This window comes from Symphodus melops (assembly GCF_947650265.1).
Source record: "Symphodus melops genome assembly, chromosome: 10".
In the NCBI taxonomy this organism is placed as follows: domain Eukaryota; kingdom Metazoa; phylum Chordata; class Actinopteri; order Labriformes; family Labridae; genus Symphodus; species Symphodus melops.
Genome location: NC_136700.1, coordinates 14,456,110 through 14,599,023, shown reverse-complemented (window position 1 = coordinate 14,599,023; position 142,914 = coordinate 14,456,110). Strand labels below are relative to the sequence as shown.

General features: G+C 40.7%; 8 protein-coding genes across 12 annotated transcripts in view; 4 read left to right on the top strand and 4 right to left on the bottom strand.

The window, feature by feature from the left end:
- The first annotated feature begins 18,195 nt into the window (after positions 1 to 18,195).
- On the top strand, positions 18,196 to 21,006 carry fzd9b (frizzled class receptor 9b). Its single transcript, XM_079353391.1, has one exon. It carries the CDS (start codon positions 18,722 to 18,724, stop codon positions 20,477 to 20,479), a length of 1,758 nt encoding a protein of 585 aa, XP_079209517.1. The 5' UTR covers positions 18,196 to 18,721; the 3' UTR covers positions 20,480 to 21,006.
- An 18,808-nt stretch (positions 21,007 to 39,814) lies between these two features.
- Positions 39,815 to 54,119, bottom strand: baz1b (bromodomain adjacent to zinc finger domain, 1B). Of its 4 annotated transcripts, none has more exons than XM_079354201.1 (23): positions 53,986 to 54,119; positions 53,333 to 53,732; positions 51,891 to 52,007; positions 50,751 to 50,895; positions 50,296 to 50,488; positions 50,065 to 50,186; positions 49,748 to 49,945; positions 49,443 to 49,628; positions 47,876 to 49,196; positions 47,462 to 47,629; positions 47,218 to 47,356; positions 46,957 to 47,120; positions 46,641 to 46,755; positions 46,448 to 46,546; positions 45,986 to 46,163; positions 45,609 to 45,794; positions 45,317 to 45,464; positions 44,967 to 45,110; positions 44,653 to 44,800; positions 44,328 to 44,443; positions 43,303 to 43,442; positions 43,072 to 43,178; positions 39,815 to 42,718 (listed from the first exon to the last, which is right to left on the bottom strand). In XM_079354201.1, the coding sequence occupies exons 2-23, from the start codon at positions 53,449 to 53,451 to the stop codon at positions 42,061 to 42,063; spliced, it is 4,911 nt and encodes a 1,636-aa protein (XP_079210327.1). In that variant the 5' UTR covers positions 53,452 to 53,732; positions 53,986 to 54,119; the 3' UTR covers positions 39,815 to 42,060. The 4 variants fall into 4 exon arrangements, with proteins under 4 accessions (XP_079210327.1, XP_079210328.1, XP_079210326.1 ...); XM_079354202.1 differs by having other exon boundaries at positions 53,333 to 53,453; XM_079354200.1 differs by having other exon boundaries at positions 53,333 to 54,119.
- A 446-nt stretch (positions 54,120 to 54,565) lies between these two features.
- Positions 54,566 to 57,587, bottom strand: bcl7bb (BAF chromatin remodeling complex subunit BCL7B b). The gene is made up of 6 exons (XM_079354533.1): positions 57,423 to 57,587; positions 56,862 to 56,937; positions 56,686 to 56,773; positions 56,316 to 56,474; positions 55,461 to 55,564; positions 54,566 to 55,174 (listed from the first exon to the last, which is right to left on the bottom strand). Exons 1-6 carry the CDS (start codon positions 57,533 to 57,535, stop codon positions 55,103 to 55,105), a joined length of 612 nt encoding a protein of 203 aa, XP_079210659.1. The 5' UTR covers positions 57,536 to 57,587; the 3' UTR covers positions 54,566 to 55,102.
- Positions 57,588 to 62,767: 5,180 nt separating this feature from the next.
- Positions 62,768 to 105,064, top strand: hip1 (huntingtin interacting protein 1). 2 transcript variants are annotated; one of them, XM_079354661.1, is made up of 31 exons: positions 62,768 to 63,528; positions 83,197 to 83,260; positions 84,556 to 84,698; positions 84,949 to 85,005; positions 86,138 to 86,218; positions 87,716 to 87,792; positions 88,064 to 88,125; positions 89,279 to 89,419; positions 89,965 to 90,022; positions 90,148 to 90,223; positions 91,461 to 91,604; positions 92,190 to 92,287; positions 92,532 to 92,604; positions 92,737 to 92,920; positions 93,410 to 93,498; positions 93,982 to 94,098; positions 94,198 to 94,299; positions 96,172 to 96,366; positions 96,533 to 96,680; positions 96,836 to 96,922; positions 97,365 to 97,472; positions 98,143 to 98,279; positions 98,503 to 98,613; positions 98,802 to 98,860; positions 100,242 to 100,335; positions 100,811 to 100,911; positions 101,157 to 101,262; positions 101,348 to 101,471; positions 101,566 to 101,627; positions 102,295 to 102,412; positions 102,502 to 105,064. In XM_079354661.1, the coding sequence occupies exons 1-31, from the start codon at positions 63,412 to 63,414 to the stop codon at positions 102,510 to 102,512; spliced, it is 3,144 nt and encodes a 1,047-aa protein (XP_079210787.1). In that variant the 5' UTR covers positions 62,768 to 63,411; the 3' UTR covers positions 102,513 to 105,064. The 2 variants fall into 2 exon arrangements, with proteins under 2 accessions (XP_079210787.1, XP_079210788.1); XM_079354662.1 differs by lacking the exon at positions 62,768 to 63,528 and adding an exon at positions 70,694 to 70,961.
- An 8,796-nt stretch (positions 105,065 to 113,860) lies between these two features.
- On the bottom strand, positions 113,861 to 125,646 carry ypel2b (yippee-like 2b). Its single transcript, XM_079354656.1, has 5 exons — positions 125,425 to 125,646; positions 120,102 to 120,333; positions 119,177 to 119,220; positions 118,661 to 118,769; positions 113,861 to 116,504 (listed from the first exon to the last, which is right to left on the bottom strand). Exons 2-5 carry the CDS (start codon positions 120,216 to 120,218, stop codon positions 116,415 to 116,417), a joined length of 360 nt encoding a protein of 119 aa, XP_079210782.1. The 5' UTR covers positions 120,219 to 120,333; positions 125,425 to 125,646; the 3' UTR covers positions 113,861 to 116,414.
- A 2,590-nt stretch (positions 125,647 to 128,236) lies between these two features.
- gdpd1 (glycerophosphodiester phosphodiesterase domain containing 1) lies at positions 128,237 to 133,768 on the bottom strand. Its single transcript, XM_079353508.1, has 11 exons — positions 133,552 to 133,768; positions 132,821 to 132,970; positions 132,540 to 132,582; positions 132,221 to 132,356; positions 131,241 to 131,286; positions 130,922 to 131,043; positions 130,434 to 130,523; positions 130,104 to 130,237; positions 129,200 to 129,259; positions 128,898 to 128,949; positions 128,237 to 128,408 (listed from the first exon to the last, which is right to left on the bottom strand). The coding sequence occupies exons 2-11, from the start codon at positions 132,954 to 132,956 to the stop codon at positions 128,274 to 128,276; spliced, it is 954 nt and encodes a 317-aa protein (XP_079209634.1). The 5' UTR covers positions 132,957 to 132,970; positions 133,552 to 133,768; the 3' UTR covers positions 128,237 to 128,273.
- An 839-nt stretch (positions 133,769 to 134,607) lies between these two features.
- Positions 134,608 to 138,021, top strand: LOC306830902 (transmembrane protein 120A-A-like). Its single transcript, XM_079354655.1, has 12 exons — positions 134,608 to 134,756; positions 135,042 to 135,163; positions 135,347 to 135,463; positions 135,589 to 135,648; positions 135,835 to 135,930; positions 136,014 to 136,103; positions 136,275 to 136,340; positions 136,618 to 136,679; positions 136,777 to 136,869; positions 137,012 to 137,076; positions 137,384 to 137,452; positions 137,772 to 138,021. Exons 1-12 carry the CDS (start codon positions 134,688 to 134,690, stop codon positions 137,880 to 137,882), a joined length of 1,020 nt encoding a protein of 339 aa, XP_079210781.1. The 5' UTR covers positions 134,608 to 134,687; the 3' UTR covers positions 137,883 to 138,021.
- Positions 138,022 to 139,288: 1,267 nt separating this feature from the next.
- Positions 139,289 to 142,914, top strand: part of porb (P450 (cytochrome) oxidoreductase b) — a 17,050-nt gene continuing 13,424 nt past the window's right edge. Inside the window, 1 exon segment of the mRNA XM_079353220.1 lies at positions 139,289 to 139,397. The gene's annotated coding sequence lies outside the window, so the exon portion shown is untranslated.

Here is a 142,914-nt window from a genome sequence, read left to right as displayed (position 1 = left end):
ATTTCACCTAACATTGTACAGTAAAACATAGTCTTTCATTCCATGACTGCTGTGGGCGCCATGTTATATCTGTTAGCTTGTCAATTGCAATTTTGTTAGCATCAATTTAACAAACATTGTCGTCCATTTGTCTGTGTGATAATTTGTAAGACGTATACTTTAAAAGTATATAGCCTATGAGATGTTTGAAATCTCATGCCCACTTGTGCAGCAGCTTCTTCACCTGCTGATCGTTACATCAGCAGCTAAAGAGTCTTAATTAGTGATTGGATGCACCTGTGGAGCTGACCACATGTAGAGAAACTCAACATGCATGTCTCACTTTGCACTGAAAAAAGTCAGAGAAGAATTAAAAAGTCTGCACAAATCATTCTGTTCTGACCAACTATGACTCAAAAATACTCTTCATGTTATGTTAAATAGACATTTCTCAATGTTCTCCTCTCCTCCTGTTAGAAGTCCTTCTCACTACTCCGGTAGAAACAGTTTTACACCTTGGGTGACAAGGTAAAAAGGAGAGTGAAAGAGAATAGGAGGGACAATCTGAATGCACCCTTTTGTTTGAAGGTCCAACGTGGTAGCACATCTCGTCCACTGTCCATATGTTAACACTGCAGGCCTAGATGCACAACAGAAGTTACATCACAATTTGGCCTGCATCAAATTCTCATGTGAACTGGTCACAGTCCCGAACTGACCCATGTAAATGTGTTTTATGGAAGGAAACATGCCACTGAAACTCCTTAGTTTATGGGTTCCTGTTGAATTTGATATGGAAATCATGTCTGTCTTTCTATAGATATATTGCATTCACATAGATGCCCTTCGACAGCTGCTTTTCACAGGAGCAAAATGTCAACACTGCTGCCATCTTGGAGAGGGACGACCTCATTAATTGAAGGCTAGGATTCACATTTGTTTAATTCATACTTTATTTCAATCTTATATAAGACAGAGCATTTTGGTATGAAAATCTGAATTTTTAATTTAACTAAGTATCTTGGATTATTTATAAATGTCATGGCTCTTTGTGACAAAACAGTCTGTGATTCACATTTCCGTGACTAATGAATGTGTGAAATGTGCAAAGTGTGTTTCCATTGAGTGCAAGTGACTGTCCATCCTGCCCGTATTACCACCTAGAAGTGTGACGAGCGTCGGTCACGACTGACTTTGCATGCGTTCTGCCCTCTCAGTTCAGACTGAAGTCTCATTTCAAACGATCAGACTTAAATGTGATTTCGGATCACATGTGGAGGTGGTCAAGACATGATTTGAAAAGATCATATTACCTGTGACTTGTGCAGTTCAAAAAAAAAAAAAATCAGATCCGAGCCAGTTAAGTCCAGAGGTTAGAGTTTGCACTTAATGTGCAGAGTCCATCGTGTTCGCAGCTGTCCCGGGTTTGAGTCTGACACTCAACAATTTCCCTTATGTCATCCTAAGTTCTCTACTACTGTAAATGACCTTACATTTTAAAAAGTCTCCTTTTTACAACGACAAAAATACCATCCACAATCCACATTGAGGTGCAGTAAATATTACAGATTTCTAAGTAGTTTAGAAATCTCTTTTGTTTAAGCTTCACAGTTCATTTGCATGATGGTTCATTATGAATGACTTTCAGATTACCTCAATTTACTATCAAGCTACACATTAAATATTCTTCATAAATATGTCACATTCAAGTATTTCTATTTTTACTTTTCAGAACATTTTTATAGAAAACATCTCCTGAATATAACTGTATTTATAAGCTACTTTACTGTAAGCTGTGGCCTCTGAAGCATCCACAGAGGGTAACATCATGCTCCTCAGGGGCCTGTATTAACCGGCTGCACTGCTGCTGGCAACGGGGCAGTAAGGTGATCTAAAGGCTATCAGCAGGCCGTCAGTATCATCCAGGGTATCTCTGACATCTCCGGCATGTTCCAACCCAGGGGCCAGAATCTGTCTCCATTTCCATTACTGCATCGCAAAATCAAAGATGAAAGATGGCTGCGTGCTCAAGGGAACAGACAGCCCACCATCGGAGAGGAGATCTCCTTCATTTGAGCTTTTCGTAATTAACCCTTTGTTTAATCTGTGGCCTCTCTGTGTGTTTCCACATGCCACCCAAATTCCATAACAGTGCTGCTTTATGCTGCAACACACCCTGCCAACACTTATCATATCAGCGTGTTCGACTGGAGGGAGCCAGCCGTTTGTTGAAGCTTACATTTTCAGGCACGCTCGAACACAGAATCACCCACTCCATCTGATGGCATCGGTCTGGTCTTGCATAAAACAAAACAAAAAAACCTTGAAATCTTAGACAAGTATCAGAACAAGGCAGAACTCTGTCTAGCCTGCACCCCCCCTCCCCTCCTCTCCCCTTCTTATACACACACACACACACACACACACACCTCCACCACCCCTGACCCCAACCACCACCATATGCCAAAAATTATCATACAAGTTTCTCTTTGTATCCATATTTAAACATGATGGAGAAGAATTGAGCCTTTATATGAGGGGGAGGTTGTGTGTTTATCCAGCAGCGCCAGTACCAGGAAACAAGAGAAAGCCCCCATTGCTGCTGGTGGAAGCAGGAAAGGGTCGGAGACTGCGGGGCTGGCGAGGAGGAGGAGAGGTGAACGGAGACAGGAGGAGAGAGAGAGAGAAAGAAAGTCTTTGAGTGACAGTAATTTAGGAACTGAGACTTTTTATGATTTTCCTGCTTTTAGGAAAACATACAGTCTTCTGGGTAAAGCACTCGGGACAAAATCAAAGACGCCTTTTACCATCAAATGATGTGTTAATGTGTGTGTGTCTGCGTGTGTGTGTGTGTGTGTGTAAGAGTATGCGTTTTAGAGTGTGTGTAAGTGTTTGGTATTTTGTTTGCATGTCTGTCTATCTTTAAACTATGTTTCCTGCACATGTTTGCTTGTGAAACACAAAATAAATTAGACCAGAGACTAATCAAGCTTAGTAAATTCTCTGTCATGTTCGTTTAAATTTTCTCCTATGTCAAATGGGGGGTGGGGGGGTTACCTATGCCAATTAGGAACAACGTGCGCCTTCAATTTACAAACACAATGAGATAAAAACACAGATGTGGATGATTTGTTCATTGAGGAAGGAAAGTCTTCTTAGGCCTTGTTCACATTGCACCTCCAAATCCGATTTTTAGCTCATCCAGATTGTATGTGGTTTGATTTTTTTTTTGCCAATCTGAACACAAAAAGCCACATGAGAACCAATTTTTCCAAATCTGATTCAAACCACTTGAGGAGGTGGTTCCGAATCTGGTTCAAATCTGATTCCTACAGATCCAATTCAATCTGAACGTCTAGGAAGCTTCAGTGTGTCTTCTGCGTCACTTGCAACGCGACACCATCGACAATAACAACAATTACGTAGATTCAGGGAATTTAGGGAAACATGGATTTGGGCTGCAGTCTGAACAAAGCCTTAGAGATCTTCTTGAGAACAATTTAAGAAAAAACTTCTCTTCTTAAGAAGATTTTGATAAATGAGGCCCACTGAGAGTCTCCTCGACATTTCTATGCTTGTGGTTAATAAAAGTATTGTTTAATTCCATATGGTGTGACTGACTTTGAGTACTTCTAATCCATGTTGACTTTACCAGTTTGCCAACTAAGCATTGGCAATAGTCTAATGTTTGTTTTTCTAAAGATGTGTTTCTTTTGAACATTCAGTATAACTGGAGCAGCACGAGCAGCACAGGACAAGTGTAAGCTAGGCTAGCTTGCCTACATTCCAAAAGTGTTGACTAGCTTGCTAACTTTTCTACCTTTACTACTTTTCCTTTGCAGCGTCTCAGTTTGATTTGAAAACAAACTTTGAGATGCCATATTATGAATATGCTGTATACTTGTATATTTGTGAAGGTGGCTTGTTTGAGATGCCCTTCTCTTCAATACACAGTGTAGAGCTGTAGGCTGTAACATATGTACAGTACATGTTAAGCACAGCCCTGGTCAAAAAGTGAAAAACATGGACACCTGAGCATAGTTCAAACAATGATACTTAGCTATGCACCTGGAGAACATAGCAACCTAAAATAGCATCAAATCTCCTGAGGAACCTTTGGTTTGTGTCAGTTTTGGCACCTCCTGGGAAAAAGTTGGTACAGTTGGTCTACTTGCATTGTCCAGTTCATGTCCTGTTTACTAACAGTTAAAACATTGAATTCCTGCAATCAGTTTTTGGCCTAGCCTGACACCTGTGTCAGCGGTAAAAATAATCATAGAAAAAGCAAATATAGTTTTTGTATTTGTAATTATACAGCGACGTGTATTTATTTTACTCTTCGTTATTACCAACTGGAACTTTAAAAAGTTAAAATGTATTAAATGTCATTTATGTTATACAGCTTTTATGAAGTATATGAATTAAATTCTACATTTTGTGTTATTTGTAAGCTCTTCATATGACTGAAAACATTTGGTATCTCTTAAATACGGTGTGGAATAAAAACTTTTTTTGTTAAGACAATTTTGTGCAACAGCTTCTTTAGGTCATTACATTTTCTTTTCTTTAAGATTAATTTTTGGGCTTTTTTGGAGGAATAGGAAAGTGGACCCAAGATGGAAATCAGGGAGAGAGAGAGTAGGGATCGGCATGCGGGAAGGGAGCCGCAGACTAGATTCAAACCTGAGCCGCCCACGTTGAGGACTTTAGCCTCCATACATGGGGAAGCACGCACTAACCACTGCGCAAAAAGGTCATAACATTTTCTGAACCTACAAGGCAGCATATTAAGAAGGGAACAACATGTAAAAATGCAAGGGTTTGTGAATGGTCTCACTGATGGATCTATGTTTTTCCCCATGTCAAAATAAAGCCAGGACTGAATGGGCCTCCTCATGACCCTCTGGCCTCTCTTACACGTTCAGGACACTCAGGAAGGCCTGAGGTTTTGAGGTTTCTAACCGCAACGGCCTTCTCAATCCTTATTGCTTCATTTCTGAGCTTCTTTATCCGAAATGAGACACTGGATAAATTACGTTGACTATAAAGGGCTCCCTTGTTCACTTAAAATAATAAAGAAAGGATACCCTGGTGGAGAACTTTACAGTTATTTTGCCAGTAAGTGTGTGACTGTCTGGGCTAAAAAATTGGCTGAGGGAGACATAGCAGAGGAAGGAGAGAGAGCGGGGCACAGCCTGTCTAATTTCCTGCATGATGGATGAGCCTATTAGCTGTCCAGTGTTAGCACAGGTTTAGCCTTTCACCTCAGCCCCTTGACACACACTCACACACACACTAATAATTATGGAAACCGAGGAGACAAGGAAAGAGGAACTGGAGATGATGTGATCAGATTTAAAATATGAATGGATTGTTTGCCAACACAAGCTATCAACGAAGACTGAGCTCCTTGTCATAGAGTGGTTTTGTCTCAGTGGTAAAGTGTGTAGTCTTTTAACTGGAAGTTTAGGGTTTTGATCCCCAGCTCCTGCAGCAACATGTTGAAATGTCCTTGGGCAAGACACTGAACCTTCAACTGCTCTCGCTGCTGTGTAAGCAGCATGCGGAGTATGACTAGTGGATACAGCATCCTCTGCCATGTGTGTGTGAATGAGTAAGTGTGTCCTCCTGTAGTGTAAAAGAACGCTTTGAAAAGTCAGAAGACTAGAAGAGGGCTTTAGGAGCTCAAGTCCATTTACTACTTAAGATTCAACTACAGCTCAATATCCATATTGGACCACATTTAAATCAAGTCTGTCCAGAACCCTGGGATCACTGATGATCAGCTAAAATTAAGGATGTGTTCGCTAGTGCCCAGTCATGTGCATTTTATCTTATTATGTGTTGATTAATGTAACTTCTTACTGGCAGGTCTTCCATGCACAATCAGATGGTCCAAAATGCAGCAACACTGGTTTTCAACCAACCAAGCACATGTCACTCAGCTGAATAGATCCCTTCACATTCTCCCTGATTCTAGCTTTCAAAACTGCTTCTTCTTACCTATACTCTCTCATCCAGATGTGAACTCCCTGCGACCAACTATACTCTGCCAATGAAAGGCAGCTGGTCTAGCTTTCAAAATTGGGCCCTTTTCTATTTACAATAGTGCTGAGGTTATAATAAAGCATACAGAGAGGACTTTTTAAGTCATCATGAATAGGTCTCAAATACTGTTGGCGCTTAATGACCTTAAGAAGACAACCTGATCATAAGCTTGAAAATGTTTTATTTATTTAGTTATTCATGTCTACATGGTACAATAACATCTAATTCAAAAAAAGAAGTTTAAGGTATATGATTGTATTTTTTTGTTTTTGTTTTAAGTTTACTCTCACCCACTGATGTTCTGTTTCTTTGATTCTTTTTTGAGCTGACAAATCTTACTCTGTATGGAATCTGATTCTCTCACATCTACACTTTAATCTATACCGCGTAGATGCTTTCTTCAATTACAGATTTCCACTCACATGGATCACAGTTTACCTTTGTATAGTCTATAAGTATCTGAATGTTCTTTGTAAAATATGTTTGTTGGATTTAAAACAAAAATTATTACTATTCAATGTAATGCTTTATGGTTTCTTAGAGTGAATTAATACAGCCTTACAGCCTCCCTGGGTATAGAAAAAGAGAAAGAGGCAGTTTAATATTATGCATGTCATCAAATAGCATTAAGCAAAAAGTCCTTTCTGGATGCCAAAGTTAGTCACAGAGAAGAGAAACACATGCAATGCTTTGCATCAGCGTTTTGTTGTTAACAAAAAGTATGAAGATAACAACTGTATTCCATGACAAAGATGAGACACTGCTCAAAATAGGTATTCGATAATAAAAACTCTGACTATATGCAAATGTTTTTTGCTATCAAAATCTATTAAATGGATGTATTGAAATCTGTCAGTCAAAATTGAAGCAGGAGAGAAGTACTGTGTGTATAAATGTGATTTATTAAACATGAGTCTTATCAAACATCAGTGTATGTTCACCTTTGATATAGTTTATTGTACTATTTTTCAAAGAAGCCCAATAAAGAGCAAATAATGTGTCTCCTATAGCACAGCACAAAGCTGATGTATTCTGAGGTTATTAATCTAGGAGTTTAAAAAATAAATAAATAAATAACTCTAAACCTTTGCATTTTAACACTTGTCCATAGTGACTGTGTACTTCCTATGATAGAAAGTAAATGAAACAAAGTGAATCCAGTCTTATTTAGATAAGATTAAAATATCCTTAAAGGGGCTCTAAAATTAAACAAGACAGAAAAACGACTGTAAAGAAAACAGGTCACTCTCTTTAGCCACATTTACACATTAACACAGCAGATCAGTGAGCGGGCCGCGTTCCCATGTTTGTGGTTGCACTCATAGTACCATCCGACCCCTCCAAACACATCTCTACATTGACACATACACACACACGTCTGGTGTTGTCTGTTTCTAGAGAGGAGTCCACCTGATTCCCCCATCCATCCACAGGTTATAAATAGGACTCGTTTGACGCACCAGTGCTGAGGCTCACAGGGTGGGCTGTTTGGGGGCAGGGTGGGTTTTTAGGAGGCGATGGAGGGTCAAAGATAGTTGATACCCCTGTGTTTGTTCCCTAACTGCTCTCACTCTCTATAAACCCCTCTGTCTCTCTGCTGCCAGCTTTCTCTCGCATGAAATTCTGCCCTCGCTTTCTTCTGTCTTTCTTTTTGTGTCGGCCCACCATGTGTCTGCCCTCACTCACTCTGTGCAACATGTGTCACTCGCACTCTCTCCGGCATGCGCTCTCTCTCTCTCTCATGGACTCTCTCACCCTCTCTTTCGCTCTCTCTCCAGCTGACGGCATGTAATTGAAATGGTCAAACACATGAAAACATGACAAATGGCAAGAGGTATTTGTGCTTCATCATCATCATTTCAGAGTCTGTCTCTGTCTCTCCCCCCTCCCTTCAGCTGGAGCTCGGTTGACAGCTTGAAATCGAACTGCTCCAACACATGGCAAATGGTACGAGATATTTGTGCTTCATCATCATAATTGTTATGAAGCTCAACTTTTTCCTCTTCCCCCGACTTATCTACACACTTGGCCACAGCAAAGAAGAGTCAACGTGTTAATATAGGAATTATGATTCTTTGGCTGTCATATTTCCCAACAGAGAGTCCCTGAGAAACGGGATACACAGATTAACAAGATCAAAGCAGATCAACTATATTCAATGCGGAGTCTAAGTGAGTGGAGGACAACAAATTGATGAGAAACCTTGTCTTTAATAAGAGTGTGTAATCTTTGGCTTTCATTGTGTGATCACTGCTGATCCACCTCTGAAACTAAACAAGCGTGGAGAACTTCCTGGTGCCATGTCGGAGGCTTCTTTTAGTAAGAAAACAGAGATAAAGCCGTAATCAAGATAAGACAGGAAGAACCTTTCTGGGCTGCGGGCCTGCATTGGATCATCACCTGTCACTCCTTACAGTGAACACAATACACTGATAGCATGCTTGGTTTGGTTACTTGGTGTCAATAAGACGTGTTTATTTACAGAGGAGATAAGAGAGAATTACAAAAAATAGATATTCATTTATCAATTACAAGTCACTCTTATCTTACTTGTTGGTCTTACTTTAAACATCCAACCTCAGTCTAAATCAGTGACAAGATAGTTAAGTTAGTAAATTGGGGTTAAGTTTGAAGAATTTATATTGTTTTTTTAAGTGTGCTTAAGACAATTGATTATTAATAATGATTGATAATTGTTGCTAGTTGAACTTTCTGGGAGCAATGTTGATCTTCTCATCTAACTAAAGACAAGAAAGACTTGACTCTCGCTGTAATTAAATGTTATTCCAAAGGAGAAGAGAGAACTTCAATATTCAGCTTTTAACTTTAGGGGTTTGTGGTGCCATGTGTTTGTAAGCAGGAATACTGAAAAAAACACGTGCACACACATTTTCGATTTGCAGCCTTGTTTGCAGTGTTGCATTGGCTTGTTTTTGACTGTTTTTTTGAGTATTTATATCTTGTTACGCTGGTTTTCAATAAAGTTTTTTTTTTACGTGATTGTGATGTGTCAAACTCCCCTTAACTTTAGTGGCTTCTAAGGTGAAGATCAACCCCAAACATAATCTTGTCAGAACAAATTAAAGCAAAAACATTTAATATGAACTTGCATCTATTTGTGCCAATTCGTGCTGTGGAGTCTTTTTCCTATCAAGATATTATTTGAATCTGGACCCAGATAAAGAACAGCGGTTAAAAAGTCATTTGTGTCTTTTTATCTCTCAGGGAAATACAAAGTACCGCTGGCACAGTTAAATGATGCCGTCGTGCTGTTTTATAGCAGCTAACTCATGTTGATAATGACTTGATAACACGACACTGCAGACAATTACACGCGTAGGAATGTCAGAAAGGAACGCAACGTCTGGAATATCAACAACTGCTCCCTGTTGCCAAATACATTATCAAGTTGTTTTGGTATCTCCAGGTATCTAAAGCAGCCATCTAGCAATTTAGCAATCCCAAGCAGCTATCTTATGTCTCTGTCCCCTCCGACATCAGACGAGGACAGAACGGTGAAAGGCAGACAACACTGGATACACTGATAGTGCTGGGGTCTTGTTTTCCCATGTGCGTTGCCAGGATGTAATGTATAAATAGGCACAGAGATGTTTGTGTGTGCTCAAGTTATGTGACTATAGCTTGATAGGGGGCTGTTCGAAGCTGCAAGGCCGCAGCGGGGCGGGCAGCTATGGTGGGTCGGACTGTCGGTGTCTTCTCATGTCCTGAGATCTGAGAGGCCTCTCCTAGGAGGTGGTGACGGGCGGCAGAAGGGCACGGATTCAGAGTATTTTGGTGTTAATTGAGCTTATTGGCCTGCTATTCACAGCCTTGACATGTGATTGATTTAAAGGCTAGTGTGAGACTGCGACAGGGATGACCTCTCTGGTGGCGGCTCCTCAGATATGGCTTCAGTACTGCACAGCTGTGTGGAATAATTCTCTCCCTCCAGTTTTTTCTTTTTAAAGGAGGAGGCAATTTGCCTTCTCTCAGTTTTCCATTAGACCTTTTAATGGAGACAATAGGAGAATAAAAGACTAAGACAGGACAGAGAAATGTGAGGGCCAGGCAGGGGAGCTGCAATTTGAACCTGTGCACCTTTAAGGATTTTCCAGACTGGTGCAATCATTACACTAACAACTAGACATTACAAGCACCTGTTTACTCTGTTTCATGTTTATGTGCAAACATTAAAGCAATGGATAAAAATCACAGAACATCTTTGCAGATTGAGAAAAATACCATACCACTACCATGTGTACATTAAAGATTTAGCTAGCAGGCAGCCTGTCAGTTAGCTTAGCATAAAGACTGGAAACATCCTAAGTATGTCCAAAGTGAAACTTCATCCGAGTACAAGCATCTCCAAAGCTCAAAGTTAAATTCTTGTTTTTTATGAGCTTAAAAAAATCAATGTTAAATTTTTTAGCTGGCAAGTAGACTGATAGCTAAGCATTCGGACTCTCCACAGCCTGCTTTTGTCCAAAGCAAAACTAAAATCATCAATGAGCGGATCCAAAACTCTTCTATCGACATGTTATATTATGTGTTTGTTTAGCTGTGTGTTTAGAAAGACCTCTGTAAGTTTAACTTAGGGTCAGGACTGGAAACAGTCTTCTATTGCTCAAATTAAACAAATGTATCTCTGAGATCATCTGATGCTCCTGATCTAACCTGTTGTAGATGTTTAGTTAATTCTGAAAGTGAAGCCATTGGTGGTATTATGGGCAAGAAATATGAATTTAAATAACAAGACGCATTTGAATTTTATTACTTTAAAGAGAAACAGGCATGCTAGTTCTCATAGGTTCAAGTTTTTAAACTTAGCTAACTGACTGCTGGTTGCAGCTTTATATTTAGTGCTGAACCTTTACAGTGGTATTGATCTCCTCATCTAACTCTCGTCAAAAAAGTTGAACTGTTAAAAGTCCAACTCTTCACCCCCTCAGCTGGATGATTTCAAATATCAAGAATGTACAGCATTTACTGAGCATATTTGACATCAAATTAAACCATTGTATGTTTTTCCATTCTGTAAATACAGAGTCTAAAGCTGATTGACAGACCCTGGCAAAATGAACGGCAACTGCAAGTGTTATTTCAAGTCAGATATGCTACTTGTTCCTTTAACCTTGCTCGCTGTACCAACCCCCCTCAGTCCATTTTTAGTCCTTCCAGTCCTGCCTGGCTGACACTCTGAAGTCGTTCACTGGTTGCACTCTGACTCAAAGTGAAAATCAGTCCTACCACTTCAGATACAAAGATGGAAATAAGAATATAAACTCTTTTATACAGCCTTGGCTAAAAGGCATTGATTCTTCTTAAATCCGCAAACAGAAATTTAAACTATTCAAACAATAAAATGTCATTGTTTGGCCTTCCCTCCTGAAAAAACGTTATCTCTAAATTTTTGTAAATCCTCTGACCCCACTTTCCCTCTGTGCAAAGCCTCAGCCATTTAAAACACCCCCACCCCTCTCTGCTCTGGCTGTATGACCCCGCAGTAGTATTGCTTTCAACTGCATTGCTCCCTAAGGACATCCAAGAGTGGACCTGAGCGTGCCCAGAAACTTCAGCCTTTAAAAACAAAGCAGAGACATTTTACTGTTCCAATCTGAGCCATTCAGCATCACCCTTTCCAGTGCAAACACCCACATATTGCATGCAAGACATACATAAACAGACACACATCATTAGTTTGTTTCATTTTCTTTTACACGGTTGAAGGTCTTAAGATTATAATGTTCCTCAAAATATTCCATATTTGCTGAACTCTTCGTTTTCCACAGAATTATCTCTTTATACAAACACTTTGTACACTGTTGATCCTTCATAAATCCCTCTTACAGGAACAATGTATTGTAGGAAATCCTTCAAAAATGTTTCCTCTTGATGGTACCTCACATTCTGGACATACTTAGAGTCACTGGGTCTGCACATCAGCACCACAAAGTGTGTTGACTTAATGAAAAGTATGAATAAACATCCTGAAGTTGACACAGTTACAGACTTAAAATTAAATAGGACACATCATGTTAGTCTGAGGGACTGTGAGAGAACTTCAACACAAGATATGTCTTCTTCTTGCCATTCTGTCCAATTCAGTGTAAACATCTGTAACTCTATTTTTGTATTTCTCTGTTTGTTTTTAGTTGATGATTCAGCTGCAGGACTGAACACTGCAGACTTCTTTCCCACATGAACAATTTTAAACTTATGTCACAGTCGTGGTGGGATAGTTCAGAGTAAGGCCAGCTGTTGTGTACCAACTGCTGAACCATCAGTTCTGGATAAACTTACATAATTATCTTATAATAGATTGTTTTTATCCATTGTTTTCATCCATGTGAAATGGATTATTTGTAAAACTGTTTTTTTGTGAGAAAAATCAGATAAACAATCACATAAAACAGTCACATTGGGATGTTCATAAGTACTATCAAAACTCACATTTAGCAGCTTTAGTTTAGGGACCTGCTGTATGCTGGCTCACTGTCACATTGTAATGGCTCACTAAGACTTTGAAAAGTCAGAATTTTACCTCTTTATTATTTCTTAAGCTGCTATAAAAAGTACCTGTGGTAAAGGCCTGCTGCTGCAAATTGCACAAATCAAAAAGTATGATCACTTATAATGATAAATCTTCTAGCTGATTATCTCTTTTGCTTTCGTAGGTCATATAGAGGCTTCATTATCAATTTCAGTAACTTGCTAAATGGAGGCGCTTTCAGCCAAAACATAACTTTTTAAATGATATCAAACCTTTAATTACCGTTCCTAAGATATACATAAAAGGAACTGTCAATCTTTAACTTCAGCACAATTTTATTGCTAACCTATCATATTCAAACACTCTGAACAGGCGATACAAAAAAAACAATATTATTTTCATGTAGGCTAATCTGGGAAAATGTTAAAACATTTTAATTATCACATAGCCACTGTCCTTGACAGAGAGCTGCTAAAATGTAGCCTGAGCCATTTTGTAGCTGACAAGACCTAAATTCAACCAGCAGCTTTACCTCCACATATGCGTTTATATTGTATGTATTCCACACTGAAGTGTTGAATGTCAGTTTTATGAATATACCATTTTAGTATGGATGTTAAGTTCACCCAGCTGCAGGAAGCAGGTACTTAAGTTACCTTATTTGTGTAACATATGTTTATGCAATTCACCATGCACTGTACACATTAACTGCAGGTTTACACAGCACTGTTTGACGCCTCAGAAACAAGTTACTACTGCACTACACTGATATTTTACAATAAAGACCAACACCAATTTAAAATCTGACAACTTCCCAAACAGCAGTAAAAAAGTTCAGTTTGTGTTGTCTTTATCCCCCATTTCAGCGCCATTAACAATTGTGATGATTTTTTTTCCAGCTGTGAGTGGCTCCTTCATTTCCGCTGTGTTTTGCAATATGAAGTCATCACCAGCGCCATTGTAAATCAAGTGATCATATAATCATAACAGTATTTAAAGTGTACTTTATATAACAACTAAAAAGTCTGCTTGATTATAGATGCAGGTTTGAAAATATATTTTTAAACGTGTTGAAACCTTCAGGTATTAAAAACAGCCAAATGATTAAATTGTTTAGCTACAGATCTGGTGACATTTTAAGGATATGACAGCAACATTATTCCCGCCACCTGCCTCCGGCTGCAAAGGACATTACCTTGTTCAAAACAGAGAAGTATGAGGAACACAGATGTATAAAGGCGGTGAATCAGACCCTTTCACTCAGTCACCTAATAGCACTACATAAAATTGCATAACAGTGAAACTTAGACATTTTGTGCACACTGTCCTCTCATTAAAGAAAAATAACAACTTTAAATCATGAAATTTGGAGAATGAACAATGTCTCTTAAAGAGACATCATAACTCTTTAGTCACAATGACAAAACAAGAAAACTACAAATCCAACTGATGTTAACTTTCACTCGTCTCCGGTGTCTGCTCGCTCGGACATAAATTACTACACAATATGAACAAAGAGATAATTACACGATCCAAGCCTGAACAGTTTGCCATTATACTCGCTGTCAAAGGCAGAACACTGGTCCAGATGTACTGCTTTGGGTTTGAGTTGTCTCTTATTACAGCCATAACAATCTCAGACAGGATAGTAATGTCATGCTGGGCTGTGGCAAGGCTCTCCTATTGTTCTCCATGGGATGTTTATAGCTTTGTGTCTGATATATGATCACCAATAAGAAAGAGGTAGTAATTACAAGGCCCACACTCCGGCGGATTGCTTCAAGAATGTGTGAAATAAAAGATGGGGGGTTCTTTGTGGAGGGTAGTTATTACAAAGACATGCAGAGGTTTGACATACAGCAGTGTCATGAGCGAGGGGAAGCTAGCAGGGGGAGAAATAAATAGCTTTTAACCTATCCATTTCCTCCTCCAAATGGCAAAGTAAATACCATTGACCCTCTTAAAACAAATCTGCTGCAAACCAGCAAATGTTAAAAATCTAGAAATGCAGCTGCACGTATTCTTATTATTTCCTCACTTTCCACTCAAGTCCAGAAGAAATAACACAATTAGGAGAAATAAAAACACACAGAATGTACAATAGTAATCCAATGTAGGGCCCAGGACACAGATCGGTTGTGTGGTCAGACAGTGTGTCTCCTTAACTGGTCGAAGAATCTGAATTCCCCAAATTCAGCGTATAGCCAGTTTTAGGCTAGTTAGAGCCAATAACTGTTGTAATATTAAAGATTCTAAGTTAATAGTTTATCATTATAGGAAAATAGGCAAAATGTCCTTTGTTTTACCAAGGGCCTCGTTGACAAAATCCATTACAATAGGCTTAACTTAGCTTAGTTTAGCATGTGGACACAGGGAAACAGTTGGCCAAGCTTTGACAAAGGTAGACAAATTTACAAAATGTACAGTTTTAATGAGGTAGACTTTTTTGGACCTATACTGCTACTTCAAGAGATACCATAGAGCGATTCAAATAACAGAAGTTATAGGGAATATGGATGGCCCGTTTTTGTTAGCAGTGAACATCAAGACAGAGGCTAGCATTGGGCCCATATGTTCTCTTTTCAAGAGCAATAGTTTTTATATATTTTTTAAATACATATTTTTTTTCTGAAAGGGGTGACGATAAAAACAATGTAAGTGTAAAACATTTTACTCAGCATATAGGGTAATATCGTACTGGTTTAGGAACTAACTAACTCTTACATCTCTCTGTTTTATCTGACTGCATCTATGGCAATATAGACAGTAAGCATTTGTGGAATCAGTTAAGTAATATAGGCCTACCAGACCAGTGCCATGCCATTAACAAGAGGTCACTATGGATACCAAGAAAGAAATAAGGGCAAGCCTACTTCGAGGATGATATCAGACTTCAGATAAAAACTTACTCATAAAAGGGTTATTGGGCTTAATCTTTCTGATCATTTTCTGATATTATTGAACATAAAGGCAACATTAACAGCAACTGTTGCCTTTCACCATTACAATATATTAGTAAATTCAAAAGTGACACTGAAGGTGTGCCACTTGGGATTTTACATTGGAATGTTGCATCATCAGTGGTCCACAAGATAAATCGTTGTGCAACTTTCTTTGTTTGGATATTGAAGTTTAAAAACTGTACAGATTTTAGCGATGATAGTCAATATAATCATTAATCTGTTTATTGCATGATGGCCACTGATCTTGGTTCAACCCTAACTGACACAAAATGAGGGTCAAGTTCAAAGACAAACCAAACTGCTGTGTGGGTCAATACTTGATGAGGCGTTGCTTTTGACTTGGGTACTTGTGCTTTCTGATATGTTCTACTTGCCTTGAAGAACGATGCCTGTGTGATTCTAATCTTTGGCCTTCTAAGGGCACACTCAGGCTTCACCAGACCCTCTCCAATGACCCCTTGTCTTTGAAGTGAGAACAAGAAAACGTCTTAGTGGAAAGGCTGCTGAGCAGTAATGGAACTTCAGTCAAAGCATTTCTATTTTATTCAGCAAAGCTTGAGCACTGACGTACAATAAGATATCATCTCAGAGTCTGGAATGTATTTCCTCCCCCGCTCTATCAGGCTTAATTTGAAGTTTAAGGATTTTTTTTTCTACCTGGAGCCAAATCTGATAAAGCTTTGCAGCATACTCCACCTTCATCTGGCTCAATTTGTCATCAACAAAGAGCAAGGACAGATTTCCTTTCATAAGGCTGAGGTCAATGTATATGTATAGCCCGATAACACTAAGTGCAGTATTTAGGCGTAAGTATTTTACACCTCATTGGACAAGATTAAAATATTGCAGGATTCTGACTTCTTAAAGGATAATTGCCTAATGGAAGAAAAATACTTTTTTCTGCAAAAGAGTAAATTGTTTTGTTGATACTACATTTATACACTATGTACATACTGTATACAGCTTGATTTAGCAGCCTATTGGCTTTAAACTTTTAAGAGTGCAGTTTTCCCTTCTATGTACAAGATAGCATCATGCTTTTTTCTCAGTCAGCAGCAGAAGGGCCTAAGTGCAAAACTGCCTTCAATAGTGTTTCATCATAGGGGCTAATAGAGACAGTATGCAGTTGACAGTCAATTCAGTCCTGCAGGGCGGGAGGCCAAAATCCTTGAGTTCCTCCCCTGTTTGAGAAAAGATCAAATGCTCAGTGCAACAGCTGTGGAACTGCAGACTCTCCCCATTCAGCCACTAGATGGAAACAATAACCCTCTACTCCAAACAATCTCATTTGCAGCATGTTATGTCTGATTTAATTTGTCTTTCTTCGTCATAAACATTCAAATCGTCATGTTTTGATTGTAGATGCATCTTTTTGTTTGAACAAAAACCCATCCTTTAAATCAGTCCACCCTTAAAGCAGTCACCCTCACTAAACCGCTATAAGCAAAACAGCGAACCCCACACCAGCTTTGTTTAACAGAAGGGAACTGACCTGCCGGCCTCAATAAAGTTTCACATTGTACTACACGAAAACATTAGCAGAAAATGATGACAGAATAATTATGAGTCAGCAACAGTAAAACGCCACAGGGACTATCATTTTACAAGAGGAGCTGGCTTTTTTCTAAGACTATAGGGCAAAAGAAACTGAATGTTTGACTCACAGGCAGATTTCTTATTAAGAATTCTGAGGGGACATTTTGAAATTTCTTCAGCTGTTTCCATGATGGGAATGATAAAAAAAAAATCTGTAGATGTTGATGTTCCATTTTTTGCTGCATTTCAGTGATAATGATCAGCCTTTTTTATTATGAACTTGACTTCTTTAAAATTCATTGAGTCTATATGGATAGAAGGTCATTAAATCAAACTACTCAATTATTACCCATACTATATTAGCAGAAATGCTGCTTCAATGGTAACTCTTTAGCAGAATACTTAACTTCAGTTTCTATTTCTAGTATAAAACATTGCATTTAAACTGGATACAATTCTCAATGATTATGCGAATACAGCTGTGAGAAGAATAGACTTAAATTAAACCGGTATTTATCAGTACTAATGTATGTTTATAGTAGAAATCTCATGGGTACAATTTAGATTTGTGTTTGTTTTTAACTCAAGTAATATGTGCCTCTTCCACCACTGTGCATGAGCATAAAATCAAGGGGCATTCTGCAAAGCAGAAGTGGAGAGTATTTAGATTATTCATTTGTAATTGTGAATGAGCTCACCTATGGCACTGACTAGGAACCTTTTCATATAGGGTTTATAAAGGAAGGAGTCTAGTTATCAAAGTATTACACAGGGAGCATAATTTAATAGTGTCCTATAATCTCTTCTGTACCCATAAAGCCATGTTTATTGGGAAGCATATAATAAAGTATCTTGGGCAATGTTTCATCTTTTTTTTATTGTAGTAGTAGTAGGCCTAGAGAAGCCCAAGTACAGTGAAGTAATTAGCCTATATGTAAGCCTACACTGAAAAGAAAGAAAAGGTAGAATGGACAAATTCATTCGCTTTGTTTCAGGTTTTAAAACTGTGTATGACTGAATGCAGAACATTTATTCTGCTGATTTTCTCTTGCTAATAGTCTTAATGCCCCTTCAAAGCCATAATGTCAGCGGTATTTGACCGTCCCCCAGCATCTGTCTGATAATTTTCCTTGTGTGGTGCTGCTGGCTGAAACGTGAGCGCCCTCCCACCTCCCCGTCTCTCCCCCTGACTGGAGTCCCACTGAGCGCCTCTCAAACTTCAGTCAGTGTCGAGCCTGAAAGCGGAGGACGAAGAGCAGGAGCCGACAGACAGACACGAGTCGCAGCTAAACGGCGTTTTGAACCCGCAAACAGCCTCTTTATTATCTTCTTTTCTAAGCAGAGCTGCTGACTGTCGCTTTGAGGATTTAAGCCTGCAGCTCTCCGTGTGTGATTTTTATGATTTTTTCCTCCATTGTTGGTCGAAGTTTTCCACTGTCACGTCTGAGTTACGGACACTTTCCTGTCACATATTTGGGATTTATCGTTTTCATTCAAGACTTAATAATTAAACACTGAGCCACATCTGGTGTTTGGCTTTTTCTTCGTGTTTATAACAACGCATTGCCTCCAGCTAACGGTATAGGCAGCAACTAGACCCGCTTTCGCCATGGGGAAATAGCGGGGCTCTCTCAAACCGACCCCCGTATTCTGACTCTTTCATGCTCCTTTTTAAAAGACACGAGCTCAGTTTTTGACACAAGCTATGAGCATGGATGGCTGTCCGCTGAAGGTGGCGATTTTTTTGTGGTGTACACTAGTCATTTCTGGCTCCAGCTTTGAGATAGGCTCCTACGACCTGGAGCGAGGGAGACCAGCGAAGTGCGAGCCCATCGTGATCCCCATGTGCCAGGGGATCGGCTACAACCTGACCCGGATGCCTAACTTCATGGACCACGACGACCAGAAGGAAGCTGCTATCAAGCTGAATGAGTTTTCACCTCTGGTGGCTTATGGCTGTGATGTGCACCTCCGCTTCTTCCTCTGCTCTCTCTACGCCCCCATGTGCACGGACAAAGTGTCGACCTCCATCCCCGCATGTAGACCAATGTGCGAGCAAGCCAGGGAGAGGTGTGCCCCCATCATGAAGAAGTTCAGCTACACCTGGCCGGACTCTCTCGACTGCTCCAAGCTGCCCACAAGAAACGACCCGAACGCTCTGTGCATGGAGGCCCCCGAGAATGAAACCAGGACGGAGGTCAAAAAAGGTGAGGGCATGCTTCCTGTGCCCCCTCGTCCCAGGCAGCCAGGCACCAGTAGCGGGCGCTCCCCGGGAAGCATGGGCACCTGCGAGAACCCAGACAAGTTCCAGTTTGTGGATAAGAGCCAGTCCTGTGCGCCTCGGTGCTCCCCGGCTGTAGACGTGTTCTGGTCCAGGCAAGACAAAGACTTTGCCTTCATTTGGATGACTGTATGGTCGATCCTGTGCTTCATCTCCACTGCCTTCACTGTCCTGACCTTCCTCCTGGAGCCTCACCGCTTCCAGTACCCCGAACGCCCCATCATCTTCCTCTCGATGTGCTACAACGTGTACTCTGTGGCCTTTGTCATCCGCTCTGTGGCCGGAGCTGAGAACATCGCCTGTGACAGGGAGCATGGTGAGCTCTATATCATCCAGGAGGGACTGGAGTCAACTGGCTGCACCATCGTCTTCCTCATCCTCTACTACTTTGGCATGGCGTCTTCTATCTGGTGGGTCATCCTCACTCTCACCTGGTTCCTGGCCGCGGGGAAGAAATGGGGCCATGAGGCTATCGAAGCCCACAGCAACTACTTCCACATGGCAGCTTGGGGCATCCCCGCTCTAAAGACCATTGTCATCCTCACGATGAGGAAGGTGGCAGGGGACGAGCTGACAGGGCTGTGCTACGTGGGCAGCATGGACTCTGGGGCGCTCACCGGCTTCGTCCTCATCCCTCTGTCGTGCTACCTGATCATCGGCACCTCCTTCATCCTCACCGGCTTTGTGGCTCTGTTCCACATCCGCAAAGTGATGAAGACAGAGGGCACGAACACAGAGAAGCTGGAGAAGCTCATGGTGAAAATCGGCATCTACTCCATCCTCTACACGGTGCCAGCGACCTGCGTCATCGTGTGCTACTTCTACGAGAGGCTCAACATGGACTACTGGAAGCTGAGGGGGCTTCAGATGAAGTGTGGCTCGTTCAACGGCCTCAGCGGGGACTGCTCGCTGCAGGCCTCCGTGCCAACCGTGGCCGTTTTCATGCTGAAGATCTTCATGTCTCTGGTGGTGGGCATCACCAGCGGGGTGTGGGTGTGGAGCTCTAAGACCCTGCAGACCTGGCAGGGCCTGTGCAGCAGGAAGCTGGCAGACAGGACTAGGAGCAGAAAGCCGTGCAGCGGCGTCAGCTGCGGCAGCACGCACTGCCACTACAAATCCCCCGCTGTGGTCCTGCACATGGCCAAGACTGACCTGCACTCAGACAACCCCACACATGTCTGAGACAGAGCATGACGTAAACACACACACACACACACACACACACACACACACTGCCAAATGCAAACACACACATGACCTGAGAAAGGAGCTGCTGAAGACTGTGTGAGAAAATGAGCAGATGACATGAACTATCAGGTACTGCTGTGCTGCTGCCAAGGGACGCGTAACCGTGAGAAACTATCTATAAACAGTATTCAATGCATAAAGGGAAATGCTCAGTATTGTAACCTATATTTGTCTGTTACATAGTTGTCATAGTGTTTCAAAGCAAAAAAAAAAAAAGACTGTTATAGGTGGGAAATTTGAGTTTTTCTCCTGCTATAAAGTGGCATGGATTTGTAAAAATGTGTATAAAGGTTTTATTTATTGTAAATATATTTAATTTAAAGGTCACCTTATCAAATTGGTTGTTTAGATGCATTTATTGAAGGTAAAGGGAAATTCAAGTGCCTTTTCTAAGAATTCTGGTTCTGGCTTTTTTTTTTTTTTTTTTGTTGAGGAAAATAAATGTGTGGAGTTCATGTTCAGCAGTCTGGTGTTGATGTCGTAATTTTGTTATTCTGTCTCACAGAAGCTCACGATAAATAATTGACCCTAAACTGTTTCAGATCCAAACAAGTTGTCATGTTAATTTTGTTCTCCTGATTTTTCCTGCCATTCTTCTCCGAGGAGATCACGCGGGGGGGGGGGTGTTTTTGGTTGTGTAGGGTTTTTTCTTTTTTCTTTTTTTTAAGTGGGACTCCCCTCCAAATGTTCCGTCTTCCAAGAGCATGCTTCACATCCCAGAGGCGTCTCTGACAATAATCCTCAAAGAGAATAGCTGATGAATAGAGTGACAATCCTAGCGAGCATTAACGTTTGCATCATCGTCTTAAAAATGCAGGAGCAGTTTGCGGAGGAATATATTTAATTAATGACCGTTTTAATCCCTCTGCAGAATCACTGTTGTTGCCCCTCTCTCGCTGCTCCATTTGATCCCTGGGCAAACACTCAGCACTTTGATCTGAGTGGACAAAATCTGAAGTGGATTTCAGCCTTATTGCATGGCTTCACTGGCAGATTTAAGTTAAGCACGGGCACTCAAAGCTGTGGGTGTTCATTGAGTAGAGGGATTATTTATTTCCATATTTAAATTTGTGGTTTGTTGATTTTGGAAGCTGCTTTTCTGATATAAATGACAGGATAAGCAAAAGAACCGCTTTACGTGCCGAAATATTTGAATTTGATCACACTGCTGCGTCATATAAAAACATTAAATTACTATTATGCAACTAAAATGTCTCTGATGAAGAGAAATAGCTTTTGCACGACAGGACATTGCAGTTTAAGTGCCAACACAGATTACAGCCAAACATGGTGGACATGAGTGTTTGACAGCAGTGGGATTGATGGTGTATGCTTGTGTTATTGTGTGCTGGGTCACCTTCTGCTGCAGCAGCAGCAGCAGCAGCAGCAACACATGGGAGTGATAGCATGGAAAAAATGTGATGACCAGGAGCTTGTTTTCATTACATTACTGGAGTCTCGGCAGTGAGGCAGACCTGTGCTCGCAGACATCTCCAGATGTTAAAAGTTGTTTTGTTTTCTCTCCCCCTCCCCCCCCCCTCCCCCCCCCCCATTTGTAAACCCAACTACAGTAGTAATAAGATAATGTACTACGGCTTGTTTCACATGATTCTGGTGTTCATTTACCAAAAACATAACAGCAGTAATCAAACATTTAGTGGATTAACCACATTTCCACCCTGTGCATGAGGGGATCTGTGCAACGCTTGAGCTAACTTCAATTTAAGATTCCTTCCTCCTGCAGAAGGAGATGTGTGTTAACTACCAACATCCTCCCCTTTTTTGTTTTCATTATGCAGCCATTGTAGACCTTGTCCATGGCTTGGCAGGCGAGTGCATGACTCCTGGACTCTGACACTGTGTGGATTGCATTTAACTATTAAATCGGGCTGTTTTGCTTGGAGCGCACTGGCTGCTGGTGTTTCTGCCACATGTTCCAGTTCATGGGTGTCTGATCAGGGGCGCGTGCTTCCTCTCCAGTTTACACACCGGTGACATGACTCAGGGAGGCCAAACACTTGCTGTGTGAGACACAGACCAGCCTGTCCCACCTGTGCTGATTAGATAGGAAGGAGGGAGCCACAACGGGTGAAATACATGGAGGTTGTACAGAGGGCAGTGCTTTGTTTAAACTTTTATTTCCTTCTCAGCAGTTTTTCCCTTTTTCCTGCCCTTTATGCATTTCTTTTTTCCCATTTATTGCCAAATATGGCAAAGAGGGGTTGTAAAAATATTAAGGTGTACAGAAATGACTTATTATAGCAGCAACAGGGCGTCTTTTGCTCTGCTTTTTTTTTCTCCAAAAGTAAGAATTCTATCACTACATTTCCAGGTCACTGGCAGCTATTTTTAGCTCCTCTCTTTTTGCAGAGGAAAGGAATCACACACTGCTCACACAGCTTCAGATATAGAGGCAGAAAGAAAGACTCATTCCAAAAATCAGAGTTTGTTTGAGCTGTGGTTGCTTTGGCGCCAGAGATGTGGCTGGCGGGAGCACCTTCCCTTCACACATACACGCACACGCACACACACACACACACACACACTGGCACACGAGCACTCACATACACCTGAGGTCTGAGGAACCAGCCAATTGACACCGGGCTTGCTCTGAAGAAGACCCCACCCCATCTTCCAGTAAGTTGCAGTTTCAGGAGTTAGTAAGCTCGACCTCGCTTGAAAGATTTAACTTGGCTGGGTCTCCTCTCTGTTTTTCTTCTCCTCTGGCTCAGGAGGTTAAATAGTGTCAGAGTTAGTCGCTGACTGGCTTTGTCGAGGCCAAAAGTGAGACTACTCCCTCAAAAGGCAACACTTTTTCTTTTGGCTTCTCAGCAATATTTCATTGTGTGGACCGTGAGCCTTAATGTGTATTCATTGACTCTCCAACACAGAGCAGGTCTGTTTACTTAGGATTTGCACAATTTGTTTTCTATGAAAAGGTGTAAAAACACCTCAGAGGTTATACCGCTTTAGCTGCTGACTCCATGTTTTTGTCTGCTGAGGAGAAATCCCTCCATCTGGTTGTGGGTCTGATTAAAGGCGATCATTATGGCATCAATGCGCCTCCCTCATAGACCTAAACCTCTGCCCACCCCTGAGGGGGAAAAAGAGAAAATAAAGCATCCTTCATTACGCTGCCCTCCCTCCCTTCTGCAGTCCCTCTCCCCCCTTGAGCACTATCCCTTTCCTGTGCTGTTTTGATGTGTAAATGAGTGCATTGAAAACCTGCAGGCCCCCAAAGAGATGCTTTCCATGAAAATGCAGCAGTCAGAGAGCACCAGAGTTCACACAGCTCGCCACTCCTCGCAACCAGACCCCAATCAGACACACAGTACGCTGCTGCTGTCCCTCCAGCACATACAAGATCACATAAACACAATAGCACAGACGCATGCTGACTCACATCACTATGCAGACATAAACATTTACACGGCGAGGTTTAAAAAAACAGCACAGGCCAGTTTGGGACTTTGGTGACTTTTTCTGGTTGAAATGAGGATTCAGTTTTTCATGTGCATGAGGGGAAACAGCAGAGATATTTATGCCGCATCTTACACGCCCATGAAATAAAAGCACGCAGGCTGAGCGATTAGAAGTCTGTTTGAGAGCACAGAGGATCTCTGTTTTGTTCAGTGTCTTTTTTTTCATCAGAAGCACTGCAAAGGGAGAAATTCAGTCAGGTTTTTTTTTGATGCTCTTCGATAAATATTCTTGCTAACTAATCAACAGAAGCCCATCTACCATGGCCTTGTTGTATTTTTAGTTAGATCAATCCAATCTCACTTCACGTTCCCTCTGGATTTTGTTTAAGTTTTTTTTTTATTCAAATTGTATTTCAGTTCCTGGGTTAAAAGTATTTCAACTGTATAATGTTTCTAAAATTTTAAGCAAGACTGGATTATTATAGGCAAACTGTTGCATAATTTTTTAAGGAAATTACACAGAGACAGTTCATGGTCCGTACTTTTAGGTTTCAATTCAACTTTTAATGTCACACTCACAAAAACACCTAAAAAAAAGAACCTAAAACACAACTTGAACTTGAATTAAGATAAAGAATAAAGAATTCACAGCACATCTATCATTAGACCCTCGACAAGCCAAATGCTGTTTAAGGATTCCTTCTGAGAAATCAGATACCTTTTATGGGGTTGAAGGAAGATGAAAGTGCAGAGGTATCTCTCCCTAAACAACAACAAAGGCGTTGCTGTGAAACATGACGCTTACTTCAGATTAGAATGTGTTAGAAAAAAACAAAGAGAATGTAAAAATGTATATAAAGCTTTGGCAAAGATTTCAGATTTCATTAGATGATCCTGATGGCTTAATCATATCTGGACATCAGCGTTACACAACCCATCAATCACAATACATGGATATGTCCTCCTGGCACATTTGTTGGTTGTTTATGATGAATAGATGCACTTAGAATGTTTGATGTCATTCGTTCTCACAATGCAATCTGCTGAACCATGCAGATCAAATGAATCAGTCAAAGCTAAAGAACATGAAGGTATCATGGAAGAGTTACGGCCATGCAGATTGTATTAAGAACGCAGAGCAGGAAGAGAAAGTTTCTGGAATAAAGTTTCCTGCTTTTAGCTGTATCTTCCTTTTTTTTCCAGTGTTTTTTTTTTTCATGGTCTTTGATCAATAAGCAGAAGACAGAGAAGTAAAGCTCTCTCATCCCTCTGTACTCATTCCTGCGCTGCGTCTGCCTGTGGCTGAAGGAGAGATGAATCAGCGAACAGAGGGAGGTTCCGCCGCTCTCGCTCGCTCTCTGAAGCCAACAGCATTGCTGTGATCACTGTTAATCTCCTTTGCCACTCTGCTACCATCTCCTCAAACACATTCATCTCATATCCAGTAGTGTTCACGGCCTCTTCTTCCTTTCTAATTAGGCACCGTCAAGATTTCCGAAGTCACCCTTTGGAGTTCTGCAAGAGGCGAGATTGCTCTTTGAGCCAAGGGGTCAGTGATGGCAAGTATTTGTTTGAGCGTTAAATCACAGCAGGCCTTTCATCATGTTGTTATGTTGCACGATCAGAGGCTTGGGATTATGTAGGTCAGACGTTGGAGAGCGAGAGAGCCCCCTTTGTAGCTGCCATTTTCATTCAGTTGCTAGGCAGCACCCGCTCTAATCTCTTGTACCAAAGAGTCTCTCCCTGGAGAAAGAGAGAGGGAGCAGGAGTTACAAAGGGCCAAAAAAAAAAAGTGAAAACAGCATCAACAAAGAACACAAACCCATGCAATGACTGCTTTTAGAAGCACTCTAAAGGGAGGGGGTGGAAAAGGACAGGATGTGGGAGTCTAAGCTTGGCCCTGAAACTTACTCCGGCCCTCCTGAACATCTTGAACCCCCTGTGTTTTGGTTTTGCCATTGACTGAACGACCAAAGAACCAACAGCTAATCACAGACCTCCAAAAGCAGAGTTGATGCAACTCAAATCTGTGCCACTTTGAAGATAAATTATTTTACCGTTAAGGTACAAAACTTGACAGGCCTTCAGTCCAGCTTTCAAGAAACAAGTAGAAACTGATGTGAGACAGGTTGTTTGAGAACAAAATGGATCAGAACAGCTCAGATTCGTGTCTGGGTTGTCTGGCAAGTGTGTCTGCTGTCACACCGCCACTTCACCCTCATCCTAAATGTGCTCATGTCACGCTCCGCCATCAAAGGCTCACCCCTTGGCTCTGTGTTGTGAGAGACGAGCCCCCCCCCCCATACACACACACACACACACGCACACACACAGACACACTCTGATCCCCCCACACACCCCTTCCACCCCAGCCCCAGGCTCGGTAAGGATCTGCTATTCTCTGTTGCATTTCACACTCTTTGATTTGAAGTTTTGAAGTTTGTTCTTGTCTCGCCTTTTTTTTTTCTCTCCTCTTTTTAAGACTTGCTTGTGTTTCATATCGACTGTCTTGATTCTCAAAGTTTCAGATGATGTGAGCTCTGCAGACGTGCTGGCTCTTAACATGCCTTAATCACTTCTCACAAACTTGCTTTTACGATGACAGAATAAGCTTATACAATTTGATGAAATTAGTACTTGTGTCTTTACTGATGTTGAGTAAGACACAAGTTTGAACTGAAAGAAAATGTGTTATACCGTATTCAGTATTCGTACCGTACTGTCTGCTCTGAAGTTGTCATAATTTAAATTAGCATAATTTAAGTATAATCATGGCAAAACTCTTATTGATAGTGTTTTACAAGTCTTTAAAATATTTATTGATTTGACTTTTGTTACAGTTTAATAGTGCTGACAGACAGTTTCTGCATTTTTTCAGTCTAATTGCTAAACTGTCACTTGTATACTGGTATAAAGGTTTTTTTATCCAACTCCATGAAGGATAGCTCCCCATAATGTCAAACTATTCTTGTAAAATTAGCAGACATTTAATAGACAAGTGGCAGAGGGAGTGACCCATGGCTATGTCTGAAACAGGAGTGTATTTACACAACCAGACTGTCTGAAGGTATAAAAGTCCTTTGTGAACCAGCTCAGAGGTTTGTATGGAGGAATGTAATTGGCTAATTAAGGAGAAGCAGTTTGGGGTGGTGGGATGCTTAGGGGGGGACTTCAAGTCCTGGTTTCTGTTCTTACAGTGTCTTAATCTTTTCTGAGGCTTTCCATTACTCTGTGTATTTTGTGAACAAAATCAAACGTAACATTCAATGGGACATTTAGGGGCAGTTCAAACCCATTTGGCCAAAAAGTTTCCTATCATCAATTAAACCCTTTTTCCGGCCAGGACTGTTGACTCAGGCTGATCACTTGTACTTGTGCAGTCTATGTAGTAAAAAGGGAACCAGCTGGGGCCACACTCACTCTAACACTGGACCTTTTGTGAAGGCCTCAGCCCCCCTACAAGTAAAATAAAAACCTTGTTGCATGTGAGATATTCTTTGTGCAGAAGCAGACATTGTTCCTATTGTGCCGTGTCAAGGCTGACATGTCAGGTCCAACACCGTGCTGAATAAACTGTGGTTTGTGTACATACTGTAACTGTAGGCTGTGGAAAAGGAGCAAGGTAGCGGTTTGTGATGATCTTGGCAGCCGGTGGGGATTTGGCATGAAGAGCGAGAGCTGGAGCAGCGGTACCATATGCACTCTCTTAGCTTCAGGATAATAAGTGCTTGTGGAGCAAAGAGGGAGAAAACCTGCAAGGATCAGCCTTCCTGTTCACACCCCATCATGCATGAGCTGGCAGGAGCCTGGTGTTGTTATGGTCATGAGACATTTCCTGTGTGTGTTTTGGGGTTGCATCTGGGCTTGTTTACAGGCCAGTGTAGAGCCTTATTAAGCAGAACATGGTACTGGGCGGATGTGGGGGGTGGGGGTGGGGGGCTCAAGTGCCTATTAGTGGGGCCGGCCTGTAGCCCCAAACCAGAACCCAACTGGGCCAGGTGCTCCATGCTACAGGCTGATTTCCAAAACACAGCCAACCAGGGCTGAACAGGGCTTACTCATTAGAAAAGTGTGCATCGTTAAGTTTCCCCAGATACTCCCCCTCCAGACACCACATGCTTAATCATCTGTGAGGGTTTCTCAGAGTGGATAATATGTGCACGACTGAATGTCAGCACGTGCAATAAATATTCACAAATCAATTTAATTCACCTTCACTTATCCACTTCATCGATAGATAGATAGATAGATAGATAGATAGATAGATAGATAGATAGATAGATAGATAGATAGATAGATAGATAGATAGATAGATAGATAGATAGATAGATAGATAGATAGATAGATAGATAGATAGATAGATAGATAGATAGATAGATAGATAGATAGATAGATAGCCTTTTTCGGGGTTCGTAAATCCTTACTAAATAGAGAAGTGTTGGTCTAACTTGCACAAATATGACATTTCAGTAGGTCCACCAAAGGGACATTTAAACCTCTCAGATTTATGTATGTGTTTGAGGCACCACCATCAAGTATTAGAGAACCTGCAAGTTCATAAAAAAGTCTCTTTTGAGTCAGGGTTTGTTTCATTCTTTTTTGACAACCAGTGAAACACAGCAGCAACACCGTTTAACTTGAGACCAGAATCATTCTTGCACATCAAAGTTGTTTCAATGCAAATACTTGCAGTTTTTAGTCTGAACACCTACAAATGCAGAGCAAGACAGATACTGTATATAACTGAGCAAACTGAATTGTCCTTGAATCCTCCTTTCTTTCTAGATGTGCATGTGCAAATAGACCTTCCATGAGTTTATTTGGTGTGTGCGGACCCTCACATCCTATCAGCCCACCCCTGTCAGCAGCAGCAGCAGCTCAATGAATTCCTCCACAGCTCCAGTGTGAAGTGTCCTGCAAAGACAAAAGCCATGCAGCAGAGGAAAAAAGCAGAGGGATTAGCGTTCCCCCGCCTTTCTGCTCATGCACACTCGCACCATGTAACACTCAACATAATCAAACACTCACTGAGTGGGACACACAACACAACCAAACACTCTTCTGGGGGACTATGCTACTAAAACAAACCCTGAGCGGGGACCCCAGGGGCCGAGGAGAAGTGGTGGAGGAGTCCAGGAACTCATAGTGTTTATGCTGAACATCCAGAGAGTTGGATACACGCAGAACACGATCCCCATGTTTTCCTTACCCTGGCTAATCCGACGAAACGACAGAGGGAGCAGATTCCCTTACAGAGAAAGCTGCCACTTAGATATTTATCCTTACTAAGGCAAACATCTGGCCCCTCGGGCTCTTTTCATAGGGTGATATGAGTGGGTGTGATACTCAGCAACATTTATTTGGGTGTGAAGTTTTAATTAAAAGTGAAAGCGATGCCCGCTGGACAACCCCCCAAGCTTTGTCATTCCCCTGAGCTTATATGGAATGAAAAGAGACAGGCAGACTGATGGCAAAAAAGCACCCAAAACAATCTACTAAACATGCAGGGAGATGTTGGATAGGAGATACAGACTGAGCGATTTATCTGCTCAGGGTATGAAATTTCCCTTCTTCCTGTTTGTTTTCAGTTGCAGTCAGATGGAACAACTGAGTTACAGACAAAGGACCCGTATCCCCCGTATCACACACACACACACACACACACACACACACACACACACACACACACACAGAGACACACACACACACAGAGACACACACACACAGAGACACACACACACACACACACACACACACACACACACACACACAGAGAACATATTGCTTACAGAGAAAGCTGCTTACTCTCCAGAGTCTGGTTTTCCAGAAGCACCCTTGCATGCAAGATCACCTCCGTCAACTGGTTTAGAGTACATCAAAGTCCTTGAGAGCAAGAACCTAGAAAAATACGTTCAACTTAATTTATCCATCTTATTCTTATTATCTTATTCAGGTTTTGTCAGATTGCAAAAGATTTTTGCAAGACATTGTTACCAAAGTAAGATCCTGACACTGCTGCAGCTCTTGCATTATGGTCACAGTAGGAGCAGCAGTTTACGAGTGAGACTGAGCCCATGTTGTGTTTACCAATCGCCTCCGGATACAAAGAACTGGGGCCTCATTTATGAGCTGGCACATGAAGTCCCTCATCACTTTAAAACTAAAAAAAGCTCTCATTGTATCTACACCTTGTTTATAGCAACACAGGTAATAAAGCTAAGCTCCATCTATCAGTTGTAATTGCCTTGAGGGGGCAGAGAGTGTGTGAATGAGCCCTGGGGCTCAATTGTAAAAAAAAAAAATGGCAGACACTTTTAATAAAAGCGGAGACAGCTTTTACAAAAAAAAAACTTTCACAAACACAGATTTCTACATGTAGTCCAGATTGAATTGAATGTACATCTTTTGACTTTGAGTTCTGCACTGAGAAGAAAAGATGGATATCTCTGGAAAATCCTTATTCTGACTGATACCACATCGGAACCAGGACATTAAATGTGACGCTACATGCAGCTGATCTTTACAGAGTTTAATGTAGCTGAGTGACTGGAAACATAAACACCTAGCCTGTTTGTAGTCTGTTCATGAGTATAAATGTTACTTTAGGATAAAGCTAATCCACATGTTTGCTGACAGTGGGACTAAATGCAAAGCAATCCTTTTTTCTGCTACACTCAGTTCTTACCACACACACTGAACATAACACTTTTGCACTAACCGTAGTTCATTGTGAAAGAACATGTTTTCTTTGAATAATTGTTGCCATTCAATAATTTGCTTATTGTTTCCATTTCTTATCTACTCTTTCAGAATCCACTGACTTCTGTATCCTGTCACATTGTTTATTTCAGACCATGCGCCTGTCTAAACATTGTGAACTTCTCCAAGCTTGTAAGCGCTCCTTATTCCAACTTAGTGAAGTCAGCCAATTGCAAACTTATGCACAACAGAGCCCCACTGATTTTATTTTTTGCAACAAAAAAACTTGAAAGTAATGCTCAAGGTTAACTTAAGTATCGCTCATTGTGCTGAAAAACAATTTGCATGGAACATGTTAAGTATCACCCTTTAGAGATGCTGGTGGGCAGATTGTATTACCTTTGGACAGAGCCACTCTAACTGTCTCCTTTTGTCACCAGGCTAACTCCACTATTTGTTCTCACCCTTAAAAAAAGTCCCCTGCCTCTATAGTATCACTGACAGATGTCCAGCCCATGGATAAGTTTATGCGTCTCCCCCAACGTGACTGCCATCCAGACCCTTTTGCCAAAGAGAGACAGGCCTATCATGTGTTACCTGGCCATGCTCTCAGTGTGAGAGGATGTTAATTGGCAGTGAGGCGCCAGTCTTTCCCCACCCCTCCTCTGGCGTCAGTCAGAGCCAGGAAAGGTGGCATAAAGCCTGGCCTCTCAGCACTCCAGACTGCGTGGGTCCAGAGGGAACCAGAACGCAAGATCCAGTGTGTGGAGGCCATCCCTGAAGCATACACCTAGCCTGAACTTGTACACTTGAATGGAAAACCTGCACACAAGGAAGTCCAAATTTTTCTTTCAGAATAAAAGGAGACTTATTTTCTATTTAAAAGGCAGAAGGGCTATAAGAAAAACTCCTGTCCCCTGTTTAGTGCCATGCAGAGTTCCCCTCCTGGCTAATTGGAGTCCACCCAACGTGAACGTGTGTGTGTGTGTGTGTGTGCGTGTGTGTTTCCCTCCTGGCTCCTGTCTGACGTCCGTCTGCCTCCCCTGGATTGGACTCCTGTCGCCTTCGCAGTGCAGGGCCACTCAACCTGGGTGGATATTCTTTCCTCACATCTGCTATGAATTTACCAGAGCCAAGCCATTCAAAGGCTCCTTTATGGAGCCGTCAGCAGCCCAGTGACTGCTTCCTATTAAGACACAAGCGCACCTTGGCACACATACACACACAGACACAAAAAGTGCACACAGGTTTGTCCTTTTGCACACATTTACACTCATGCCTACATTTGAGAAGGTATTTCTGAAAGTGTTATGTTCTTCTCTGACTCTCTCACTCCTTCTCTGCTATTAGTCATTGACTTTATAATCACATTATTGCACATATAAACACCCACACACTCATGCACATGTACACGCTCACCTAGAGTTCATTACTAAACGAAAAAGCTGAACTTCAGTCATACCTAACAGCTGCAACATTCCCGATTGTTTTAAGTGAATCACCCGTGCATCATGAGGCAGTGCAGGGGTAGTTATTGGGCCATTACACACTTTAATCTATTTATTGCTGGCATCCCCCTCACTTGGCATATGCACACTCGAGAGAAAGAGCAAGGACACAGCAAGGCCGTCTTGTAACTTTGGAGGGATTTGATTTGGAGAGAAAAGGCCAAATGTTTATGACATGACCCACAATCAGTACGCTGTGTTCACCGTAACTTTGTAAAACAAAAAAAATGTTTCTGTAAAATAGTATCCATTCTAGTCAAGTCCACACTATAACAGGATAAAGACTCTTACTTCTTAAAAAAAAATACATTTATATGTTCACCTGTTTTGCTTTGCTAAAAAACGTAGTATCCACAGGGGCGGGCCCATACTTTTTTTTGACTGAGGACTGAGTGTGGCACTGACTAATACAGGGTGGCATGAAGTCTGTGTGCACACCAACCAGGAATGAATTTCATGCATTTCCTCTTTCTGTCCACTAATCTCATCTGTGTTTAAGGACTCAAGACAAATGTCCAAAGTCACTATTTAATCTTCTTAATCTTTTAAAAAGTGCACGTTTACTTTTGTAAATAAGTCGGAAAGCTCCAGCAACACTCAGTTGTGTGAAGATCAACTTTATTAACAAATTAGACTGACACATGTCGGCTTGTGGCCTTCACCAGGGTCCCCTCTTGTGAATGACTTTTCTTTTTCAAATGTATTATCCATAGAAAAACAGAAAAACCTTGACTTATTAGGATTGGTCATTTATGAGTGACTGTTTCCTTTGACAGCCTTCTGTCTGTAGCGTCATACTGAACACAGACGTAAGAGTTGAATCAAACTTTGGCTAGGCTAATAAACTACAGCCTGCAGACAGTTAGCAAAGCTTAACTCTGTCCAAATTCATAGAACCCATAGAAAACTTATGAAAATAGGCACCATTTTATTTTGTGAGCCGTGTCCTATTATTTCCAGTCTATATCTTTAGCTATATAGACTGCTAAGCAACAGCCTCTTTCTCGATATATCAAGAAATGAGAGCATTGCTAATCTTATAATGGTCAGAGAGATAATTAATGTTAATTTGTAATTATTAATAATCCTAATTATTAATTTGTTAAAATACTTCAGTTAGTATAAGACTAGTATGAGACATCAGTGTTGTGTTTAGTGCTTGAGAACTCATCGTAATTTGGACACCTTTCATCTAAAAATCCCTGTTTATGCCTAGAAGTGTTGGAGGAAGTTAATTGGCTTTTTATCATCAACTTCTGAGCTTAACAAAGAATCCAGATATATATAAGCTTATTCAACATTTAGGATCACTAGCTTGACTGAGCAGTAAGATGAAGCCTCCGTATGAATCATGAAAGGCCTCAGCCCACTTATTACGACTACAAGTTTGACTGCCTTTCATCTTCCCCGCAGCATGCTCATCTAATTGTTGCTGCTGCCATATCTGGATCCCAGAGTTCAAAGAAATCCCTGGGTGATTCTGAGGTTATTTTCTCTGGTCGTTTTTCAGATTGCCTTTAACGTTTCTGAGATTTGTTCCATCATGTAAATCTCACATTAAAATGTTATTCACGAAGACGCAACCACTCGTATAGGAATAACCTACATGTACCTGTTTGATGAAAAGCCAGGCTGAGGAAGCAGGCCAAGTGTGTAACTTGGCACTGAACGTGTTTGGTTGCAGTCAAGGCAGAGAGGATATATGACTGATATGTTAATGCTCCTGTTTGGAGCCTGGTCTACAGGAAGATTTCAGAAGAGTGCAGGATCCCCTCTGGGATGAGAGCTCTGTGTTCCCAAGAGAAAAGCCATCCTCTGAACTCCTCCGTTTCAGCACTCCCTCGCGTTTCCCCCACTCTTACTGTGGTTATATCATCAAAGGCAGAGGATGCACATGAGTGGAGAAAATTGGGGAAGAAGGTTCTGTTTTTTGAATAATGCATTAACAACCATTTGTTCTATGCACTTAAAGCAGATGGGAGAGAGAAATTTAGGGCATGACACCACTGCGGTCATGCAAGTCGTTTTTGGCACTTCATTTTCAGGTCACCTTTATGCTCAGTGAATGATTACTTTACTTCTCTTCTTTCTGTTCTGGCAGACTGTCAGGATTTTTCAGTCTCTCTTCCTCTTGTCCTCATTTCCTCTGTGTTTCTACAGCTGCCAGCCTGATAGACTATTGACTGAGCTCATTCTGAAGTGTGCCGTGATATGACACAAATCCAGTTTACGCTAACAGCTCAAAACCTCCTTCATGCATCGTAATACCGACTCCAGCAGGAGCGTTTGACTCGCTGTGTCATCCTGTGTGAAGGCAGCCGTGGGACAGGTGTCAAAAACACAGCAAGAGAGTCTTGGTATAACCGCATCTCAAGATGAAGACCTGTTCAACATGTAGGAAGATATTTATGAATGTTTGATCTCTGCAGTCATTCAAAGGTGAAGCTATTAAAGGCACAGAGGGGTGTCTCTGTAAGATATCACACCTCAACAAGCTAACGGAGCAGACTTAGTGTGTTTGGACTTAAACAGTTCTTGTCTCTGAAAAGTTATCCTCTCAGTGGGTGTTTTGATGATGGTGAGGGAGCACTGCTGGTCCAGTTTAGGATCAGGTGACTTTGAACACCATCTTAGAGGATGTTAGATGAGATTTAATCCCATCTCTTACATAACCCAAAATAAAAGCCTATTATCAACAGCACATGATTCCTTTATTTATATCATCAAAGCTTTTCCTTTTCTGCCATGTATTCGGGAATCTGCTCTTTTAAAAAATATTCTCTTAATTACTAATATTATATCTTTAATGTATCACCTAACCACATGGAAAATAAATCATTATGCGGTAACTATTATTAAGATCCAAACTTTTTTTTTATCTACCCTCTTTTGGTGATTATTTTGTTTCACTCCTATCTAGCCAATATATGCAGGGTGCTCTTTGGCACCCATAAAAACACCTAATTCTGATGTCACAAAGTACTGAGCACCCCGTGTGAGGGCACTATAACTTCTCACGGAGGTTGGTAAAGAAATCCACTCAGTTCAGAGACAGGTGTGTTTGTGGCTGATTGGACTGGATTGAGAGCAGGTGTGTGGAGCTTATATATACTCGTGGACTCCAGTGAACTGTGCTGACTCACGATCTCACCTTCAGAGGTAGTGAGAGGTTCTCCCTGTGGCTTCTCTCTGAGTGTGCACGTGTGCACGTGTGCGCGCGTGCCTGCGTGCCTGCATAAACACAAGCCAAGAACTTTCTCCAATCTTGCCTTTATGTTCTTTTTGATTATCTGTCTGGCATGACTTTAAGACAACTCTGGGTCCCACTTCCAACTTTTGTAACAAATTGGGGGTCCTAATCCCCTGAGGGACTTACCTCAGAGTCACATTTGAAAATATGTCCTGAATCACTAAAACCTAAAGCTCCCTGTTTCCCGTTCATATGGAACATTATCTACATGTTTGTTAATAGTACTAAAGTAATTAATCTTTAATTGAGTGTCCACACAGTCCTACAATTTCTACATGGAGATGACTATATATTCTGCTTCTAGCCTTTCTCACAATTTCTAAAATAGGGACACTTGGGGGTCCCTGGTCTCTAGCACAGTTTTGTGGGGGGTAAAAAGCTGAACACCCAACCTGAGCCAGTACAGGTTCTCTCTGAGCCTGATCTGTCCTTTTAAGTATATTTACGGAAATCCTGACATTCTTTTGCAAGGTGGCTTTTATCATTTGAGTTTGTACTTTTCGAATCAGAAGCATCTATTATATAAAAAAAACAGCTCCTTTAAAACATATCAACACATAACATACTATTTTTACAAACTGTCTGCCAGCTGTTTGAGGTTTCTAAGCAGTAATCTTTCAGTGTGACTGTAACTGTACATTTAGCTTTGGCTCACCATGGTCCTGTGTCTCTGCTTGTGTTGTTAATATAGACTAAATATGAATGACAGAAGCCTTAATGACGTCACCCTTTACTGCAGGGGGCTTATGAAGCTGATTATTTCTATGCTAGAAATGCTGTCTCAACCTAACTTTAAGTCAACCGAACGAGAATCCTCTCAAAGAGCTCTTATAGCCTAAAACATCCTAGCGAGGAGTTTTAGCTTCAGAGTGATTTAGAAACCTCCTCAAGGGCAACTCTGAGTGAGGAAGATACATAATGTTTATCTTAGCTGCTCTTATTGGTTAATCAAAAAAAAAGGGGAAAAAACCTCAAACACAGAATCTAGTCAGGCATTGTGTAATGATGAAAACTTTGAAAGCAGCATCTTTGTGATAATTGTGATGTATACTTTAAACGTATAAAGCCTCCAAAATGTTTGAAATCTCATGCCCACTTGTGCAGCAGCTTCTTCACCTGCTGATCGTTACATCAGCAGGTAAAGAGTCTTAATTAGTGATTGGATGCACCTGTGGAGCTGACCACACGTCGAGAAACTCTGCACTGAAAAAACTTCATGTTTAAAGAACATTTCTTTATTTTCTCGCTGCACTGACAAAGTGGCTTAAATTCTGTTTAACACATTAGTTAAGCATTTCATTTTAATATTTAGATGGCTGGTTTTAATCAATTCTGTTGAAAGTGGTATATTTACTCCTGTTCAAATAGAAGTCATTGTATCATTGAGAGTCTTTGACACAATTTGGCCCTCTTGTACTTAAAAAAACAAACAAACAAACAAAAAAAAACGTTTATGTGGTCCTTTTGGTCATGAAAGTTGCCAATCTTATTTTAATGTTTTTTTCTTTATTTAACCAGGTAGTTTACCCAATGAGATCAAGATCTTCTCACAAGGGTGACCTGGCCAAGAGGGTAACAGCACGTCATAATAAATATTACGTGGATAAGAAACAATCCCTGGACAGAAAATGTGCTCAAACCTAATCTATTCAAAGATTGAGGTGTTTAAAGAATCATTGAAACATTATCAGCAATTTGGTGATGGTGTTCTTGTGTTTCAAATACATGGGCCAGACGATACTATTGAACAGGCCCCCCTCCTGGCCTGTCTGGCACTGTGTACTGTAGTTCCAAGAACACCCCCCTTTTTTTGGATTCTTGTTACAGGAAGGAAAGAAACATTGGATCAGCACTTTGATCAAAGTGTCGTAGGAGTAAACACAAATCACTCCACAATAACTTCACCCTTTTTCTCTTCTCGCACCAGTCCTGTGCACTGCTTTGGAACTGAGGTAAATATTTGCTGGGTGGGTTTCCCTGCTCTGCTTATACACATCATGCACGCACTGAGGAGATGGCTTGGTCATCCTCTGCTGCTGACAGTTTGTCCAGGGTTCAAAGGGTAGTGTGCGCATGGACAGTGTTTGCCTGTTGTATTAGCCCGTCAGGTCAGATTCATCGGCAGCTTTAGTGCTGTCATAACTGTGTTATATTTCTAGATAATTTGCTTCAGGTTAATGTATGCTGCTGACACTTGAAATAACATGAGCTAAAGATGTATTGTTAAACCTTAATGATCAGCAATAGAACAAGTTGAAGTCAACATCAGCTAATTATCACCTTTTATTCTAACTTTAATCTAACCAGCAGTTACAGAGAACACATCATTTATTTTGGCGTTGTTTGTGCTCAGCAGACGAATCTCCTCGCTCCGTTTTAGCTCTGTGTTTGGTCTCCACCTAAATATCCTCAGTCGCTGTTCACACACAAGATGTAGGCAGTTTTGAGAGCTTTTCCTGTGAAAAAAAAATCTGCCTGCTGCAGCTGAAATGAAGTCATGAGAAAGATTCAAGGGAACCAAAACAATAAATTACCGACTTTGACAGCGAAACAATGAGCTAAAACTCACTAAAAACGTTCTGAAAAGCAAAGGGGACTTCAGGTCAAGACCAGTCATCCACATCAGCCCCAACTAAATCCTTATTTTACATTACACAATACATAACTTTAATAGTACTCTTCTCACGTTTATTTGAGGTGCATGTGACCCCATCATCATCATCATCATCCTCGAGCACAACGACCTGAATAGTAGAATTAAACACAAACATGGATGACCCAAATGAACTGTACATAATTTCACAGAGGCTACAGCAGAGCTGCTTTCCTTATGAGCTCAGCTGTCATTTCAGCTGATTCATATCTGAACACATTAGAATCATAAAGCTAACATGCTTACATTTTACAGAGTCAGACCCCCAATACAGTCCTTTACTAATAAACTAAACTAGTAGTCAGACATCTGTTCAGTAGACCTGTTGTTTTCCTATTGTTTCTTTGTAAGTATAAAGCAAGTGAACGAATGCTAAAAGAAGCACTAAACTAGTTTGCACTGCCCGCTGTCAGTCTAAAACCGATGACCACCAAACATTATACTTTAAAATCACAGCATTCATCATACAGGGTTCTTTCACAAATTTTGGCCTTTTGGCCTCTTTGTCTGGCTACCTGCAAAAACTCAGACGCTCCCATGTGCAAGATGAACAGCAAATGAGCTCCTTTAAGTAAACGGGGAGTAAGCTGCGAGATTTAATGTATGTCTGGGTTTCCCAGCATAGGATGCACCGTTCTAAGAATGAACAATACTTCACATGTCAAGAGTTTGGAAATAGTTAAAACCAAAGTTAATACATCATGACTGTATTGTATTTTATTCGGTTTAACAACAAACTCTTGAATGCTAAAGAGGCTAATCCTCCCAGGAGCCGGTTCATAAGAAGGTCGCTCAAATCATTGTCGAGATCGTATTGGTAGGTAAAGCAAGGTTCAGTTGTTTTTGGCTCCATTTCCCAAAACAGTCAGTCACCAAATCTGGCTGTCACAAACATTCAGTCAGCATCAAGTCCCAGGAAGAAAAAGAAAAAAAAAAAAGACAAAAAGCTGCAATTTCCCTCCTCACGCCTCCAGGCGTGTAGCTCATAATGTCCTCAATCTGCCATTGACTTCTTTTCATCTGGTACAGATCATGGACCTGGATTTTTTTTTGCGGGGGGGGACCTTAAATTCAGTTAATGTCAATAAAACGTACCAAAATGAAGCATAACTTTGGTTTACTCGAGCTTGGTGCAGCTGTCACCGAACTCCAAACAGCCTCTAATCAAGTGCTACGTTTCCACTGACTTTTCACATCGCTGACCTCTCCTCTGATCCGTCTGACCCTTACACCTGTTGCCAGCTTACAGATGGTTCAGACGCTGTCAGCACCACACCAGATATTTCATTAGATCTTGAACTCCTCAGTTCCAGATTGTGAGACTTTTCTGGTACTTGAATGGACAGATTGTTGCGGAGAGCTTTCCTGTGTCTTTGCTGACTGAAGGATATTTCTTTTTTCAACCTGAGGTGTCAAATGAAGTGAAAGTCTAGACACACAAACGGTCGAGCTGACACTTAATGTCCGTCTGCAGCTTTCTTCTGACTGTGAAGGAATACTACTTAACGTGTCAAAGCTGTGTAACTAACTTTATCAACCCGATCAGCTCTCCATTTGTTGAATGGAATACATTGTCCAGTGCTAATCCGTTTTAGTTATGCATCTTTTAATTGAATTGAATCCATTTAACCTCTTTAATGCTGTCTTTGTCTTCAAAATAAACATTTGAAGTTTACTTGACCTCCATTTAGAGATGCAGATGGTTCAGGGGGAAGTAAACACCAGAGAGAGTAAGAAAACGGTTTGATATTTTATTAAAAAAAGCAGAATAGTACATCAGCTGGTGGTCACTGCTGACCCGTTTTCCTCTTCATTGTCTTGACACAAACTTTTACAGATGGCAGTGATGTCTGTCTGTCCGACCTGGGGACGCTCATCATCTCAACTAAAAACATTGACTACAGTCTTTGTCCAGAAACTTTATTGGAAATTCTTTACATGGGAATCCTCTGAACCTGCCCAAACCTTATTTTTAGGCTAGAAATATATTTGTGTATATATATATTTAAAAAGGAAGCGTAAAAGACTTTTGCAGTTCCTTCATGAAAAAAAGAAAGCATTTACAGTCAGATCAGAAGTCGAAAATTAGGGCAGTCACTTTTAGTTTGTCGAAATGTTAAATAATTATTCAAACGTCTTTTATCAGTTGGTATCTATGTCAGGAACGAAGCCGAATTGAAACAAAGGTAAGAAAAGGATTGAAAATCTGTGGAAACATCAAGTCAGTTAAAGGTTTGATGACAGAAGACGAGGACAGCACAGTACAGTTCAGACAGTGGGGAACGACCACTGCATCCTTCGTATATAAAGACAGAGATACACTAATAACAACCTGCCAGACTACAGGACATTTCTCCTCTTACAAAAAAAAATAATTCTGGTTGAATGTGTAAAGCCCCTGAATCCAAAAATGTCAAATTCTTGCAGAAGTTTTTCTAACATACCTTTTTACAAAAGACCTCAAAAAGCTGCTCTGTGAAGCTCCCCTGTCCTTTGAAGCTCAGCACACAAAGCTGTGCAGATCGCTCCACTAACAGCGCAGTGAATCAGAGCTGCTGTGAATCAATTACTTGACAACTGCTGGCAGGAAAGAAGAGCAGGAGGAGAGCACCACCTGGTGTCCCAACCAGGAAACGCAGGGACGACCTTCAGTAACTTCGACCGATTTGATGAATGACTTGAGGCTTGTTGGTGTTTTGTTATAAAATGTACAGGCGGCTAATTCAATTATTTCAACTGTGACAACACTTAAAACAACTTGACTGCAGTGATTAGAAGAGAGCCCTGGTTAAACCTTATCAATTTATTGGATGTGATTAAGATCGACTAACAAGTTGTCATTTACAATAACCAAATAAAATGTGCAAAAAATATCAAATATTCAAAAATGCCCATTTTGTTAACAAACGTCACATCTGTTTTAAACACTGTTTACAAATGCACATAATTTTTTTTTATTATTTTTTTTTATAAAGTATGGTCTTGTAGCTGCTGGCATAATAGGTGCACCTTACACTGGAGGAGTGCAAACTGACGGAGCATTGAGGTACCGGTTCTTTTGAGAGGCTGGGCACTACGGGGGAGGAAAGGCTGGTCAGCTCCTCATGCCAAGACACAGACTCCAACGTCAGGGTCGCAGATTTTTTAAAAACATCCTGGCACTTAGAGCTGAGATGAAACATGTGTTTCAGGATTAAAGTGAGAAGACTACACTTGTGATCCTTTAGACACGCACAGATTTTCACAGTAAATCTGAACCTGCATTGTAAAAATGACAGAAAAAAAAAAAAAACTACAACTAGTCAAATCCTATCTTATCTATAAACTTGCATTTGAGATCATTTTGGTATCAAGATACGTCGAAATAAGACGGAAATGTTCAGCTATGCCAGGACACACTTCCAAGGGGAAAAAAAAAAATCGGCTACATGGACAAGTACTTGAGTCAAGTGGGTTCAAACGCCACGACTAGCGACAGAGGTTTGGATCCTTTACACTTGGTTAGATTTCCTGATGCTGACACGTGCCACTGAAGTGATGGCTGTGTTTCAAGTGTGAGGACACTCGCCTCTGGTTACACTGCACTGGTGTCTCTAACAGTACAAATCAGGGCACAAGAGAACGCTTTAAGCCAAATGACACTATATAGTGCGCGTGTGTGCCTCTAAGTGTGCGGTTGTCAACTTGGAAAAGAAATTCAAATTGAAGTGTTAAGAGCTACGAGGACCTCTCCATCATCTCTTTTTGTGGTTGAAAAAAAAAAAACCCATCAATATTAAACGTTACAAATATAAATCAGTTTTCATTTGTCATTTTTCAAAATATGAACACAAAAGTTCAACAACACAAAAGAGTCCTAAGGATTCATTCCGGCTGGCTGAAGGAGGAGGAGGAGGAGGTCTCTTGATCATTTTGAAGAACAGGACAGAAGTTTTAAAGCAAGAAAAACGACAGAAAGGAAACAAAAGAAGCATCCTGGACTTTTATGAGCGTTTCTGTCTCTTGGAATGTCGCTGCTGGTTGGACCGCTCCTCCTCGCTGCTCGTCCCTGCAGCGTCGCCCCTGCCCCCCCGCTGACGAGTTCTGCGCGTGTCCCGCTCGCCATCGCTATCCTGCTCCCTGTAATCCTTTTTTCCTGAGGTGGTGGAGGAGCGCTTACTTCTCCTCCTGCCGTCATCCTCCTCGCCATCGTCTTCCTCACTCTCGCTTTCCTCTTCCCTCCGCCCCCGACTGTTTCTGGATTTCCTGTTTGATTTCCCATTCTGCATTTTCTTCTTCGGTTCCTCTTCCTCCTCCTCCTCCTCCTCCTCCTCTTCTTCTTCTTCTTCGTCCTCTTCCTCAGATGTTGCAGGCTGCTGGCTGACGCGTTTGCGTGAACGCCGGCGGAGGTAGCTGAGGCTGGGCAGCAGCTTCTGGAGCAGCTCGGTGAACGACTGCTCCGTCTTGACCATGCAGGAGAGCACTGAGCTGCCCTGCTGGTTGTACTCCTCTGCGTTGGAGAAAACAAGTTTTATGTCTTCCAGAAAATCCTGAGCGTTACGATACGAGCCCTGACTCAATTTTCCCAGCATCGTCTGGAAATCCATTGGCTGAGAAATGATGTCCAGGTAGTCCTCGGCCTCGTCCACGGACACAGGCTCCCTGTGGAGCACGAGAAAATGGCCATGGTTAGACCATAGAGAAGTGATCATACACTATGCATACAACAGGGACATCATTGGCAAAGGACCAAAACCAGGACAGAGCATGTGTCAGACACTACTGGCAACATAAGCTGTTGGTGGAACAGTGGTTAGTGAGTGTGTCCTATGTACGGCGGTTGTGGTCCTCCGGGTTCAGATCCGACCTGTGTGCTCATTTCCCCACGTGTCATTCCCCAAACTGTCTGTACCCGATTTCCGACTCTACACGTCCTGTCTAATAAAAAGGAACAAAACGCCCCCGCCCCCAACCCCCCCTCCCCCCTGGCTGTTGACTATGAGGTGACCGCTCACCTGAAAGGCCAGCTGAAGCGGAACTTCATCAGTTTCTTGAGGATCTCCTCACACCTTTCCAGCTCCAGCACCTGCCTGCGCACTCCTGTCTGTGAGCTCTGTCGGACCTGCACAAACCCCAAAACGACAGACGGAGAGTCAGAGAAGAAACTTTTCCAACCTGCTACTTCTTGAGATCGACTCTTCTATAAAACCCAAGAAGAAGCCCCGAGTGTTACGAGGATTTCCTACCAGCTCATCGATGTCTGCGGGGCTGTTGGGCCCGCTCCTCGCTTTGCTGCTCTGACTACTCGAGGAGGACCGCTTCTTGGATTTGCTTTTTGAACTTTTCGGTCGGGGTGCAGACTGCTTATTCTTCTTCCTCGGTCTCACTGTAAAGAAAATAATGAGAGGTGATAAGGAATGAAAGAATGAAGATGTCAAAGAAGACGAGTCTAAAAGAATAACCCCGGTAAAAACAGGTGCAAAGCACTAAAAAAAGGCACAGAAAAATGATCTATTCCATGTCACTAAACCTGCGGTGAGAAAAATAATCGTATTGAAGTTCTAGCCTGAACCTGTTGTGATGACAACACTGTGTGAAAAGATGCCCACTGGTTGGAAACCTGCACTACGTGTTGGGTTGACTCCGTCCTCGGGAGCCTTTCAGTGTTGATGCAGAAAACGTGTTGGGATTGTTATCCTTGGCATGAAGCGTGAACTGACAGAGGGGGGATCATCCTGCCACATACTCGACGTGAAACCAGAGTGAGACCTGGCTTCAAAGCTGAAGGTCCAATCCTGAGCTCACTATACTAAACACGGTGACAAAGGAGACGGGGAGACGACATCACCCAGAAGCATTCCTCTCATTCCCATCCTCCCCAACACTAAAGTCACCCTTTGTCCTAAACTATGTGGAAATCTGGGACTTTAACTGTTTTGTATGAGTGAATATGGTGTTGATAAACATTTGTTTTGGGTGAAATGTGGGGAAGCGACAGAAAACAGTCTCCTTCTTTGTGTTGTTACTTACAAAAGGTTAATGACCTGGAGGTTCAGCAAACATGGTCATATTGATCACCATCAGTTGGTGAGCTAAAATCAACCACAGTGAACTGTACTTAAAGGCACGTTTGTCCAGATACACTTTTTTAGATTTTGGTTGAAATTGTTTTTAGGTCCTGATAGAAATCAATAACTCATGATCTCTGAAAAAGGAACAAAGAAAATCGGTCTATCGGTTTTTTTTTTTTTTTCAAAGTTCTGACACTCACAGCTGTGGCCCATGGCTTTATAGTCATTCTCTTCTTCGTCCTCTTCATCTTCCTCTGAGTCCTCCTCTTGAGAGTCCTCCTCATCCTCTTCCTCATCAGTGTCTTGGTTGTAGTTTCTACGATAGAAAGGATGATGAAAAAAAAACAAACGACAGAGCTTTGGTTTAGTTGGAGAAATCATTTCACAAACATTTCCGAAGAACGAGGAAGGGGAAGCAACTTCTAAAATACTACCTCTAAATATCTGAGCGAGCTCACTCTCACTTTAAAAGTAAGCCAGTGGAAACGTTTGGCTCAGGGGAAACGGCATGAGGCCGACACTAACCTTGAGCGGGATCCTCGTCTGGCCACGGTGGGCTGGCAGGCCGGGCACAGCCACTCCCCCGCCGGGATGCGGTACAGAGCCGGTCGCAGACAGAACAAGTGGAAGGCCTTGTTGCACTCATCACAGAGGATAAGTTTCTCATCATCACCTGAGAAACATTGACGTAACAAGAGTTTCTTTAAAGGCGACATAACCGTCTCAATCGACTCCATTCTGTTTTTTTCTTCCACTCTTCTGTTATTCAACAAACTTTGTGCACACTTTCCTTTTGTTTTACCGTCTCTTATACAGTCAGCTTAACACTACAGGTTCACCTGTTGGCCTGCGGGTCTGCGAGCTCTGTATGTAGACCTGCCTGACACTACTAGTCTGTTCTGCTCTGAGCCTGGCCCTGCTGCCCTGTGTAGCTCTGGTCCTGTGCTCCATCAGCTTCAACACACATGGGCTCTGTCTAAACGCTGGACAGGGAGCAAACACTGTTTGTAATCCAGTACACCTTTCATTCAGGGCTCACTGTAGAGTTGATGTTTTCTTAATTAACAGAGTAAATGTCAATTGTCCTTCCTCTTATAGACTTTAGGTTTTAAGTGTAATGCTCATAATAGCTCATTAGCTTTCACAGAAACAAGCGGGCCCTTTGAAGCTAAGTGCGAGCCGTGCTTACCTTTCCTGCGACAGACTTTGCAGCGAGCGTTCTCGGCAGACATGTCCCACTTTATGCAAGCGTCCAGCATTCCCAGCAGGACGTGCATGCGGGAAAAGGTCTGCGCCTCGCGGATCGCAGTCTTCCACTTCTCCACTGCTGTCGCTACCTAGAGAGGAACAGACACATTTTGTTTCAGACTTTACACGAGCAGGTTCAGTGTTTCTCTTTAATTACCTTTATTTCATGACGTCAACGTAGCTCACGTTTTGTCAGTAAAAATGTTCAAAAAATGACAGAGGGACATTCTCACCCTGGCCTCCTCTGCCAATCTCTTCTCCTCGTCAACCTCCTCGGCCTTGCTGCTTTCTTCCCCTCCTTGCTTTCTCTTCTTTTTCTGCTTTGGGGCCATGAATCCCTGTAGGAACTTTTTGATCACGCAGGCTTGAATAGTGATGATGCACTCTCCAAACTCTTTCAAGCTCTCCATTTCTTTCAGCTGTGAAGGGAAACGATCATTTCAAATTACTATCAGGTTTTCATTAGTGAACAAAAACAAAAACACCACATGATAAAGTCTGTAACATTTCACCATGTATCATAAAAAAAAACAAAAAACTGAATACCCAACCTCAAAGAATAAAGATGTGATTCTGTTTACAGTCTTCAGTGTTGAAACAAACTAATCACCTGTTCTTCAATGTCTTCGTTGTCATCTAGATATCCCAGGCCACCTTTCTGGAGTCGTGAAGCTACTTCCTGGATGTCGCTGCGCAGGTACTTGAGTAGCTCTGCATAGCCGTCGCAGGTCCTGAGGCCCAGTTTAGCCTTACGAGTCAGATGGACTGAGTGCAGGATGTCCTGGTATCTGAGCAAGACAAAGGACAGTTAGGCCCTGGGTTGACTTTATCACACCAGTACACACTTGTAGCCCTTTCACATTAGAAATAAAAGTTTGACAGAATGATTCAACAGCTTTGTGAAAGGGAAAACTCCAAAAAGTGAAAACAGACTGGACCACTAGATGAACGCCTGAGATATTTCTCTCTTTTGGAAACACGCCAAAAACAGACTGCTCTTTATCTACCAGTGCAGCTCTCACCGTGGATTTATTGGGAATGCTTTTGTGCTCGTTAATGAGGCTGCACACACCTGTTTTGTATCTTGGCTTTCAGCTCGCTTTCTCGGACCCCCTGAGGATGAAGAGTTTCCACCAGCTCCTCCAGCTCAGCGAGGTTGTCACAAATGAACCTGTATTCAACGTAAAAGCTACGTTTTAGAACAGCAGGTTATGTGAAGAATAAAGATTTTGAGAGGGGGGCGAGGGCAGAAGCAAAGCTCTCACCAGAGGTTTTGTCCCTGATTGGGAACAGTGGTCTCTATACAGATGTCAGCTGCTGCCCCCTGCTGGGTTCCCTCACTCACAGCATCGTCTATGCTGCCATCGTCCTTTTCGGCCTCTACAATATGAACAGAAATGGATCATTTACACATTTTATTTTCATATAATTTGTCGAGCACAGAAATAAGTCTAAACAGAACACTGATAATACATAAATCAGACCTGAACAGGACGAGGTTATAGACCTCCACCTTGAATCATTTATGAATAAATCCCTTTATAGAAACGACGCTGATGAAGACTTGTTTTGTAAATGTACCTTGTGAATCTTGAGTTGCAGTGGAGCCACCATCCTCTTCCTCGTCCACCTCAGGCTCAGCTGCTTTGTCCTCGGGCGGAGGAGTGAAGCTGTAATCGATGCCTTCATGCACCCAGCCTTTCTCGATGTAAAGACCAGGAACCACGTCGGAGAAAACCCAGTAGCTGAAGAAAAGACATCAAAAGGTAACATGGCTTTAATTTACTGGTAGTTTGAAAAACGTATGGCTATCATCTGTTGATATTTGGGCGCAGTACTAACCGGTTATGATTCCTGTCTGTACCCAGTGGAGTCCTGCGCATGACCAGTCGGGCTTTGGCGATCCCATCCTGGAAGGCCTTTTCTGTCGCAGCTCTCTGTTTACGCATCCGCTCCTCCTCTGCCTCCTTCTCCATGCGCTCTGAGGCGGAACAAAAAAAAAAAAAAAAACAGAACCAAATCAGAGTGAGACTCGCTGACTTCAGAGTTGTGAAGTAAGGATCTTTTTTTTTAATTTTATATTTACCTTTGTTTAGTCTGTCCATCTCCTCCTTCTCCTTCTTTGCTTGCATGGACATCAGCCGCCGGCTCTTCACTGAACTGATCATGTCCTCCGCCTCTGGCTCCACCTTTGGCTCCACCTTCACTTCTTTTTTGCTCTCCTTCTTCGAAGCGCCCTCTTTCTTTTTCTCTCCTATGAAGCCAATTAGAAAAAACAAACAGCGTTTATCAGATTGTGTTTACAGATTAGGGATCTAATAAAACACTGGGAGGCTGTTTTATATTTTGATATGCAAAATCAAAAGTAAAACTGAAGAACATTAAAAGGGGTATTCATTTATTCTGAGGATTATCCATCACAAGATTCTTTTGTGATTAATTCAGTGGTAGAAAAATGTTCAAACCAGAGCATTAACTTCATATTTATTCTACTGCCTACCTTTGCCTTCCATCTCTTTCCGCTTCTTCTTCTCCTCCCTCTTGCGGTCATTAACCTCTTTCATCATCGCAAGGCGCTCTCTCCACAGCTCCGCTGAGCGCTGCTGCTTTGCATCCACGTGGTCCTCGACTGAATAGGTCATGAGTATGCGGTGACACAGAGCCACCAGCAGGTGGACCTTCTCCTCCGGGCTCAGCTCAAACACCTCGATTGTCTCGAGTTTCTCCAAGAACTCGCTGGTCACGACGTCGTCAAAGCCCCCGAGTGGCCCGGAAGCCTCCGAGCCTTGACCGCTGTCCTCTCCGTGGGCGTCGCACGGTCGCAGGCACAGCCGTGCGAGTTCTGACGCCGAGTGCATTGTGAGAGGGATTTCAGATAGGGGCATGTCGAGCTCACTGTAGCCTTCTGCCAGCTCGTCCTGCAGCAGCGTCTGAAGCAGCACCACCAGCACACGGTTTAGATAGAGGAAGCCCGATCGCTCCCCTGCCAGTGCTTCCATCAGAGCCACTGATGTGACGGGATACTGATCATCTGGCATGAGCAGCCCTGCATAGCAGTGGAGGAAGTCCACCACCATAGCCACATCCCCAAACAGGGTGTTTGGCAGACCCTCGGGCATGTCTACGAGCTTGAACGCCGGCAGGTTCTTGCCACCTTCGATCTCCTGGTCCTCGTATCTGCGGGATTGTTCGCGACGGACCAGCAACTCCTTCACGCGCCTCTCCTTGGCCTTCTCTCGCAGCTTCTCTTTGAGTTCCTCGCGGCGTTTCTTCATTTCTTCCTGTCTTTCCTCCACGCTCAAGGCCGCCCATCGCTTCTTCTGCTCGAGGAGCTCCCAGCGTTTCTGCACGAGCTCCTGGAGCTCCTCCGGCAGCCGGCCCCGGTCGTCGGGGGACAGGGTCTTTGCAGCCTTGGATATGAGGGAGGAGAGGGAGGTCTTCTTGTCTTCTTTACCCTTGTTCTCCTTATAGTAACGGAGGAGGTGCAGGGCCATGGGATGCAATGGCTTCCCCAGCTTAGGGGTACCCAGACCAGTACTACGGGCTCTCTTCTTAGGACTCCCGGCAGGGGTGCTCTTGGCCAGATGAAGCAAGGTCATCTGCTTCATCTTTGGCGTCTTGGGACCGGACTTGCCATCTTTTTTGGAAGCTTTGAGAATGTTGAACTTCTTATCGACACCTTTCCCAGTTTTCTTTCCTTCCTTCTTCTCCCCGGACTTTTTGCCGGATTTTGGAGTGGAGGGAGAAGAGCCTTTGCCTTCCCCTTTCTTGGGAGTTCCAGGATTTTTCACCTTGAGTGGGGAGCCATTCATCTTTATTTTCTGAAATACAGACAACATGACCCATTAAGCGAAGCTTTGCATTTAAAAAAAAAAAAAGGGACACTCCATATTACACAAGAAGACAAATGCTGCGGCTGAAATCACACAGTACTCACTATGTAGTGAATACGCTACACAATCCATTTAACGTATCCTACAATGCATTGTGAAACATGGTCTAGAGGCAGAGCTCACAAACCAAGCAACATATACCATCATGCCTTGCAGTAAAAAAAACAAGCTAACCTGCATGTGGCCCCAAATGGTCGGGCTGAGTGGCATGCCCAAAGAGTCCTTCTTCTTCCTTTTCTTCTCTCCCTTCTCGTTTCCTGTATCCTCTCCTGATGTCTCGGAGGTCTTCGGCTTTTTGCTTGGTTTACCTTCCGGAGATGTCAGGCTCTTACGCTTCGCTGAGGGATTCTCCGCTAAAAACTTTTTTGGACAAGCAAAAAAAAAAAACGAAAAAAAAAAAAAAAAACAGTGAGAGTCAGAAACGGGATTCATTGTCACACAGAGTGCTGCACGAGGAACCACCAGGAGGCGTTATGTACCTTGTGTGGGTCAAGAAGGAAGTCACTAAATTTGCTGGGCAGATTAAATTTCTTCACCAGCTCATCTTCGACCACCCATGGAGCGCTCTCTCCCATGCCCAGCCTCAGGGCGTAGTGTCGGATGTAGTAGCGCATGATTTCCTTGGTTGGAGGGCGCTCTGTTCTGTTCAGACTGTCCACCGGGACATCACTGATCACCTGCCGGAGTCAAGATTGGGAAACGTTTTTACTCCTTTGAAAATGCAGAGGGTTGACATATGATCAAAATGAAAACGTGTGACGGTGCGCCAGCCAAAATGATCAAAAGATGTACAAACCTTGTCCTCATTAATGAGCTTCACGTCGTACTTATGAGGAAGGAATTTGGGCATCACCCATCTCTTCTTCTCTTCCTTCATGGCTGTGGGAAGTTTCCTCGGTGAACGCCTCGCTCGGTCACCTGATAGGGAAAAACAAGAAAACCATCAATTTAAAGTGAGTCTGGCTGGACTTTTTTTCTTCCCCCCCTTTCTGTGTGCTTCATGTTTTTGTTGACGCAGTTGACTCACTGAGACTCTCTCTCCTGTTCTCCTCCTCTCGGGGGGGAGGTTCCTTCCTTTGGTTCTCCTGACTTGCATTCTCCTTGTCGCTGGACGGAGAATCACAGGCTCCTTCAAGCTTCTTCTCCCCCGTCTCTCCCTCTGGGTTCTCCAGGGGATGGATCTTTACCACCTTCACCCGCAAGCTTTTGTCCTTACCCACCTGAAGTGAAAAAGTCTAATGAGCACCTCCAAACACATCAAGAACACAGTTTTGGTTTACTTGTTTTTTTTTGTTGATTTTCTTGGTAAATAGTCTGCAATAACTTTTCACTACCAATTGTTAAAATACAAAACCAGCTGTGTCTCTCTGGGATGATAAGATATTTTAGATATTCAGCTGGCAAACAATGAAGTCATTACACGGTCTAAATGTACAACTGACCCAACATAAGAGAACAGATAAGATAAGGAGTCCAACTGACCAGGAAGTCACATTCTTCATCCACAGCATACTTTGTGAGGATTTCTAGCCAGGCCATTTCAACCAGTTTGTCGAGAGACACTGTGTTGTGGTGGACCATCTCCAGGACCGGCTTCTCAAACCACTTGGGATACTCCTCTTGAAGCCTGTATGCAGCAAAACACTTAAGGGTCAGTTGAAATTAAAGCATTGCATAACAGGGATGACGTGCATGAGAGTGACCAGCAGGGGGAGCACAATCACACGGTGGATATTTTTAGACAGAGCTTAAATACAGTCCATGGTCCATTGCGAGTTGTACTCTGGGCAGCTGAGGACTGCTCTGCCAAGTCTCTGCACTGAACATATCGTAAGACTCAGCGTACTCCTGCTAGTGTGTCTTATATAAATAATGTCAACATGATCCCAGGTGGTGATGTTTGGACTTTAAGGGGCACAGCTTAAAGATTTCAAATGATTTGAGCATATTCTTCCATTTTGTAGATGAGAATAAGGACGCTCTCATCAGGACATTACAGACTCAAGGATCACGCACTCTCTAAATAGAAGAGAATAAGAGGAGGAGCACCAGATTTATTCAAAGCAGCGAGCTTTGTGAACGTCACTTGCAGAGTTTGGCTCCTCCCTCGTACTACAGAGCTCCTGTTAGAGAGGCTAATCTGTATCCTTGGGCCAAGGCATCGATATAACCAAAGGTGTTATTCATAGCTTTACTAGAACCAGAGCTTCACTGTACATCTGAATGCAATGCAGTGTTTCCCACACATCGCCGATTCTCAGGCGGGCCACCCAGGTATACGAACCAACCTCTAATCTATCTCTGGCCTATCTAATCGCCATTGAGAGCTCAAGCCTGCACGCAAGAGAGGGTTATAAAGAGAGAGAGAAGTCGCAGGTACACCCCCCTCCAAACACGCACAACTTTTCCCATCTCTCTTCATACTGTCCTATAACAATTATATTATAAATGATAAATGTGTACACATACATAAATCGCCCAGGTAGTGCCATTCTGTCGGACACACTGTAATGTTCAACAACCTAAACATCTGTTCAGCAGAGACACTCTGTATAGGCTGTGGACTGTATACAGCAATGACTATAATTTGAACAGTTTGATGACATTGAATAGATTACTAACAGTTCAGTGACTTCTTGTTCCTCCTCCCATGCTTCCTTGTGTGTCAGCTGGTTGCTTCCAGTGCTCTTACAGGTCCAGATGCGCTCAGCATACCTTTGCAAGCGAGCCTCATACTCTCTGTACACATTTTGTTAAGGAAATTACCGTCACAATGATACATTCAAACGAGTGCTTGTTTAGTCTGTTGCTTTTCTAATGATCTGAAAGACATGTTATGGTTAATCATTGAAGATGTAGCGTCACACATTTCAGTAATTGACAAATGAGGCTGAGTCCTTATGGCACCCAGCATACAAAGATATTTCACATTTCAACAAATGTGTGGTTACATGTAAAGAAAAAAAAAAGTAAAGACTTGCTGGGATCAGTGGGGGAAGTTAACATTCTTGTGTATCAGTCTGATGAGAACAAGTGTGATATGCTGCCATTGATAGTTTGTAAATCACAGTAAAGTGAAAGATTTTTTTTTTTTTTTTAAAGGAATGTATCAGTGTTGCTATTAGTGAAATTATCAGTAAGGTTAAAGGTCAATGCTTAACACAACTATGCATTAAACACCGTTAATATAAATAGTTGATAGCAGTTTTAATACAGTAGAGCATTTACACAATGAATATATAATATATCACTACTACCAGGTACAAATGACTGCTTTTGCAGGGAGATGGAGAGATGCTTCCTAACAAACCCTGTTAGATTTAGACTTTCAGGTGGAAAGCAGATACATCACAACAGGCATTCAAACTATATCAGACTTAGGTAGCCTTTAAACACGTAGACAACACTTCATGTGTCACATTCAGCTGTCACAACAGAGTCTACTTTCTTCTGACAGCTGCTGACCGCCGGTTTCAATAGACGTTAAATATTACGATCACCAAATGATTATACCCCAAATGATGTCTGTGTTATGATCAGCTTTTGTCCTCCTCTAAAAAAACAAAACAATTGTACCGGGGGCTGAAAGACCTTCCCGTGCTAACGTTAGCGGCTAACTCTTACTAGCCGTGTACAGTCAGCAGCCTGTGGAGTAGACGTTAGCAGCGTGCTAGCTGCCCTGTTAGCATCGGTATCTCACATCCAGGCCGCGACAGCTTAAAGTGAAAGGACAGCTTTCAGCACTTGTCTACACACATGGCTAAGCAAATAAAGTGTACAAAGTCCTATATATGTTATAATTCGCTAGCTCTGTTAAATAGCCCGCTCGCTTTGTTACAATGAGCTGCTGAGCAGGCGGAACATTAGCTAGCAGTCATCGAGTGTTAACTGTGTACATGCGGGCAGAGGCTAAATGTTGAAAAGGTAACATAAAATAAGTTCAGTAAGTCATGTTAACAGTAACTGTGTAATCACACGGTCAGCTTGGTGGACAGAATCAGTCACAACGTAGCATCATCATACCGACTGTGGACAGTGAGCATCAGCATCACGTCAAAGGATACTCTTTGTTCCTGAAGGCCTCCTGGCTGTGCTCGATGATGTACACATCTTCTCCCGGGCCTGCTGCCTCGGATAGCGGCTTCACCAGTGGAAACGGTTTCCGGCCTAAAAGCGGTGCCATTTCTATTCAACAAATGGCACAGCTTCCGACGTCAAATCAAACCCGGTAGTCAAAAAATAAAACTACAGAAAGGATTTACAATAATAGAGCATTTAGACAAGTGTCTGGTCTCACGTCACCGCCGGCAGGCCCGGCACTCAACGTGCAGCAGCTAGCTCACTAGCCTGTACGGTGGATAGCTAGCTCGTTGCAAAACAATAACAGAGCACTTCGTGTCCCCCGCCTCATCGCCACCTTCTCGTCCCCTCTCGTAGCGGTGTCATCCTAGACTTACAGAACACCTATGACGAAGAACAGGTAGCCGAACGGTATAGTTAGATAACTTTTAGCTCCTCGGAATGAACATGAAAGGATGCAAACTAAAATCTAACTCGCGGTAGCAGCCAAAGCGCAGTTCAGCGGCGGGAGCTCAGGCTCGCTGTCCAATTCAAATCTTTTAAAATATTTCCTTTAATCAAATGTTTTCGTTTAAACGTCCGCAGTTTTGGATCCTCCTGTCTCCATATAACGAAGTAGTGATGGTTATGGTTATACCCTGTATCAATCAAGAGGTTAATTCCCTGTCGAAATGGCGGGAGTTTCTAGTCCACCGGCACATATCCGTACACCGTCAGTACCCGTTTCCCCGGCAGCAAGCAGCGTCGCACATCAGTCCCGCCTCCTCTCGACGTTCATTGGTGTTTTCTATGGCGCCCTCGTCCAAATCGTCTGATACAGGATGTCATTGGCTAATATCACCTTTCAATTGTACGCAGAGAACAGCCCTCCAAGATAAACAACGCCCAGCTAGAATATTCATAAGGGGCTGTAGGTCAGCTGATGACAAAAAAAGATTAGGTTTTATTTTGACATTCATTTTTATCATGTAATAACATTACGATTTTTTTGGCAATGCATATCTTGAAATTTAATTGGAATCCATTTCCATTTAAATGATCCGATAATCTTTATCTATTGTCTCGACTCCAAATTAAACGGATCTCCTTACACAAAGGGGCTACGAGGTATCACGGGAATTCATGCATGCATGCATCTTTAATGACTTAAAATGGAAATAGTACAAAGCAATTGCTTGGATTTGCACTGCTTTCAGTCATAAAAAAACCCCCAACAATTTATATTATAAATATCAGAAAAGCATTTATTATTGAATGAGATGAACAAAGAAAAGATTTGTTCTTGGAAGGGTGTATGAAAAAGCTAAATCGCACACATAAACATTCATCTGCATGAAGCTACACAATTAACATCTTTTCTTCATTTGGCCATGTAAAGCTACAGATAAAAGCAATAGAATAAGGAACCATGCAAAAGTAAAATTACACAACATACAGAGAAATTACAAGAAGTTAGTTGCCAGAAAACTAGACATTTACAGCAGATTAATCTTAATTCAAACTGTCAAACAGCAGGGCCTTGCCACAGTTTAGAAAAACCTCTCTATTAACTCCAGCAATCACTGAATACAGCAAGTCTTTAAAGAGCTTTGAAAGTGAACCAAAATAAAGAAGTATATACTTCTTTTTATAACTGGCTGAACTGTCGAATTTTGTTTACATATCAATAAAATACTAGAACAACTCTGAAAGATTAGCTAATCTGAATAGGGATAGGTATCATGTGCATTTTATCAAAAATGATTATAAATAAGCTATCTCAGGACAGCATTTTCCCCTGTGCAAATCTTCTTTAAAGGAGGTGCTCCAGATTCATCTAACTCCTCCTGCAAGGAAAAAGAACAACAACAAAAAATGGAGGTCATTTAAATGACCAGATTATTTGAAAAATAATCCAGTTTATTTTAACTTCCATTTCATACAATTTAACCAGCCCATGAGTTATATTTCTATATATATATATATATATTTATGCGTGTGTGTATATATATATATATATATATATATATATATATATATATGGACAGTCATTCCAGTCATTATCATTTATATATATATATATAAATGATAAACAATTATTCAATTGTTGTAGGCCTTTATCAGAGAGTGAACCTGTGTGTCTGGGCTTCTTCGCCTGGCAGTTCCTGATGAAAGAAGGTCCTCCTTGATGAGAGTAGGAGGCTCATCAGCTCCCTCCTGTCCTGAATGAACTGGTTCTGAATTCACAAGGAAACGTTTACTGTCATAAAACAAGCTTTGCAGCAAAGGAATACTAAAAAAAATTAGGACACGCAACTTTGTGACATTAACATTTTTGGAACTATATTACATTGTTACATCAAATAAATTCAATTAAAAAAACCTCATTTGTTCCCAGGGGGCAATTAAAAGGCACACAGAGAAGTAAACGAACGACAGTACAGGTATACTAAAATTAGACAATGAAAAAAGTGTCGACAAAAAGTAAAGTGTCATTCATTTATTTATTTATTTATTTTTGTCTTTTTCTTCAATTTTTTTCATTTACATTTATTTTTTGTAAGGGGTGCTTGTTCTGTTGTTAAGGGGGAATTGTCCCCCATTATGCACATTGCACTACGTTTCTATACGCCATATGTTGGATGCCTGTGTTCTGTTGTGGCCACATAAGTAATAATGTGTGATGTGCTATGTCTGATGTTTATAATTCATGCAAAATTAATAAAAAACAGTTGAAATAAAAAGTAAAGTGTCAAAATTTAAACACAAAATGTAAAAATGATTGTTGTTCATAATTTGTTATCCAGATACATAAAGTCTTGACTAAAAAGTCTAGTTTTTTGGTGGCACAAAATTGACAAAACATTAATTGATTAAAATTAGTTTAAATCTACAACTTATCTCATTCAAGAACATAGCATTGTGTGTACATTTGATACATACTGAAAGGATAGAGTGAACATATGCTGCAGAGAGATCTCTACTTACCGTCCACACTCTCCTGCCCCAGCATCGGTGGCTGGGAGTCTTCAGTCCTGAGGCTGGAGGTGTGCGGAGGGCTGACCTGCTGTGAGCTTGATGTGCTGCTGCTGTTATCCATTTTAGGCTGGTAAACATCTGACAGAAAGCTCTGGTTGCTGTTTTCATCTGAGGCAGAGCACACAGGAATTACAACCAGGTAACAGCTCCAACTTTAGTAATATTTTTTTTAATATAGCCATTTCACATTTACTGTCTTTATTTCTGACATTATATACACATGTTTATTCTGTAAAGCACTTAGGTCCACCTTGCTTGTATAAATAAAGTTGACCTGACATTGTCATGCTTTTCATAGGGACTCGAGCTGCAAACTTGCCAGTGAAGTCCAGTAGAGAGTTTGTGTTTTCTAGGACCACGTCTTTCATTCCTCTTACATCTCCACCTGAGGATTTGGTGCGATATATCTGATAACAAAGAGGTAAGTGACATTAGGCTTCTTAAAATGCAGATCAATTGAACATTTAGTGAAGTTTTACATGACAGAGTCCCCACCTGCTTTGTTTCTGTGACAGGCACCCACTTAAAGATGCGTAAAGATGTGTCTCCAACTGTGACCCATTTCTTCTCCCTGGAGTTGAAATTGGTTTTGAAAAAAAACGGGAGGACATCATTTGAGGTGACACACCAGTCTGCTTAACAAGCACTAATCTTTAACATGGCATACAATGTACATTCCCGTGTCTTTTCTAAATAGATGGCAGCTAATCAAATATCGTGTAACGCTTATTTATTCTTATCGTTAACTTTGAATAGCATGCTGAAAAATCAGTTAGTCAGACAGTGTTCGTGAATTGTACGGTAATGTGACAACAGGATAGTCGTGTGGATTACAGCTCACAGCATGTGAAGCTGTAGCCATATTGACAGCTCTCGGCGGAAAAAAAAACTCAACTAGCCCCGCCCCGTCAGTTAAACTCGGGCATTGATTGGTCAAGAGCATCGTCAGTCAGCCAACTTTCCCGACTGAAGTTTGTTGAGCGACGCAGCAGATAGAAAGGCTATAGTCTCTACTTAAACATTCCCCCGATATTGTCCACCACACAGACTACATACCATTTCCGCACTTTCTCGATTGCAGCCAGGACCTTTTTAATATCATCTTTAGCACGACTTCGGGTCTCAGCGCGGCCTGATCGTCCCGACATCTTGATGCTGTTATGATTCATCTACAGATGCATCTGAAAACTTCCAAGACCAAGCCCCAGTCCTCCGTGGTAATCTCGCGAGACTTAAATGTATTATTTTTTTTCTTTTTTTTTTGCTTCATCCTCTTCACTGTTATCATAATTTAGTGTAATAGTTAGGTAGACATGGGCTATTGATTTTTACTTTTATTTTTCTCTATATATACACCATATTCACTTTATTATTGTAGTATTATGTAGTTCAAATAAATACCTTGAAATACCTATGTTATTCTCTTGAAAACCACTTAATGTTGAGCAAAGCAATACTGAATTGTAGGCTACTTTTAACTCGCTGTTAGTATAGTTTCAAAGTATACTCTCTAGGTTAAGATTGAACAGCATTTTTCTGTGATTCACTAAAGATAAACTAAAGCTGTTTGCACAATTTTTCTGTACTTTTTTGTCCTGTTACAAAAGCAGTATATGGATGGTTTTCAGACAAATATTGTTGGAAGTTCCACCACAAGAAGATCTCATAACTAGTTAAAAAAAAAAAGTTGTTCTTGGATATAGATATTTCGCTGACAAGACTAGCAAACATTAGTTTAAAAAAATACTAAATGTGTTGCAGAATTTAATAAAAAAATGTCTTCCTTCCAAATCCACAAATTATCTCGCCACAAGTCGGACCCCTACTCAACTTGTAGCTTAATGATGCAGCAGAAAAGGCTTACAGTATAAATAAATTCAAATAAATTACAAAACATTTTACAAAACCAGTATCGAGTTAATAAATTAATTTTGGCAATACAGTATGTCTGTTGGAAAGCAAACTTTTCAAGAATGAATAGCTTTACATTTGATGCAATGTGGATGATACTCACTTTTAATTATGCATTAGTAAAGCATAATGCATTTTAAATTCATGTTTGCCTTTGAAGTTATAAAAATATCTAAATTCAAATATAAACCATTTCTGCACCCTTCACTTTTAAATAAGCCTAAGATGTCTGAGTATTTGATTGTACAAACAAAAATGCACAAGAATATTCAAACACGTAAGGCATGTTTCATTTCAGGACTCACATACAATACGACATGCAGGGTCGTTTTGCAATATAGAAAAATAGTTGCACAGAAATTAATGTATTGTTTTGATTTGAGATAAATAATCAGAGGTGCTCCTTGTTAATATGCAAAGCAGGCATCTACTTAGGGCCCTAAATGGCTGACAGATTTTAAACCACGGCATTGCCTTGAAATTTGCAATTTTTGCCATGGCAATAAGAAACCTCCCTGAGGGGGCCCAATCTGTTTGCACTCGCTCTCAATGCCCTGCTAAGTGTTGCATACATTATTGTTGTGAAACACAGCATTTGTCAATGAAGAGGAATTATCTGTCTGGGAGTGAAAATAGAATGAGGAAAATAATAAGGAACACTTGTTGGAGTGGCCACGAATACATTTTTGCCTAGGGCGCCAGTGGACATGAGAATTGCCACATTAAATAATTACGTATAAGGAACATATTTAAAATTGTATTGTACCGTAACATTTCAGATATAGACCCATCACATGGTGTTGCCATGCATTTTGACTAATAAAGGCAGGTCTCAATTAGAGAGCCCTTTCCATTTAGTGTTGCAATAGTTTGTGGATCAAACCTAAAGAGAAAAAGCAACAAGTCAAAAATAATTAAATGAACTTCATCTGTCAGAGAAAGACGGAGTGTTGAATTTGTACGGTATTTAATTAATTCCAATATTTTAAATTTAAATATCTACAGTCAAATCCTTTTTGGTGTACATTGACAATTTCATAGCCTTTCAATCTTTGCTGTGCACACGTTTTCTTTGATAACAACAACAACAACAACAATAATAATAATAATAATAATAATAATAAATGTGTTTAACTTTATGTGAAATTTAAAATTTTTCCATCATGCATTTAGTAAATGTTTACTAATATTTTTTTGGAGTCCCCATGTTTGACCAAAAGATGGTAGCATTGAATCATGCAGGGAAACACATTTCTTATGACTGAGGGTTGAGCCTGTCTTAGTTTTGATTTGTTGATGTAGGAATAATGACCGACAGGAAATTTTTCTCTTTTCTTATATCCTCTAGGCAACACAAGAGCAGGGCAGCTCTCTTTATTCAGCACAAAACGGATCTCACTGGACTGTGGTTACAGTGATGCAGCTGCTGTAAAATCCTCTGCGTAAAATATAGTGTGTTAAGAAAAAGGAAATGAAACAGCATAATACGTTCTTCCAGATAACAATGAATAAAAATAAGGACATACTGTACTGTACTGTACCACTGATCAGATGGTGCTAAAATTTATAACTCACCTTCTTGGCAATACTTAATGATTCCCATATTTGTTCAAGTCGTGCTTGCTCAATGATTATGGTTTTAATGGTCATGCAGCATTAGATTGTTTCTTTATTTCTCATATGGAACACTATGACCCTGAAAGCAAGGCAGCTTTACAGATAATAATTTACCATAGCAATGCTCTACTGCTGCATGATTTGTAATCATGCGATGCAATAATCAAAGCACTCAGACTTTTGGTTTGGATAGGTTTTTCAGGCATGTTAAATCACAGGTTCTCCATGCATGTATTGATATGTGTGATGTAAATCACATGATATTAAGAAATGGTTATACTCTATGGAGACTGAAAAATAAGTGGGTATAACTGAGTATACCATGCACTACACCATGTCAATCAAACCAAGGATGTGTACAGATTTTAGACAAAAGTCCAATTCACCAATTCTATAAAATGAATAGACTTCTTTTTACATAAAAGTTAATGTATGTGAATGCATGTATGCATTTATGTGTATCACATCATTGCATCTACCAGTTTAAGCCACAACTTAAACCATATTTTCTAAGTAAAGGTTATGATGGTTTTAGGAAAGGCTAAGAAAATCAGTGGACCTGAAATTAAGTTTAATGACCGTGAAATCTAGTTGATTAAAGGCATATAATCTATCACAATATCAAAGTGACTTGGTTTCTATCTGCTTGTTTTACTTCCCCAGGCAATTACCAAAAACTTTAATCACTCTTGCATATATACATCATAAAGCCTATGCCAAACATGTCTCTCAATATGATCAACCAACTGTGAGAGTATTGTCACTGTCCCCGTTGATCCAGTTGTTATTCTTAGATATTTGATATTTATCAATTTGTTGCTTGACCTACCCACTTCAGCATACTTTTTTAAAAATTGTCTGGAATGCCATCAGTCATGACTAGCTCACAAAATAAAGGTAAAATAAATAGTAAACATGATGGTTTTTAAATCAGACAGAGCTAGTTGATACTCTTAGTTTTTAATTTAGGTTTGATACCAATGAATTTACAGAACACGTTAATCAATTAAGATTAAAAACAGCCTCTGCTGTTGTCATTATCTCTGGTCATTTTCTCAAATGCTGTAGGGCAATTGTTTCCTATTTTCCACAGTACATATTTAAGGGTTCCGCAGCAAATATTTCCTGCACTATGAAAAAAGACAACAATTGTGCCAATGGCTAATAGCAAGTCCCCCAAGGCCGTCAGTGATTATAACCCTGACCTCATTGGTTATAAAGGCATTCAAAACGCTCATCAAGAGCGCTAGTCAGAGCCTTAGAGAAGTCACTGGATTCTTAATAGTATAGGATGAAAAAGGGAGGTAATGATGTGGTTTTAACTCTCCTTAATTTGCATTTTAAACACCTTGATGGTATTTCTGTGACTCTTCTGTCACTCTCGCTTCTAACACAGTTCAGCACTACAGAAAGACAGACAACACACTGCTCTCATTTTTTAAACTGTCCTGCCATTGTTGGATGGAGTTTATAGACTTTCAAATCTCAGTGTGTAGGGTAAGCAGTTCTGTGCCTGGTGTTTTGTTCTCCTCCACTGCATCACCACAGGGCTGTGTCCTCTCACTTACCTTATTCTGACGGCTGCAGAAGATCCCAACCAGGAAGACATTATGCAGATGACACAACCATGTGTCTGTTACATGGGTTGCACCTGCACCAGTGCTGGATGATTTTGAATGATGTGATGACTCCTTTTAAGGATTAAATGTCAGCAGTGGTGTAGTGGTGCCTAGGATAAACAGCCTGTGTTATAAAATTGACATGTAAAGACTATCCTACATATTTAGTTTGTGTGTATTAGTCAATTAGAGAGGAAGTAATGATAGTAATCCCTTAACCATCAGGGGAACATACCATAATGAATATTGTCAGTCAAATAGTGTTGTAAATCAGACTGTTAAACAAGTTAAGTGTTGTGTATTGTTATTCAATCAATCAATCAAGCTTTAGTTATTGCACTGTTTATCCAATCAAACGCATTAAGTGAAAACACATAGGCAGTTTGTAAAATTTGGTTTAAACTTTTCTATGCTATGCTATTCTTCTGTGTATGAGCTTCTGCAATCAGGCAGCATACAAGGTTAGCAAATGCCGAGTCCAACAGGGGGAAACATTCTGAACCCACTATTACTATAGAACTATATTATTATATTGCTAATAATGTGTTTTTAAATTGTGGTTTAAATGACGGTGTTAAGGATGGGCCCTATTGTTACTTTATGTTCTTTTGTATATATCAACATTTTATATCATCACAGTATATGTGTCTGTGTTTTCTATGTTGAATTGATTGATTTAAATGGTTTCAAGAGGAATTTGGGTACATCGTACATTAACTTGTGCATTACATCAGCACCAGTCTTATATTAGTTACTCATTAGTTATTTGTATTTACCATGGTAGTAACTGTTACGTTGTTGCTCATGTTACTGTTCCTTGACAACTAATGCAATAGCATATTTCAATTTGGTTTCCTAGTTTTCAATAGCAAACAAGTAGGCCTACTTAGTAGACTTCTTTTTCAAGTGTTTCATCATACTGTATGTTCATCGCCTATGTGACTTGTTGATGTGCTTAAAGTTGCCCAGTCCTCCACCGGGCAGCTATAACCCAGCTCATGGGGCAATACAATTGTTTTTTTAAGTTATAGCTTTTGCCTGTGCCACTATGCCGAGCAAGGTTATTTAGGACAATTCTCGAAAGAAAAAAAAAAGGTTTTGCTTTACCGATGTTGTGGGCGGAGCCTGCTTGTGCTCCAGCCAGTGGCTGAGCGTAGTAGGAGGAGTGGGCTACAGTTGCCAGAGAAAATACACAAACGTGGACGTGACGTTACAGAGGATGCAGCTGTTGCCTCTTGTTTCTCACCATCAGATGAGGACTGAACACGTTTCACTGTGCACTGTGCGGAAAAGCTTTTCAGAAGGCTTAATGATTTAGGTTGCTTGTTGCAGAACTGAGTCTTTAAAAAAAATGGTGATTGACTTCTGTAAATTTCCCGCAATTTGTTGCACATATCACTTCTGGTATTTGTGGCTATTTTCATTGAAGGAAATGTGACTGTGAGTTGCAGCTCCTTTGTGCGTGGTCATGAGTTAATTAACACAACAGTTAACATGATTGACGAGCCAAGTTTCGAAACGTTTCCTCTGACAATGCAATTTCACAAAGGGCCTTTTGCTACACATTAGCCCTCAGCACTCACATTTACGACACGTTAATCGACAAATGCTTTATTTTGTAAACTGAAAGCGGAAGTGTTTCCTTCACCCTGGTTAGTTTTACCCCCTCAGTCGTTCAGACTGCTGCTGCTGTCATTGACGGGGTTGGTGGACAGAAAAGGCCAATGATTCAGTGAACGGGGCGACGAGTCCAGCACAGCATGGACTGCTGCCCGCCATAGTTAGATCAACTTTTAGTTTATGCTTTATATTTCCAACACTTAGACCTTTTTTTTTTATCGGCCGGGAGTGTGTTTTTTTTTACGTGTTTCTTTCGCTGCTGAGGAAAACAGACAACAATGGATCGAGTGAAAAGCTCCATGCAGCAAGTACCCAACGCTATCCCTAAAGTGATCCGACGTACCGGAGGGGCCAACAGCCTGGAGCTGGAGAAGGAAAACTTTGAGAGAGGGCAGGTATGGAGCGCATTATTGTAATGCAATGATTTTTTCCCCCGACAGAGTACGACGAAGGTCCGACAGCTGATAGTCGCTTTATAACCTGGGAAGTAACAGTCATGTCAGGATGTTTGCTGACAGCTTAAATAATCTCTGCATTGCGATATAATTCATAGCGCAAGTGTGCTGTGGATCAATAAAATGTAGGCTGTACACAGTTGCCACATTAGTGAGTTTTTTTTAAATTTTTAAATTTATTTCATGTTTTGACATTGAGGCAATTCCTTTGTTTTTGCGACTTTATTGCCTGTTTGATTATGATATGGCGTAGCCTACTCCCTGACACAGACTGTACAACAAAAGAGCTGTTGAAATATAGGTCAGTGGCCTTCTGAATTGATATCACTGAGCTGTTTAGCCTCAGTCTGCAGGATCAAACCAGACAGGAGGGAGGCAAGTTTTGGGCTCGGTGGAGCTGTGACATGAATGACAGGCTATCACTGTCTACTGAAAGCAGACAGTCAGTGAGGATGATGCTAGTGAGGAAGATGAGATCTAAACTGAGACCTGTTTTAAGGCAGAATAGAATATGATGGGATGTTGCCTTTTGTTATTTTTAGTCATGGCAGCAGATGAATAAAGAATGCTGCACCGCTTCATGTGACTCTGCATGAAGAGCTTTCCCACTGAGCATGTATGTAGGCTGCTGTTGTACTGTGGAGCCTGCTGCTTCCTGCCTGGTGGTCTCCCCTCCCCTCTTCTCCCCTCTCCTCTCCCAGACCAGGCAGGGGAGTGTGTGTGTGTGTGTGGGGGGGGGGGGGGGGGGAAGTAGGTCAGATGAATCCAGGCAGCCAAACTGCCATGGCCCTGCTGCAACGTGCTTCCTCCCATTGACATTGCACTCATTACAGCCTAAATGTGCACAGCAGGTATTTGGCGATTGTGTGTCTGGAATGGATGGTGGCTGTACAGTTTGCCCACCCCACCCTCTTAGGCCCCCCTGCACTTCTCCCATCCGAGACAGCAGAGGCATGGATTAGAGGCTGGGAGAGACGCATGCGTGGTTTTTTTAATGTATCCTGAGCCAAGCCTGGTCACTGGGTCACTGTCAGGCTCCTGGGATCATCACACACTGCTGGAAATGTGCCAAGGCAAAATGCATTTCAACATAACACAGGCACACAGTTCATCTCCTACCTTGTTGTTTCACGGATTTCTTATAACACTATTGTGGAAATTGACACACACAAAGTATTGGAGTTAGATTCATTTCCGCTGTTGTTAATAAAAGCCCTTGCTGATATGGGATCTTTCTCACAATACAAAGCATCTTGCAGCTAATGATTAAAGTATTCATGCAAGATGAAACAAGCCCAAGTTTGAGTTGCTGTTAGTGTTCCAACATGATTGGACCGCAGCATGACACATTCAGCCAGTTTGTCCTGGAACACCATTTCTCCCTCATTTTAAATCTCTGTAGTTTTGCACAATTCACAGAGTATTTGTTGTGTGTGTGTGTGTGTGTGTGTGTGTGTTTTCTTTTCTCCCCCACCCCCCTGTGGTTGACTTCTGACTGGGGATCCAGAGCCGTGACAGGCAGTATAGGAATCAATGAATCTGCTGTCGACTTTACAGGGGATCAGTGAGAGATAATCTCATCTGATCTGTTGTGCGCTAAAGCTGCCCAAATCTGCTGGGTAGTTGGCTTTCACCCCCTGTCTGTCCACTCGCCTGGCTACCATTGATTTTCACATTTCCAGGCATCTCTTTGTAGCTACATACGTTCTGAAAGTTTAAAGTTCATGGCTCAGGATGAGATATACCGTTTTGACATAATAAAATGCCAATAAATGCAGAGAAGTAGGGTCAGCAGCTGTAGTGACTTCCATTTTGGCCTTAAGGCATAGTCCTGTAAAACGTTATTTCTGTGAAGTACTCGCCTATCGTTCTCGGCAGAGTTGGGTAAACATCCAGGGTGTGTTCAAAATCCTGTCTGTCACAGTGTGTCCACACTGGGTTATAAAAAGAACGAAACAGGGCCGCCAGATAGCACACAATGTCAGCTTTTAATAACACGTTTAGCCTCATAATAACAGCAGACTCTTTCATTTAGAGTTTAGCGTGGATTTATTCTTTGGTGTGTTTTTCCTCAAACATCATCGCATGTTAAAGGTCTGTGGTCTATTGTGTTCTCAGCAAGAGTGAGAAAAAAACCTCACAGTAAACAGCAAAGTTTATACTGAACTCTATTTTGTTTTCTTCTTCTTCATTGTGCCAAAAATGTCAGAGATACCAAATCTCTCCTCGAGTGCAAAACAGCCTTTGAGCTGCCAAGAGGAGGAGTTTTTTTTTTCTTTAAAAAGCTGGTGTAGGTTGTAATCTCTGAACCGATATGAACCATAATGAGTGCTTGTGGGAAAGTTCTTTGGCACCAGTTCCTCAGCTGGGGGATGCAGAGCGAGCCCCTACGTGACTCCACATATGTATTACATAATGAAGGCCTTAAATTAAAACAGCCTTTCTTGCTCTCATCTTTACTTGTCCACACAGAAGTCCCCCCCCCCTGTTTGTGTGGGTGAGGGCCTGTGTGTTTAGCTTTTTGTTACGTGTCGAGCAGCCTGACCTCCTCTGTCAGATGTCACTACTTTCAATATGATGAGATGATAAAGTTGAAATTTGCAGTCTCTGGGCTTTTCGATCTTTTGTCAATGTTTCACCCATTGATCTGTTACTTTCAACTCAAGGTCATCTGGTAATTCTTATTTTCAGTTAAGTATTTTAACTGTTTATAAGTTATTTCACGAATACACTAGTTTTTAGCACTGTTATAGCAACCTACTCTAATGGTTCATTTAGGTGTGTGTATAACAGGCTTGTGTAGCCTCATCCAACCGTTGATTCATTTCTTCTCTACTTATTTCAAACATTGGGCTACCTTTACCTTGCTTTCTAAACAGTTTATACATCATGTTTTACTATCAATTTGAATTTTATTTTCATTTCTTCTGGCTTATAAAATTGATTCACCACTATCAGCAACCTATTACAAACTTGCGTTATTACATTGAGCTACATATTCCTAACTTTTAGCTGGCTCTTTCACATGCTTACCTGCTTGGTGTTGACCTGCTCTTTGATAAAGCACACAAAGTTACATTAAGTATTCAGGTGTTACCATTCAGTGGCCATCAAAACCATCGACATGGTTTTTCATTCATCTTTTTATCAGAGTGTAAACATTGAATTTCCCCTTGCAGGATCAATAAAGTCAATCTTAATCTTTATGACACTATTGGCCAATACAATAAGCTGACACCAGGGGGGAAGTCATTGGTATTGTATGACCTGCACCACTTTTCCCCCTGCTTTGGACCCCTTTGTTTTTGCTATTTGGTGCCCTGGCAGCTGTGATATTCATGGAAGGAGCGGGTCTGTGTTCCATGTGCACATACAGGACCCAGCAGGGAAGACTTATGAGAAAGGTTTTAATCAGCCTCTCTTTCTCCTCTTTCTTTTTTCTTTCTTATGGACTTGTTGTTTTCAATACCATCACTCATCACTAAAGGTTTCTATGCTTCTTTTGCATCCTGCAGTTCAAAACACAGTAAAGTTATGATGGGATATCAACATACATGCAGTCCATACACACAGACAAGCATGCAGGCATCAAAGCAAACCATTAAAAGCACCGAGGCAGCAGAAACAGCAGGCAATGGTTTGTGGCCTCATTGCACTGACTGGCTGTAGAATAATAGAGCTGGACATGAGTGACAGGTCAGTAAGTGGAACAAAGTGCACCAATGAGTTCCTAGCTGCATTCACAATGGCTTTGATTTACAGATTGTTTTGGATGTGTCCTCTATGTTTTGCAGTACAGGAAAACGGAAAGAGACAGTGCTGCTTTTTGTTTCACTTTAAGCAGAGGTCAAAAGTCAGACTGAAGTCTATGGAATTCAGTGTGTGGTAGGCCTATGCAAATCAGCCTGCTTCAACATGAGTGGCCTCAGATAAGAGACATTTCAGTTGTTATGCCAATAGTTATCTAGTGGGAGTAAATGTTACTGTTGTTGTTGTAATAACTGAAATGTAAGCACAATAATCACATTACAGCTGCTGTTTAACAACATCAACATTTTCAGTCATCTACAACAAAACGTTAACTATTTGCATGCTATTCACTTATGACCCTATATTTATGGGATGATGTTGGTCATGTTTGCCTTTATTTGATTGGACATTGGAGACAAGAAATATTAAGAGGAGAGAGCGGACGGATGACATGCAACAAAGAGTCGAGCTTGGTTTCGTGCCCGCTGCTGCTTCCACCATACAGCCTCTGTACATGTGGCATGGGAAACAACTGCTATAGGCAGTCCAATTCCTTGCAACTGATTGTTTTAAAATGGCCTATGATGTTATATTTCATGAGTCACTTCCCTCTGAATTCATTAATGATTGCGAGCAGCAGCAAGTTGTCTTGTAATCTCAATCATTTGTATCATTTTCAAATGGTCTTTTCAACTACAACAAAGGGCCGCAACAGAGTCTGATGATGTTAAATCTTAAACATCTTCTGCAAGCCTGCTTTAATGTAGCAGACTGCTTTAATTTATTCTTACCGGAGATTGTGATCAAAAGGTCTACACGCTTTGACTTAGAACTGGTTCATAGAAGACATACTTTACTTCAGTCTGACTTCATGTCACAGCCTTATAGGGTGAGTCTAGAGTCATGGAGGACTTGAACATCAGTACTGTGGATGTCATGTTTTCTCCAATCAGACCATGGTTCAGTATTACATCTCAATAGAAACAATTTAAAGGGAATTCAAAATTCTCTTCATCAGACTGTTCCAGTATAATTTTTGTCTGGACTTAAAAACAGACAAAAAGAAACAAAAAAAAGGATTTTACCTTTATGTAAAAAAAGATTGTGGCCTTTGAGCCGGTTTTTTGTGTACATTAGAGTGTCAACAGTAATTGGAGCTTAATCTTCTTGTCCTTTTTAATATTTAAGAAAAGAGAAGGCAACTTTCTTTGTTTGTGTGAACCTAGGCATAAAAACAATTGTGATTCTGATTGTGATCCCAAGGGGGTTTGGGTGGTGAGAAGCCAGGCGGGGGCAGAGTGGGCCTCCTGTATGTGAGAAATGCTGTGTGAGGCTGCACTCCCATCATTGGGCCCACTCCGTACCAGGAAGTGGAAAGACTGGGTCAGGAAAAGAGACGGCATTGTCTGGAAACAGACTGTTTATCTTATACAGCCTGGGTGGTGAGAAGCATATTGATTATCGTGGCCTGGACTCTGCTGGTTAGTATTTTTATTTTTATTTTTTTTTAAATTTTTTTTGGGGGGGGTGTCTACAACAAATGCATTTTTTAAAATCTCTTAATACATCAGCTTACGTCAAAGATTATAAAAGATCCATCAACACTGAAATCATTTAATTCTCACAGTCACAATTATATGATATTACACATTCATTTTGTGCTAACTGATTGTCACATATACTTCTGGGTCACTGTAACACCCGCAACTGATTCAATCCAGCAAGGTGTACATCTGCCCCTCATTTTTGTTCAAACAAGGTTTCATGTCAATGATTTAAGTTAAGCTTTAGTTATGGAGTAGTGAATGCATATAATTGAAATGTACCTTAAATTTAGTTTGTCTTTATTGTAAGCCTGTAGTTGTAGGGTTGACAAAACAAAAAAACTCTCAGAATTATAATGCAGACCAGTTCAACACCACTAATAAACACACACAGTTAACATTCTATTACAGTGTCTGTAATAATAAAAGTTATTTATTTTGTTATGGTTAAATTTATTCCTGAGCTATTGTGTTAAAATACTTAACATTTAAAATGTATGTGAAGTAACAAATTAAATGTGTTTGAATGTCTTCAAGATAGAAGCATCCAACATTCATTTTATGCAGGACAAAGAACTGGTCAGATCAGGTTGTTGTTGTTGTTGTTGTTGTTGTTTTGTTGTGCTTTTTAAAAAGAAAAACGTTTTAACTATTTAAACATTCGCTTTGAATGAGATTGGAAATATGTAAACAAATTTGCTTATTTATTGTAAGAATAATATGTCTTCATCAGAATCTAGTGAAACACTGTACTTGCTAATTGAATTGTCTATTATGAAACACAAATGAGCAACTTAGATTTAACAGTATTTAGGGGTTTAAAAAATCTAAATGTTAGATTTGTGCAGTGTTTTTCCAGTTCAAGTTGTACTTTTTGGAACAGAATTGAAAGATATTCCAATTGTTCAATCCCCCCCCTCCCCCCTCCCCCAATCAGACAGAATCCCATCTGTATGTCCTGTAAGACAGAGATGATATATGGTGACAGTCTCACAGGCACCAGATGGGGGCATCAGTTCCCCAGAAGTGCTTCATGGTGGAAGCTGTGCTGCTTCGATCAAGGCTTCATGAGCATTGCAGACAAAGTAGGTCTATATCAGCACACACACCTGGAGAAAGACTTAAAGGTTAACATCTGAATCGTGCATACCATATGTGTGCTAAATGAAACATGCATGACCACCTTCAATTGTGCCATATTTGAAGCACTGCTTAACAGAGATATGTGTAGTTCTGATCATATTTTGTGTAAGGTGTGTAGGGGGGAACACATTGAGCTGGATTCTTAGGAGGTGTCATTTAGGCTACATATACTGCATGTCCCTTTAGCTGTTGACTAATCACCCGTAGGAACATTGGGGGGGCATCTCTGGCTTTGTTTTGGTAGTCTTTTGTCCTCTTCAGAAGGCAAGCCAATTTGTGACCACACTGCCACTTTATGAACGATGCAACAACAGAGAAAGCCCAGCTGTTTATATCCTCATTCACTCCCTCCCTCCCTCTGTCCATCGACTTGCTTTCTAACAGGCCCCCCCAGCGGTCCCCGGACCCGAGCTTGGGAACCACCGGGTTTTGAGCCAACCCACTATGCAGGCTTCATGCTACTATTGTTTAACACCAGAGTGAGCTATTTGCAAAATAAAGGGAGCCTACTGCATGTTCTTCGTCGCTATGTGGGGCTGATAGGTGCAGGCTAAACAGTGTTTTCTTTAAATATAAGTTGAGCGGGTAATATCCCCGGTCGCTCTTGTTTTGTTGCTCTCTAACAGCGGACTGATGCTCAAAGTCCTCGTTCATGAGGGAGCTGTTGGGGCGCGCGGAGAAGACGAAAAGGGACGCGAAAGGAGGGAAGGATAGAGGAGCATTTTTAATACCAAATCGGGACAATGTTGAGCTAAGGGTCCGCTCCACCCCCCACCTCCACCTCCTTCTTCTTCACCTCCCAATTGCGTTTGTTCTCACAATCGTTTTCCCGTTCCTAATTACTCCGCGTGAGGATAAAAGCCAGCGGATCTCTCCTCTCCTGCTCCGAGGATCCTCGCGCCGTTACCTGCGACCAGAATGGATCTCAGTAAAATTGTAAGTGCAGAAAAGCCAATTTTGTTTCTTTTTATTTACATTTTGTACCATGACAGACATCAAAACGGAGACTTTTCATGTTTTGGTGGTGGGGGGTTGTGTGAAGAAAGTCCTGTTGCACACACTCAGTTATGCTCAGTACAAGCGTGGACTTGTTTGTTTGCCGGTCGGTGCTGCTGTTAAGTGTGGCGTGGGAAGTTTGTGTTGATTTTTGTAACGAAGGTCTGAGACCCTGTGGTCGTTTTTTGTAAACGGGGCAGAGGATCCAGAGAAGGGGGGTCCTCTTGGTCCGAGCTTAAAGGAAATACATTTTAACTCCCCGACTGCCTTTTTTTTTTAGCTTTTCACGTGGCTCCAACTGCAGGTTAGAGGAAACAAGTTAAACTGAGCACAGCTTAAATGTGCCATGAATATCAATTACAGGTGGAACTGATGTCAGACAAACAAGAAGACAGCTAACAGTGTACCTTTGTGTTTGATTCTGTGTTGTACAAAGGTTGAGACTTTAAGTCAAGTAAGCGCATCTTTGCTAAAAAATAATAAACAGCTTTTTCAAATGTGAACAGCCTTTTTAGTGTTAATGTTTAAATCATTGTGTGTGTGCTGTGAATGATGCGATAGATAGGCCTGTGGATGGAGCAGGTGTACTTAAGCTACAGCAACAAGACTGGCCTTTCATCGCCAACATGGTTGATATAGCTGTACTTTTGACTCTTGTGTAGGTGTGGGGGAGGGTGTGTTTTTAAAAAGCACTCTCTTCAATAATCTTAAGAATAAGTATTGAAGGAAACAGTATGAAGCCTCGATAGACTAACACTGATGCTAGCAAATGAATGGAAAGGCAGGAAATCCAAACAGGAAAAGCTTTCTCCAAAATCTCTGAAATAAATCTCAGCTGCCCACATGAAGTCAGTCGGGGCAAGCAGTGCAGACATGGCGTAGGTGTTGTGATGGAAAATCTCCTCCAGTGTATTTAGTTAGAGTTTAGAGCTTATTTAAAACAAACCTTTATGTTGTCGGGAAACTGTTCAGTATTTTGGATCTACCAGAACCCCTCCAGGCTGTTTCCCGTCCTCTCTCTGTGGCTTTGTTTGTAGAGAGACTGTTATGAGAACTATGTCCTGAGAGATGCAGCACTCTATATTCTCAAACTCAATCCACAGAATTCACAAAAAAAATCGTATTTTCTCTGGTGCCAGTTTAGCAAAGTGGTAAGAGTGCACTACCCACCCATTTACAGGGGCTATAGTCCTCATCGAAGCAATCCTTTCAATATTTCCAGACACTCTTCAGCTATCTTATCATACAAAGGGGAAAATGACCCCAAATATAATCATTTAAAAATCACATTATCTTCTGCAGCTGTTGCATGCAGGTCTTGATTTCTTTGCAGACTAATGGACTTTCTTTTCTTTGTTTTACATTTATTTTTATCCCTTTATCAGAGAGATCAGACAGTGGATAGAGATGGAAATTGTAGAGAGGGAGAGGGAGAGGGAGAGGGAGAGGGAGAGAGAGAGAGAGAGAGAGAGAGAGAGAGAGAGAGAGAGAGAGAGAGAGAGAGAGAGAGAGAGAGAGACAAATGAAACACAGGAAAGGAGCCAGAGGTTGGATTTAAACCACAGACCACCTGCTTCAAGGACAACACAGCCTCTGTACATGGGGTGCAGAAAGTAACAACAAGGCCACAGGCACTGGAAATATTTTTAAATGTCAGCAATCTGAAACGTCTTTACAAGAAAGATAGAGAAGTAGAAGATATGCCATAAAAGTCTTAACTTAGACCGGGGATGTCATGAATGTTGTGTCATGTTTTGCCTCTTGTTACATTGTTGCCCTCAAGGTTCAATCATGTTTGTGTAACTCTTAAGACTGTTGGTCAGAGAGCGAAAACTATTTAAAGACACCTCTTTTTTTTTAGGACCAAATAATTCTTTGATTGAGAAAAAACAATTTGCTGCTGCTGCTCCAAGTATAACAAATAACTAGAGATGCTTAATCATGAGTAGGGTAAAAATGTTTACATGACATGAAAAAGAGCAGAGGATGCTTTATACTGCCCATACATTTCCCAGCACATGGATGTCTCATCCCTGAATAACTAAGAAAGTAGCTAACGATGTGCATCGAAAGATTTTTCTGAGCCAAAGTCAGCTGTCAGGCAAACTGAGATGCTTAAAAGAAACCATGATAGCAGTCTTTTTTTTGCTGCAGGACATTTGACAGACTTTAATTGGTGTCACGTCACCAACATTAACCATCATCATCGTCTGCAGGAAAACACACCCACCGCCACATACAGAAACTCTGTGATGTTCACACGTGTTTAGTGTTGGGGCGTAACGGCGCTAAAGGCTCCTTACTGAGCTGCACAGATGTTCTTTTTATAACGGTGTTCATGACATCACTGGTCCTGCAGGAAGTAGAGCTTTAGAGGAGAGGCTCCTTCGTACGTGGCTGCAGAAAACTGTGTTGTTAGCTGAGCCTCATAAAGCTGCCACGCGGGTGTGAGCCTCAGAGTTTAATTAGGCTGGAGCCCGGCCTTTAGCATGTGTGTTTTTAACCAGCTGCTGCCCATAGGAACAGAAGCCTGGCTCTCTGGAGGTCACACTCTCCAAATACCCTCAAGCTCAGTATTTGGATGCTTGTTAATGGGCTCTTGACAGTTAAGAGCATCCCAATGGTCTTATCTGCTCCACCAAAAACCGTGCTGTGAAGGGAATAAATAATGCGTAAGGTGTGTTCAGGTAAAAACAAGCTCAGAAGCTTGTACATGACTAGATATACTCTGATCCTTACTGATACCAAATCTTATACCTTGACTTCAGTATTGGCCAATACAGAGTATCCCACCCATGTGATTATAATACATTAGATAAGTGGAAACGCTGCTTGTTGACCTATTGCTACCTGAGACAAACATTACACCCTGCTAGCACCACACTAGCTCAGTGTTATTGTCAGAATTGTCTGAAATCAGTTTAATATGTTGGAGGGAATTATGTTTTTGTATATATTTTTTTTCAGTGCACTGACTGGGTCTCAGGACTATAAGGGCCACAAACTCCATGGATTGGCAGTATTGGAGGCTGATAACCAAAGGGATTGCTACAAAAAATTATAGATACTGATATTACTATCTATTAGAACAACTGTCAACATGTTTGAGAATTATGAATGATTCATGTACATCTCTGTACAAGCTGTTGATAATTTTGCATCTCAATATGCAGACTGCCTGCAGTTCCCTCCAACGATGCCTGTAAAGTTTTCATTATCACAGGAATGCTTTCCCTCTGTGTATTTCAGCACTCTGGAAAAACAGCCGCTCTAAAATAGACCATCTTTTCCATGACCCCCCCCTCCACCCCCACAGTGCCAACTAGTCTACCTTTCAAGTGGCGCGGAGTGACTGTTGTAAGAGAGCGGATGTTCATGTCAGATGCAACGCATCAAAATGGGCCCAAAATAAGCAACGCAGAGGGCTACGTACTGGAGAGACCTTTTGGAAACGGGTGGGGTTACTTTTCGAATACTGTTTTAGGCCCAGAACGCTTTCCCATCTAATATCTGATATTTGAATGCATTCAAAGCAAAATGCCATGTCACAAAGAGGCCGAGTGTGTTTGTTTGTGTGAAGTATACTGGTTGGTGTGACGAGCTTTCAGTTTCAGGTGTATATTTATAGACAAGCGTGCATGTTGAGTTGAAAGGGAACTATTACTTCTAAAGTAACAGGCATGTAATTTGCTTGGTGAAACCTCCCCTCACTGCTATACCATTCCCATACACATGTAATACACAGCGACGTCCACTCTAAGAATCAGAATGAAGCAGTTTCCTGAATTATTCTCATGACGTTCCTCTGACTGTGTATCTTTCTGGTGTAAACCAAAATGTATCTGAATTAGAACAAATTCAAAGTGGCTACGACCTCAATTTCCAAACAATTATATAAGGTTGCTAATTTAGTTGAAAGGCTTGCTTTTAATTAGGAGTCCACTGAGAGTTTTTCTGTCTTCTTAATTCTATTGAGCATTTCTGCCCCTTTCAGCCCAGTGTTCTGGTCATACTCCCCTTTGGATACCATACACCTGCGTTTTCAAAGTAAACGTTCTTTTACACCTGCTTACACATTAAATACTTTAACCAAACAGTACAATGTTTGCAAAGCTGGGGGTACACATAGCTGACTATTTAGCAACGTATTACATAGATTATTTCCCCTGGTATTGGTGGAGATGTCCATCAGTGGGAGACGAGTCTCAAAGGTTGCTCTGCAGCGGCTATATGGTTAAGTGGCTAAGTGGTTGTTAAATAATCTATTTTAGATCTAACCAATGTAATTACACATATCAAAGGTCTAGTTGTGGAAGGAACAAAGTCTCAGTTTCTGTTTTTATATGTGTAGTAAGATAGAAGAGCCAAATGGAAAGCTAATAAATGACAATAACCTGAATAAATCTAAAGACCATAACATCTTCCATCAACTTCCTCGTATTTTAAGTGCCATCTTGGTCTCAGCAAATACTTTGTCAAGTGCTTGAGCTATGAAAAAAGGGACCAGGTTGTTATAGACACGTTTTTCCTTGAAATTCACCTGGAAGAGTCTGTGCCGGATATGTGGGGCGGTTAGAAGGAATGAAATGTTCGGCCAGACTGACCATGTTGAGCGCTGTCTGGGTTGAGGGAGCGAGGTTTTTTTTCAGCCAGTGGGACCTGGAGCAGGGCATTTTTTAGCAGGCAGGCAGGAAATGGGCAGTGCAGGGTGTGCCAAGACAGGAAGCATGACCGAGCGCCTCTTTTCCCACCAACTCCTTCTATGTCACCAATACCTCCACCCCCCCAGTGACTCAGCCACAATGATACGACTCCACCTCTGCAATCTCTTACAGCTGTGCTTATGTGCTGTTTTAAATCCTCCCTTGCAAGTTCACATTTCTTTGTGAAGCAACATTTCATTGTAGGTTATATCCATAAATATGATGATTATTAGCTTCAAAAGTGGATTCAGATAAAACAACATTTGTCCTTTGAATCAATGAAGATAAATCAAGCTGTTTAAAAAAAACAAACAGATGTACAAAGTGAAGTTACTCATCTATGAAACTTCAATCGTTTAGCTTCATCGTGTACAATTAGCCCTGAGAAAGCTCTTCAAACTAAAGCCTTACATTATGATGAAACGCTTAAATTGTATGTGAAGGTTCCGTTTTTTTCTCCTCAGAACAAAACTGATATTCATAGAAGTGAAGCCTAAAAGACTGATGGCTGCTTCCATTTCTGCGTCCCCGTCCTTGTCGACCTAGAGGACTCGGGTCACATAATCACTGTGCTGTTACTGAGATTAATAACTACACTCCAGCACTAAATCATCAGGGTCACACAAGGATTCCTCCTCCGCCTCCTCGACCATGAGAATTTAAATCCAGGGAGAACAAGTGTTTCCGAATTTACTCTGCCCCCTTTCATTTCGCTCTGGTGGTTTTCCACAGTCATTTTTTTTATGATTGAACAGGACTGACTGTGGGTTTGTTTTGACATTAATGTTGGCATAAATTGTGCCACAGCAGAGAGAAAAAACCAAGAGAGCTGTGTTTTCTCTGCAGTGACCGTCAGGGTATGACGTATTTCCAGGACTAACAGGGGAACGGATTGACGAAGGCATGCATTACTGACATTACTTGCATTTTGCTCAGAGGATTCACTTCGATGCAAGGTAGAAAATGTGGAAGGACTGATGCATGAATTAGCTTGTTGGCTAATACCAAGGCCTTACTAATCCAACAGCAGCCTGAGACCTCAAAAAATTCAAATCTGTCACTAAAATATCTGTATGGATATGATAAGAAATAGCTTATTTTGGGTTGCCTGGCTCAGAGAAAGTATGGGGCGGCAGTCACTCAGTCCGTAGGGACTTTATCTGGGAAGAGGCGGGTCAATGGATCAAGTCCCAATATGGAGAAAAGTGGGGAAATTGGTCTGTGAGCTTGAGAAGTCTGCTAGCCTGTGTGCCTCCCCTCTCACTTCAACATCTCTCCATTAGTGCATGTCCATCGGTCCTGTGCTTGTGTGTATTTTGGGCTCGTGAGTGTGAGTAGCATGTAGCATCTGTCACTACCAGTGTAATGGTGGATTAATAAGAACATAACAGTATATGAAAACAGAACTTTTTGTAGCTTCGCACTCAGATGTTACAGAGAAAGAAAATGAATTGTGTATATCTAGAAATATGAAAACATGTCTTTCTCTGGTTTTATTGATATGGTTATTGATATGGCTGCCAATACAGTGGTTTGCTGTTTTGGAGCAGCGAAGAAGGACCAGTTACTGCTGGAAGAAGTTGATTTTATTCAGGGATTAGAAATACTGTTTGAGATACACACTAATAACCTGATCTTGTGTTTTAGTCAGTATTTGGGGCCATTACTGGTTTGGAAACAACTCGTTCATTGAGTGATGGTTGTTTCATTTAGCAGGCAGAAGATGCTTCCGCTCTCTGAGCTCTGTTCACTGACCCTCCAGTGGACACCGCCAGGCTATGATCAGCATATCAATGCCCTGCTTTCTACAGAAGGACTGATTAAGGGTTGCCAAGCCTGACTTAACATGCTTTCAACACTGTATCAATAACACTTTGTTTGTCAGCAAGTGATGTGAAAAAAAAATGTTTCTGTAGATACCAAACGCCAAAATTAGGTCTGTTTTCAGCTGGAGGATAACGTTTTTAGATATTACGGTCTCTGTCAGGTGAAGTATTGAAAGGATGGAGGAATTATGCAGTTTAGGTGTTCCCCCCTGGGCCCTTTAGAAAGCATGATGTAGGTCCCTCAGAACTGATCTTTACTCTAAATTCCCCAAATCACCTTTTTCTTACCTTTGGGAAGCTTGTTCATCATTTCTCCTTGTCAGCCACAGCCAGGAGCAAACAGGCACTGATGCGTTGATGCCAGCGGCCAATGCCAGGAGTCCTAGGCAGCTGGCATTCTCATTCAACCCGAAACACAAAGTACAAAGTCTCACTGTGGGATAATTGGGTCATCCTCATGATCCAGTATAGCATTCAGAGTTTCTTAATAATCCCTTGTTTTTGTTTTCTTTTTAGTTTGAGCGACAAAGCGATAACAGGAAGCAATATGAGTTGACCTTCTTTACTGCAGGGTAACTGATGAAAACAAAATGATGTCATCCATATATTTGTCATTTTGATAAACAACAGGTAGAGTGAAAGGATACAACGCAAAAGCTATATTAAGATCAAAAACATGTAAGGCGATAAAAACTAAAAACTGCATCATGCTGAAGAAAGAAGCTCATTACATCAACACAACATTGTTGCACTCACAGAAACAAATGATTATATGCAGTTTTGTGGGTTTATAGATATTAATAGCTGTCTGATTAAAGACTATTTTCTGTTGGTCTAAATATGTTTTTTATTAAGCTCTTAGTGCAAATATGAACTTACTACACTTAAGATTCAATACACTACACTAACACAATGATAGCTAAAATATAACTGTACAGCAGCAAGACTACAATAAATGTATATAATAAAGAAATCGAGAACTTGGTATTTCAATCTCAAAAGGTGAAGTGCAGGATTAATTCACTCGTTTTCTGCAGTTTGTCCAGTTATCTCTTAACTTCTTTCCCCTGCTCTCTAATTCTCCAGCTGTCTTGTTTTTTCTATTATCATGTTGTCAAATTTTTCTTTGGCCAATTAACTTCTGTTCATGTTGTCCTCATTCTTACGACGAGTAAAGTCCATCCTCTTCATCGAAAATGTACGCTGACGTCACAAAGAGCAGTAACTCCTCCCCCAGGAGGTTGTCACTCCCACAGCGAGTTGGGTTTTTTAAAATTTCTGCCTTAAAATGAGTCATTGTGCAAGAAAGCCAGAGCTACCCAAGCCCTTCTAGAGGGGCATGGTTGAACACGTGAACAGCCTGTTCTAAACAGGACTGAAGTCAGAGTGAATTTTTTTGACAAGAAACTTCACGTACACACGCTGTAGACTCATTAAAGGTGTTAAAAAGGAGAATAATATATTGCCTTTAAATTGAAGCTTTGAGTTAGTTCATCCAGGACATGACAGTCAGACTGCCTATCTGTAATCAGCAACAAAAACTGATTGAATCACTGCTTCTAACCAAACACAATTCGCACATCAATTCTTTCTCAAGAAAATTCTCAATCATTCCAACATTCAGGCGGTCCATTTAAGCTAAACTTCTGGCTTACTGATCTCTGCTACACCAATGCCGCACACACTCAAGCCTTCGGTCCACTCTTGTAGGGTTAGCAGGGCGCTTCCTGGAAAGCTGCGGTATGCTAACTCAGGCAGCATCCTTCGAGGGGAGCCGTCATCACCGAGCTAAACTGTATTACCTTTTTGCAATAAAATGGTTAAATTGAAGTTCCTGACTGGAAAGAAAGAGAAAGTACGGTCAAGTCAGTGGCCTATTGTGTCACAATGTCTATAACTACAGAGAAGTTTTTATCTAAACATCACATGTGATATATCAATCTTTATGATTTATAAACCAATTGTGTCAGGCTATGTATTGTGCTATAATATATATCATTCACACTGTAAGTTTGTCTTCATACTAGCAAAGTAAATAAAATTAGGCAATCTGAAGTAAGCTGCACTTACTCAGACACTACAGGAACTTAGTAGAGAATTCCCAAAATCCCCAGAGGAAATTAATCACGTTTATCAAAAGCTTTCAAAATTCAGACAACTTGTGTGTACCTGCTTATTTATGGTTTTGTAAGTTATGTTGCTTATCAGTAGGGCAAAAGCATCAGGACAGTTAGCAATCTGTGTGTATGTGTGGAGGTCCTCACTGAGTGCTCATTAGGGAACAAGTTCATCCATTATCCTAATCTGGGTTGCGAGGGGTGGGAGCCGATTCCAGCCGTCACTGGGTGAGAGGCAGAGTACAGCCTGGACTGTTTGCCTGCAACATTTGTGTCTAATTTGAATCTTTCCTCTTCTTTAAAACAATCATTGCCTGAACTTTGGGTACACCATTTGCTAGTGACAGCCATAGGGTTAAATTGAAGGTTGGCCCTTAAGGGAACTTAAATATAGTCGGTAAAAATGTATTTTAATATAGTCTGGATTAAAACAACCAGATTTCTTGCAAGTACACTTGTGTATCTATGTTATTCCTCAATCATAGGCATATAGCACACTGCTGACCTGAGGCCACGCCCCCTATATGGACCACAGTGCAATCCTCCATCACATGCACAGATGATTTTTAGAACCCTGGTCCACACTTTGAGCCCAGACTAATGCAGCCACACATTTTAGCATGTGGACTAAATAAAGGGGAGCCCATTTAAATGATATTATGGGTCAATATTGTTGTTGTTGCCTGTTTAAATGTTTTTTCAATTGTATTATTTTGCATGGACGTCCGCTTAGGATAAAACAAAAGGTTTATATTTATGCTTGAATATGATACAGTTCAATTAAATTACCCTAAATTTCCAGTTAGTTCCCATTAATTCTCATGGAAAGATTCCTATTTGGAAAATTCCCAATCCCCTTTGCAAGCCTATAGTCAGTCATAATGTACAGTGTACTACTGTTGAGTACACTTTATTTTGGAAGAGACAAGATAACTTTTGAGCTGCTAATACATTTAGTGATAATAATGATATAAGCTGATTGATGATGCTGCATTCATGTGGTACTGGAGGCTATCGGATTCTTTTATCAGTTTATGTAAAATGTTTGTTAGGTCTGAAGGAAAAAAAGGCTTCAGGTACAATAATGGACTCATTTCAGCTTTTTCTGCAGGACAGTGTCAGCCCTGCTGGTTTTGACCTTTCGAATACACACAGACACGAGTGGTGTCTTAACTCAGTTTGTTGCCACTGATGCAACAGGACAGGTGTTGCCTCAGTGATCATGTTTAATCAAGATCCTGCATGTATAGAGCCAGAAGAGGAAGCGCGGTCAGCCATCATCTTTACAACACTTTGTGGTGTCTCGTCATCATTGGGAGCAGGATTATACGTTGACTGCAATCAGGTGGATAATGTTGATGCGGTTAAAATGAGACATGTTGAAACCTCTGTCAGCTCATAATTCCTCCTCCTGCCCTCCATCTGCTTCAGTCAAACACTCTTGTTATTAAGGATCACAGATTATAGGTAGGTTTTCCCACCTTGCTACACTCGCTGGGTTAGTTTTTTTGTTTGGACTGTTTTTTTTTAAGCAGAAGCGAATTATTAAGCACATTGATTTCTCCTGATTCAGTGTTTGCTTTCACCATTGTGTGTTCTCATCCTGCTGGCACTGATTACAACCAATACTCCTGAGCTGTTTCTCCTCTACTCTCTTTCCTTCCTCCCTCCCTCCTTACACATCCTGGCCCTCCATTTTTCGTCCAATGATTCCTCTCAGTGAACTTCCAGTCCTGAAAGCTCACATACTGGAAGAGGAGGAGCCAACCCCACGACATCTGTGGGAAGTGAGATTATGAAACAGGCCTCCCATCCGTTGCTGACCCCAGCTGTCATACTCAACCAAAACTATGTTAGTGATAGTGACGAAAAGCGTGATTTGCTTTACTGGACAACTTTGTCATTTGAGTTCAGTAATTTTCTTGTTTTAATTTTCCTCTTGAGCTTGTGATGTGTCAGCCAGATGCTGCTCCAGCTAACCTTATTTGTAAAAACCATCTGAAACAGCTTAAACAATGATGACTTGCAGCTTTTAACATGGAACATGTTATGACCTAACGGTTTTAATTTCTTGAGTAATGTCTTAGAAATTATTCGATGTTTGACATTAGAATTAGAGATGTTGTTGATCCCCAGATGATCAAAATCTATTGTGATTTACAAAGACACCATAGGAATCTTGTATTTGTGCATTTCTACGCAGTTTCTTCAAAAGAGGTTCTGTACCATTTGAAAACGGTTTTATAAAAGTTGGCTCTTAACAGGGTGTGCAAAGTGTGGTAAATGGCCTCAAGTTATGGACCCTAGTCAAGGTCAAAGGGGGCTAACGAAAAAGGTCTAAATGTGTAGAAGATTTGAAAGAAGTGAGTCTACCAGACCTCTGTGGCCTGCTGCTCTTTATTGCTTGAAGATAGCTGCTGGAAGCTAGCTTAGGCTTGTTGCTTTAAGGGCGCGTTTACCTGCTAGTAGCATTACGGATCCCTAGTCTTTAAACAAACTACAAGCTGTTAGTTCACAGTCTATCAAATTCATCAATGATGTCATTATACCTGCAAAAGTAGTGATAGTCCCATCAACCTCAGCTATGTTTTGTGTTTGGTGCGTAAAAGGAAAATGGTAACGTGTACTTCCCTGTGTCGTTACATTAGCTTAACAAAGTTGCTCGCATCAATACAGTTTAGATGTCACACTCAGTATTTTTTTTCATGATCATCATGAGAACTAACTACACCCACATATTGAAATAGAAAATACTGTACAAGGCCTGCTTGTGTGCAGCGAGGGAGTTTGCCAACACTTATAATGCAACACAGCCATCAGTACATTGTGGTTGTTATTTTTGTGGCTTTTTATTTGAGACACACAGCAGCTTTGTGATCGTCTGAATCCTTAACTGTTGCAGTCCAAATATGCGTGGATAACTTACAAGTCGTGATGCTTATATCTAGTGTTTCCTTAATGCTGGTTTGATGATAGATACATTTGAGCTGATGTTGGAAAAGGTTCAGCTCAGAGTGGCCAACATTCCTCTCAGTAGATTTCACAGCACAGACACATACTTTCCTGATCATGCACACATGAGCAATGGTAGGTGCTATCTCATTAAGTCTGCCTGCAGTCCTATTGTTAACTGTGTTTTCTAATGATTGGTTCTCCAAACTCAATACCAAAAGATAGTATAGTATATGTACCACTTGATGAGACAGGTGTTTAGTTCTGTAGAGCTCCTGAAGAGCAGAGAGGATTTTTCAGCCTCTCGGATCCTGCTTTAAATATGAAGTCAGCAGAAAGTGGGTCAGACAACCTTTACCAGAGACGTCTCTGTTTCTCATTCCTCAGGTGGTTAGAGAAGGAAAAGGCAACGTTCTAATAGGTGGAAGGGTGCCACATTTTAAAATTAAACTCTTGACACTCGAAGACTATCTTTCTTTTTTTTAGCATGAGGTGTGAAGAAGACTGTGGAATGATCGGTGTTCTCTCTTCCTCTCCTCTTTTTCCCCTTCCTCAATTCCTATCCTCCTTTTCACAGGCTGTCAGCATCAATAAGGCCATCAACACACAGGAGGTCGCTGTCAAAGAGAAGCATGCCAGGAATATCCTCATAGAGTGTGTGTGTGTGTGTGTGTGTGTGTGTGTGTGTGTGTGTGTGTGTGTGTGTGTGTGTGTGTGTGTGTGTGTGTGTGTGTGTGTGTGTGTGTGTGTGTGTGTGTGTGTGTGTGTGTGTGTGTGTGTGTGTGTGTGTGTGTGGGCAGTGTGTTTATCCTCCTCATCGTGTGTATGTTTAAGAGACGCTGTTCCCCCGTGGCTGGAGGGTTACTTTAGTGCAAGATGAAAAACAACAAACTTAGTGTAACCTCATCATGTTCATGTGGCCCCGCTGCAGTGCTAATTTAGTCATCTAATAAAAAGCAGACTGTGTAGAAGGTTGTTTAGAGTCAGCAGGGTTTACACTCATCAAGATAGACTGTTGGTTGATTTTTGAAATGCTGTATTTATTTTGAATGTAAACCGTTGCAAATTGGCCTCTATAAATACAACCCTCTATGAAAACAGTGTTGTTTGACTTAACCCTTTATCGGACAAGTGACTATTTTTGGTTATTTCCACAAACATTACATATGGCCACCCTTATGCACCTCAGTAAGGTCGAGAAGCCTGTGATCATCACTCAGCCAATCAGAAGAGATCACCCTACGTCACTGATCCTGCTACTGTGGCATTTAAACCAAATATGGTAACTTCATCAATGTTTATTTTTCTAAATGAAATTTAAAAAAATATTTTTTTTTAAAAGTAATACAATTCAGTTATGTCCCCCAATAACACTCTGAGGTTGAATTTTTGAATTTCAAAGTGCCATTGAGGAAGGGTTAAGAGGGCAGACAATTCTTCATTGCAAGTAACTTAAAGCCTTGTCTAACCAATCAACATAGTTAAAGGTTCAATATAAACTTCAGTAATAATTGTCCTTTTGCATCACAACTAGCATAACCGTTAGTCACAACAACAACAAAAAAAAAGGTGCAGTAAAAGTACTTTCGACCGTCTCTTAAGCGGATACTATTTGTAGCCACATGTCCACTGTGTCTTTTGGCATGACACATAACCCCAAGTTGCTCCTGCTGCTTTGGGGGAACTATAATGTGCATTAATGTGATTAGTTCATACTAATGGACACTTTACATACCAGCCTTTGCCATCAGAGTGTGAATGGGTAGGTGTGACCTGTGCAAAAGTGCTAGAAAAACACTGTCCAAGCTCAAGTCTCTTTGCCTTATAAAGTTCCTGGTGACCTACTTTAAGCTAGAAAGCACTGAGCTAGACCGATACCAAACAAAAGATGTCATTGAGTATATGTAATTGCTATTATCCTTGACTCTCCTTTCACCCTGCATCTTGGGCACCCATCATGAGAAAGGCGCCCACACCTTCTGGGCAGCTGTCAATCGGCTTCCTCTCTCCAGTAATGCCGTGCTCTGCTGGAAGTTCTGCCACGTCTTCCACAAGCTGCTGCGAGACGGACATCCAAACGTATGCAAAAATTAAATACTTCCACCTTTGCCTCTCACATATCATCACTATACTGTATCTGACTTTTTATTTGTTACATGGACACTACTTAAAAAACGTTTGATCACCTTGTATATACTCTTGCTAGTGATTCATTCTTTAACTTTGCACTTGATCTACATTTAGTCACTTAAACTATTGAGTCCTGTTATATGAACTCATCTCATCCGCCTGGTCTCCCTTCTCTCTGTTCCTGCTGCTGTCCCTGCAGGTGATAAAAGACTCCATGAGGAATAAAGCGGATTTAACTGATATGAGCAGGATGTGGGTAAGTACTCCAATTATCATTTGACTGTGGTCATGTAACAGCATGCAGTCACAAGTTTAAACCCCTACAACCTTAACACAGAGATCTCTGGTGGGTTTATTTTTATTTTCAATAATTAGATAATTAAAATACTTTTTCTTTATCTGCATTATATTATCATTTATACATCTATTTATTATATTGTACATTTAACGTGATTTTTTTTTTTTCCTCTGGATAATCAGAGGGGAGCTTGAATTTTGTTTATTACAATAAAAAGCACAAACACCAGCTGTCCTCCTTCGATCATTTATAGATATGCTGCTGTTGTCGGAGTGACAGGCGTTGCAGCCTCTAATGGACAAAGCCATGTTAAAAGTTGCCAAGTGTGACTATCACAAATCCCAACACAATGCCTGCCAACGACGTGCTGTTGTGGCTTACAAAGTAATATTACATAAGTTTAACGTTGGGGAATCTCACCTGTTCGTGAGTCTCTTTTGTAATAATATTTAGGCAAGAACTAAGTGTTCACAGTATTGCTGCAGACCCGCCTGTGAGGAAATTCATCATGTTTATTGTGTAAACTTGCATTTAAAACACTGCAATGATCAACAGCATCTGAGCAGTCACTCTTTAGTTATGTATTAGGCAACATAAGTTTGGGTGGATAGCCTGCTCTACTCTTCATTCCTTGACCCTTGTTTTTTTATCAATCTGTTTTTTGCTGATGACACTGGGAAGTAGGATACGGGAAGTTAGGTTCCTCTGAACAGGGCTGCTGCCTCTGTTTCCTGTTGTGTCATCTCCATCCACATCCCCCTCCCATACTCGAAACAGGAAGTGAGAAGCAATTGGACAAAGTACTGCTCAATTCAACTTTGTCCACACATTTGGAAAAGGGACACACTGAGTGAACGGAAATAAACCTATTATTTTAGTAAAGATTTAGGTGCCTGGCAGGAGTAGAAGAGTATATATTTGCTGCTGAAATAAAAATGGCCTCTTCTCATGTTTATTTTATGCTTCAGCCAAAGTGACACGTGTGTTGTTGTGTGTTCTTAAATCTACACATCCACCAAGATAGAGATTTTTTTTTTTTGTCAATGATCACACCTCTCTCACCCACCCTCCTCTTTTTCTTCCCCTTCAGGGTCACCTGAGTGAAGGCTATGGGAAGCTGTGCAGCATCTACCTCAAACTGATCATCACCAAAATGGAGTTTCACATCAAAGTGAGTTGGCCTGGCCTATAAAACCCAGCAGCAGACTCCCTCATCACTCATTAACTTTGTCTCAGTCTCTCATTTTAGTGCAAGTGTGTCTCTGCGGGAGGGAATAGAAAGTTCTGATGTGTATACTAATGGCCTCTCAAGAATCTGTAATGTAGCCCTTTTTATGAGAAGGCTGAGCAGAGGAGTGCAGGGCTAGAGAGGCGGTGTTTATGCTTTCACAGGAAGATGTGGTTAGTTGTTGTTACTGAGGATTACGGGCAGTTTACCAAGAGGTAACGAGGAAATTAAATCAGCTTTTTATTTCACCTTTCTATTCTTAGTTATTACTAATACATAGACTCGCTCATACACCAGCATTCGGGTTGAGTTTTTGGATGCACACAAGCAAAACCAAAAAGTAAAAACAAACTCTTTGAACACATCAGGATAAAGGTCAATTAATTATCAATCCATTCTTTTAGACGGTCTTCTTGTATTAACTTGTTTCCTGATTATGATTATTTTGTGTTAAGTGTTCCTTTACTTTATCTTAGAATTACTTTCTAATTAGAAAAAAAAATCCCCTTTTTCTGGCATCTTCACCTTCCAGATGGTGGAAAAACTACAACAGTTTTTTTTTTTTTTTTGGTTTAGAGTTTTGTGCTACTGCAGCCAATCGACAGCCTGTTTGATTCCGAGCCATGCTTTGCTTGGTTTGGCTTTAACTGGTGTGAAAAAAATCACAGAACACACAGGAGCAGTTAAAGTCCTGAAGCATTCGTCTCAAGAAGATTATCTATCCACCAGCAGCAGCGGTGGGAGGAAGTGTTCAAAGTTTGCTCTCTGAGTCGCTGGAATCAACACTGGTCTATGACATGCATTTTTGTCCTGCTTTGATTCATTCTCACCACTCATAACTGGGTTGTTAAAAAAAAAAAAAAAAAACACAGCACACTACGTGCTGGAGGAAAAGTTGGGAGGCAGTAGCTCAGTCTGTAGGGACTTCAGTCTCTACAGACTGAAGTCCCAGTCCCAGTCCCAGTGCAAAGAAAATCTTGAAATTGGGCTGGTAGTTGGAGAGCTGCCAATTTACTTCCTGAGCACTGCTGAGGTGTCTTTGAGCAAGATACCCTCCCACACACACACACACACACACACACACCTCAGGAGTGTCCCCTCACTCAAACATCTCTCCGTTAGTTCATGTCCATAGGATCCTGTTTGTGCAGAATTCTGTGATATAAAGTGTGCTTCAAAGTTATAACCTAAAGTATCAAGTAGTGTAAAAATAAAATCACACAAGAAGCGTAGCAGTGGCTCAAATATGTATATAAACAAAGTTTATGAGTAAATGTGAATGATAAAACAGGAGAACTATGTTCTTATGGGATGAAGATGAGTGTTATCTGCCTTCTCGTGGTGATAAAGTCAAATCTTCCTCTGAATGGTCATGTGATTGTTTTCCATCCATGGACGTCAGGACCGCTTCAAGCGTTCTTCTATTTTCTTCTCTTTCAGAATCCACGTTTCCCTGGCAACCTTCAGATGTCAAACAGACAGCTAGACGAGGCAGGAGAGAACGATGTAAACAACTTGTGAGTGCGACTCCTTTTTGTTATTGTACTTGTTTTGCGGTATGTCGCCGTTTCAGAGTGAAATTCAAATAAACCTGAAAAAATAATTCGTAACGCACCAGCGTTCGCAGCCAATTTAAGAACTGAACCATTGCGGTCATTTTAGATCAGTAAGAGGTGTTAACGTGCACTCTTTGATGATAAGTTCCCACTGTGATCATATAAAAACAGACCTGTGTGCTGACTGCTTGTATAAAATGTTTCTCTCTCCTTCGTCGTTTCCCTCCTTTAGCTTCCAGCTGACAGTGGAGATGTTCGACTACCTGGAGTGCGAGCTCAACCTCTTCCTTGGTGGTGAGTTCTTCTGGTCAGACTGTCTGCTCTGGTGCTTCCAGCTGTGCTTATCCGAGCACGATGACACAAAGACTGATGACACACAATTTCACGCTTTGACAGACAGACTGGGTGACGCTGTGTGACTGATAGGCGTCCTTCTCATAATGGTGCACAGAAATAGATGCAGTAGATGATATCTGCAGTTTCATCAGGGCTCAACCTTGTCTGATTCAGTCTGCTAAAACCCTATTAGTGGTTACACACGGTAGGCTGTAGCCCAGCTGCTGAGTTGATGAGTCATGCCGGGTGAACGTCTTGTTTTAAAAGCATGCACAGGGCTAAAAAAAATAAATAAAAAGGTGTCTGGGATGTGACCAGGAGCTCAGAAGAAATGATGGAAAAACGACACACTCCCTTTCAATAATGAGGAGGAAATTACAGCGTGTTTCTTTATGTGCGTTTCCATTTATTCTACTGTCTGAGGGGCACGTTATCTCCTCCAAGGCTATATTCTACATTCAAAGGAACAAAAAGGGACCTCTGCTTGCTTTCACATCCACAAACGTTTGAGTCTGTCTTTGCTCACACACCCAAATCTCTAAGAGCCTGTCAGCTTCCTCGTTTGGTCCGCTGCATCACATCATCGAGGAGTTAAAGAGGTCTGAGCTGTCTGAATGTGTGAGTGTATAGGTGTGTTTGTGGGGGTTTTCTAGCTGTGCAGGAAACCACGCCCTTGCAGTGCACAGAGGCTCTCTTGGCCTGGTCTTTTAGGGTGGGTGTGAACAGGGCGGCGGGGGAATGAAAGAAGGGCGTCATGAGGGAGGCAGAGTGGGAGTCGTACAATCCTGTTAGTGTTCAGAGAAGTTACCTCAACTTGAAACATTTGAAACAGCTCGTGAGCTATGTGTGGCTTTCCACTGTTTAACAAGTTAGTTTTACCAAAAGAGGCAGCAAAGTAAAGCAAGAGCACAACTTGATTGATGGTGAAAGATTCTCGATTGTTCCTGCCTGCCTTGCTGTGTTCATACCTGCGTTGTGTTTTTCCCATGACAACTGATATTGATCTCGTGATGAAATCTATTGATCTGCTGTTTGTGTCTCTCTTTCCCTCTCTCTCTTTCTCCCTCTCTCCCTCTCTCTCTCTCTCTCTCTCGCTCTCTCTCCTCTTAAGTATTCAGCTCCCTCGACATGTCTCGGTCTGTGTCGGTGACGGCGGCGGGTCAGTGTCGTTTGGCCCCTCTCATCCAAGTCATCCTGGACAGCAGCCACCTGTACGACTACACCGTCAAGCTGCTGTTCAAGCTGCATTCCTGTGAGTGACACACGCATCTCTTTATGGTCAAACTGTTTGGACACGGTCCGGACCACTCATAAATTTAGATCAGCCAGTTAAGTTCTTTATTCAAACAACTGAAAATCACATCTGTGAGTATGAGCACTATTAAACCTCTTAGGGATAGGTGTATAATGGTATTTACTCTTAATTTACTCCACTTAATACTTGTAATACCATTAATGATAACACACACACTTTTTAAAAAAAAATTTAATCAGGCTAGAATTACCTTCACGATGAATAAAGTTTTAACTTATCTTACCTTATAGAAATAGTCTGTGAATACGAATAAAGGGTGTTGCTTCACCTCAAAGATTCAAAGATGACATGCACCTCTCAGAGTTAAAGCATTTGTCCGACCCGACACCAGCTTTTCTCTGTTTCTGACGAGGAGCCTTTGATGTATTCATGCACAAAACCCCGTCCTCCAAGTTTGCAGTCGATCATCATCTAAAGAGAGATTACCTGAATGGTTTTAGTGTCCCAGTGCTGACGTGTTTGTGATTTGTTTGTGCTCGCAGGCCTTCCAGCCGACACTCTCCAGGGTCACAGAGATCGCTTCCAGGAACAGTTCAAAAAGTACGATGCACGTTGCACACTCAGGCCGTTCACACGATTAAGGCTCTGAGAAATATTTTGAATAAGTCTTACCTTTTCAATTCTTCTCTGATTGTCGGTCCTCTCCTCTTTTCTTGTTGTTTCAGGTTAAAGAGTCTCTTCTACCGCTCCAGTAACCTGCAGTACTTCAAGAGGCTCATCCAGATCCCACAGCTGCCTGAGGCGAGGACCGACTTTACTTTCATTTGTCACAGCTCAACCACGCCAAAGCTCTGACGTTGTTTTAACAGTTCTTTCCAGTTCATTAATGGGGTTCAATGGGTTCCTTAATCCTTGATCATTCCCTTTCATCAATCACAGAGTTTAATCATCGTATGTTTTATAATGTCTTGTTTCTATATAATCCTTCATTTAACTAACGAGTGCCCATTAATAACACGTTATCTCAAGACACTTCAGAAGAAGAGCAGCTAAAAGAGTTTACGCTTTCTTTTCTCAATATTGATCCATCATGAAGCCCAGCACAATGCGACAGTGAGCAAAGTTACAGAATAAAAAAAAATGCCTTTAAGAGGCAGAAACCTCGAGCAAAACCAGATTCATGTTGAACAGCCAAAACTTTGTTTAGGCCTTTGTACAGTGGGAGATACAGGAAGAAAGACTGAGACAAACACAGCAACAACACCTATCAGTAAGAAAGATTCATAGTCACAATGTCAGTAATAATGGTAAACATATGTGTAGTATTAGCAGTAATAGCTAAGGATGACAATAGACTGATCAGTGTAATACATCTGCCTGCAGCTGCTTCAGTATTAGGCATGATTTAAGCTTAAAAACAATCACAACCATAGCCATATAATCCACGTTCATCTTTCCCTTTTTTCTGCATTCTAAACAGCCATATCTGCATCTTTGTTTATCATTGTCTCAAGACGACATCAGAGCACAACTTTTTGTAAAAACGAAGCCAAGAAATAAAAATACAAGATAAAAAAGCTTTTAACTATAACTGCAACCATGTTAATGTGAATTAAGTTTGATACATATCCTACATGATATATTATGAAAGACAGATGTTCACAGATGTTTCTAAACCACCTGAATGGATCAAAGTGAAGCGGAAGCTACAGGCTGACTTAAGCTACTCATCTTCTTCATTTGCTCAGATGCATTTAACGGACTTCCATTTCTAACATTAAGCAACAAAAACATACACTGCACCTCCCCATGGCTGCACTCCTCTGCTCTTTGTTAGGTGGGAACAGTTTGAATACGCATATTTCTTCAGTGAATCTTACTTAGGAGTGCTGGAGAGGTGAATATATTTCAGGATACTTTGGGGACACACCGCATTATGGACATCTTTCCTTAAACTGTGCCGAAGCCTGACGGACGCTCAGAAAGAATCATTTACTGTGATAAAAGTGACTGAAATTCTATCTTGTGATTCTTGCAGAACCCTCCTAACTTCCTGCGTGCGTCAGCTCTGTCGGAGCACATCAGCCCCGTGGTCGTGATCCCCGCCGAGTCGTCTTCCCCGGAGTCAGAGCACGTGGTAGAGACGGACGACCTGGTGGACACAGACCTCCCTGTTCTGCCGGTATATAAAAAAAACTAAAACTACACAAGAATCCCTGAGTGGTTACTTCTTCAAGGCAGCTCTACTTGTCGTGTGTGTGTTTGTGTTTCACTGGCAAACGTTTGTTGTTGTTGATGTTGTATTAAGCTGCCAAACGAAGAGTGATGTTGTGTTTGTGCGAGGAGATGGGAGGAAACAGCTGCAAAGAGATTCATAGATGACATAAGAGGAACTAAAAGCTGCCAGCAGTGAAGACATGAACAGACTCCCTTTAAATACATTTCTATTAGATTCCTGTTAAAATGATCAAAGAAGTGGTTTACAATGCTGTACATATATATATATATATATTATTTACATCGCTGTCTAGTTAAGCTGAAGTTATTATATTTGTAAAGCTGGATTATAATGAGGTGATTAATGGCAGTTTAGACACAATCCAGCCGTAACACACCTGGACAGTGTGATAGGGATCCAATATTTACCTTGTAATCTTAATCAGTCAGGAATGACCAGGACTCATAAATAACTATTTCTGGTTAGATAGCTCTAACTCATAAGTGTCGTTAAGTCTAACTTGTCTTTTTTTGGATTTTCCTCGTTCAGGCTCCAGTGGAGACTAAGTTTGACGACCTGTTTGGCACCTCAGCAGCTATAGACCCCTTCAACTTCAACAGTCAGAACGGCATGCGAAAGGACGACAAGTAAGGCCCGAAAATGTCAAAGAATAGCTTACTATAGTTTATCAATCAGCGAGTAGATCATTCCTATTGCTAATTTTACAGCCAAGAAATGAAAGGGTACATCGAGACAGAAGTCCACAGAGGACAAAACTGATCTTTGGGCTCTTTGGTTTGATTGTTTGATTGTTTTTCTGTTTCAGTCAATAGTGAAATGTAGCTTTTTAACAGATTTAATTTTGACTGACATTTTGTTTGTGACCATCAGAGACCGTCTGATTGAACAGCTAACGAGGGAAATCCAGGCTCTCAAAGACGAGCTGGAGTCTTTCAGACTGGAGGTAAAGAGGAGACTGCTGCTTCATTGAGAGCTTTAAAAAAAGCCATTTCTTGTGAAGGTTAGAATATCCAGAAACGTCATTTACGCCCCTCAAATGTATTTTCCCATTCCCCCACGCTCTCCCTCTCTCCAGAGTGGTCGTTTATGCCAGGCGCTGCGGGGGCGTGTCAGCGAGCTGGAGGCAGAGCTCGCAGAGCAGAGCCACCTGAGGCTGCAGGCTGCAGGAGAGAGCGAGTTCTTGAAGGCGGAGCTGGACGACCTGCGGAGGGTCCGAGAGGACACGGAGAAGGAGCAGCGGAGCCTGACGGAGATAGAGAGTGAGACCAGGCTTAACAAACAGCTGCTACTTTTATGTCTTCCATTTGATGTACAATATGATTCAAAGATACTCATCTTTAATCATTCAAATCTTTTTTCATATACATTTTTTTTGGTTGTATTTATTTTTGTATAGTCTGACAATTTTCGTTGTAAAACAGTGTGTAGCATAAAAGATGCTGTAATCAGCTACAGAACAGAAAGCACGATTAATGTGCACACTCAGCACAGTAAACATCTCTCCTTTTATCGTTTTGCCTCTTCATCTCCTTACTTTGAGTTGGCTTCAGGACTTCTTTACTTCTTAGTTCTTTAGATGTATGAATGTTGTGGCAAAGATATTTGATACTGTTGCTGTCATAAAATAATGAAAGAGTTGCATGAAAATGTGATAAAAATGTAAAAAAAAAGAAAAAGGTGAACTTACCTTGAACTTGATGGCAGCATGAAAAATGAGCTGTTGTTTGTTTGCTTGTGTTTCTTACCAGAAAAAGCTCAGGCCAACGAGCAGCGCTACACTAAACTGAAGGAGAAATACAGCGAGCTGGTTCAGAGTCATGCCGACCTGTTAAGGAAGGTGAGAAAGACAAATCATGTATATAAGCCCCCAAAAAACCCCTTCTCTCTGTCCTTGTCCTCTCATTGAAAGCACTGAATCTTTCAGTATAAATTAGAATCAGAGGCGTTGCTTTTTAACAGGTAACTGTTGGGGACCCAGGCCGGTAAGAGGCCCGAGGGCTGGCACACTTTAAAACACAGCAGTAGCTAAGACTATGCAAATTTTACATTGACAGTTGGAAACCTCCCTTAAAGGGCCCCATCTGACAGCAAGCCCTCTCATTGCGCTTGTGAAAGTCACAAAAGAAATGCAGATAATGATAACTGTTGTCATTAACATAAAGATGGTTCACCCTGGCTGGAGGGCCCGGGTAAAGTTTTGCCCCGGGTCCCAACAGACTCTGGAATCGCCACTGACCTAACCTGCCATTTTCTGTCTGTTTTTGTTTCTTCCTCTTTGTACAATGACCCTCTGTGTTTTTTTATGTGCGTCTGTGTTTAGAACGCCGAGGTGACACGACAGGTGACGGTGGCGCAGGCGGCTCAGGATGAAGTGGAGGCAGTGAGGAAAGAGATGCAGGAGAAGTTGAAGGCTGCTCAGGAGGCTGCGGACAGACAGGCGAGCGTGTTATCTCTGCAGATCACGTACAGCAAGGCCCTATTATTGAGTCTGACTCGGGAGCTGATGTCTGAAGTGTGATTACGGCTTTCCTTGCAGGAGAGGGAGCAGCTGGATCAGCTTCAGGAGCTCCAGAGGGAGCTGGTGTCCAGCAGGGTGGAGCTGGACTCCTTGAAGACCACCGCAGTCTCATCCCAGCAGGTTCCTCTCCTCTCAGCTTCCTTAGACTTATAGATGAGAATTAATCTGCTAACTAGACCTCATTGAAAAGTGATTGTTTTAGCAGTCTTTAATTTATTAGAAATACGCGATGAGGGCTGTTATGAAAGTAAAAACAATGATAAGAAATTGTCACCTTGACTAATCTTTAAAAAATCAGTCTTGGTTTAGCATTTAGCTGTAAATACTCCAACAGGTGCTTGATCCTAAAGTCTAAACTGAGTTTGTGTGTTTTATTTTTGCTGTCACTCCTTCCTTGTTCATGTCATGGTTCCTCCCCGTCACTGTTTCATCCTCCTACAGCAGACCTTCAAACACACTAAACCATCGACGTCATTCATATGCTAATGCCTTTCTTTCTCATCAGTGAATTTATGTGTTCCGTGTTGGGGGAAGTTGTTTAGACCGGAGCAAAGTCTTTTTCAGCCTCAGCTCTTCCTCTTCCTCCTCTCTCTGCATGTGACCGTCGTGTTTGTAGCAAGTGGCTTACTGCATCTGTTTATAAAAAAAAAAAAAGAAGCTATTAAAATCTGGTTGTGTAAATCCAGCCGCACGGTTTCCTTTTGCTTCAGTGCACTCATATGTTAGTCTGAAACAAAAGGAGTGACTGAGAAATGACTTCTGTAAGCCATAAGTTCACACTGTTAACCTTCACAACCCCTCTGATTGTTCGTGACTACCTCCTCATCTCCTCCGTCTCTGCCTCCTGCTCCTCACATCCTACTCACGCATCAGCTACTCATTACCTCCGTCACTTTCTGTCCCCCTCTCTTCATCCTACCTCATCTCTCTTCTTCTTCTTCTTTTTTTTTTTTAAACACACATTTAATCCTTTCTGTCACATGCCTGAAATGTCCAGATCTCACTACAGCAGCTGCTGCCGCACAGTTTGAGTCCTTGTTCTTATCATTTCTGTTTCTTCTTCGTCTTTCAATGCTTTTCGTCTTCTTTCGGATCTGCCGGTGCTCAGACTGTAAGTCTCTTTACTTACCTGCATGACACTTTAATGCACATTGTTTTATTCAGGCGATGATAATTATTTCACTGTCTTTCAGCGCAGAGTGTCTGATGTAACTATTCACTCAGAAATCATAATCGTTGCATGGCAGCCACAACGGTATTTAGTGGCTTTAAAACTTCACCTCTCTGGAGATTATATGCCTCTTCACAAACTTATATGGCTGCAACATTGTTGTAATCACTGTTGTTTTTTAGATTATTACTGTGAGGTCAGAGCAGGTAATTTCATGCCACATGATTTAATGACGAGGGCCAGACTGATTTTTGGATTTTTGGGGCCGATACAGATTTTCAAGGGTTCATTTTATTTTACAAATCATTTTTAAAATACAAAATACAAATTCCATACACATATGGTAGTCAATGATCATGTAAAAAAGGGTAACCCCAGAAGCTTCTGTAGCTTATGAACGGGGGCCCAGAGACATCAAAAAATATTATTTTGATATTAGGGAGGAAAAATATATCCCATATGATATACAGGAATATCCGATATGATTTTTAGACTTATCTTCAGGCTGTAGAGATAGATAGATAAAGATACATTATAATGAAGACAAGAAGGTCATTAAACTGGAACATAACTGTGCATTCACTGTACGTGCATCACCACTTCTCTCTCTGGAGGGTGATCGTGCTTGTTGTAATCCGTAAAGCACAGTCAGCTGGGGACAGAGAACTGCTACTGTCATAAATTGAAACTCAAATGAAATGCTATTTAGCTGGTGAATAAATGAAGTTATAGTGGCACATGTAGCTGAGATAAATATGGGCTGTCGGGTTCTTCTTTCCTTTCTATTGTTATGCGCTGAAATCATCATTTCCTCCCTGCAGTCGAATGAGGTCCTCAGCACCCAGCTGGCCACCCTGGAGTTGGAGAAGGCGGAGCTTGTGCAGTCCTTGACAAAGGTGGAGGCGGAGCTGGCTGTCCAAGGGGAGGCGCTACAGCAAGTCCAAAGCTCTCTGGCGTCTGAGAGGGAGAACGGCGTGAAGACGGCCGAAGCCCTGCAGAATCAGCTCAATGAAAAGGTGAAGATCAGTCATTTCTCAATTAGGATTTCTTAATTAGCTTTCTCTATTAGGTTTGATAAATCAAGCGTATTTCTTATCTGTTGCAAGCCGACATTGTTACCCTCTGGCCATTTCTCAAAAAGGTTGGTGTTTGATGTAAAAGCATATCTGTGTGCGTCCTCAGGAGAGCAGGGAGCAGGCGCTGGAGAGCCAGCTGGTTGCAGCTCGCTGGTCCAGTCTGCAGGGAGCCGTGGAGGAGGCGGAGAAGCTCATCCAGGATTCTCTGGTTCAAATAGACGACCCGGCACACATCAGCTGCACCAGCTCTGCAGGTCAAAAGCTAGTGCTCATACTCTACATCACAGCACTGAGCTGTCATTATCAATATTCAGTCGTGGGGTGTTTATTAGCACACTGTGTGCAGTAAAATCTGTGTGCATGTTTGTGTCATATCTCTAGTCTCAAAGTCTTTTTTTCATCTCCACAGACTACCTTGCCTCCAGATGTCAGGCCTCCATTGATTGTATGGAGCGGCTGCACTCTGCCAGAGATTCCTTTGTAGCAGACAACACAGGTGGGAGCCCTCAGTTAAGCGCTGTGAGGGTCATACTGTGTATTATTATGACACCAAGTAATGCAGTAACTAATGCATGAGTTAACATTTTTCAAGTGTTATTGAATTTCATTCATCATTTTAGCAGTTGTAAATTTAAAAAAGTAGATTTAAAATATATAATTTTTTCAAATATTGATACTTGTCCACAATGAGACGATATAACACAAAATATCACATTACTATGCTGTATCGATTTTTTTTCTTCCACCTCTACGAGCTGTTATCCTTTCTCAAATATTCACATTAAAATAATCCCAATAAAAACAAACTTGAGTGCACATTAATATTGATGCAGATGTTGCTTTTAAACAGCTGCATTATTGTGATGTCTAGATGATCAATGATCTGCACACACGATGACGGTACACTACTAAAGATGTGGAATCATTTGTTCTTCTAGCTGTTTCTGAGCTGGTGCGAGTGGTGACCCAGTGTGGCCACCTGGTGGGCGACACCATCGTTCAGGGTAGTGCCACCTCTCACATGGTGCCTGTGGAGCAAGCTGATGGTGAGTGTGCATGTGTGTGAAAGAGAGAGAGAGCGAAAGATGAGAAATGAAATGAACTCTCCGCTCTTTTCCTCACATTAATCTGTGGGCCAGTGTGTCGCTGTGCTGACATGTCTGTTAGCAGGTCATAACTCCTTTAATGAAACGTGTACACGAAGGTGGGCTTTTAGATCATGCTTGGATGAGTCTGTGGAAGTCTGAACATGCTTCAATACAAATACATTGTCCTTACTGAGACAAAATGAACTCATGTACAGGGGTCAGATTGAAGCCTCTCGTGTAGCTGCAGCTCTGAAAATCGATTCAGGCGCATTCATCATGCGTTTCTCAGTCCTTCACGAGAACATTCAAATCCAACATCTGAAAGCATGTGGAGGTAGTTTTGGTTTCCCTCTCCATCAGAGAGCCTGTTAGGAGGTGTTGATACCTCAGGGGATGTCAGTGTGATTATAACTGCAGCTGCAGAAACTAGCACACACTATTAGTGTTTACAGAAGGCGACATGTTGTATTTAATTAGAAAATCAAGTGTTAATAATATCCCAGCATTAGACGTGTTAACTGTAACACTTACTTAAACATATCAGATTGAGGTGTTTTGTTTTTTTCTTGAAGTGCTTGTTTGTGAAATGAAATGGCGATAACGCATATATCCTCCTCGTCTTCCTCAGCCCTGTCATTGAGCGTGAAGGCATGCGGAGCTGAAGCTCTGGACCTGCTCAGCCACATGAAGCAGCAGGACAGCATCGCGGGAGCAGACAACTGCAAGCTGAAGGCAGCGCTGGAGGCCATCCTGACCACTGCAGAGGTGTCTTACTTATGTAGCACTTAGAGATGTGATTTCAATGAAAAGTGCCTCACAACTCAAATGTGTTCTTATTTATTACGTCTTCACTCTGATTCGGCACATACAAAAGTAGAAAATAACAGCATAGGGGTTGTGACAGGATGAACCGTATTAAATTAGATTGTTTGAATGTGCGCTTGGCTGTCTTTCTGACATCAGTGTCTCTTTTTGTATCTTTGTCCAGAAACTGCGTCCCCGGGGTTTGGAGCTACAGCAGGGGGAGCTGGGAGATCTCGTGGAGCAGGAAATGGCTGCCACCTCTGCTGCTGTGGAATCGGCAGCTTCCAGGATTGAGGTGTGTGTGTGTGTGTGTGTGTGTGTGTGTGTGCCACCAAATAGAATGATTAAAAAGGAGTTAGCTTATATTTGTGTATGTAGGAGCCCTCTGAATGCTGTGAAGACTTTGCCCCCTGTTTCACTTCACAGCTGTCTTAACTTCAAAGCTACTTTTTTTTTTTTTGTCTCCTTTGTTGATCCCGACAGGAAATGCTCAACAAGTCTCGAGCAGTTGATACAGGAGTCAAGATGGAGGTCAATGAGAGGTAAAACTCTGATAAGGGGAGGATGGGTTTGGGAGCTGCAGAGAAACAGACTGTGATAACTTTCCCATGACATCTTTTATATATGATGGGCTGTCTCCTGAGTAAACAAGTCCTTCAAATGAAAAACTCATAGTACTTGAAAACTTCAAAAAAATCTTTCATCAAAGTATGAAAAGATTAAAAGATCGACTGACAACTAATATCAAATCTCCCAAAGCAGAAAGACAGTGGACTCACCAACAAACCTCTGTCTATGGCTTTATTATGATTTCACTGCAGGAAGTTGTGTTAAGATTAACAAGCCGAGCAGTTATGACGCCCTGAACAGAGGCTGCAGTCAGCGGCCACGGGTTCAAGTTGGGCTTCTGCCCCTTTGCTGCATGATGTCGTCCCTCACTCTCTCTCCTCCCATCGTTTCCTGTCCCTCTGAGCTGTCCTATCCAAGAAAGGCAAAATCGCCTCAGAAATAAAACTTAAAACAGAGAAGATCAAAGAGAAGTGAAAGAAATATAAAAGATTAAGGAACTGATTTGTCTGTTCAGGAGAAATACAGCAGGCTGAGCCTCCAGCTTTGTTATTGTTTCACATGACATTTCAGGGCAAAAGCAGACGGTCACACACTGAGGGCTGAGTGCAAAGAATATCTATCAGCTCAGGCACAAAGCCTGCCTCAAAGTGAGAAGTCTGAGGCCAGAGTTGCACATAGTTTGTCTGTCTGCATCAATGAAAAGCTGTGTTCAGATTCTCCATACTCCATAGAAAGTTCATACATCTGCAGATTTCATTAGTTATTCAAAGCTTGTGTTTCTGCTCGAACTGTAATCGTCGGTTATTTGTTGGCTGCACAGAAATCTTTACTAAACCATCCAAGGCTGCAGGAACATGAGCTGTAGGTTTGTTATTTGAATCGGCTTTGTCTGATATTATTTTAAGTTTGCATTGCATCTCATATTCCAGTTTGTATTTTTGTCATTTTCAAACTTCAATCAGTGAAATAAGATGTTTTATTCATCTGGATAATATTTCCCTATGTGCACAAATCAAGCTAATGAAACGCCTCTGTCTCTCATCTCGCCCAGTGAATCATTTATCAATGATGATATAAAAAAGCTGTCTGCATCACTTCTGTAATAGAAAATAAATTAAAACAGGCACTGAACTTCAAATGCTACATTGCAATTTAAGTCAGCAACAAAACAAGTGTATTTCCAACTACTCTTGGGTTTTTTTCTGTTATGACGTTTGATCTTTGTCAGGATTAAAGATATTTTACACACTAGTCAAAGTTGGCTCAGGCTTGACACTGATCACAATGTTGTTTCGCAGCAGTTTATTGGATACACAGCATGTGAGTGTTTGTGTCCTTTGTCGCCCCCTGCAGGATTCTGGCCTCCTGCACAGAGCTGATGCAAGCGATCAAAGAGCTCGTTGTGTCTTCCAAAAATCTGCAAAGGGACATTGTGGAGAGCGGCAGGGTGAGTTATGATGCAGTTTATTGTAATGTGCTCGGATTTAAAATGCAATTATGAAAATATCCCACCAAAACCTAGCATGAATCAAGCACTCGTTACAGTATGATACAGTCTCTATTTTTTTATATAATATATCAAACGGCTTTGTATTAGATTTCACTGTATTGTAAAGATCCAGCTCATACTGTGTCCAGGCTGTTAGTGGATAATTCCATGTTCTCTCACTAAATAACCAGCTTGTTTTCTTTGTCTTAAATCAGAGTAAACTTTATAATTTGGAATTTGGTTTGCTGGCCAGACAGGAAAAAAAACATATATGTTGTTATGGACTCTTAGAAACTACAGCAGACATTTTGAATTATTTGCCCATAAAGATTAATGTTTTTTTTCTTCTATTGTACCTGTTGTCATGACAGACTTCAATAAGTGTGACGTGAAACAAACGTTTGAATATTTTCTTCTTTTTTCTCACCACTAGGGGGCAGCCTCCATGAAGGAATTTTATGCCAAGAACTCCCGCTGGACTGAGGGCCTGATCTCTGCCTCCAAAGCAGTGGGATGGGGTGCTACGGTCATGGTGTAAGTATCAGTCTTCTCTTTCAGATACAGTGCTTATGTTCACAACAATAACGGCAGGAAAGTGTACTGCAAGCTATTTTGCTCGGCCTGAGTGCATTTATAGCCGTCAAGAGTGAAAGAGGTGACCTTGAGAGGGAAATAAATAAAGACCATCAACAAGACTGTGATTAAGGTTTAAGGCTTAAAGACCATCGGTGCTTCCACTTGTGTAGCTCTCAGCTTTATTCTGCTCTGTGTCATCTCAGAGACGCCGCTGATCTGGTGGTGCAGGGCAAAGGGAAGTTTGAGGAGTTGATGGTGTGTTCACATGAAATAGCTGCCAGCACAGCACAGCTAGTGGCTGCCTCTAAGGTGAGCATATATTACATCATTTAATATGCAGGATTTTACATTTCATACACTTTCAATGATTTTAATAGGGTGTTTTATTCTCCAGGTAAAAGCAGACAAAGACAGTGCCAACCTGCAGCACCTGCAGCGGGCCTCCCGTGGTGTAACACAGGCCACTGCAGCTGTCGTAGCTTCCACAAAGTCTGGGAAGTCTCAGATTGAAGAGAAAGGTGAAATGCAGAGTCCAATCTGACTGACGGCAGGTTCACAGAGTCAGTGGAAACACAGCAGATATTTTAAATGTATTTGTTGTTCCTGTTGCAGATACGATGGACTTTTCCAGTATGACTCTGACCCAGATCAAACGACAGGAGATGGATGCACAGGTAAGCATAGATAAAGCAATCTACAACACAAAGTAATACTCAATGACGGTTTCCCATCTTATCGGACAATAACTTAATTAAGCAGTGAGTTATTTCCTGTTGTGTCAGGATTAATAGAATGCAGCTTTGTCATTTTATAACCAGATACAGTTTCCACATTAACTTCTGAAGGTTCATTGTTTTTCATTCTTTGAGAACTCATGTTCCAAATGTGTACAAACTCTTCACTGCACACTGAAAGAAAAACACGAAAAGCTCTGGACCTGCGTACACACAGCCCTTTGTTTGAACGCAGAGTGCTTCTTTTTGACATTTATTTTTAGAAGTCCAAATCAAAAAAAAAAAAACTTATGTAAAGGCTTATTGGAACCTGGGGAATCAGAAAACAATGTAACCAACACTAATTTAGTTTACCACTGCTCTGCTCTGAAGCTAGCATTAGCAGTTTTAATACCTCTGTAGCCGCTGCCGTTTAAAATTCTAGGCACTCTGCAAAGCTTTAGGTGAAAACATGTTTTTGTGTGGTAGTTTGCTCTTCCCCAATCTCTTTCCATCAGACAGTTTGCTGTCCTGTACGTAACTCGTGTAAATAAAGATCTGTTCAGAATTGTAGGTTTTCCATGCTTTGCGAGTGGGAAATGAGGAGTGTGTGTCCATGTTGTCTAAGGTTCTGGTCCTGGAGCTGGAAACTCGACTGCAGAAGGAGCGAGAGCGTCTTGGCGAGCTGAGGAAGAAACATTACGAGCTGGCCGGAGTCGCAGAGGGCTGGGGGGAGGAACAAGAGGGTGAGGACAGAGGAAAACTTTTTTTGCAATAAACATCGACCATGTAGTGACACAGACTGAAGTAAGTTTGCCTCCTCTTTCCTCCACAGGCACAGGTTGAGACCTACATCCCCTGTCACCGCCTCCTCTTCTCTCTGCTTCCTTCTATTTATACACACACTCTTCAGTCATTTTCTCCCGTTTTTCTTCTTCTCTGATTTCTCTTCATCTAAGCCAAATTCAACGGTGCTTCTTTTCTAAAACCTGCTTCTCCACCCGTGTCCCAATGCTTCCAGTGAGGTTGGCACCAAGGGCTCAGCGACAATGGAGGGGCATCGAAAGGGAAGAACAAATGGATGTAATGATACAACAAAAACACCCAGACTTCACAGCCCCCTGCCATCCCCCCACAGGACTGTGTTGGTGTTAAGAAAAGAATCAAATCAAAAAGGATCTATTCTATTGAGTATTTATTGCGATTTTCTTCCCCATTTTGGATAACTCTACTCCATCCAGGAGTCGCAGCAGAAACGCTGCATGCACAAGTTCTACTCAAGACATCCCAGGATGCACTGCACAAGGGCCTTGCTCTAAGCAGGAATACAGAGGAGGGATCAGTGATTGTTGCTGCCCTACCCCAGCCTCAAAAACCATGTCCCTGTGTTTCAAAGATGGCATGCATGCAGTGTTTTGTTGTGAGCGTACAAAGCTGCTCCCCATGTGTCCGTGCAGTTTCTTCGTCTTCGTTCTTCACTGTGAGATATCACTGTGTTAAGTCCACACTCGCTTCACCGGCTGGTTCACTGGACTTTCTGCCTTTCACCTCTTCACCATTGTACCGACTGTGACTGTTAACTCAAGCTGAACCCCTTCTCTTTTTTTTTGTGGTATTTTATTGTGCTAATTTGTAACAGACACTTACATGGAAACTCTTCAAAGGGCAGTTTCAGAACAGGAAAGTGGCACCGTTTATTAATTCTTCTCCTCGTGATCTGTAAGACGAACAACTACCTCATGCTACATCGATAGAGGTAGCGGTGCATCATGGGAGGACCTGATGAGAGGGAACCATTGCCCAAACAGAATGATGGGGTCATTTTTGGTCCTTTTTTTTCCTTCTTTTTAATTGGTTGAGAGTGTTTTTATATATAAAAAAGAACAACACTTTGGTGTTTGTGTATTAGTCCTTATAGCAACAACAGCTCAAGTCTGGCAGGAATAACAATTTGTAAAATAAGCTTTTACGTCCTCGGTTGTGATATTTTTTCAGCTGTGAGGTCAAGCAGCACCACAACAAATCTGTCACACAAGCAGCCACAACTTTGCATTTGGACCTTGGATTCGGTTACATCACGAAAATGCAACAGAACTTTGCTCCTGGAGACGACCAAAAGGAAATCCTTAGAAGTTTTTAAGTCAAACCTGAATGTTAATATTGGAAAGTTTGGCGCTGCACAAACCTTTTTATCTGTAAAAATGTGTGAGGTTTATCGAGTGTTCCACATGATCCTGCCTCTTCAAATAACCCTGCAGGACCGATATTTGTTTGCTCGATCCTCCGTCGGATCATAATGAACTCTGAAGTATGCAGTACACAGACTGCAGTGTCAAATGCTTCCTCAAGACCAAGTAGCTGTGTAAATAAACGAAAGGCCTTTTGTTGTTGGAAGTAATCTCTGGTTTCCTTTGAAAAGCATCCCTTCTCATCTCTTTAAATACAAATTCAGTTCAATTGAATTAGGGATGAAAAATGGTGCACATTAATGCTAACTGTCACTAATATAAGAACCTTTGCTTCTATAAGAGGTTGGTGTTCAACCAATTTTCTTACCGAGACTGATGAAAGGACTCTCAGCCTGCAGCCAGTGGACTCTGTGAGAAGGCTGATCATGGCCTGTGTTTTCAACCCTGTCACCTTATTTCTCCTTTTTTGCTGTCTAACACTTAACTCAATAATGATGATTTTTCCATCTCTCTCTCTCTGTGTGACTTAGCAGACTTGGTTTTGACGCTCCGCCTCATCTGTGTGTATCATAAAAAGTAGTGACACTGGTTTATTTAACAGATGCTGATCTAATAGTATTTGCTTACAATTCCTTAAAACTATTGAGCAGCAGATAAGTGTGTCATGAAGAAAGAGAAATGTGTTTGATCAATCAGAGCCCATGTGCTTCTCCAAACCGGTGTAAACAAACAGCAGGTATTATTTGCAGAACTGTTGTGTGCACTGTGCAGGTCTTTGTGTTTGATAATGATTTTAGACTATTCTATCCCTTCTTGAGCTTGGGAAAAACTGAAGTTGATTTTGAAAGAAAAACTTGGGAAAATACATAAAAGGATGGATCAAGCTTCTTAACTGTATTTCAAGTGTCTTTGCAGATAAATGGAAAGCACCTTGAGTGATATTTGGATGTATTTTTTTGCCCAAATATTCTTTATTAACCTCTCCTCTTTGTGTTTTTTCTCTCTGTCTCTCTTTCTTTCTGGGGTCTGTGTCTGTATTCGTACCAGCTCAGCCAGCCTTCAAACTGCCTCACACTGTAGTCAAAGAGAAACAAATACTCACATAGCAACATTGAAATATGTCTTTGTATGATATACTAAAACTATGTTGGTGGGTTTGTTTTTATTTTTTCAGTTTTTGAAATAAATATTTCAACTTGTTAAAACAAACTCAGACTTGACACTGTTTTTTCTGTTTTACGATGCTGAACAAAGCAGATCAATCATCACGTCAGGGCGGGAAAAGGGTTATTTATACACCCTGAACACAGTCATGTATTGCCATTTTCCCTCCTCATAGTTCAGTCTTGGAAAAGGTGAATTTACTTAACAGTCATCGACTGATTAATTGCTTCAGCCTGTGTTCAATTAATCCTCTTAACCTGCTGATGAAATGCTCACAGGAAAAAAAAAGCTTGGCGAGTTCCCAGAAAATGAATGCACATTGCATTTAAACTTTTTAAAAGGCAAAGAATACTGCAAGCTTGTTTGTGCCTAGTCAAAAACTTTTACAGAGACTATAATCGACATCCACATCAGAGCAGAAATCTTAATGCACCTAATTGATTTTTTTGCTCTCTGTAGATTTTCAGTAAAAGCAATGAGTCATGCAATTTTGAGTGTTTTGTTGGCATTCAATTTAGCACAAGAAATGTTAGATAAAAGACTGAGTAAATTTCAACACAAAGTACATTGCACACACGATAAAATGGTTAAAGGATTTGAGCTTGTACAGCTATTTTCTAGACCCCCATCTATTCATCTAGGAGAGGTTGCCATGTAATGTGTAATTATAGGGAACTAATCCCATGAATAAACGTTGATATGCTGGGAATGAAGCATTTCCAGGTTAAGTGTCTTGCTCAAGTAGACAACAAACGTGTTGCTGCAGAAGCTGGGGATCAAACCCCCAATCTTCCAGTTGAGAGACCACCGACCGACTCTACCAAGTCCACTGCAGGACTTGAATGAATTGGATTAATCTGAAACAACTATGCTGAGATTAAAGAAATGATTGAATGATGAAATCTCCCTTTCACAAATTAGAAAAAAAAAAATTAAACCAAAATTGAGGATTTTGAATGTGGCGATCACACAAATAAAAACAATCCCATCAGGAGTAAGATTGATTCTTTTTCTATACCTTGATATTTAATGTCTCTCACCTGTTGCCAATAAGTTGGCGTTTGAAGAGGTGGTTGAGAGCGTGCTGACAATTTCCGTGGAAAAGAATTCCAGTGAGTGAACCATTACACATTTAAGAGAAAATAGGACAAGATATTTAGGAACATCTTAGTGCACACATACAGGATAAGAGCAGCAGAGAGATACAAAATCAACACAAACTAAAAGATGCTCCTAGCTGCCTTTCCTGAAACCCTCACAGCTGTTTTAATTTATGTTGGGACAAGGATCATCCAAAGAGAAACTCAAACTAAAAACTACATTGACTAAACTGAAACTTAATAACTGATAAATTGACAACACTTTAAAGTTGCATGAATTAATGTTCCAGGGAGGTGGAGACATGAGGGGATGTATGTAGCCTTTTGTTGTTGCTTTATTTTTTAATTTTATTGGCATTTACTTTTCTTTTCTTTTCTTTTCTTTTTTTAATTAATATGTAATATTGATTTTTTTTCTTCTGATTTCTCAACAAAAACACATTCAAACTGGGAATAAAGAGTTGGAAATGAGCATAATATGTCCTACATGTTTTTTAACTTCAAAACTTCTTGATTTCTTCCACTAAAAGTACTTAAAATGACCACAAACAATTTTTTGAATTCAACAATTTATAGTTACAAAAAAACTGGAATGTTGACATTTTATATATCTTTGATATGTTTGGATGGGGATGATAGGTACTTTTGTATTTTGCTTAATAATGCTGCTGAAGTCTCATTCACTCCAGAAGAGGTGAGATTGATTACACCTGGAGTCAATCTGGCACCGATTAGAGCTCCTCTCTGACTGGCCCGAGAGAAGAGGTAACAGTATTTATTGTCCGTGAGATCAGCAGAAGGTTGGATGGGTTGTTTTTGAGAAGGCTATGGGGAGGGCTTTTTTTTTTTTTTAAATAAAATATATATGTATATATATATGTATATATGTATTTATTTATTTAGCAGCATAAACTTTATAAATTGCTCTGACATGACATTTAGCCATGAAAACTGAGCAATTATACTCAACACAATTAAGGAGTAAAGCCAAATTTAAAAAATGCACAATATACTTTGTTTTCCTTGTGTCCAAATATGTTTAACAGGACGCAGCTTTTAATGTGCTTCCCTTATGAGTTTAAAGAGCTTTAGACTTCAGATTAATGATTGCTGCCAAGCTTTGAACTCAAACAGGATGAAACAAAGATAAAAAATAAAGCTGTAACTTTCCACAGCTAAACATGTCCTTGAAAACAAGCTCCTGATCGCCACAGCGCTCCCTTAAGAACAATGTTTCTCTACTTGTGTCGGAGTCTTGGTGTCACTTCATGTCTTTGTTCATCAGTGAGCATTATGTCTATGGTCTAATCTAAATGTTGCACAGATTGCGGTGCTGCTGTGTTGTTTTGCTCTGTGCTGCTGTGCTGCCACATGGGTAATGTGGTGGGTGGTGCCTATGAGAAACACTGAGCGGAGCTATTTATAGTCTCTGCAGTCCTGAGCTGGGCGCTTTACAGCAGGTCTCCTGGCAGACGCAGCAGCAGTGTGTCTGTGTTTGTCTCCCCTCTGCTCTTAGATACACACGGGATATATATGATACTATAAATCAGCAGGTTCAGATACAGCCTGATTCCAAGTGTGGAAAGAAATACACCCACAATAAGCTGAATTATGATCCTCATGAGCGTCATCTTACACAGATATCTAACATGATACAGATGTCACTTTTAAAATTCAGGTTTATTAATACATTTGTTTATTATTATTATTCTAATTTGTCTCAGTTCATCAAAGGCAGTTTCCCAAGTTTGTAATGGGCACAAAGTGTCTGCAAGGATTCATTAGATTTTTTTTCATGCTATTTAAAAGCTTTCTGCTTTTAAAATATAACCTTAGAGCAAACTTCAAAGTCCTCTCTGCTCATCAAACGTGCCAACATTGAACTGATAAAGATCAGTTTATTTATGTCTCTATATTTAAAACAGATGGCATGTTGCTATGCTGTTATCAGACTAACGATGACTTTGAAAATCTCAGCTGATTTGATCAGCCGACCCCTCAGTCATGACAAAAGAAAATACAGCCATAACTACAAAAACTGCAACAACAAAAAAAAACTAAAAGAAAAGTAATCATTCTCATTAAATCTCTTGAAGGACATTATCGGTACTTGCATGCATCAGTCTCGTTCCGATTCATTGTATTTAGTCCATTCTCTACAGTTACAGTGACCAAAGATGTGTGGGTCTTTTCTTTCTTACAATTTGACTTGATAGTATTTAGGAAACTTTTTTTAAAGATTGTACAGAGAGGCACGATCATATTTTGCATTTCCAATTCAAGATGGGTTGGTAAATTTGATCCAGGGAAAGTGTGCCATTTGTGTAAGTCAGGAGACTTACACAAGTGCCTATGTGAAATTTGTTGGTTTGATGGCTCTAATTTCAACAGCGCAGACTCAAAGGGTTTCAGAAACACCTTCTTTCATATCAAAGAGGTTTGTGTCTCTGAATGCTGGTGAAATGAAGTCTGTTTTGTGGGATTCGGGGGCATCCCAGAGCTTCATTTTGGAATGCATGTGACCGTTTTCTTCTGCTACAGACACTTGTGAGACAACTCCAGTTCTTGGAACTAGTTTGGTTCTGCTGTTTGTGCCATTGCATTGTCTTACCCTGTTTTCAGATCTAGTAAAGGGTGAGGTGGTCATGGCGGTGCAGAGCTCATTGCCAACGGAGGGTGTGGATGTTTTATTGGGTAATGATTTGGCAGGGGCAAGAGTGTGCAAAGATGACCCCCCCCCTTGAGGCATGACATTGATGTTGGTGATGCTAACCTATTCAGCAGCATTTTTATCGTGTTCCTGCAGAGAAGAGTAAACCTTTGGAAAAGGAGGTTGAGTTTAAGGGTGAAAATGGTATCGCGCAGCCAGCATCTTCCCATTGGGTGTCACAGTCGCTCATTCCTAAGTATGATGGTTCTAATAGATTTTGTACGGACTTCAGGAAGGGAAATGCTGTTTTTAAACCACATTGTTATTCATTGCCTCGTATTGATGATTGTGTGGAGGAGGTAGGCAGTGCTAGACCTTCTAAAAGGTTTCTGGCAGATGCAATTGCAATCATCGAGGAGCCATTGGCTCTTATTTGGGCTCCACAGTTCAGTTCAGGGACTGCACCAGTTACAGTATTTACTAACCATAACTCTCTGACCTTACTGTCCAGGATTCAGAAGAGCAATCAAAGGTTGATGCGCTGGTTGTTATTTTTATAGCCCTACAACTTCAATATCTGTCAAGGGTAGGGGTAACGCGATGCTTACATCAACCCAAAAGGGTCTCCGTTTTTTTTATGGGGGGAGGTGTGACTGCCCTAGCCTTGGTGTTTTTGCTTGTTTTGTCTTTCAGTGTTTTGGCTTCATTAGTGGTTGGTGGTGTGACACCTGCTGGTTGTTGGGAGACCAGCTCACCTAACTGTTGATTGCGGATGAGCTTCACCTGAGTGGAAGAGCACATAAGCTCAGTCTCACTCCCGCTGGACCACCAAAACTAACAGCCTTCCGCCATGATGTTTGGTGTCATATGAAATAAAATATACCTTAAAAGCAAGTTGACAGTATGGATCTTCACTATCTGTTATTGCTTAAACAAGCTGGTCGTAACAATTTTCAACAAGTTTTCCATGTGCACACACTACATTTACACTTAAAGAGGATAATAAGAGAAATTCCAGCCCTCACCTGGTCAATGCAAAAACGTTTGTTACGTTCAAAACCAAATGTATGTTTAGAAAAAGCATGAAAATAAATGTAAAAAAATACTTATTTTGTTATTATTTGTCCAAAATAATTAAAAGAGATGACGGAGGGATGTGCTGGAGTCTGTGAATCAAAATGTCATCAAAAACTGTACAAATTGTGGGACATGCACTCTTGCATTTTTTTTGTCCGCTTCTTTATACTCTAATGTCACTAATAGTGTACCTTTAAATACTCTGTTTTTATCTGACAGCTTGCAGTACCATTTTATTTTTTATAAGAATTATTTTCAAGATTCATAGCTCAAAATGTTAATAAACTAAATGTTATGATTTAAACCCATGCATAAAGACATCAGTGTTATTCTTAGAACTTTACATTCCTTTGATTTCTTTTGATCCAACTTTCACATTTTCAAAGCAGGGCCTTCACAGAAACGCATCCACATTGATATAGCCTATTTAAGCTTTACTTTATGCAAAACAAGCCCACGTACATCTTTACTCACTGTACCAAAGTGCTGGTAATATAGGCTAAAAGTCATACAGGGGCTGATATCGACAACATACATTATTGGATAGAGGAGAGCTCTTAATTTGATAATGATGATATGAATCCCCCTTAAAAACCTGATGGAGTAAGACACCGTGACCTATTTTCTAAGCCTGGCTATAAAAATAATTGTGATGAAATCAGGAGGTATTCAGGCTGTAATGGATACCTGAAAGGGCATCTGTATTGTACTAGCATCTGAAAGCACCTTCTGTTAATGGAAACATTTATGTGAAAAGCAGTGCCAGTCAAAATATAATTACTTGGGTTGCTCTCACTAAAGCCCTTAGATCTATTTTTTTTTTGTGCTTGCCCTGCACATTGTTGTCCAGCGAGGTGGGCCTCAGCCTGCACTTGAGTGCCTGATGCAGATGAGGTCACAGGAAGAAGAAAAAGGCCTTTCCCTCTCTACTGACGACTAAAGGCACATCTACCCAAGTAAACAAACAAACACTTTGCTCCCCCTCCCAGGCTTATGGTTTCCCTCAAAAACAAGAAGGAGCCACAAAGACGGCTTTCAGATCCTGAGGCAGACAACCAACCAGGACGCTCCATGACTGCCTAACGATTATCAATATCTGTTGCCACTTAGGAATCAAAGCAGAAGCTTTTAGAAGTGGGACAATTGTCAAAACAAACAAAAACAATATTCAGCAATTAGAATTAGAGGATTGTTGTTTTTTGCTTCACAAGTCAAGAGAGAGAGATGGAATGTTTTGTGTTGTGTCTGTAATGCAGCTGGAAAAGTAAATTAAAACAATTAATCAGAAACAGCAGCATCATTACATGGCATTTGGCTGCCATTTGTTTTGTGTTTTTCTTTTCAACAGCAATACTAGGATGTCGCGCTGGTGGTTTGTGTACGCGTTTGTGTGTGGATGATAGCTGTGTGAGCCATTAGAGACTCCAGAGGCTTCTGTGTGAGTGTGCTGCTGAACATCTGTATTCATGAGGACCAAAAGCTGCTCAAACAATGAAGGCAAGAACAGTTCAAAAGAATACATTTATAGGCGAGGAATTTGAATTTTAGCACGTTGTTCAGGCCTGAATGACTTGTTAGCTTAATTTAGTTTAGCATTAAGACTGGAAATAGAAAAATAGTAGCCTAATAGCTTGGTCCAAATATAACGAAAATCACCTGCCAGGACATTTGAAGCAAATTAATAAAACATTTAAATCTCTTTTGTTTATTCTGAACACAAACTTAAGTCTACAATTTTTCTGTTATCTTGTCAACATTGAGGCCAGGCCAAAAACTCTGTGGCATCTACCTCCCTGAAAATATTTTTTGACAAATGATTAGTTGTAATATGTTATAAGTGAGCTTTGAAGGCTTGTGGTCGTCAAATGTTTCTGTTACCTCTGGACTGAGTCAGACTGACTCTTTATGCTACGTGAAGCTAACTTGCTGCTGCCTCAGCTTCATATGAACCATACTTGGTAATTTTGGGCCTCTAAGCTATATGAAAAAGCAGACTGGACAACTGTAATTACTTATATACATTACTTTTAATTAACACATCGAGGTATTTGCTCAATAAAAACAAATTAAGAATGGATTTTGTTTTCTTGCTGTATAAACTGTATTTATGTATAAAATGTGACTAGATTATTTGCTTTAAGCTGCTTTGGAAGCCACTGTGCCCTTGCAATTAAGAAAAAAACCTGAGAAAAAGAAAAACAAAGAACTGTGTCGTAGAATTATATAGCTGTTGCCTATGCTGAAACCATGTGTGAGTGTGTCCGCAGGCTTGAGGTGGCATGAAAGCACAAGAGCAAATGTCATTTTTGGATATAACTCCTTGTTTGCCCTCCTGTGTTTCTAAAGAGCAGTATATGTGTTTTTTTTCTGTGGGTATATGTTGTATCCTGGTTGGCTGTATTTACAGGGTCAAATGTTTCTACATGCACACCTGCTGTATCTTTTACAGAATGGCTAACAGGGTGGTGATATCATTTGTAATACTAAATCCCGAGATGATTTATATATATATAAAACACTTGCAAGTTTTATCTAGAAACACTACGAATGTTGGTACAATCCTAAATAACATTGGTGATGGCTTCCACCAAACATACGTTATGTGAACATCTGTAAAAATCTAGGTCACATAGATTTAGGAGTCAAATTGGTTGTCCTACTCTGTCCATTTTCACATCAAATTTAATCATAACACATGTATAGTAATCCAGCCAGCCCCTGCCCTACTTCTGCGTCCCAGAGAGAGTCAGAGGCACAGATGCAAACATAAACAACAGCACAGAGAGGCGGTCAGGTCAATCACAGAGACACAGGAGGGGTGGGCATGGCGGACCCAGACAGTGCATGACACCAACGCCTCTGCTGCTCTGATTTTAGGAACCAGAGAGAAAGAGTAGTCGGGAATAAGGGAGAAGGGGTTGCTAGGAGACCTTGCCCAATGCAAACATGACACCATCTGCTGCAGTGAGATTTGGAGTGAGCCAGCCAAGTCGGACAGAGAGAGAAATCAGCCCAGGAGGATCGCTGAAAACAACACTACAGGGAGAGGCAGAGGAGGACAGGCAACATAGAAGGAGATAGGGATGAGCGATGATTACTGAAATGAAAGGGAGGAAAGAAAAGTAAGATATGAGATCAAACAGTAGTGGGACTTATGAGAGGAGGAGGAGGAGGAGGAGGAAGAACTGAGTGCTAGGGGAGCAACATAAGCGTGACGAGAAGCCTGATTAATGTATGACTAACAGGTGAGACTCTAAGTCCTCCCTCACATAACCCTCCTACGCTCACACACTATCAAACATGTCATTAAATTTAACAACATGAGCACCATCCTTACTTCATTTGTACCAGGGTATTGCTGTTGTTTTATACCATAAACATTGATATACTAATAATGTTAGTGCAAATCCTGGCTGCACTAGTTTCCTGTTAGGGGCTGGTGAACGCAGAGGGTCAGGTGAAGAGTCAAATAACCTTTTTTAATGTTAAGATAACACTCTTAAGTAGATAAAATGACATATTTTAACGATAGGTATCTTTAAAAAATGACAGACTTTGATATACATAGCTTTTGAATTGTTTCAATTTTCAATTTCCGCCTAAACTACATGTGTCAGTGTCTACATTTCAAAAATAGAAAATGGTGTTGATAAAAACTTGCTCAATTGTAGTTAATAACTATCTCTGAACATCTTATCCACATTCGGTGACGTTCTGATTTTGATTTCCAGAGATACATGTGATAAGGCTGCAGCTGTCCCTTTCAGAGAAGCTCTCATTTTCACTCTTTTCATTTTTTGCTAAGACATCCAAAAAACAGTAATTGTTTTGTAAAATATGTTTTATGCAACCATCCGTTTCATAAACGAGACATGTTCACGTTATGAAAAGATACGGTTGTGCTTTGTTCTACCTCGGGTAAGGGTATCTCAAAAACTAAAGCCCTTTTAGGGGATTTGTTCCTCTACTAAAGATCTAAGGTTGCTGAAGAAGAAACAAACCCTATAGTCCATAAAGATATCAAGGTGCATTTTATTAGATGAAGATCCAATGATATACAGTCAACATCAGCATCCTCCTTTACAAAAGACATTGAAATTTAAACATTTTCAGTAAAAAAGTAGTATCGTACAGCCAATGTGGGGTACAAGAGAGAAAGCATGACATGACCTAAATCATATTCATTCATCATCATATGGATCATAGATAAAACACAATACATTAACACTATTTACAGTCTGTAACACAGAGGTTGACATGAATGGTACTCCTCGTGGTGAATACAGTCAATAGAATATATTTATATATTAAGATCTTTTGTTTACAAAATCATAATGCATTATATATATTTATATCACAGAGAAAGGCTATCCACAACCTTGGCTTTCAACTATACACAGTACACCCCCATGTGTAGCAACACTTTGCCCAAGCAAAATTAAATGTTTTGTTTGGTCAATTTATTGTCGATGGTAGGGTTCTTTGGTTGTGCTGGGTTTAAAGTGGCAGCCTGTGACTGAGCAGTCAGCTGCTAAGTGTTACTGAAGAAAGTCATTTGTTAAAGTTTGGTTGTAACTGAAGAGGACTTGTCGAATACCGGGCAACTTCTCAAGCAAAGTTTGTAACAATGGGGAACCATATGAGACAGAACGAGGGCAACTCATTTTGCTTTTCTAAACCAGTAACTCGTCAGTTTTGCTATTGGTGTCGTCACAGAAAGATCTCACAGTTCAAATGGACCGAGATTAGATGTCGTGTTACAGCACAAGATTTCATTGCACCTCTAATACAAACAAAATGTTCCTTTCACAAAAAAAAAGTGATGAAGACTGAGCACAAAAACCGGTCAGAACACCTGTTTTTACTTTGTGCATGCATTAATATTGCATTACCACAGGATGGAGGCAGCTGTGACAGAGTCTCTCTATTGAAAAGAATGCATTTCCATCAAAGATTGACACATCCAGCGCATACGGTATGATCCTGGCCTTAGCAAATAAAAGTTTGTATGAATGTTCCTGAGCAAAACTATCATATCCTTAAACATTATCCAGGTTTTGAAACTTTAAGGCCCATGATGCACAAGGAATACTTATACGTTATCGAACTCTGGCTGGCAAAAATCAAAAGAGACACGATTTTAAAACTGGACAAAACTAAAGGAGAGACTATGTTGGTGAATTAAGGAACAAAAGAGGGCCTATCTATCTATCAAGCACAATGTTTCCTATTGTTGCTTGTTATGGTGATTTTAACAGCCAGTCAGTGAAGGCCAGTGTAACAGTAGTTAATCAGCAGTCATCCCAGACTGCAAGAGAGACACAGAGTGAGCTTTAGTTTTATTTTTGGCCTTTTAAATTTGCATGTAGGTGACACATCTCTCCAGTTGTATCAAGTCAATTTCTTAATTTTGGTGTGTTTTAAACCATTTTACTATTTGTATTTTCCATGGGCCCATGAAACCAGTCATGCATTGGCCATTTTTTGTCCCTCTCTGAAAGCTAACTTTTGTGTCTGACTAATTAGCTGCCCTGCTGTACCTGCCGAGCTCTTTCACTTACATGGGCTAAAAGATGCTAACAATGCTCTTTTGGCAATCCCAGCCAAAGCGGTTCACCTGAGACGCGCTTATGTTGTGTAATTCTAACCAGCCAAAAAACAACAACGGTGAATGCAACGATGTGGTCTCTGAACCAGACATACAAAGGACGGATTTCGCTGGCGGCTGCCTGCCTATATCTCTGTCACTCTCGGCCCACCCTACCCGTCCTGAGCTGCATTGCTGGCAAGTCACCGAATGGATCCCAGCCAAAAGCCATCAAAGCCACTGCATAACTGGATCAGAATCTTCCTCCCCCTGCAATGTTGAGTGAACGGCCTGGTGGGCGGCATCCCTGCATCCCCCCCACCCCCACCCCCACCTCCTTTCCTGCCACAACCCAACGTCCATGTGCTCGAGCCTCAGTTCCAAGGCTCAGTGCCAGACCTCATCTCTGGCCCAGCTGGCATGGCCCCGATCAGCTGGATTTGCTATAATCATCTTAGGTCATCTCATTCAGGCTGGTGACAGAGTGAATGCCCTGCAGCTCTTTAACAAAAGCCAGTGAACCCTGTTGGACCAGCCTCACTGGCCTCTTTCTGGCTACATTTCTTCTGAAGGACTTCCTAGCAGCAATAAAAGGAGTGTTGCCACATTATTAAAACAAATAATGTATCAGTAAGAAAACCAAACTAACAAAAAAACATGATACATCATATCTTGCTGGCCAGTCACCTAGTCCTGCTAGCTGCATACAAGCCTGCCTCTGTCAAGCTGGGATGTCTGGGACCTTGATGTCTGTGTGTTTGTGTGAGTGGGTGGGTGGGGGGGGATGTTGGCATGGTAGGAAGTGATGGGCGGAGAGTTACAGAGGTTAATGGTAAATTAGCCAAACCAAAAGTCAGACACTCACTCACCACACATGACCCCCATCTTTCCTCCCTCCCATCCATTTGTCGGTCCATCCAGTAATCGAGCCCCCCCCTTCCCCTCTCCCCTTTGCTGTGGTTGTGTCCCAACTGCTCCTGCTCAGTCCCAGCCGTTGTCCTTGATCATGTGGGCCAGCTCGATGATGAACTTGCCTTCTTTGTACTTCTGACTGCTCTCAAAGGCGTGTTCCTGGAGAAGGTGGCAGAGAACAGGGGAGACAGAGACAGAGTTTGATTCATATGAAAGATGGAAAGAGCAGAATAAAATTTGTGTATTACTAACAAATAGTAGGATAATTTGAAAAAAGACACAAGAAGCAAACAATCCAGCTTTGTGGCTGTATGATAAACCCTTTGACTCAGTCTTTGCTACTGGCTCTTTAGAAAATGGTTATATAACTGTTGGTCACTGACTACTGCAGAGGACAGATTTAAAACTCTGACTGGACTGGATCATCATACCTAATGCTAACAGAAATGTGTCTCAAACCACCAAATAAACTGCAAACAACTAAAGGCCACATGTCGTAACCTAAAGAGCCAAAACAGAAAGGTCTGCTCTCATGTATTTGTAAGGTGTTTAAATTCTATCCAAATTCTTCTCGAAACTAAAAATGGGACTTTTAATGAATCCTTCTGAGCGACACAGGAAATCACTTGCTCCATTTAGTGTTGTTCAATACACTAATCCATCTATGCATCACTATTGTCTTTGTGAGCACTGTAACATGTTCGCATTCAGCTCAGATGAAACTCAAGTATTGCCATAAAGAGCTATTAGCATGGCTGTAAACTCCTCTCAAAGACTCTGTATTGATGCTTTTATGTAATATTTCACTTCAGATGTTTCAAGTATTAAAACGGGAACATTTTAAGTCAACAGACGCCTCTCTTTGTGTGGCCATGTTACACTGCAGAAGCTTCTGCTTGCTAATCAAATCTAAATTTGTTCCAGTTACACAGCCCATATTTCCAAATTTGGATTTGTCTGGCCTCAGTAACTAAGAATGAGAGCAGCAAGCACTTCATCCTAGCTTCTGAGCTGAGTAAGGTCTCAGCCGTAAAATCTTTGAAGACGTATTTTTATTTAAAGGAGAACCCAACGATGAAGAAATGAGAAAAAAAAGAATCTTCTGCCCTCTGTTGTCGTCCATTACCGGTCCTTAGTACTTGCTCCAAACCATCCACACACATAAAGGGTCTGGAAAACAGTGTCACAGTACGTAATAAGACTGACACACGTGTTCTTCAACTGTAGATTGACCTTGTTTTTTGTTGGGTTTTTTTGGTTTGGAGCCGAAAGGGAAATGTTATCAGATTTCTCAGTTTAGAAGTGCAGTAGGTCAAACCTCAATAGAACTTTGCTGGCTGCAGGAAATCAATACTGCTGCCGCTGATATTAATGGCAGCCCTCCATTTAAGCCATATCTGGTGTCTGTGAGCTTGAGCCTGCATGTGACCTCTTTGGGGTACTGACAGGAATAGAAACTACCCAGAAAAGTATCTACATTTAAAGCTGGTTCACCAGGTGTTCACCAGGCGTCATAAGGAAAACTGTTATTTTTAGCCAAGAAGGTTAAAGGGTCGAGTTAATTTTACGGTTAGAGGTGAGGCAAAGAGTGTGTGTCAATGGCGCCTTCTCAGGAGTCAAACAACAAGGATACTGTATATATATATATATATATATATATATGTGTGTGTGTGTGTATGTGTTTACATGTATCTATCTATCTATCTATCTATCTATCTATCTATCTATCTATCTATCTATCTATCTATCTATCTATCTATCTATCTATCTATCTATCTATCTATCTATCTATCTATCTATCTATCTATCTATCTATCTATCTATCTATCTATCTATCTATCTATCTATCTATCTATCTATCTATCTATCTATCTATCTATCTATCTATCTATCTATCTATCTATCTATCTATCTATCTATCTATCATGCTGTTCACTTTACCCTGACAATACCACCATGTGTGTTTTGACGTGCTATATCACAGCTTGGCTGTATATATTGCTCTAATGTTGTGTAAAAAAAACCATCTAGATGTTTTCCCCCTTCCACAACACATTAACAACTCATCACACACACAACATAGCATGATAGACCTCTGCTCCCTATCCCCATCTGTTTGGAAACCCCCCCCCCCCATAATTAATACATCCCACTGCTGCACCACTGCATTGACCCTGAGAGATGAGGAGGAGAACTATAATTAGGGTGGAAATAAAGTTAGGGGTTGCTATAATAACAACCTACCAGTTTATCTTCTTCTAACCTTGAACTTAGGGAGTGTAACACTCTGCATCAAATGAGCTGTGGATACTTACATATTTCCAGCCTAGGGTTGTCTTGCAGTTCTCGCAGTAAATATCTGCTACAGCATGCAAGCCTGTAAGCAGAACTCTCTCCTCTGCAGGGCCACACCCGACGTTCACCCTGAGAGAGGGAAAGTGGGTTTGTGGGGAGGAAAGTTGGAAAAGAAGGGAGGCACAAGTAGAGAAAGAGAGGACAATGTTGTGAAATACTATTCTGAGCAAGTAGCTTACCAGTAAGTTGCTAGTACTGTATGATGTGCTCAGAGTGAGTCACTACCTCACACCCACTCGTACAAAGGGGAGCATGGATTGGAACAGCCACATTTTCACACTCAATTCAGCTGATGATGATAGCGCTCTAAGGTAAAGGCCACAGCAGGGCCTCAAAAACAATATACACTATTAACCTGAGAGTGTTAACTCACTTTTGTCTTATCTAACAGCTGCATGCAGCACATTTTGTCTTAACACGTTACAACAAATGCAAAGCCAGGTGTGTTGAAATGCATTTCTGAGAGGGATACTCACACTGAGTTGAACAGGTAGGCTCTGCCTTGGCTGCCCTGGAACGACTGCAGAGATAAATATGAAAATGCTGAAACAAAGCACTTTTAATCAGTACAACGGTTCTATAAAATAATACAGGCACGCTTTTATTTTGCCATAAAGCTTCAGTCACCGCTTCCTTAAACACATTCACATAGATGTTGGTTTGAGACAAGCCTATGCTTTAATGGAGGTTACTATTTTTAAAAGGATTTTTAATATCTATCGATTTCAATATCTACTTCAACAAGGTTTTGTCTCCCATGTTAAAGCCTATTATGCCATTAATAAAAATAATGCAGACAAATGCAGAGGTAGCTTTAAAGTGAGCAATGTATGCCTTTATTTTCACAACTATAAAGTTGTTACTGACGATACACATTACATTCATCCATGTACTGTTACAACCGCCTGAAGGTTTCTGTGCGCAGGTGAGCAGTATTTATATATTACCCTTACCCTAAGTGGAAAAAGTGATAGTGCATTCATAATCCAATTCACAAACCAGCTTATAACATAATCCATTCACATGCCTGTGTCTGGTGGTGACTATCACAAACATACAAGTGTTTCCTGCAGTTTATGTAATTCCTTATCCAACCTCCAGGTTTTTAAACCTTGAAGATGATCCATTGAATTACTGTCAAATATCTGAAATTCTATTGCATTTATTGTTTCATAACTTTAATAACCGAAACAGTAAGCCTGGTTGCTTTTTTTTTTAATAATTTTTTTTTTTTTTTCAAAAGCAATGTTTCTTGTCAAAATCTTGTGCAGCTTTCTTTTTCAGCCTGTAATAATTAGCTGTCTGAAAGGAAGCACCCCGCTAATGGTTTTCAGGGGCAATCACTGATGGTAAGATGAGTTAGGTCACTGTAACTAAGTGCATCTGTTGCTGCTGGGTTACCTTGGAGATGAGCTCATCGTGGTTTGCCAGGTGAGCTCGGCAGTGGATACAGCTGTAGGTTCGGTGGCAGCTCGGCAGGTATGCCTGAAAGGTCTTGGAGCGCGTCATTCTGACCATGGGCGGTGTTGGCGGGCGGTGCAAGAAGGGACTGCCAGCCCAGGTCGGCTCACAGGGGAAGCACCGCAACACACAGGTGAGGGCCGTGGTGGGCGGTGGGTTGGGAGGCGAACACCTGAGCACAGGGAGGAGAGACGAGCAGCTCGAGGTTACATGCCTGAGTAACAGCTGCTTCCTCAATCTGCCGCTGGAAAATGAGCCACAGGTGTATTATTGCTGATGGGATTACAGCGTGCTCTGCAACCTGCTTGCGCCTGTGAGACTCTTAAAACGCCAAAGCTAAAATGTGATGAGGTATCACACTTTATTTACAAGCATTTGTTCCAGGCTCAATATGTTTTAGATTTAAGCGGAACATATTTATGAAAACACACTCAATGAGGTGAGATTCAGTCGGTGCACGTAAAGACCTTCAACAACTTTTTCCCAAAGGCCACAACTAACTCCTTGCTGGCGAAATAAAAACATTAATAGGGGATTATACCTTAAAACTCTAAACTTTTGATTTGCATTGATCCCCCCCAACAATAACCACTAATTCTACCCCCTTGGCAATTCATTTACTTTAGACTCATTGTTAACTCATGCAGCATGCATTAGCTTCAGCTAAATTGTGTCTTTATTGCAAATTAGCAAATGCTAAACAAAAATGTTGATCTAAACATGCTAGCATTTTATTTGTGTGCTTGCTAGCAAAAATAGTATTTAGCTCAGCCTCCAAGCAGGCTGCTAGCGTGGTTTTAGAGCCTAATTAGAAAAAAGACTTGATTTGTACTTCCTTAATATGACTTTTTGGTGTTTGACCTTTGTTTTATACGATTGTAACTACATATCTTTGAGCATATAGTATATTGACTACATGTAGAGAGAGGACATGTGGTGGCAGAATTTGATAATGAAAACAATCATTAGTTGTGGCTGTCTCCATTAGCCTGTGGTCAAACCGTTCCGCACTGACTTTAGTTCAATGCAGGACACACAGGCAGCTCCACTAGCTCTGAGTCTGTGTTTAAGTCTTTGAGGCTGCAGAGATAATCTGCTTAGCCTAGCACAATTGTGAGGATCATGCTCTGTTCGCTCCATGATATCTGAACAGACCAGGCCCTTAAAATACTTTGCTGGTGTGCACTGGTGACTGAGCAGATTACTGAGCTGGCCTGGGAACCTGTCCAAGACTCTCAGGGCCAGGAGGGCAGGAGTCTGTTGTTACTGTACATGAGAGACTAAATGGTTCAGGGTCTGAGCGCACTTCCTCAAAGTGCGTTACACTGAAGTTTTTTTTTCTTCTTTTTTTTTTTTCTCTTCCAAACTTAAAAACATAACCTTTATATGTGAAAGAAAATAGCAGGATTACAAATGTGACTAAGACTCAAATACTTTGGATTTTATTGCTTTTGTTTTGTCACCTTCACAAAATGCGGTTCTATTGTGTCTCCTGCTCTTCCTGTCTGCCTGTACTTCACCATCTGGAAAAACTAATAAAATGGTGAATGAGAGCAGGAGCAGGAGCAGGAGGCGTCTCTGACTTAAGGACAAACAGAAGGGAGAAGAAGAGGCCCCTTATTTTATAGCGGTGCCAGACCATTGTTTATAGTGTTTGAAGGACGCTGATAGTGGCTACAACACTGATGGGGAGGACCAGGGATAGAAATAAATTAGACAGTGAGACATGCCCTTGTTTATTCTCCTTTGACTATGTGCCAGCAGCGTGGGATTAGGGCACAAAGAAACGCTCAGTACAGTTGTCAGAGTTGACCCCTGACAAACGCACACACAAAGTGATGTTTTACCCAAAGTGGCTATTATTCTCTTGGTCATTTCAGGACTTATCACCAGGGAGAAGTTCATCAAGCATCCAGTCTACTGAGATTTCTTTCAAATATTCCATCATGTTATTTACATTTAACCTATTAGAAATGTATGAACCCAAACAGACATGTTTGTTGTACACTTCAGAGATTGTGAATTGTGAAAATCTCTCAAAGCTCAACAATCTTTGGTACTCTAAGATACTGTCTACAAATGTAAGCTTCAAACTTAAGCCTTGAATGTAATTACATTAAATTAAAGCTTGCCCTTCTAAGCCCTTATACTATCGCTACACGTGCTACGAGTCACTAAGGATAAACGACTTGACTGAGCGACTAAAACCTACATGTTTTGAATGGACGAGAACGTGTCCATCACAGCTGAGAGGAATGTTTACTAGAACTATCAGCTGTAGGAAGAGCTTGTGAGGCTATTACAGATGACCCACATGTAGAGAAGTGCATCCCAGTGCGAATGTGCCCTTATCGGGCAGACACTCAACCACCCTGATGGATTAAAAATTGCTCCTGCTACACTCATGGGTCACATATAGACTGATCCGTGTAGTTGTCTCTGTGTTTAATCCACAGTCGGACTTTGAGGAATCACCTCATAAAAGCTTGATCAACAGTGGCTTTAAATCGCAACTAAGCACTTGGTATGCATGTGGTTGGAAATATGCTTTAATGTGGCATTTGTGCAATATAACATTTTGATCATCCTTTCAAGAAGAAAAAACAAAACCTGTATTCCTGTTCCTCTTTGGGTTTGTTGGACAAAATAAGACATTTTAAGATTCTGGGGACTTGCCACAAACATTTATTGCCAATTTTTCGAATTTTCAGAGAATATAACAATTGGATTTTAAAAAGTCTGCAGCCTTAGTAACAAAAAGCAAATGTGAGGTTTCAGCTTCAGAGTGCATTGGCTTTCAATAAGTATGTTTACAGAGCCCCTAAAGACAGATAACTAGTTACCTTATATGCATGTCATTTTCAAGTGATGGGCTCATAGTGTTTATAGATGTCAATACCTTTTAAAAAAGTCATAAAGTATTCAAAAAATACAAGGAGGCAGGTTGAGGCTTTTAGTAGCGTGTCATGCTGTACAGATGTAAATGTTCTTAATTGTCTGAGTTGTTTGAAATTTTAACATTAATGTTTCCAAAAAGAGGGCAACATACTTCTTGGTAGCTGGACATCATTTGTCTAGGCAACATTGTTTGTGCAAAGAAGATGCTGACACTCTGATTAATGCTGACACAAAAAGTCAACCCAGGCAGCTTTGTGCTAAATAAAACCTCTTTGGTAAAAGGAGAAATTAAACAAATGATCAGATGACTGGAGGAACTGATCACAGCGTTCCAGACAACAGCAGAAAATATTACCAAAACTGTCAGGTCAGACTGAGGCTCTGTCTGCATAACTGTCTATATGCCTTTCAGCCTGTTTGTACATTTATTTTCCTGCTGTCACTCAGTCTATTCATCAGATCTGTGGCGGGTTGTTTAAGGTCACCGAGCTGTCCTTTCTGGCCATTTCTGGGTGTCATCACAAAAGACTACGTGCCACGAGTCTCCACAACCAAAAGGGCCCTTGTATCCCAACAAAAAAACCTTTGTTATGTAACGCACTGATGCTGCCGCTGCTGTTGCTGCTTCTGACAATGATGTAGAGCAGGAGAACGACAGAAGGGAGGAATATATATGTGTGTGTGTGTGGGGGGGGGGGGGGGGGGGGGGGGGATTGGAGTCAAATAGGGGCAGGGAGTGAATTTAGCAGAGAAAGAAAGAGGGAAGAAGCAGCAAGTCCCTTCAGCCGTGGATGAGCTGCATGTCCTTTCCTGCCCACGAGCTGCACCGACACGATTTCTGTACTTTGTGTACTCTCATCCTGTTCTTCATTCAGTGTTACACCGAGGCCAGCAGCATACAGCAGCATGACATCACTGACTGGAGGAGGAAAAACTCTTCTTTCTTCCCCACCTTCTATCAAATCTCAGCGATGAGACGATGCTCTTGCATCTCGGGTGTGTGTGTGTGTGTGTGTGTGTGTGTGTGTCTGGTTACTGTTGCTGTTTCGTCTTGCTCGCATCAGATTTCTACCATGTCTCTGTATCTCAGAAGAGCAGCATGTTTCCAGGCGCTTCAGACACTTAAGTCTGCAGTTCACTAACACATTATCTTGCATGGCCATTGTGGCAGAGTAACTTATAAATACTCAAACACACCTTCCTACATGTCTGTGCTGTATGAGCTTGATGAGTGTTTAAAGGTGACAAACATAAAGAGGGCAAAGTGACCTGTCATACTGTAGGAATCACATTTTGTAAACAACTTTTGGATATGTTTACAAGTCTTGTGTGTCTGTGGAGGATCACCTTTTAAGGCCTGCAACTCTCGGATTACTATATTCATATATGTGTATCGACTAAGTTGAATCAATATCTCTCTGCACGTTCAATTAATTAATTTGGGTTACACTTTTCATGATAAATGCATTAAAAAATGAAAAAAGATGTGCCTAACTCCCTAAACTAGACGCATGGAAACTTCATTTAATAAGCCTCGATGTTTCTAGGGGGAAATGCAGGCCAGATTTGAACTACCTGCTGACCTTACTGTTGACATATCTAGAATAATATAGTGACTATAATCGCCTATAGTGACTGATCAATAAACGTGGAAGCTGACTGGTTACAGTGTTTGTGTGTGGTTATTGGTATGAATCAGGTCACAGGCAGTGGCGCACTTCATCTGGGGCAGAACTTCAGCCACCACACGGAGCACAGATGGCGGGGATGCCTGACATCAGCAATGCTGGAAACAGACACACATGCACGTACACACAAACAAACACACTTAGCCTACATACACACCACCCACACTTTAAAGAGCTTTAACATCTGCAGTGACTTTGACATATCGATGTGAATCAGGTGATTGCCGTCATCGAAGGGTGTCACATGAGGCTATTACATGATAACCCGCATTGATCAACGCTGACGCGCACCATCGCGCAAAAGAAGGCGCGTGCACAGTGATGATGGCGCAGGACAGCCAACACAAACAACATGTGTCCCTATAATAAACACTCAATGCTCTGTAGCTCTACAGTGGAGGGGACTTCAGCATCCAATAAACCAAGATAATATGAATCTCGGAATGAAGATACTTAAAACGCGGATGATGGCAGATGATAAAAACGTGAACTTGTCTTTTTGCTTTAAGATTATACTATTTACTGCAACATATCTTGAAAGTTTCCTCGCTTAAAAAATATTGACAGAAGGCTACATTTGGGCAAAGCATCGGGAATAAACTTCATTTACATATGTTATAACAGTGCTTAGAAGAAAATAAAAGTAGAGAAAAATAACGCAGAAGATATCATTTTACCTTTGAAGGGAAGAAAAACAGTTTTCCACGTAGCCGAGGAAATGTCGCACCTCCTCGTTTCTCTCTTGGCAATGCCAGTCCTACACCCTCTTTTGCATTCCTTCCCAGACAAATATCCTCTTCTCTCTGTCTCCAGATCTGGCGAGCTTTGCAGAGACGCAATGTTTAGACGCGAAACGATGCCCAGCAGAGTTTAGAAAAGGCAGAGATAGAGAGTGATGAAAGAGGCAGCCGGAGTGAGAGGTATCACTCCAACTGACTTCCGAGTTCGCAGAACACCCGTCATAAAGTTAGAAATACTTATTTTTACTGAACAGATGTTGGCATTTTTCTTTCCACACACACATAAACTAATTCTTTCAGGTTAAATTAGACGTACTTTAATTCAATTAAAGCTTGTCCTCCGTAGACATACAAGATACGCTCAAATAACTATGCCTATTCGTTGCGTTAAATAGCTCGCATGAATCGATAAATTCTACATTTTTTTTAAATTCAAGTGTAATTCTCATTTTTGCAAGACTCGTTTGTGTCATGTTTTCATTATATCAAGCTGTATCCAAATAATCTAACGAGATAGGCTATTTTTTAAAAGCTATCGAAACTTTGTCAATTTGAGGAACTGATCAATTTTGTTGCGGTTGATATCAATGAAAACATTGTATTTTGTGTACAAAAAGCACACAAAATACAGCATTAGCATGTCATGTGTTAACCTGGTAATAACGACGTTACGTGCGCACGCTCTAGAGCAGTGAACTGTCTTGAGGGAGCCGTGTTGACGATCTTTGTCAAAAATCTCACTGAACGGTGTCTTCATGGATAAATGACAGCGTCCCTGGCCAATCAGAAAAGAGATAAGGCATAGCAACACTTAGCTTATTGGACACAGGTAGTAGTGAGTGGCCAATAAGGTGATTGGGATTTCATGGACCCTGAATAATTACTGCGAAACATAGACAGTAAAAATTCTGTAGTTTAATTTGATAACATATAGTAGGAAAATACCAGAAATCATCACTTTTAAAATAACAGTACAATATAACAATACAAATTACTTAAATATCATGTTCAGCAGAATTTACTTTCTCGTTACTTTTTAACACCAGAATGAACAGCGCCACCTGCTGTCGATCTGCAGGTGTTCATAAATGTCTATTTTAAAGTGGAACATATTTCTTGCATTCAACAAACAATATGAGTCTGTTTTGCACTTTCTGTAAACAAAAATTCACACAAAAAAATTATTTAATTATTATTATTGATTTAAAAAAGTATTTTTTAATGATTGTGAGTAAAGCAAATTGCACACTCATTATGAGATAAGGCATTTGATTCCGAGAAACCAAGTCCCACATCCTGTGGAAATCATAACATCACACATTTAACAACGACTTCATTTTGGCATGTAAAACAAATAAACACTTTAAATATATGAAATCAAAATATATTCATTACAGTAAGATTTTGAATGCTTGGTCGATAATCAAATGCTCTCTCAAAGAAATATGATTTCAGTCCCAAAATTCAGTGCCACACAAATACATTTTCCAAACCACAAATTAAAGACATTTAAACAACTTAGTATCAAACACCACATATTGCATTCAACCAATACTACATTCATGAATGACCCTCAGTGTGGTCACAAGTTTGGATTAGTGAATGTCCGTGCTATGATAATCCTGATGGTCGCACCCACATAAAAAGATCTACTGCCTTTAATGCATTTCAAATTCAAGTGACCGCAAAAAAAGCAATCAATAAACATGTCTGTGTAATACATGTCATACATGACTTCTGTAATACACTTTAAAGCTCACACCTTTAGATAGGGTTTATGTCAATTAAATTCCAATGCTGTTTAGTTGACAAAAATACCATTCATTTAATATTATGTGCAAAATCGCTCTCTCAAATTGATAGATGGACAAGAAATGTTTCAGTCATTTCAGCAACAGGTGAGAGGAAAACACTTAGAACCATAGTATATGTTATTATAAAACACAGTAAGAACACGTCCACTTTTAAGAACATATGAAAACAATTTTTTTTTAAAGAGCAGTTAACATTAAAACTGAATGGGCATTTGAGTTGAAAATACCACATGGAAACTAACTCGAGAGTAATTCATTGAAAACTTGTGTTTCTGTACCTTGTAGCATCATTTCTGGCTGACTTGTGCATCATTTCATGGGATAAGTGACAGTCTGAGGAAAAATGTTTTGTTGTTTTTAAAAATCTAAGCTTAAAGCATTTAAAGCTGCTGGTGAATTCACAACTACCAATGAAATGCATCATTCTGGTGTTTGACTGGCACATGAACAAATCATCACACAGATAAACAGAACATCGATGTTCACTTGAAGCGATCAATAAACTAAGTCCATTTATAAAAATAATAAGCTTTCAGTCTGAATCATAGATACATTCAAGATTTAGATACGCAAACAATAATTCAATGGCCATTTTGTCCCGTTGTTTCAATATTATTAAAAAGGTTGTGTTCTTTGAAGCCGCTGAGTGAGGATAAATATTGCACACTGAGCGTCAGAGGATCCAAGAACCTGCAAAGCAAAAAACTAACTCAACTAAGGTACTGTATGATATATTTTTGCACTACCAGTCATAAGTTCATGCAGACAACAGAAACAGTATTATCAATAACACAGTATACTATGTTATAATAATATACTGTGTGTGTGTGTGTGTGTGTGTGTGTGTGTGTGTGTGTGTGTGTGTGTGTGTGTGTGTGTGTGTGTGTGTGTGTGTGTGTGTGTGTGTGTGTGTGTGTGTGTGTGTGTGTGTGTGTGTGTGTGTGTGTGTGTGTGTGTGTGTGTTGAAGGGGGTCACTGGGACTTAGAGATGCCATTGGTGTCCATGAAGGTTTTCAGCCGGGTGGGAAAATCCGTCATTACTCCTGTGGCTCCCAAGTCAAACGCCCTCTGGAAGTCCTCCTCATCGTTCAGCACCCAAACGTACACCTGAACCAGAGGCAGGACCCGCTCCGTTAAAAACACAAAAATCACATAGAACAGGAAGTTGACAGAGCTCAAAAATACTTTGATACCGTAACAGCAGAGTTAAAAGCCACCCTCCTCTATTTTATGTCTCGGACAATTCCCAGTAACTACTCTTAACCAGAGCGTGAAGGCTAATAACCCTCACCTTACACACAGGATCAGTATTGATAGTCGATATTAGCCGTATTGTAAAAGAAATACATATACAACGACTGTACTTGTGCCTGTGTTCATGACAACACCGCATTAAATATGAGTTGTAAAAAAATAGTTTCATGGTGCAAGCTTAAAGATCTGGAGCTGACAGGAAGTGTGCAAACTTAAGAAACAAAAAAGTGTGCCCTCGCTGCTCCTTCACAGTGAGCTTTATTAACCTGCATCCACTTCGTATTAAATCATCTGTGTACACGTTTAAACAGTATACACAGATGTCTACCACAACTGCTTTACCTGGATTCCTCTGGCAGTAAGGTGCTGAAACAGAGCTTTCCTCATCAGCAAACTGCAAAAACAAAAAAAACAAAAATTAAGACCTTGCAAGTATATCAAATTTGGATATTTGGTGGATTTTGTTTTGTAAAAATGCATCAGAAATCTCTCCCAGTCTATCTGATCATTACAGTATGAAAGACAGTACGGCTAAGGTTTACAAGATGGAAATAGTGACCCGCAGACAACCGCAGATTGAGCCACTCGGACACTGAAATACAGAGGAAGGGGGAGTTTAAATTTTACACATATCAGGCACTTACGTGTCTGCGAGCCATGCAAAGACTCGCTGGCCCCGAGTCAAACTGTCAGGACTCTTAAGTCTGTAAAAACAAAAAAAAAAAAAGGTTTCAGACAAGTTTTTGTCTAACTGTTAGGTGGCAGGTCCCATGTACAGAGCCTTTAGACGGATTCAACTGATAATGATGATACTGACATGTTCAGCAGTATTTTTAGATACTATAAAGGAATTTAATGTGAAGCAACTTTTAAATATGACACAGATTCTATAATGGTCTTCACTGAGGTATAAAAGAGAAACATGTATGGTCTGGCATGTATAACACTGTGGGTGTTTCTTTTTAAAGACTTAATCACTGGGTGAGATCACCTTTCACACAGCACCATGCCCAGATAAAGGACACGTTGCAATAAGTCAACAACCTCAATCAATAAATCAATTACTCTTTATGTGTATGCCGCCAATTTATGACAAATGTTATCTGCGATACACTTTAGGAAGAGAGCCAAGGACGTCTGCACATTTTTTTTTAAAAAGCCAAAACATATAATGAGTATACTTTGTTTCAGTAAAAAAAAAAAAATAAAAATCCTGTGCACATATTTCAAAAAATATTCAAAACTGAAGCTCAAGTTCTGAGTATTTTATACAGTGTGACAAACAACTGGAGGTGCCTTGTCCTAACTAGAAGAATTCAAAAAGCTTTCAGTCACACCAGTTTGTCTTGATCAGGCCGAGTTGGCTCATAAAGTATAAAATATTGTAAAACGATGGTCAGTGGTAACATCCCTGGTGTCCGCACTTAAGAATGCTGACATGAGTTGAGGTTACTGTTTAGAATAATACATTAAAATAACCACAGACTGTTGATTCTTTTTGACACACTGGACCTTTATGACCGCTGATATATAGATATGTATACCTACTTGGTAATAATAGAGGGCATGGGGATCTCTAGAAACTGCTCCTTGAGTGGAACAAAGGGCAGGAGGCCGGTGTAGAAGAGTCCCAACAGCTGCAGGACTCTTGGTAAGCTGAACAACACGGGGATACGAGGGTTCTACGAAACACACAAACAAGATTGACGGTCATAACCTTAAATACATGCCTTTCAAGGAAAGCCATGAAACAATACAGCGTTTTACTATCAAAACAAAAGCATCAAGATTTTTTTTTTTTTTTTTTTTAAATGCTTTTCTTACTCGACACATTGAAGGTGTACCGGTACTGTGATTCAAAATTTCAAGTGAATGTACCTCTTTGTAACACTTCTTTACTATCTGGTTGCTTGCATTGCCCCACACAGTCAGGTGCTCCCTGTCGTACTTCACAACCAGCTCAGAGACCTGCATTAAGAGAGGCGTCGTTACAGAGACTTCATATAAAACATCATAACAAAAGGTTAGGATTAGACTTCCACTGACCTCAGTGTTAATGATCAAGTTCAATAACACTGAAGTGACCAGTGTGGCCGATGTTAGAACGTAAATGCTTTTAAACGATATAAAAATTTAGTGTGAAAAACAGACTTGAAATTGGATGGAAATCTGCAAACAAAAAGGAGAGAAGGAGAGAGAGAGAGAGAGAGAGAGAGAGAGAGAGAGAGAGAGAGAGAGAGAGAGAGAGAGAGAGAGAGAGAGAGAGAGAGAGAGAGAGAGAGAGAGAGAGAGAGAGAGAGAGAGAGAGAGAGAGAGAGAGAGAGAGAGAGAGGTTTCTTTGGTACTTTAAGAAGACACAAACAAACCTTTTTGATAAGTGTGTCGTTGTTGACCTTGATGTCAATGTTGACCGGCGTATTTGGGAAAGCATCGAAAATGTCCCTGAGGAGAGGCATGCGCTTGTCCTCTCCGCCCTCACAGAAACACTCTGCATAGACAAGGACAAGTCAAACCAACTCCGCTTCCTTCAGGTGACACTCAGCATAATCAGAGGGGGGACGGTGGCCCAAGTGCGTCAATCATTCCATCTGTGGCTAAAAACATTCACTGCATAACGTAGTGCTATGTTTTACTGTATAACAAATAGTAATGATGAGACCAGCAGTGTGTACATGTTAAGCTCACCTCTCTGGAAAGTTACACCAAGCCTGCAGAGGTATGAAGGAAGTTCCTGGGAAAAAAAATAAAAAATCGCACGGCACATATTTGTTAAACAAAAATCACAGTCCTCAATCAGAGCCTATAAGGAGGGGGTGAGAGAGTGTGATATGACAGTCCAACCTGAATGACGTTAAAGGCCAAAATCAAATCTAATCACACGTTAAAGGGAAGCCTATACACTTAGAAGAAAGAGAACAACAACTAATCCACCGGCTTATTCAACTTCTGCAGGATCAGATAAAAAAATGTTTTTAAAAATCAGGCCAAAGTTCCTCATGCATGTGACACATCTGGTGACTTCGTATGGACCTCATATGATGAAAGCACATGATCAATCAGTGTTGTTGCCTCATCAACACGTCATGTAACTTGTGTTCACCCTCTGTCTGCACGCTGCCCTTAAAACTGTACTGGTGAAAAGGAATTTCCCCTCGGGGACAATAAAATAAAAAGTCAAAGTGCTGTTTGTTTGTTTTTTTAAATAAGATTATTGGTGGACCTTTTGACCTTTAAGTTTTCACATGTTAAGATGGTCTATTGCAGTTTCCTTATAAACAAACAAACCTTAAAAAACATCTTACATAAATCCTTGGGGTCTTTTGTTAATATTCCATTCAATCATTGTTCCCTCATTTTTTAAATTGTCTTCTTCTTCTCTGCATTTATCGAGGAGAGGAAGCATACGTTTTTACCAAACACAGATGGTAACAAACAGCTCCGCAGCGCGACTAGAGGTCTCTCACACTACAGGGATTATTTTATGCTTCATGAGTGAACTAAAATGCAGTTTTTTGGACCATTAAAATTGGAATTTACAAAATTGCATACAAAAAAAACAAAGGGCAAGGGGGCAACTCCCTGAGCCTAAATGCAAATTTAAAAGTTAACGGAGAGTTATTCCCCCTCACCCCCAATTAAAGAATAATTGCAGAGTTATAACTCACAGCGTAGGTCTTGTCACAGATATAGGAGTTGATACCAGTAGACCTCCCCAAGTTGGCATCATGGGAAACGACAACCTCTTCATCTTTTGTCAGGTGGCAATCCAACTCCAGCATGTCAGTGCCAACATCCACAGCACTACAGGAAGCAACACATTGGGGGGTTTTTTTAACCAGCATACATGAGAGAATTCAATTCCTGTTCATCCAACCAGTGTCCTCCCTCACATCTATCATAATCACAAGTATGTGCACGTTTCACAAAAATGTGTAAAAAACCAAAGATGGCGCTTTGACTACAGGGACAAAGGTTTCTACTCACTGCTTGAAAGCTGCCATGGTGTTTTCCAGGTTTTCACCTGCTCCTGCAATACAAACGTAAACATAAAGTTTAATGGGTTTCTTTATCTATATTTGTGCGCAGCTAGGACAGTGGTCAATGGCCTGATGGAAGCATAACAACCCCACTAATAACATCTTTAAAAAAAAAAACAAGGAGTAAATGAATCAAACTGCTACTCAACGGTAAACCTGCATCTTCAACGGGGAGAGATGAAATGATTAAATCATAATACAGTGCAGACATCCGAGTGATGGAGTCACCTCCGCGATGGGATATATGCCTGCTGAGGAAAGTCTCTCGCTTCCTCCGATGCAAAAGAGTCGGGCATTTCAGAAGCAGGGCTGAAGTGAGCATGTAGCCCGTTACTGTCGACAGGACATACACAGCAGCACACATGTCCTCTCAGTCAGCTGAAAAAACAATCACAACACACTCAGGATTATGTCAACAGTGAATCACAAGCTCTGTCTGTATTTTGACTTGACAGAGAAACAGATTAAAGTATTTAAAAAAAACTTCACTTTGAGGGCAAAGAATGATTACTGAACGAGTCACCAAATACAAAGCTGGAACCCAGTTATTACTGCTGATTTATACAGAGACAGGCCTTTACAACAGTATAAAACATATTTGAATTGCACACACTTAAAACTATCTTTAAAGCTCCGTGACAGACATAGGATTACAGCATTGTTATTAAGTTAGGCTGAAGACTACCTCTTTTCATACTGTGATTCAAACACTTCTTTTCTTGAATAAAATGTCTTAAATTGTACTTTTGAGTTTGAACTTTGTGGTGTCTGGGGAAGAGTAGAGCTGCAGGTGTACATCTACATGAAATGGTTATAACATTACATACATTTCATCCTCAGAAGTGAATCTATAACAAATACCATAATTCATATTTGGCATGATTACTGACTGTAGCGTACAAGCTACAGGAAGCTAATGTTAGCGGAGCAGAGCTCGAGCCAACATGGTCAAATCTTACCTTTCTCATTAAATTGTTTTCTGTATTCCTGATGAATAACCCTTCATAAGCTGATAGATGTCCAGGAAAGTCAAGATACTTGATAATATAAGACAAAATAATAAACTAACAGTGCCCTCTTTGATGCAGCCACTATGATCCAGCTGTCTCTGATAATACATAAGCCGGTGCGCCGTCCTTTGCTTCATGGAATATAAACAACAATGGCCACTTCCGCCAGCACACACTTTCAGAATAAAAGCGAAATATGGTAAATTTTATACTGACAGTTTTTATATCTTTTTACTTTGCTTTTCTTTTTACTTCGTGTATTTTAGTCAATCAACAAAAATTCAGAATAAATGACAGCATCTCTTTAAGACCATGGGTATGAAAATGCACCACATGCTATTAAAAATTACAGACATAGTCTGAAAGACAATACAAAGCAGGTGTCAATTAGGGGCAAAGTACACGTCATTTGTACATGCTATAAACTTTGATCAAAGGAGATTAATTAAGGATTTTACCATTGCACCACTATGACTTGTAATGTGGCCTATCACATAATTTATGAATAAAATATAAATGTAACATTTTTAAGAAATATGACGTAGTTCCTTTGTGGAAAATGTTATCTTTGTTTCTGACATTTGATCATACAACAGCCCAGACATTTTTCCCTAAACACAAATCCCATTGGTAATATAAAGAGTTACACCTTTCACCCAATAGGTGCTGCTAATGTGCAGCTGAGTAACTGTAAAACAAAACATGATGAAAGAAAAATATGCTCAAAATAAAGATCTATTAGACATCGACCTGAGGAAAACACAGCCATATTTAAATAAAGCAGCCCAAGTCTCGTCTTTTTTATGCAAATCCTTTGCATAGAATCTATTCTTTCGGCTCTATGAATAATAACCTAACAATGTGATAACCAGAAAACGCACAGATCAATGTCCAAGTTAAAACGCACAATTGAAGCAGTCAAAGTTCACCTTATGCAATAAAGCGTCTTTGGATATGTGATACACACCCTTAAGAGAAATACTTGAACATAACGTTGTGTTTCTTGGTGGTTAAGCTTTACTGGGTTTTCTTTGACTTAGTTCTGAGTATGCTACCAGTTTTGTAAAAGATAAAGTGTTCAGAAAATGGCCACAGGTCCAACAAACATTCTTGAGGAGTGGAAATGTCTCGAGGAAGAGTATCTACAACTTCAGGTAGGAAACAGATTAAAATCAGCTGACAATGTTGAATGATCCACATAGTACAGCATGTATAAATCACATTTTTTCTGTTAGAAAGAAAAGCAAGAAAATTTAATGCAACGTCATGAAATGCAATATTTTGAGGATGACGAATGAAACCATTTTGATTTATCTTTAAAGCTGCTTTGCTTCTTGGTTGCACTTGAGGTAGTTATCTACTTTGCCAAAGAGCTGAACTGCTCCTGGTAATCTACAATGTTTTGGTTATTGTTGTAACAACATATTTGGGTCATTCAGGAGACCCACAGACTGTACTTACAGAAACTGGATGACATTTCCAAACTACAAAAAAGCTGTTCTTCCTCCATAAGCAATCAGCGCAAAAGACTGAAAGAAGTGTCCTACCTTGTAAATAAGAAGTAAGTAAAAGCACTGGTTTATTTCAACTTTTGAAGGTATGTACAGTACAGTAAATCTGGTCATGCACATGCAATACATGCAAATAATAGTGATAGAAACATTAATATCCCTCTTCGCCAATCAAACAAACAAAGATCATTTTGTGTCAGTGATAAAGACTTGTTATACGTATCATCCATTAGATGCAGCACAGGACCATCTGACGAAGATGCTAAGATACTGGAGGAAATTAAAGCGAAAATAAAGACACGACCAAATGCTTTCTTTGAAATGGAGGCTTTCCTTCCCAAGATAAATGGGTAATGATGATGATGATGATGATGATAATTGGATCCAAGAGATGTTGTAATACAAGATATGATCTACATGTACTACTTTGTATAAAAACAAACAATAATAACCCGATTATTGTTTTATATTTCAGGCTGTACCTCAGACTTGTTCTGGGAAATGTGAATGTCACTCTCCTCAGCAAGCAGGCAAAGTGAGCGATGACCATTATTGTTTACTTGAATTAGTTTGAACCCAAAGCCCTCTTTAACCCATACATACCTGTTTAACTTAACCAAACATGTATAATCTTATCATTTAATCAAGTATTTCTTTGACTAATGAGTTTCTGCTATGAATCCTTGATCAGTGAGATTTAAATCTGTAACACTCTTGTTAGATTTGCCTACAAAGACGAATACGAGAAGTTCAAGCTGTACAGCACGGTGCTCCTGCTGCTGTTCTCCTTCATGTGCTATTTCTTTGTGAGCTACAGGTGAGAAAGAAAGTGTATTACTCTGAAACTCCATGGATGTCTCAAAACTCAACACTTATCCAATTGTGTGTCTTTGACTTTAGATTTCTTGATGCAATACTTAATTTCCAGCTGGTGTGGTACTACTGCACACTTACAATCAGAGAAAGTATCCTAATTACCAATGGCTCCAGGTCAGTCCGAACACACTTCCAATAAACCTACCATAACAATGCAAAACAATATAACCACATTTTTAGAAACAAGTGATCTCTGTAATATAGTTTTGCTTTAAAGACAATGAATAATTTCCCTTTATATCATGTAAAATCTAAAAATTCTGCCAAATGTGTTCTGCATCATAGAATCAAAGGCTGGTGGGTTTTTCACCATTACATCTCTGCCTTTTTGTCCGGTGTCATGCTTACATGGTGAGATGAAAAAGATCCCTGACTCTACTAAATGAAGGAAATGAATCTTGCATTTTAAGAAATCATGTGACAATATAGCATTAAACAGAAGTTAAACTGCAGAGGAAAACTGACAAACAGAAAAACATGTAGATACAGTTGCTGATCAATGATGTTTCATATATATATATATATATATATATATATATATATAACAAAACAAACATCTCTACAAATATCTACATGTTTTTCTGTTTGTTTTGTTCTGTTTAAATAAAAACTTTCTCTTTTACCAAAGGCCAGATGGGAACCTGTATAAGATTTTCAGGAACCAGTTCCTTGCTTACTCCTTGTACCAAAGTAAGTAAGAGCACTATTGGAATATACAAACATGACTGAAACTTTTCAAAGTCGAAGAAAAGCCTAAGTAGTGTTTCCTTCATGTGGCACACAACAGGTTTTGTTCAGTGTCTGCAGTGCTATTATCAGAGTGGGTGTCTGTACAGATTACGAGCTCTGGGAGAAAGACACAACATGGATCTGACTGTGGGTAAGATACATTGAAACACATCAAGGACACAGGCACAATCAAACAGTCATATCATAATTAAATATTAAGTAATGTTGAGAAGCATTAAAAGGTCTGTTTCAGTGCTTGGATTTAAAACTCTTTTCTGCTTTTTTACATTTAGAGGGATTTCAGTCGTGGATGTGGAAAGGGCTGAAATTTCTTTTGCCCTTCCTGTTTTTTGGTCATGTGAGTACAGGCAGTGATTTGAACTTGAGAAATTTCCGCTTACGATTAGTTAGGTCGCATTGAAAAAAAACCATGCTGTGTCATGATTTGGACTGTGACATTAGAAATGCTGATAAGAAAAGCTGATGTCATTCTAGACTCAATATTACACTGCTGTTTAAGCATCATTAAAGTAAATGTTTAGGTTTTTACTCATCCTGATAACAGCTTTATCTTTGGCCTGCCTTTGTGTTTTGTGTAGTTGTTAACTGCATTCATTCCCTTTAAACAAAACAAGCCCTTTAGGTCTTCATGTTTTGTCTTGTAGTTCTGGCAGCTCTTCAATAGCGTGTCTCTCTTCAGAATGGCTCAGCTCCCAGACTGTAAGGAATGGCAGGTCAGTGCTTTCACAGTCAATGAGTCTCCCTGATCTTACTTTTACAACCAGTTAAAGATTTATTGCATCCATATTTTAATCACATAATGTGAACACAAAAGAGAGCTAATTGTGGGTATTAACAGAGTTGTATTGAAAAAATCACTGACAATCAGGGTTTTTTGTTACGGATGGGCTTTCTTTTAGAAATCAGGATGTTTGAATATCACTTCACATTATAGATGAACATTTATTCCCCACCCGACCTCCTCCATATAACAAATAAATGATCAAATGAATCTGAATCACACATTGTTGTCTTTGTTCCATGTGATGCCAGGTCCTGATGTGCAGTCTCTGCTTCCTCGTTCTGTTCATGGGAAACTTCTTCACCACTGTTGCTGTGGTCCGTCACAAGACGAAGAGCAGGAATCAGAAAAAGAGTCTGTGATGCAAATAATAAAAATAAACATCTCTCCAAAAGGTGGTCTTAAACTTCATATAATGAATATTTCTGTCATCAGTTTTTGTTGTGTAATTAGTCTGTCAAGCTTCTGACAAACCTTGAATAAAGTCTTAATTTCTAGAGACATGTGTTGTCTGTGACAGTGTTTTATTCCTTAAATATGTTGTGCTTCAAAGCCGATTCATTTTGATTATTAGGGTAACATTTTTTAAGGTAAATTCCCTTTAAATTTTTCTGCAGCAATGGAAACGTGTTATGACATCAAAAAAATGTAACTCGTTAAAGAAACAATCAAACAGTAATTCAAGCTCGACCCCATCACACTGCAATAACAACTAAACTAGATGTTGCTAAAAGAATCACTAAATCCTATTCACAGTCAGAGGTTGTGTATTATTAACATTAGTACAAGTTGTAATGCAAACTTTAACATTTCCTCATCATAACTCAAAGTTCTACGGTACAAATGTTTCCTAGAGGTCCAAAAATAAGCCTCTAAGAGTTATATTGGTGTATGATTATGCATTTGCGTTGTTTGATGGTTGCAAAATGTAATATATTAAATTGCAATGAGAGTGACTTCATGCATGCAACTTCCTCAAAATTGTGGTGTTTCAGCATAGGATATTCAAAATATCTAGTAGCCTACAAAGAGTAAAACACAAAGAGAAGACTACTTTATTAAGCTGAAATTATAATGCACAATTTGTATGTTGTTTATTCTGATGGGTGCAAGTACTGCTGACATCAGTAAATGTGTTCCCATATGAGTACTTATACTTGTTATACTTTGAGTCGATTTTGCCCTGACCTTGTAACTTGTCCCACAAATGTTTAATGCATTACTCAACTTTTTTAAGACTATCTATTTTTTTTTTATAAATGAGACGGTTCTAAATAAAACACGTTTTCATAATATTTTCTGCTACTTTATTTCACGTCTGAATCGGAATATTTTCTCCAAGAGTCTACAGATTCGCTGAGCGTGTTGGGCAATCTTGTTTTAACTTGTTCTGTAAATAAACACCCTTTAAGCCATGGAGGACATATTCTATGAGTCTGCTTTACAGTCTGACACTGATATACAGTCTGTTCTGCAGGTTTCATTATATAACCCTGACCCTTTGCCTGCTACACCGCCACATGCACTCAGTCTACACTCGCAGTTCGTCAGGGAGATCTGAACACACGTGCGTCCTGTGACATTAGGTAATGCTCCTGTAGACTGGTCCATGTTGAGAGTGTGGGTATAAATGAAATAACACCATAACCCACCCCCACCCCCTCCTGATTTTAAGATAATGTTAGTATCACCTTGAATAAGTGCCACATGTACAGTTTGTACAAAAAAAATGAATCCCGAATCAAAATCGTGTGTGGTATTGAAAGTGGAGAAGTTCACCCCCGCCTGCAGGATCGAGTTGGTTTGGTCCTACATGGCGTAAAGTTTCCTTCCGTGTACAGCACAGTGTCAGACTGGCACAAAGAGGGAAGACGGAGGTAAGTACAAGACCAAAACTCGTGTGTTTAATGCATTTTACATCGAGATCTTGTCTGTGACAATGTGCGTGTCTTCCATGTTCACAATAATAGATGTACACGGAACTAAAAAAAAAACCCCAAACAAAAGAAATGTTCAACTTATAAAAGAAACATTAGCACACTGTAGAGGTATTACGCAAACAAGGACTACATTGAATGCCTTTACACTCGTTTCCTTGACATAGACAAACAAGATAAGAGCTAACAAGATTTGCCATGGTTATATACAGATATACTGTTCTGCTCTTGAATATGTGACTGTCAAGTTTCAGTGTTGTCACCTTCCAGGGAATAGTCGGGGCCCTGTGTCCATCCCCACAGACTATGTGGTCATTTCCTCATTTTATTTTAATATCAGAGTGACTGTGTGGTATAATATGTTAACATCTAACTTCATTTAAACAAATTAATCAAATGTCTTCCCCTGTGAACTCTAAACATACCGCTGCTTCGCCTGTTACACAACGTACTCTGTTTGCTTTAATGCAGAAAGGGATGAACCTTAGTGAACCTCATCCATGCCCTATTCATCGATCATTTAAAGTCTGGATGCAATAAATATTGAAAGCTTCTTTTATACTAGTCTTAACAGGCCTTCACCAAAGTCTCACATGACTGCACATGAATGTACACTACAGGCTGTGTTAGTTAAAAGTGAAGGTATTCAGTGGATAACTTTTTCAGGAAGTTTCAGGACAATTCAAGTGTAGGGAGCTTTATTTTGCAGGCGAGCTCCACTTCTTCAAAGGATATTTTTCTCCTCTCGCTTCTTTCAAAGGCTAAACACTATTGTTTGTGAAGTCGACATGATGTAAGCTTAGAATAATAAGGGGAAACAAAACGCCAGTGCTGCTGTGTACAGTTGTTTGTCTTAGACTGTTACCTGAATCAGCTCGTAACTGATCCTCCAGAGGGAGAGCAGACACCAGAGCAGGCAACGTTGGCTTGGATACACTATCCCAACAGACAGGAGCCACTGAAACAGTGTAGCCTGAGGATGAACACACTTAACAATAGTTGGCAAGTAACACTGCTATGATAATGTTTATTTCACTCTAATAGTTACAAAGGTTATACAGTGTGGGGGAAATATATCTTTCAGGATAACAAGAACAGTCCCAGTGCACCTAAAATGATTTGAGGCTGTTAAAGCTGGACTATTTGTAGCACACATACCTTTCTCCTTACTCGCACCCTTTTCACCTCTGTCCTCACCAGTAAATGTTATAGTAATAACACTACTACTTTAATTATACACTTTATGAACTGTAAGAAATCAGATCTTCATACCTTTTACTAAAGCAGAGTTGATTGCCAGGTTAAAGCCAGGACTGTCAAATGAACTGGCACATGAGTGCATTTGGCTTGATGTCTGTAAGATTGACTCTATAATTAGTTACAGCAACTGCCAGCACTTCCCAATATCCATTCTGTTTGTCACTTAATAAATAAACTGATTTACAGAATTAATGTCTGATGATGTGTTTCAATCTACATGTGCTGGCTAATGACAGATGAGTAGTGCATACAATGAAACGTCAAAGTTTACATTTAGTTCATGCAACAATGACACTGTTACATTGTCAACGATACAGCTCAGACTACTTTTTTTTTTAATGTTTGAAAGTATGTATACATATCTCGATAAAAATTCTTAAACATGTGAATTGCAGCTATTCTCTGTCTGTGTATGTTTTTTGTTTGTACCAGTAGCATAGTTTTTGTTGAAGAAGTAAAAGCAATTTGACCAAACTAGCTAAAGATGTAAAACAAATTCTGTACAGCTTCTCTAACGTTGTTCATGCCTGACTAAAATAAAGTGATTGTTTACCAGTGCATTTAAGAATTATTTTGTAAAAGTCTTACAGCTTATGTAAGGTTGTCATTTATCCATTAGTAATACAGGCATAGCATTAACCTTGGAGACTGCACCTACTTGTGTAAGTACAAGCAGTACCATACCACATAACAGCTGAAGGGGTTTGATTGATGAGTCAGCATTTCAGCTCAAACAAGCCGGCGGTTTGTTTGATAACTGTCTACACGGCTCGTTCCAACTGTACAGCAGTGGTGGAGGAGCCAGTTCAAGAAAATCCCATGTCATTGTTTACGCTTAAACCCAACTGAAACGTGAGCGCTCAAAACCATAGGTCCATTCTCACTCCGAAGGAGGAGAGTTGTTCTAATTGACGCCTAACATGATACCGAACTCAGTGGGTCGCACACATTAATCTGTTTGTAGAGCTTTGCAGCAATGCTTGCACAAAAGCAGTCATTGTTTGGCGTGACATGAAGGATCCTGCTCACATATGTTAGCGATCACATTGTTCTGTTGCTGCTAAACCAGTTCTGCCTCCACAGTTTGGTTCAGTTTGGCTGCTTTTTGTAAGCTGAAACTGTAGAAGAGTGTGGCTCTCTGCTGCTCCCGACATCTTTGAGAAGAGTCACTGCATCCTATATCTAACACAAGGGAAGTAAAAAAAAGACATGAACATATTGTAAGAAACAGGAAGTATGGGACAGATCTGATATCGCTGTAGGGTCAGATGTTCAGGTAATTTAAGTTTTGAATATTGGACTGAGGACAGTGATCCACGTCACTGTTCAGGAAAGACCGTTGGGCATAGGACTGGGAAATTCATCGAAAACGAAATTCTGAACCGGTAGCCGACGTAAACCTTCCCACGTCGATTATTCCGATTTTATTTTCAGGGCCGAGTCACGTGATGACACGTCCAATCCACGACATGGCAGCAACGCACGTCGTTTGGGCACATTTTGCCTTTAGGGAGGACGACAACAGAACAAAAAGAAGTCAAATGTAGACGGTTGTTTAATGTTTAATTTCAGTTTCAGAGAAGTACATTTCTTCTTTAAAACTAAAATGTGTTATTTTCAATTAAAGTTATGCTTTGATTTTCAGTTGTAAATATTCAATAAATAACCACCAAACAGTTCCTCAGCACTCTTTTATTAGACAAAAATATCCCAGCTTTAATGGGTGATTGAGGTAAAATGTTCAGTTAATCCATATGGATTTATCATGGATGGGTAAATGTATGTATCTGAATAAGATTCATCTATACAGTCGGCACCCACACACAACACGTTTTTGTTTTTAAGGTTAAATTTTTTAGGGTTTTGTGTCTTTATTGGAGAGAGACAACAGAAGACTTTGTTGGAAATTTAGGGAGGGAAAGTAACCGCAGGTCAGCTTCAAACCCAGGCCGTCCACTTTAAGGGCTGCCGCCTCTGTACAGAGGACGCACAACTAACCACTTTTGATGTACTGTTTAGATGTTTATTCCATCCAGAGTTACAATTAATCCCGAAGAGCGTTATGTAAATGTCAAAAAACTAAAATAATTTGGAAGTCCCTGAAGTGAAGTAACTAGAATATCTTTTCACACTGTGTTAAAACTTTCATTTTAAATGTCTCGATGTCTAGAGTGTGTGTCTTTTGTCCCACTTGACT

What these genes read in the sequence shown, in the direction of transcription:
- fzd9b (XM_079353391.1), top strand. Translation starts at nt 18,722, where the DNA reads ATGAGCATGGATGGCTGTCCGCTGAAGGTGGCGATTTTTTTGTGGTGT.
- ypel2b (XM_079354656.1), bottom strand. Translation starts at nt 120,218, where the DNA reads ATGGTCAGAATGACGCGCTCCAAGACCTTTCAGGCATACCTGCCGAGC. An exon ending in ACGATGAGCTCATCTCCAAG is followed by an intron (nt 119,221 to 120,101) that starts GTAACCCAGCAG and finishes TTATCTCTGCAG; the next exon opens with TCGTTCCAGGGCAGCCAAGG. An exon ending in CAACCCTAGGCTGGAAATAT is followed by an intron (nt 116,505 to 118,660) that starts GTAAGTATCCAC and finishes CACCTTCTCCAG; the next exon opens with GAACACGCCTTTGAGAGCAG.
- bcl7bb (XM_079354533.1), bottom strand. Translation starts at nt 57,535, where the DNA reads ATGAATCATAACAGCATCAAGATGTCGGGACGATCAGGCCGCGCTGAG. An exon ending in CTGTCACAGAAACAAAGCAG is followed by an intron (nt 56,774 to 56,861) that starts GTGGGGACTCTG and finishes CTTTGTTATCAG; the next exon opens with ATATATCGCACCAAATCCTC. An exon ending in CTCTCTACTGGACTTCACTG is followed by an intron (nt 56,475 to 56,685) that starts GCAAGTTTGCAG and finishes GCTCTGCCTCAG; the next exon opens with ATGAAAACAGCAACCAGAGC.
- gdpd1 (XM_079353508.1), bottom strand. Translation starts at nt 132,956, where the DNA reads ATGTGTGCTGCTGTGTATGTCCTGTCGACAGTAACGGGCTACATGCTC. An exon ending in TCTGTGACAAGACCTACGCT is followed by an intron (nt 131,287 to 132,220) that starts GTGAGTTATAAC and finishes TTTTTTTCCCAG; the next exon opens with GAACTTCCTTCATACCTCTG. An exon ending in ACGACACACTTATCAAAAAG is followed by an intron (nt 130,524 to 130,921) that starts GTTTGTTTGTGT and finishes CTCTTAATGCAG; the next exon opens with GTCTCTGAGCTGGTTGTGAA.
- hip1 (XM_079354661.1), top strand. Translation starts at nt 63,412, where the DNA reads ATGGATCGAGTGAAAAGCTCCATGCAGCAAGTACCCAACGCTATCCCT. An exon ending in AGGAGGCTGCGGACAGACAG is followed by an intron (nt 94,099 to 94,197) that starts GCGAGCGTGTTA and finishes CTTTCCTTGCAG; the next exon opens with GAGAGGGAGCAGCTGGATCA. An exon ending in AAGATGGAGGTCAATGAGAG is followed by an intron (nt 98,861 to 100,241) that starts GTAAAACTCTGA and finishes CGCCCCCTGCAG; the next exon opens with GATTCTGGCCTCCTGCACAG.
- LOC306830902 (XM_079354655.1), top strand. Translation starts at nt 134,688, where the DNA reads ATGGCCACAGGTCCAACAAACATTCTTGAGGAGTGGAAATGTCTCGAG. An exon ending in CTAATTACCAATGGCTCCAG is followed by an intron (nt 136,104 to 136,274) that starts GTCAGTCCGAAC and finishes TCTGCATCATAG; the next exon opens with AATCAAAGGCTGGTGGGTTT. An exon ending in TCCGGTGTCATGCTTACATG is followed by an intron (nt 136,341 to 136,617) that starts GTGAGATGAAAA and finishes CTTTTACCAAAG; the next exon opens with GCCAGATGGGAACCTGTATA.
- baz1b (XM_079354200.1), bottom strand. Translation starts at nt 53,451, where the DNA reads ATGGCACCGCTTTTAGGCCGGAAACCGTTTCCACTGGTGAAGCCGCTA. An exon ending in ACAGACAGGAATCATAACCG is followed by an intron (nt 47,121 to 47,217) that starts GTTAGTACTGCG and finishes TCTTTTCTTCAG; the next exon opens with CTACTGGGTTTTCTCCGACG. An exon ending in GATTGGCAGAGGAGGCCAGG is followed by an intron (nt 45,465 to 45,608) that starts GTGAGAATGTCC and finishes GTTCCTCTCTAG; the next exon opens with GTAGCGACAGCAGTGGAGAA.